The sequence below is a fragment of the Toxotes jaculatrix genome, chromosome 4 (genome assembly GCF_017976425.1).
Source record: "Toxotes jaculatrix isolate fToxJac2 chromosome 4, fToxJac2.pri, whole genome shotgun sequence".
Taxonomy (NCBI): domain Eukaryota; kingdom Metazoa; phylum Chordata; class Actinopteri; family Toxotidae; genus Toxotes; species Toxotes jaculatrix.
Genome location: NC_054397.1, coordinates 20012493 through 20156074, shown reverse-complemented (window position 1 = coordinate 20156074; position 143582 = coordinate 20012493). Strand labels below are relative to the sequence as shown.

At 41.2% G+C, this 143582-nt stretch overlaps 10 protein-coding genes across 11 annotated transcripts in view; 5 read left to right on the top strand and 5 right to left on the bottom strand.

Moving 5' to 3' along the window:
• The window catches only part of metrnlb (meteorin like, glial cell differentiation regulator b), a 4685-nt gene extending 1742 nt beyond the window's left edge, over positions 1-2943 (bottom strand). The window contains exons 1-3 of the mRNA XM_041037307.1: positions 2583-2943; positions 1292-1475; positions 902-1127 (exon numbers count right to left, since the gene is read on the bottom strand). Of these exons, the coding sequence (XP_040893241.1) occupies positions 902-1127; positions 1292-1475; positions 2583-2677 (505 nt within the window). The 5' untranslated portion in view covers positions 2678-2943. The remainder of the gene's footprint in view (positions 1-901; positions 1128-1291; positions 1476-2582) is intronic.
• Positions 2944-7461: 4518 nt separating this feature from the next.
• Positions 7462-21963, bottom strand: b3gntl1 (UDP-GlcNAc:betaGal beta-1,3-N-acetylglucosaminyltransferase-like 1). The gene is made up of 12 exons (XM_041035159.1): positions 21529-21963; positions 21153-21269; positions 20952-21051; positions 19738-19802; positions 18915-18980; positions 17829-17924; positions 13007-13102; positions 12024-12148; positions 9946-10081; positions 9768-9836; positions 9477-9551; positions 7462-7985 (listed from the first exon to the last, which is right to left on the bottom strand). Exons 1-12 carry the CDS (start codon positions 21667-21669, stop codon positions 7905-7907), a joined length of 1167 nt encoding a protein of 388 aa, XP_040891093.1. The 5' UTR covers positions 21670-21963; the 3' UTR covers positions 7462-7904.
• A 7704-nt stretch (positions 21964-29667) lies between these two features.
• Positions 29668-36563, bottom strand: epn3b (epsin 3b). The gene is made up of 11 exons (XM_041036571.1): positions 36495-36563; positions 36061-36219; positions 35673-35756; positions 34925-35234; positions 34467-34585; positions 33608-33694; positions 31313-31436; positions 31048-31218; positions 30860-30955; positions 30059-30352; positions 29668-29966 (listed from the first exon to the last, which is right to left on the bottom strand). Exons 1-11 carry the CDS (start codon positions 36561-36563, stop codon positions 29668-29670), a joined length of 1812 nt encoding a protein of 603 aa, XP_040892505.1.
• Positions 36564-41111: 4548 nt separating this feature from the next.
• Positions 41112-52368, bottom strand: LOC121180144 (mycbp associated protein). Its single transcript, XM_041035308.1, has 19 exons — positions 52362-52368; positions 51639-51712; positions 51393-51504; positions 51144-51250; positions 50851-51034; positions 50527-50642; positions 50228-50378; positions 49672-49790; positions 47319-47443; positions 46766-46874; positions 45667-45859; positions 45334-45521; positions 45061-45207; positions 44059-44157; positions 43779-43921; positions 43540-43667; positions 43312-43457; positions 41755-41928; positions 41112-41213 (listed from the first exon to the last, which is right to left on the bottom strand). The coding sequence occupies exons 1-19, from the start codon at positions 52366-52368 to the stop codon at positions 41112-41114; spliced, it is 2424 nt and encodes an 807-aa protein (XP_040891242.1).
• A 1335-nt stretch (positions 52369-53703) lies between these two features.
• Positions 53704-55078, top strand: si:dkey-27j5.5 (GTP-binding protein Rhes). Its single transcript, XM_041036456.1, has 2 exons — positions 53704-54310; positions 54492-55078. The coding sequence occupies exons 1-2, from the start codon at positions 53716-53718 to the stop codon at positions 55034-55036; spliced, it is 1140 nt and encodes a 379-aa protein (XP_040892390.1). The 5' UTR covers positions 53704-53715; the 3' UTR covers positions 55037-55078.
• A 4330-nt stretch (positions 55079-59408) lies between these two features.
• On the top strand, positions 59409-62010 carry LOC121180614 (GTPase IMAP family member 4-like). Its single transcript, XM_041036188.1, has 3 exons — positions 59409-59520; positions 59722-59793; positions 60634-62010. The coding sequence occupies exons 1-3, from the start codon at positions 59511-59513 to the stop codon at positions 61563-61565; spliced, it is 1014 nt and encodes a 337-aa protein (XP_040892122.1). The 5' UTR covers positions 59409-59510; the 3' UTR covers positions 61566-62010.
• A 1982-nt stretch (positions 62011-63992) lies between these two features.
• LOC121180742 (GTPase IMAP family member 7-like) lies at positions 63993-65417 on the bottom strand. The gene is made up of 3 exons (XM_041036368.1): positions 65275-65417; positions 64460-65151; positions 63993-64381 (listed from the first exon to the last, which is right to left on the bottom strand). Exons 1-3 carry the CDS (start codon positions 65294-65296, stop codon positions 64331-64333), a joined length of 765 nt encoding a protein of 254 aa, XP_040892302.1. The 5' UTR covers positions 65297-65417; the 3' UTR covers positions 63993-64330.
• Positions 65418-66142: 725 nt separating this feature from the next.
• Positions 66143-68465, top strand: LOC121181240 (claudin-9-like). The gene is made up of 2 exons (XM_041037100.1): positions 66143-66230; positions 66450-68465. The coding sequence occupies exon 2, from the start codon at positions 66693-66695 to the stop codon at positions 67359-67361; it is 669 nt and encodes a 222-aa protein (XP_040893034.1). The 5' UTR covers positions 66143-66230; positions 66450-66692; the 3' UTR covers positions 67362-68465.
• A 2710-nt stretch (positions 68466-71175) lies between these two features.
• Positions 71176-83349, top strand: slc25a10b (solute carrier family 25 member 10b). The gene is made up of 11 exons (XM_041036213.1): positions 71176-71778; positions 76850-76969; positions 78050-78164; positions 78308-78356; positions 78488-78529; positions 78616-78659; positions 78749-78819; positions 80108-80200; positions 80313-80390; positions 80518-80574; positions 81776-83349. Exons 1-11 carry the CDS (start codon positions 71689-71691, stop codon positions 81875-81877), a joined length of 861 nt encoding a protein of 286 aa, XP_040892147.1. The 5' UTR covers positions 71176-71688; the 3' UTR covers positions 81878-83349.
• An 11066-nt stretch (positions 83350-94415) lies between these two features.
• Positions 94416-139742, top strand: gcgrb (glucagon receptor b). Of its 2 annotated transcripts, none has more exons than XM_041036174.1 (14): positions 94416-94726; positions 125311-125456; positions 125621-125717; positions 125838-125945; positions 128172-128260; positions 128573-128679; positions 129279-129435; positions 130530-130689; positions 132231-132291; positions 132413-132482; positions 135382-135470; positions 135909-136053; positions 137042-137083; positions 137459-139742. In XM_041036174.1, exons 2-14 carry the CDS (start codon positions 125403-125405, stop codon positions 137879-137881), a joined length of 1602 nt encoding a protein of 533 aa, XP_040892108.1. In that variant the 5' UTR covers positions 94416-94726; positions 125311-125402; the 3' UTR covers positions 137882-139742. The 2 variants fall into 2 exon arrangements, with proteins under 2 accessions (XP_040892108.1, XP_040892107.1); XM_041036173.1 differs by having other exon boundaries at positions 128570-128679.
• Positions 139743-143582: the final 3840 nt, after the last annotated feature.

The window sequence follows — 143582 nt, the reverse complement described above, 5'->3', positions numbered from 1 at the left end:
GGAGAGAGTTGTCAGAGAGAGGCAGCATGTAGGTGAGATGAAGAAACAAGGGTGACACAATAATGAGACGTATTGCACACAAAGGCTTTTCTTTCTTAACTCTTGTCTGTCATGTTCACTTTATGCCAGTGAACTTTGTCAGGTACAAGGAGTTTAACACACAGTTTTAGCCAGTTATCTACAAATTGCATATAATTTACAAAACAACTGACAGCATGAAGGTCAACTACTGAAAAAAGACGCCCTGAAACTTAGGAGGCAGTTAAATGATCACAGTGAATATTCAATGTTATCATCTATCATCATCTGATGATAATGGGACAAGCAGGAAATGTATTTAAAACTCTTGCTTGCTGGTGCAGTCAAGTGCACAAACATTCTCCTTGGTAGCAACATTTATAATGTAATTTTGAATTTTGCTCTTCACAGAGCCTGTGTACTTAACAACAATAAAAAACAAACAAACAACAACCTTGTAAACAAGTCTTGTTTACAACTGCATTAGGATGAAAATATAATCAAAAATGTTGGGAAAACAGCCCCGAAATCTAGTGGTAGGGTTTGGAAAATGGCCAGCAGTATTCTAAGCAACACTCAAAGCCCCCTCTATGACCTTACACGTTATGGCTTGAGATTTTTGCCACTAGAGAAATAAAACATGAACCAGACATTCTCAAGTTGGAAGTGACCACTGAAACTAAGTACTTTAACCTTTAAAAATGAGCAAGAGACAAACAGAAACAACATTCAGTCTCACTGTTGACTCAGAAAATCACACGACAAAAAAAAAAAAAAAAAAAAAAAATCTATTTCTTTAGTGGTACAGGACTCATAACAGATTAATGCCAACTGGGTAACACAGGAGCCCAGGAAAAAAAAAAGTGCACATGCATTCATTTACCTTCACCAGGGTGCAGGAACGGGTACATGTGTGCCCCAGGCCCCTGACTGGGCACCAGTTCATACTGGAAAGCCGTGATTCTCCGGCTGATGTCTGTCTGTGGGATGGCTTCCACAAAGAGAGCCCCCTCTGCCAGGCTGAAACAATGCACTGTGCCCTGAGCCTGGTCTGTCTCTGCCAGCAGCAGCTTCAGATCCCCGGCACGCTCCAGATACACATGAGAACCCTAAACAAGGCAGGCCAGGAACACACATATTCAGAAAAGCTACATCCACTTGACAAATCATACTGCAAAGGTATTATTCTGACTATTAAGCCTTTAAGTCTATATAACTCTGACCTTTACTGTAACTCTAGATATCTTGAAGCAAAGGTGGTGTAACACTCTACCTGGGAGTAAGTATGGGGTTTGATGCACACATGGAGACCTGCCATGCGTCCTGATGAAGACACAGTGTTTGGTCGCAGGTTGACAATGATGGCCCCAGTGGGGTAGAGCCACTCCAGAAAGCCCTGAGAGCAGCGAAGGTAGACCTGCTCCACATCTCTGCGATGAGACTCATGGCTCAAACCACTGCAGATGAGAGGACATCAAATGTCTTTTTACATTTGCTGCATTAGGCATTGTCTAGGCGTTGTCTCTTATCCAGAATGCAGAACAATATCAAACATCCAAATCATCTAAATCAAAAGAAGAGAATTAAAATGATGGAAAATATACAGGAGGAACTTTATAGTACTGAAATATTCACTAAGAGAAACTCTGGTGCAGCTCTCAGCTCACAAATCTTTCAGTTAGGACTGATGTGGTCCCTGTCCCTGTCTTCCCCTGTCTCTGATGTGCGTAAGCTGCCTCAGCACCAGGAACCAAATGGGCTATTAAGTCATTAGAAGTTTGAGGCGGGTAAACTTTACAACACAGAGTGCTAAGTACAGGCTTTCATTTTTTATGACTTGGGGACTTGGAGGAGTGATGAAAGGCGCCATATGGCTGTATTTACTTAAGATAGGAACTGAAGCAGAGGCATTCCTTTGATCACAAGGACATATCTGAAATCTTAAAAGGATCATATTTTAGACCTTGTACTATGGGGAAAGCCTTGTCAAAATAGTCCCTCAAAGTCAAATGAAGGCACCTGTCCTGTCCACATATGACTTGTTTTAGTCGTTTTGTGAGTCACTATCTGAGAAGAGTGATTGTGTAAAAACTTTTTTAATAAAAAGATGTTTGTATGGATTACTGAGGTACACCCCAAAAACATCCTTAGCCTCCAGTGAACATCTGCAGCAGCAACAAGTAAGATAAAAAACACTGATTTTACTCTGACCTCCCAGTGCCCTCCCTGAGAATCACATTAAACCTTAATTAAACATCCATGCCTCTAATTACTCCTTTGAGCGTTCAAATCCCCTGTAATGGACAACAGAACCACCTCAAAGACACAACGTCCCTCTCACACACGCCCCAAGGTCCTCTCATGACTCTACTACATTTCCAGAATATTACAAAAAAAATATTGTATTTCCTTGTGGATTTCCTTAAGAAAATAATACATGCAACAAATCCTGAATGAACTTTGTTTTCTTTGTCACCCATGATAACAGTATCAGCCTGTAATTGATTGATATGATATCCTGAACTGAGACTGGTCAGAAGTCCTTTGTTCAGCTCCATCCTCACCTTCCTCGCCAGCTACACTGGTCGCTGGAGTACTGTGCCACCGCCCGACACAGGAGCACAGCTGTGATCCACAGCGCAGCCCACGGCCGGAGCATGGTGCGGCCAGTCCGCCCCGGCGCTCACCGGATCCCGCACACCAGACCAGACCAGCCAGCCGCGCGCTCTGCAGCTGCCGAACCTCAACGATCCAGTGAAAGTATCCCCGCAGAGCTCCGTCCAGCGCGCGCATGCTACATGGCGGGTCCAGCCGAGCCAGAGGCAGCGTCTGAGTCACGAAAACATTTTGACAAGGGGTTTTGTGTGTGCGCGCGCGCGCAGCAGGACGGACAACAGAGACTGTTTAAAGAAAACTTCTGCTGCTTGCGCTCCGCTTCACGTCACCGGGGGCGCGTGCCAGCAGCTGACTCCGCTTGAGTGACACGCGAGCGCTCGCTCCAAACCACTCCCACACTGCCCCCGCCCCACCCCACCCCACCCCACCACCCCCCAGAGACGTGTGTAGAGATCGAGCCCGCGTGCCCTTTCAGCGTTAAAAACACCATTAAACTTTAACACACATTAAAAAAAAAAAAAAAGGTTACTTATTGTTATTGCTTGAACACGTGATACTGGTAACAACTGAATATACTAGTTAAGTTTTGAACAGTAAACAATAAAACAAAAACAACAGAAAAAATAAATAAATAAGTGAAACTTGGCCTACAAATGATAAAATGCACAAAACTCATATGTTTGCCAAATAGGTTTCTTAGCTCTGTTCTACCCAGCCTGTCAGCTCTCCGTGTAGGATTAGTCAGTCCTGCAGGTTCCTCACAATGCCAGAGGCAAACAGTACAAGCCTGTGTGAGTGTTTGTGTGTGCTGCCTGCAGGCTTCATAAACAGATGGATCATATTATCGCAGTGAAAATTAGAGCAGCATGCAGGTCTGGAGCAGCAGCATCTTCTGACTTCGACAGCTCCCTCAAACATCTACCAGCACCTCCGAAACAGTCGGTGTCCTGCTGTTTAAGACTGTTAACATATGTGGGGTATAGGCTTATTCACTGTCACGTTAACTGACCGCAGGATAAATGGGATTTAAGTGTGACTTTTTCCTTTGAAGCCAGTTTTAATGGCATAACAAAAAATATTCCTGTACCCTTCCTGTTATGGCTCTGCCTTGTTATTTCACAACATATTCTCCCTTTGAAAAAAATAAAAGAAATCCTCTGACATAACACAAAGTCACACATGTGCTCTAAACGCCTGTTTGGTTCTCGGGCGGTTTTCCCGTGAGAAAACAGTCGGAACGGCAGGCATGTTACTGACTCGTCACATTCCCCCGCACAGCCAGAGCAATGTAACGCATTTCGAGAAATACCGAAACACAGACTCCATTACACCCCCCCGTTCTCACTCACTCACTCACTCACACACACACACACACACACACACACACACACACACACACACACACCCTCGCTTCCGTAACTAATTTTCAATACTACTGGTGCCGTTTTATGAAGCCTCTGTGTTGGCATGTTAAAGTATCGCAGTTAAATATTAGTTTTCATTCAGGAGCCACTCATCTTATTTTACAGACATTACATTTTATGACATAAAGTATATTTATTTGTAATTTCACTGATTATAATTGATGATCCTGTGAAATGAGGGAAATCAAAGCAACAACAGCCTAACTGAAAAAACAACTGGAATAAAGTTACACTTCATAATAAAGCACCCATAGCGTGTTTAAACGTTGTATAGCTTTATCAGCTATTTCTAAGTCATTTGCTAAGGCATCATAAATCAGTTATTAGACATTAAAGAAAAGACAACTTTTGGGTTGCCAGGTTATGAAAAATCTCTTTGACTAACTTGACTGTATGATCACTTACCTTCTAGAGAAAGATATACACCAAAATCCATTAATAGGCAATAACAAGCATACAAGCAAGCAACAAGCATAACTTGGCAACCCAGAATTTCTCTATAATGGCTTCTAATCGATCTACATATCATTTATTGACCATTAATAAAGTCATTAATTACAACTTTTAACCCCTTAATAAAAAGTGACCTATTAGAAAGTGGTGCCACTTTGGGGAAAGAAAAAAAGAACTGAACTTGCACAGGAGGCCGGCCTTATTAAGATCAGGTGTGCAGTCTGTCAGTCCCTCTACTGAATGACCAGAAAGGGTATTTTCAACACTCACCCTCTGTCTCTTGGCATAAAGCACAACATCTGTTCCACTGTAAAACACATTTCCCACAAGTCCCTAGATTCGAAACAGATTCAATTTCGCCATAAACACGATAGAAGCCCAGAGATCTGGAGGTTGCAGAGGAAGCCTGAGCTGCTGATGTACTGTTTGACCTCATGTGCTCCTTCACCATGTGAAGTATTTACAGAGCAGCAGAGCCTCTGACCTGCTCCCCTCATCCCCCCCTGCCATCACCTGGCTCTTCTCAAGCGGCCTGACAGGAGGAACAGTCCATCTGTCCACACACTACTTCCTCGCGAAACCACACACGCATTCCTCTATCTCTGATTTCAACCTTCATGACCTTTATTTCCTAGTTACTCGTGAGCAACACACTCTCTCTTTTTGAAAATCTTTATTTATTCACTGGGGCCAGCGGGGTGGCTGCTCTGAACCTGCTGGGAGTTTGAGTGCAACTACTGTCAAGGGCAGCTTGACAGTAGCTGCTGAAGAGGGAAGAATATAACTCATAGCTTCATACTGCCCCCCCAAAAAACAGAAGACAGAAGGAATTAAAAGACCAAAAAAACTAAGTCTGTTACCAGTGTCTCGTCTGTGACACACACACACACACGCACGCACGCACGCACGCACGCACGCACGCACGCACGCACGCACGCACACACACACACACACACACACACACACACACACACACACACACACACACACACACTCATCTTTCTTGGAGAAAGACAGAGATGTTGAAACAAAGGAATGTGGTCTAGTTGAATGAAAAAGCCTTCAGTGTCTGACCTCTGTGAGCTCTATACACCCAACTCTTATCTCTCTCTCTCTCTTATCAGCAGCACTGCCAGAGAACATGCAGCTGTGTGCGAGTGTGTACATTTTTTTCTACACACTTGCAGGTTTATTTGACCAAAGAGGGCAAGCAGGCTCCAGGGTCAGGGTCATTCACTGTGTGTGTGTTATCAGGTCTGATGTCTGATGTCTGAGAGACAGAGTGTAAACACAGAGTAAAACTCTGTTTACTCTCTTTCTGAGTCTCTTTCATAGATTCTCCATTAGAGCTCATTCTGATCACCTACCAAGTGCTTTATCATGAGGGCAGAGTGGGTAAAGGAGACAGGATGTATTAGACAGAGTATGGTCTTACTTAAACAACTCACTTTGGTTCTTTACATTCTTAAATATATGGAATCCATTTGTTGGACATTTATCCAAAGCACCTTACAGCTCCCTGACTGCGTGCACTGAATATGAGTGGTCACAAAGAGCAGTGACGCCTGCTCTTTCACTCAGACACAGTATTTAGCACAAGGTCCATCAACTTCAATACATTTGAGGCTGATGGGAATGGTATTAGATTAGCTGGTATTTGGTCATAAAGCATAAACTGAATAAAGTGAAATTCTGACCTGATGGTGGCACTAGATGAGAAGTCTGAGGACCATTAAAGTGACTGAGGTTCATCCTGTTGGGACCATGAACGTGGGTACCAAATTTCATGGCAATCCATTCAATCGCTGTCATGTTGTTTCACTCAAAACCTATTCATGGTGAACTATACAAAAAATAGATTTTTAGATATTTATGTTTGGACCAAAGTGGAACAAAAGCCACAAACACAGGAAAATATCACACTTACATTGCAGATGAATTCAGATGTGGTCCAAAAACTTACATCCTGCAAAGTACAGCTGAAATAACTGGTTGAATAATCAACTAGGTGACCAACAGAAAATTAATCTGCAGTTAATTTGATAATCATCTAAGTCAAGCAAGTCTTTGTCAAGCAAAAATGTCAACCATTGCCTACCTTGCTGCAAAGAGTCACATCTCTGAGGAAGAAGACACGTGTTTAGGTGTTTGTGTGTAGAAAAACAGACAGGGAAGAGGGGTCTAGGTGGAGACTAAGTGCTAAGTGGAAGTGATATTTTTCTCAGCCCTTATACAGCACAGTACTGTGGGGGCAGAGGTCTGGGTTTTTTTTTTCTTTTACCTCAAACCTTAATGTTTGGGCTGAATCAGGCCCAAACATTCCTGTGATTTATTAAACACAACCAATCCAAGTCTAACTGGATTCTGTACATTCACACCATTGTGTAACTCTATGTTCAGTCTATGATAACAAACAAAGGTAGTGAAAATAAAACTTTGGCAGAACTGAAGACCCCCTCCAGTTTTTTTTTTTTTTTTTTTACCGTCACTGCTGCTTCCATACAAACTGCTGTGGCCACACTTACAGTAAGGCAGACCGCCTCTCTGACCTAGGAAACACTGGGGGAGATTTTGTGGGGAAAGGTCTGTTTACCTTTGGGCAGAAAAACTCCACACACTGTGAGGTAAAATAAACTTTTTGTGTGTGTTTATGTATAAGAACTGTGGTCTCTTAAAGTGGTTATTGTTCTTTAGATTTCATAAGAGACCCAGAGAAAGGGAAAACAAATACGTGCAGAATCGATGCAGATGTGTGCGCGTATCTGATTTTCAATGGTTGCATCAGAGAAGGCTGTTAAGAAATCAGAAGAAGGATTCTGGTCATAAAACACCCCACCCTTCATGAGATGAATCTTTTCTGTGATGACACGCTGACTCAAATCGCTCCCTTTAACTTCAACACAGGTTCAAGTGCACACGCTGGCAATGACCATTCTCAGTCCACACAGGGTTAGAAAACACAGAGACATTTTATTCTTCCAGTGGTCAACACCGGTAATCTAGCATGATAAATAGCTGTCCTCCGATAAGTAAAATATAAGGTTCAGATTATGCTTTCTCCACTTCTCCATTTCAAGTTATGATTACTTCTATTAGCTTAAACATCCACGTTCAAGCATTTAAAAGGAACAGTTCAACATTTTGGGACTTATTTGTGTTCTTGCTGATAATTAGATGAGAAGACAGATACAGCTACACCAAATATAACAACTCCAGTGCTGTGGTTCAGGTGTGAGGAAGAGGAGAAATCATCTCTGTTCCAGTCTTCACTCTTTTCCTGTTATTACCAGCCTACCCCTCAGTTAGTGTGAACGTGGTAAGTCACCTTCTTCTCTGCTTTCCTCTGCCCGTTAAAGCAGCAGGGCTCCTCCTGTCCTCCATCTCTCCAAGCAGTCAGTTGAAATGGTAGTAATCTCTTCCTTCCTTCAGCTGCAAAGAGTTAAGGTTCTCCTCCAAAACACCTCCTGTCATGTCCTACAGAAGAAACAATATATAAGAAACGACAGGAACAGAAAACATGGTGGAAAACACAAATCTCCCCAAAACAACATTTGTCCTATTTGCTAAACTTGCTGACTCTTTAGGTGTGAATGGACCAAAATCACATAACCCGATAAAGATCATTTCATATCCCAATATCAATGCAAATCATGATATAAGACATTTTTTGTAAATTCAAAAAAATCTGTAAATTCAAAGCCTCTTGCAACATTGGAGTCTGGAGTTTGTTTTGAGCACTCGACTGTATTTTTGCTGCTCTCATCCGTAGACTCTCTCCGTACTGTTGACATGGCATGATTCTTGAGTAGGTGGTGAAAGAGGTTAGTGGTGTTTAAGTCTGTTGTGAGGACTGGTGCGTGGCATAATTTCCATAGTATGCTTTTCATTTCCTGTCATGGTTTTCGTATCCAAAGCCCCTTTTTCAAGTATGAGCCCCTGGTTTTGTCTTGGCTGGTCGGAGTCACCCCGTTCTGTGTCACATTCACGCTCCTCTGTGTTTATTTGTGTTACCTTCATGCAAAGTTCCTGCCTGGATCCATGCCGTGTGGGAGAATGCACAGCTTTGTCCAAACGACGAAAAACATTGGCGTAAAGAGTGGGATTTGTGACGAAATGAACGAAATGACGGATGTTTCTCTATCGCCCCATGGCATATATTGTCATATCACACAGTCCTAGTCCTTCTTATCTTCATTGTCCTCTGTGTGTTTTAACTGCACAGAACTAATGCCAAAGGTTATACACAGACTACAGAGATTCAGACTGACCTACAGTACATTAAGTTTAACCTTGGCCTATGAGAAAAATTCAAATGAATGTATTTGTTGATTATAGTTATTTGACATCTGGGTTTCAAACTTGCCTGATTGAGTCCAGGTGTTTGTGTGTGAGAGAGTGTTTCACAGGGAAATAGAGAGAGAGAAAGCATGATTCAGTCCAGGTCTCCTTGTCCTCTGACTCTGATTACTTCTCCCAGTTCCCATAATTGAGCAATTAGCAGCCCCCATAGGTGGGGTCACTCTAGATTTGATGTCTGAATCTGGCTGGGTGATAAATAGGCAATTAGTGATTTGGCTGCCTGAGCAGCTGTATTTGTGTGAGTGTGTGAGTTACTATATGTTCATAAAAAATGGGTAAAAAGAGAATATCTGTATCTTAGGAAAAGGCTCTGCAGAAGTTAGAAGTTAAACCAAGGATTTTGGAGTACAAAATACAACCCAAAACATGACACGTGTATACTCAACTGAGGCAAAAACATCAGATGTTTGCTCAAGCATCATGTGATCAAAGATCAGGCTGCTGTCTCTGCCCAACTCCTGACCGCCTCCTCTGTGTCTGTGTGTGTGTTATGTCCTGTGCGGGCACACACCCTTGATTATTATCTCATTAACTTAGATTACAGACCTGAGGGACAGATGGTCAAAAACAACAAACATACAACACACAAACACGCTTTCTACTCACCAGTTTAACACAAACGATGAAGGGGGCCGAGGCATCTTTGTAGTGCAGAACTGGGATTTTTGGCTTAGGTATTTCCTGGAAGGATATCAACAGAGGGAGAAACACACAAACCATTTATCACTGTTACAGCTTCAGAGAAATCCACTGGACTAAAGTGGCTGAGTGAACATTATTTTGAAAAAGTTGCTTTTAAGCTAATATCCTTGGCTTAATGACTTAACATTCATGCTTACTGTGACTTTTATTAACAATAAACATATTATACTTGGTATCCACAGTGGTTGACCTCACCTTGGACTCCTCATACGTGTAAAAGCCTTTCTGGATTTTGTTCACGTCCACATCACAGAAAGCTTTGACCTGATAAATGAACAGGAAATGCGATGAATGCTGGCACACACTCACATACCACAACTTCTTCCAGCAGCTCTGTCCACTGGTTGATGTCTCACATGTGGATGTAACGTACTTTCTTCTGATTGGTCGGGGTCAGACATCGGTACAGTTTCCGTCCCTGTTTGCCAGCGTTCCATATGGTGAAGCTGTGCCATTGGCTGAGTACTCTCTCCTGCAGGAAGTCCACTCGCAGCTTCCAAATGGTTTCCCTGGTAACAGATGAGGAGATGAGGACCAGAGGATGGAAGATGAATTCATACAATCAGATCTTATGTGGTGCATTTTGAAGCAACTCAAGAATACGCAAAGTCTTATACTACTTATAATCCAGCAGAACATCTTTAGGATGTGGTAAAAAGGAGATGAGCAGCTTGAATGTGCGGCTGACAAATCTGCAGAAATGACGTGATGCAGTCATGTCGACATGGACCAGAATCTCGAAGGAAACTTTCCAACATCTTATGGAATCCATGCCACGAAAAACCGAGGTGTGCTTTTGAGAACAAAGGGAGGAACTACCTAGTATTAGTATGGTTCTCCTAATAAAGTGCTTGGTGAGTGTATGTTTCCATGTTCTCCTCGTGCTCTTATCCCCTTCCTCCTCCCTCAGTCTCTCTCACATAGAGGCATGCAATGATACTGAGCAATTATACGCACACATTCACAGGAGGTACTCCACTCTCATCTCCTGATCTGAGCATCTGAGTGTTTCTTACCGTGGGCCTCATTTGACAAACAAACCCAATCCCACCACCACGGTGGAGCGCGGGTGGTCTCTGGATTGCTTTCTATACATTCTCCATACAGGCTTTGATTCTAAGATATGACGTAACATGGCAGAGATTTACTATAAACTGTATCTGCATGCACATGTTGAAGCCCTCAGCCCCTTAATACCCCGCAGATCAAAAGACAAACACACTTTCACACACTCTGGTACAGATTCACATACACAACGGGTGCACAAACATACACACTGAAACAGGCACACCCACAGCTATAAACACAGCCTTTCCGAGTTAAGGAGCCTCTCGTCCCAGTTATTCTATGACAACATCTTAACTTTTCAAAAAGACATTTCTCTCCTCACATACAGGGCATCCACACTTAGTTAGCAGTTTATTAGGAACACCTAGCTAAAACTGATGCTGTCTAATACTACAGTTTGTGGTGCTTTTGAACTGTACTGCGTCATCTTGACAGGTGTTCCTATTTTTTTGTCCACCCCATTCAAATTATGGTGAATAAGCTAAATAGCAAAAACACTGTTACAATTAAAACTGATGAACGTCCATGAAGGAGGAGTTATTGCAGGACTGTTTTATTAGACTGCACCAGTTTTAGCTAGGTGTTCCTAATAAACTGCCAAGTGAGCGCATAATTACATAGGTGCGTGTGTGTGCGTGCATGAAGATGATGGATTAATTTAACTAAAGAGAGGAAGTGGGTAGGCCGTGGATAGGAAGGGTCTGACAAGAAGTGGGGGAGAGTGGAAAGTAGGCAAGGCAGGCTCAAAATAGGCCTCCAAAAATAGACAGATGATAGATGAAGACAGAGAGGAAGATGATCGGTGAAGGATTGCGTCAACACGGGCAGATATACGAGCAGCGGACAGACGTACAGGGAGGAAGGAAGGAAGAAAGGAAGGAGGAAAGGAAGGAGGGATAACAGGAAAGAGGGAATGAAAGGGAGGGAGGTGTGAGGGGGAGGGAAGGCAGGAAAGACCTTCTCCTCTGCTATGTTTTACATTTTGAGGTAGAAACACACACACACCTGCAGACACTATGTGACCTTGTTGAAGCACAGGCAACAGCAGGAATGTCAGCTCTCTCTCTCTCTCTCTCTCACACACACACACACACACACACACACACACACACACACACACACACACACACACACACACACACACACACACACACAGGCTTGGAGAGTGACTGAAATTCCAAAAACATATCCTAAAAATTTCAAGATTCCGAAAACACACACTGTGTGTGCGTGTGTGCATGGATAATTGCGTGAGAGTAGCGAGCGCTGAGAAAGTGTGAGATGGCAGTGGGCAGCTGTGAGTGGGTGGATGTTCAACTCTGCGTCCAAATATGTGTGTGTGAGTGCAGCTGAGTGGGGATGGGGGTGTACGCTGAGACTGACTCTGTTACAGAGTGTGTGGTGGCCTTCTCGTGGTAACGGTAGACCAGCAGGCACTGGTTGACCCTGGACAGACCCCCTCCCTGACGGAGACTCTGGTAGAAGAAGAGCAGATCCTCTGGGACTCCCTGGAGAGGAGGAAGTAGAGTGTGAAATAATGGTTGGACAAATTCACTACTATTCAGTAATGCAGCCTGGGTCAGCTGAGGTAAAAGCATAGTATAAATGAAGTTTGAGAGAATCCAAATCTTTTTGTTTAATCCGACTGAATTAGAGCAGCAGCGATTAGTCAAGAAACTGATCAGCCGATCGAAAATTACAAAAATTAATTAATTAATCTATGTTAAGTTAATTTGTTAATTCTATTGTATGTTAATTTTAAGGTGAACTCCACTGATTTTACACAGCAAAGTCTGTTTAATGCTCTTGGGGAGAACTACCGAATATGTGAAGAGTTGTATAAAGCCTTTGGTGTCTCCAGAGGAAGTTGTGTAAAGTCTGATGAAGTGACGTCACGTGGGTCAGTGTCAGTCGGGGCTGAAGACCTGGAAGTTTGGATTTTAGAAACAGCTAAGCTAACTGGCCCCAGCTATAGGAATTGATCCTGATACTTAAACTGTTCATTGTAAGTCACACAATGTTATCGGAGTGCAAAGCTAAACTGGTGAAATATTCTTTTAAGAGTTTTTATTTGTGTAAGTTGACTTACAACACAGCTCATCTCATAAATCTCATCCATGTTTGTAGCCATTTTTCTGTTGCTGTTATTCATTCATGAACACAGCTATATAGCTAGAGAGGAGGAAGAAGGACACGCCAGTTCTCCAACACGCCTACCAAGCTCTGATGAATGTGGACAGATAATGGAGCCCAGCTGGGGATGGACTGATTATTAGACCCTGTGTCATCTGGAGTGAAATGTGGTACAAAAAAAAACTGACACAGTGAGAGAAAGCTTTGGGAATAGTTTTAGTGTGAACTCTCACCTTGCCTCCCTCATCAAATGGTCCAACTTTCAGGTACCAGTTCTTTGTGCAGAACCATGTCGGCATGACAACGGTGGGGCCATGAGATGTGTACACCTGAGACAAAAACAGGTCAGACTGTCACACAAAAGACTTGGATAAATGTAGGCCAGACACGTTACACGTTACCAGATATATTATACTGTGACTCGTGCACATCCAGTAAATGTCCACACTGGTCACTTTGTCAGATCTTAAAAGACCAGTGATTAATCTGTTGAGATGCTACATGTAGATGCTCACTCAAGGAACTGGGTTATATTTATGACTATTTTTGAGTCGGCAAATTTTATCAGCTGATATTGGCCAATCACAGATATATGGGTAGCGGGGTATATGTTGTCTGATATGCACAGATGTTTTTTTTTTTGTTTGTTTTGTTTTTTATTAACAGAACATAATGCAGGAAAAGCTGCTTGGAGTAATTCAGAAATGGTGTCATCACATACAGATGGATGACAAATTAAACCAGTCTTAGCAAATAGTAGAGACCAACACAAACTTCTGAATTAGCTTTAATGCCGTCTCTGTCCATCTTTCTTTAAAAAGATATTCCCTCGTTTGGTGTTTTGATCACGGTTTAGAGTGTTGTCCACAAATGAAAAATAAATGAGGCTATCAACTAATGACTGGACTGTGAGTTGACAGGCTTTAAATAAACAAAAGAAGGCAGGAGACGATGAGTAAAAGCATAGAAGTAAGCTTGATTTTGAAAAATGTGCAGTACTGTAACTGAGGCTTAAAAAAAGTCTGTTGGTTCTAAAGAGAATGAGGAGTGAACTGAGGAACGGAAAACCTGCAGCTCCGACCTAAAATAAGTTTGTAGAAGTGAGAAATCAAGGGAAATTACAGCACAACACAGCAAAAAAAAAAAAAAACAGCATCAGTTTCCACAGCTATAAGTATAGCTTTAATGTATTTACATAAATATATCATGTTTAGTGTACACATACAAACAAGTCAGTACTCGGGCTTCTACAATCAAATCCTGCAAGAGTTGGCAGGATATGTAATTACATTTATCCCCTGCAGTTTATCTCTCAACAAGGACCCCTCCACCACCACCACCACACATGCGGTTCAGGAAACAGCATTTAATTTCAGCTCGACTTTAAAAATAAAGGAACTTCATGTTGTGGTTACACAACATACTGTAACACAACATCCATGTCAGCCAAACTAGCAAACAGGATTTGGCTGATGGTTCGGGGAAATTTCCCATTTGGCTTCTAGGAACAAACAGTCGAATGAAGGGGGACTGTGCAAGAGTTAACTTCTACTCCTTCAAACAAAAACAGGTTAGAGTGCAGCCACATGTGCTGTCTCACAGAAGTGTGTACTTCCTGAAGTGTGCAGGGCAAGGATACACACTTCCATCCTCTCACACATGATCTCTGTCTAATGAGTTTGTTTTGGCCTCTCCTTCTCTCTGTGACTGCAAACTCTTTATTACACCAGGACCATTTTACGGCCTCTATATTTCTTTCTCTTTTTACAGATGCAGCCCCCAAAGTTGTTTGTTCCACTGCTGCCCACCTCCCTCTCCAGACCCCCGCCTCTTCTTGTTCCTCCTTTCCTCTGTGTGTTAGTGTGTTTTGCAACAGTAGTTTTTTTGCATTTTGGATCTGAGGGCCACTCCAGGTTGATTCGTTTCTTCCTGCAACTACGTCACTGTGTTGTGCTGTCAGATGCTGTGTGTACGTGTGTGTGTGTGTGTGGATGTGTACGTGAAACTGTTCTTGGCTGCAGCAGAATACTACTGGATAACTGAAATGCATCACAGATGAAGAAAACTGTGAAAAACATCTGGATTCAGCCAGTCAAACAGCTGCACAGAATCTAGTGAAAATGTGAGTGAGTGTGTGTGTGTGTGTCCACCTACGTACATCTCCTCTTCTCCCTTCTGTTGTAATATTGCAACATTTTGCAGATGTAATCTGTGGCCAAAAGCATGAATAAGAGGAATAAGAATGAGTTCTGGGAAAGCAGTGGACACAGAGAAAGAACGAGAAAGAGAGAGAGAGAGAGAGAGAGAGAGAGAGAGAGAGAGAGAGAGAGAGAGAGAGAGAGAGAGAGAGAGCTGATGTGGATGTGAGTAGTCAGTGGGGTAGGGAAGGTTTTGGATAACCATATCTAATGTCCTACAGATGAACCCTCAGGGCCCAGCTCTGGATCAAGTTAAACAAGCCACCCCCCTGAGTAAATCTCTGGTTTAACTCACTTAGATTCTGTTTCTTTGCCTAGAAACTGAAAGTAAAGAACGATAAAGTGAAGGAAGAGAAAGGGGGAAAGAAATGGAGCTGCTTTTAAGCCTGCAGAATCAATGTATGATCTCATTCTCATGCTCCATGAAACTTAATATCATATAAATATTCTGGAATGTCTGCTAAGGAGTTATGCAGACCGTGTGTGTGTGTGTGTGTTAGAGAGACCGTGTCCAGGTTGTCTTGTATCCTTGGTGACCATGTGTTTTGTTCAGACAGCAACAGTAGACTTCCATCTCTACATAAACAGAAATAGTGCCAGCGATTTCACTTTTATATCACTGGCTCTCTTATCATTTAATGATTAATGTGACCTTTTTTATGTGGTGGAAGAATAAGTATTATCCATAAAAATACTTCTCTAAAAATGATCTTGCACTTTAATCACTGGACTTAATGACTACTGACGTCTGTAGTCATGAAGTCATTTGAGCGACTGGTCCTGTCCCACCTCAAGACCATCACGGCCCCCCTCCAGGACCCCCTACAGTTTGCCTACAGACCCAACAGGTCTGTAGATGATGCAGTCAACCTGACCCAACCTGACCCTTCACTTCATCCTGCAGCATCTGGACTCCCCGGGAAACTACGTCAGGATCCTGTTTGTGGACTTCAGCTCTGCCTTCAATACAATCCTCCCAGCTCTCTTCCAGGACAAGCTGTCCCTGCTGAACATGCCTGACTCCATCTGCCGGTGGATCACTGACTTCCTGACAGACAGGAGGCAGCATGCGAGGCTGGGGAAGAATGTCTCAGACATCCGGACCCTCAGCGCCCTCAGCGCCCCCCCCCCCCCGCTACTTTCCCCTCTGCTCTTCTCCTTGTACACCAACTGCTGCACCTCTGGCCACCAGTCTGTCAAGCTGATTAAGTCTGCGGACAACACCAGCCTCATTGTTCTCATCTCGGATGAGGATGAGTCTGCCTAGAGGAGGGAGGTGAACGCCGACAACAACCTGGAGCTGAACGCCCACAAGACAGTGGAGATGACTATAGACTTTCGGAAACTTTCTGCCTCGCTGTCCCCCCTCATCCTGACAGACAACCCCATCACCACCGTTGAACTGTGAAACCCTTTCACTTACATGGCAATAAACCTGATTCTGATACTGATTAAAGTAACCACCACCCAGGTTTTAGCCTTCAAAATGATCAATTTCGATATGTAAAACAAGTAGTACTTGTTTTACAAGTACTACTTGTAAAACAAGTAGTACTTGTATTAGTACAAGTACTAATACAAGTTAGCAAGCCAACATTATTCCAACGTATAGACAACATCAACGTTTTTGTCATTTGGGATGGACACTGTGTCTGATTAGACAATCACACAATCATACATTCCTGTCGTTACTTGGTGGAGACATGGCAGGTGATATGCTAGATCCTGACCAATCATGGTTTGCCATCTTTCATAACTTGTACCTGGGTACAGGCACAAGCTGAGGCTGACTTCACTAACATTTCCAACAACATATGTTTACATAAGTAATCACGATTTTCATAAATGAATGTGAACCTAGGTGGTTGAAGTTGGGCTGTGTTTTCCATCCCAGTTGGTTGAAATAGGGTGAGTGTGTGAGTGCCCAGCATACGTACTGTGTGCATATGTGCAGAAAGTAATGTTGCACCAACAAGTGTGACTAATTTGGTATAATGCTCCTCTACGACAGGCCTTCTCCACAGAAAACATTTTGATATGTTACAGTAAGAAAAACAGGGTTAAACGTTAAAACGAATGATGGCTGCATTCCATTTAGCTGCTGTAGCAGTGTCCTGATATTGTGCATGCTGGCTGACTGTCACACTGCCATGTCTTACTGGGACACTTGAACAGAACTGAGCCATTGTTACTGTTATTAGTAACACGTCTGCATTTCCTACCACGACATGTCACAGTGTCGCTACAACATGTGGTCATGGTGACCCACACATTTCCTCCTGGCTTGACACTATTATTGAGCAATTGTACTCGTCTTGAAGTGAAAAGAGGAGGAAAGGTGGCCTCTAATATCTGCAAACAGGAATGCATTCATTTTATCATCTGCCAGAAACTCTAGCTTCGTCTGCTCTGGAGAAAAATCTTTCTGTTTTGGGTCATAAAATAATTTCTTATGAAATCCAGTCTGGTTGAGTGCAGAGTCAGATATTAGCCCACAACAATCTGGTTCAATAGTAGGAGCAGTGGGAAGAGAAACAGTCTGCACAGTGAGGCTGCAGTTTACTTTGTCTGAAAAATTAACTTTTCCACTGCCGACAGTTTCCACCATCGACTACCCTCAGCAGACAGCTGGCAGAATGACCTGCTTCCTGTGGGGCGGTGATGGACAGAGAGGTCAGGAGTGATGCTGCGTCCTACGTCCAGTCCACTGTCACATTTTCCATGGAAACTAAGGCTGGCAGGTATGTATCCTGTTTCTGTCTGACCCTGTTACTGCCTGGCACATGACCTCTCACATACATACAGACACACACTTTTCATACACACAGTCTGTGCCTAAGCTACAGCGAGTGTTTACCTGTGTAATGAGCTGATCCTGAGTGATTGTGTTAATCCAGCGAGTGTAACGCTCCGTCGATCCCTCTGGAAGCCTCCGAACTCTACAGCCGATCAGCTATCACACACACACACACACACACACACACACACACACACACACACACACACACACACACACACACACACACACACAGACACACACACACAACTTTCTGAGAATAGAAAAACATTTTTTTCTTTTGAGAAAACAAGCAGCTATTTAAGCAAAACACTGTGAAAGAAGTGGCTTGTAAATTTTGTGTTTGTTTATTGTCAAGTTGCCCAGAAAGAGCAAGGTCATCTCTGGTTTTGGTGGTAAACCTTAAGAATAAAGGCATATTTTGGACAGTTTGCTTAACATTTTGCAAACCTTTGGGCTCAAATAATATATGATGGCAATTTCTTAATCATTTCTCACATTTTGTTTGTCAAATAGAACAAGAAAAGAATGGGAAGAGTAACAGATGAAAATAAATGATAGTTGCAGTCCTAGTTATGTATGGAATTTTTAAATATTGATTCAGAGTACATCTAAATCAGTTATATGTCAAACCCTTTTTGACATGTAAAAGCAAAGCCCCTTAGGAAAGAGGTAAATGAGAAGTAAAGGTGGGCTTACATAAAGAAGAGAGAGGCTGCACACAACTGAAAACAAACCACATTTTTATCCACAACCAGAAAATATTCCAGCCATAACAGAAAGGGGCAGGTTATTTGTGCAGGGCAGCAAGCCTGCTGTCTCCACGCTGTCTCCCTCACTTCCCTCACACACATGACCTTTAACCTCTGACCTGGCAGGCCTCAGAAAACATCAACACCGGATACCCACACTGCTCTGTGTGCCAACTGCATGGAAGTGTGAACAACATGAATATTTTTCATTTGAAGGGAGGGACTGGTCAGATGGTCAAAGGGAGAGAGAGAGAGAGAGAGAGAGAGAGAGAGAGAGAGAGAGAGAGAAAGGGAAGGGTGAGGAGTGAGGAGAAAAGAAGGGAAGGAGGGGTGAAGGCAGAGCACAACAGAGAGGGAAGGAAGTGAGTAATCAAATGCTTGTGGGAGAACTTACAGAGTTTGGGTGGAGCAAAGAGGCCTCATACTGCAGACGAACTCTTTGAGGCAACATAACGTCATCCTGGAGTATAACAAATATCAATTAGCCCATACACCACACGTTAATTATGGTAAGTATTCAGCATCACGTAATAACAAACACACAGCAGGTTCCTTTAAGAGAAAAAAACTCAAACTGTAACTGTTGCACTTTAGGTTTTACTTTGCCTTCTTTCACTTCTTCTATGTGCCCTGTCTCACTGAATACCTGTTCTTGTACTTCACATCAACCACAAAAACAGATGAGGTCGGTGGAAAGAAAAGTACAATTACAAATTAATATCTTCCTGTACAGAAGAATGTTAACACAGACAAAAGGCAAAAAAAGAGCTTTAAATGGAAGACAGAAATTTTAATTTCAGGTTTTGGAGAGAAAGACACACAGAGAGCAAATAGAAGAAGTTGGCTGTTTTGAGAGAAGGCAGTTTTACTCAACACGGAAGTGAAGGGAAGTCAGATGTTCAGATGTTGTGACCTTTGATTTCTATTTTTTTAGCAACTACAAAGCACTGAGTCAAAGGCAAATGCTCATAGGGGGATAAACACATAAAACACATATGTTGTATATAAAATACTGCGCTCAGGTCATTAGTCATGTGTTCTGACAGCTCTGTCAAACAGTTACTGAGCCTCTGAGGTGTGAATGTGTGTATGTACGGCGTGTATATTTGAACAAACCAACATGATCTAATTATTTTTGACTCACTACTGTATGTGTTATGAAAGACATCTGGACAATGAAATAAAACACGCTCTGCTTGATGCACACACAGACTTACCGCATCCTGAAAGCACAAGTATTTTCCACAGCTCTGAGATACTGCCTTATTCTTTGCATATCCCACTGAAAGACAAAGGAACGGTCTGTTTATATGTGTGCGTGTGTACACTGATGCATTTGTATATGTCTCTGTATGTTAGCTTCTTCCATTTAGCCTCGTGCTAGCACATAACATATTAAACCACTAAACACACAACAACATATGAAATACCATCCTGTCAGACCAAAATCACACAGCAGTATGAGACATGCCAATCACATACACGATCCAACACGAGCTTATTTCAAATGTGGCTGATTTTAAAGTCAGTGTATTTTGATGCAAAATCCCATAGTTTTCATTCCTTTCCCTCACATATAATACACACAGAGCCACCACAGACTTAGAGGCAAAAAAAAACAACAAACACCAGGGCTCTTTAATGATAAGGCTGGTGTCAACAAATCACATGAAAAGACCAAGAACAACCATAAACTGGCTCCATAAACAAGTGTGTGATATATCTTGTTCCTCTGTGCCCCGTAGAGCTCCATTGTTCTCCAAAAACAATTAAAAACACACATCAGTGAGCCGCGCTGTTACACTGGGTGACATTTTGCTTCATTACCCTGAACACACACACTGTTGTTTATTAGACATATACTCACTACAGCACCAAAGGTGTATTTGTGCACAGCAGGAAACAGTCCCCAACATAAACACTATTCCTCCTGATTTCAGTATTGTTTGCTAAAAACTACGGTGCCCAACTGTTTTAGTACATTACTGAAAAAAGCAAACCATATTTATGAGATATTTTATGTCTTCAGTGGGACTCAATGGGTTTGGGGCTCAGTGACACAGATACAGGATAGAGGAGTCAGAAAGTTTTAAGAGACACACTAAGACATGACGGGTTTTGGTCAATCAAATGATGTTTCTGTAGAGACAATGTTTACCTCACAGATAACTGCCTGAACAAGAAAGTAAATATAGCATTCTGGGGTGACATGTACACCCTCTCTGTGTTGCATACACCTTAGGAAATTCAGTTGACTTCCTAAAAAATGCTACTAGAGAATGTTTTATATACTCTCAGGGACAAATTATGTTCAGATGCACCCAGAGTCCAACAGGTTCTTTGTTTCCCAAAGGAAAACTCTTTTCACTGTTGCACATTTCTGTCTATGCTTTCATTCGACCTAACTGGATTTATAGATAAGTCTCCTGACCTCCTCTTGGTTGGGCAGAGCTGTGGCCAGAGATCACCACTGAGATGCCCCTCGCTTCCAACCTCTCTCTCCAACCCTCCACCACTTTCCTGGAGTCATCCTGAGGGACAAACATGGAGAAATATACAAGCGTCAACTGAAGTCTGATATTCCAAGATACTTGGTATTTATACTCTCTAAACTACACACACACAAACGTACAGTGCTTGCATCGTCATAGACCGACAGCTCCATGGATCCAGTGAAGTCTTGCTGTAATATGGCCTGCAGACATTCATCCAGCCAACAGGAAGCATTGTACACCGGCACGATAATACTCTGAGAATAAAAACACACGTGGAGAGTCAGTGTACACACACAGTGCAGTCAGCTGATGCATGGTTAAAGTAAACAAATCACAGAGAGACTCAACAAATTGTTTATATTAACATTTACACAGTAAAATCATCAACATTCATTTCTGGCTGGAGTCAAGAACTTTATGCTAGTGGCTACATAAATCCAGACCCACTGAGGCCGTCCTAACACACTGGTCAGCCCTATGATCATCTTATGAGTCAGTCAGTCCATCACCCACCACATCCACGGCGCTCCTCTCCTCCTCTTGCTCTCCTCTGGGTGTCTCTGCTCCACTGTCCGCGGTGCGGAGCCTCTTCGCTGGGTTCATGTCGGTCTCCGACACCCCGTCCCGCCGCTGTTCAGAGAGCCCGTTGCTCATGTGGGCGACCACGGGGCCGAAAGTCGACGTCTGACTCCGGTTTAGCAGATTAAATATGGGATATGTAGAAATGGTAGTTTGGAGAAACAGTCCGGGACTGAAAAGTGTAAACCACGCCGACTACACATGAATCAAAATGTCAGTAAACACATGTCAGTGTTATGACTTTCCTCTTCGTGAAGGCGATATGCGGCACCAAAGGACATCACTTAAAATGTCTTCTGTACATTTCAGCGATGGTTAAAGTCACGGTTTTAGCTAAACGTGTGGTGCACACATGCAGGGCAAGTTTGCGGCTTCACGACTTCCGCATACAATGAGCTCTGCACGCTGATTGGCTGCTGCGAAAACATGGACAGACTCCGGATTCGCCAGCGCGAGACACAGTTTCTTCTTCTTTTTCCGTTTTATTACGATGGTGGCAACCAGCTATAAGGTGCATTACGCCACCCACTATGTTGGAGTGTGGACCAGAGGCCACACACACAATAGGGTTTCTTTTGATTATTTCTTTGGCTTCAGTTTTACTGCGAGAAATGTCCATGGCCTCTGCTTTTTGGTGACAGTTTTGTTAATTCAGACACAATTTTATTGCCTTCTGTCTTTCTGTGAGCTGCTTTCTACATAAATGTTATCAAAACATCATATCATATACCCCAGTAACTGCATCCTCCTCACTATTTCAGAGAACAGTTTTCATCAAATGATCCAAACGTGGTCAGCTGATAACAGATGGTAGAGCAACAGTGTGAAATATATTAATAGAAATATATAAATACACATGCAGCAATAACTTAACTTTGGCTTATTTATAAGGACAGGTACAGTCTGATGAGAGTCAGTTGCTCAGCTGCTGTCACTGGTGTAATGATTGTAGTATTTTTTTAATTTATTTTTTACGTAAATTTCAGATCATTTTGGCTTTTACAAGCAAATATTCACTGAAGTAAACTATTCTTTTTCTTTCTGTCCTTGTTTTGTTTGGTCAGACTCAGTCTGGCATGTAACCGTGCAGCCGTCTGTCTCTGTGGCTTTCCTGTAGCGTTAAATAGGAACCAGATCAGTGTGTTTTTTGGTGTTAACATTGGCAGCCGCAGCATGGGAGCTTTGTCTTTGTGAGGGGACAGAAAAACAGGATGGAATGAAATATTGTTTTTGACTCTTGTTTTCATTTTTCAAAGGTAATCGAATCACAAGAGAGAGAGAGAGAGAGAGAGAGAGAGAGAGAGAGTGTGTGTGTGTGTGTGTGTGTGTATGCGTGTGTGTGTGTGTGGTAGGTCTGTTTCCAACCAAGATAGCATGGTCAGTGCAGTCTTTTTAATGGTATGTTTTTGTTCTACTGTATCAGCTGCAGGTGTTGCATCAGTACATGTGCGTTATTCTCAGTGAGAAGATTTATTATGATGTATCTGACAAAATGAATAAACATGGTGGTGATCAGCTGAGACAGGGTTGATCCAACAGCTGAAACCATGATCTGAGTCAGGAATCAAACATCAGCCCTGGATTAGAAAATACTGAATACGCATTCAATACACTTTAAATCCATTTCCAGAGTATAGGTCTCTAACCCCCCCTCCACACACACACACACACACACACACACACACACACACACACACACACACACACACACACACACACACACACACACACACACACACACACACACACACACACACACACACGGAACGGCTCAGGCAGGATATAGTTTAGAAATTTTGTTGAATGAATAAACATTGTGTGCATGTGTACGTGGGAGTGTCTGAATTTGATTCTCCTGCAGACTAATTGTTCCCACATTGCAGAAGCATCTTGATCAGACAAAGCTTAATTTATCACCCTGAATGCTTCTTTAATCTGGACGACTGCCTCGCCGCTGCAGGCCAGGAACAACAGCTCCAAGGGGGGCAACAGACCCGGGCCAAGATTAGGAATTATTCTCTCATGCTTGAGTGCACGATAAGTGGAATCAGGAAAAACATCTGGCCAGATTGTACTGATCAGCACACACACCTGTTAAATGGGATAGGATAAAGACTGTTTGCTTTTGTGCGTGTTTGCAAGTGTGTGTGGTCAAACTTTTACTCTTGTGGAATTAGCTGCTAATAAAAGTATTATTAAATCTGTGTGTTGCTGTTTTTTGAAAACACTGCGAGAGGCCAGAGAAAGCGTACATTTCATTGTGCTGCACTGGGCCTGTGATACAAACCAGATATTAATTTTTGACTAACAGAGATTGAAAGTTGCAGACAGCTACGCACAATTAAGTAAAAGATAATAACATTATTCAGATGTTTCATTCTTAGAGGTTCAGGCAGAGGTTATGAGTTTCCCTGAGTCTGTTATGACTGTGTGTTTCCACCTCTCTGCACTGCACGCCCACATGGTCTCATATACTAATAGCAAGTATTTTCCACTCACTCTCACAACTGTTCTCACAATCATTCATTGCTGCCCGTTCACTTTCCTACCTCCATCAAATCAACACCTTTAGTTTCGCTTTGGCCTTGTGAGAGAATTCTGCTCGTTTTAATTCATCCTGTGCAACCAGACGTGAAGACACACAGATAGGAGACACATAGCAGTATGTTGGCAGTAACTATGATGAATGAAAAAAAAGGAATTGCATTTTTTTTTTTTTTTTTACACCCAGCAGCCGGGCCTAAGGATGGCAGTCTCTTTGTCATTTCAAATATTCTGTCCAGAACAAGAACTCTCCACAATAGCTGGCCATATTATCATGAACATATGGTGACCTCCATTAAATAAAAAAAAAAAAATCCTAAAACAGTAAATTATTTTACTATTATTTTGTCAAATCTTCCAAAAAGAGTTTTGTTTTTGTTTTGTCACAAAATGTGAATTTGGTAAAGATGAATATTAAAAAATCCCTGCAAGACACATTTAATATGATTATAAATTCTGTGCTTTGAATTATAATATTTGATTTGGTTTTTCCACAAAAATGGTTCAGTTACTTTGTATTCTTAAATTCTCACCCAAGTGAGGCAGTGGAAGCACCACAGATGACTCAGAATTGTGTCTAATAATAATGAATAATAATGAATAAAAGTGTACACATGTGGTACATACCAGGCCTCAGGTTTCCACAACACACCTGTGTAAGTTGTATATTGATCACAAAATCATGATTGTACAATTTCAAAAGTGATATTTTAAAGTGAGTACAAAGAAACTTTCCCTCTCCAGCCAATGAATGTGCAAACATCTGTATGTCAGGTCCACACTGCAGAGCCGTTCTCAGCAGGTTTGAAAGGAAGAGTTTTCAGCTGAAAAACATTCAGACATATTTTGGAGGGTGAGACAGCATTAAAGTATTAAATCTTTGAAACATCTAGATTTTTCTTGACTGTAATGTTTCAAGGTCACTGTGTGATTAGTGAACATCTGCACATGTATTTCATTGTATTATGTAAGATGAAAACAGTACAGAATATGATTTATTGTAAACTAATAGCAGAAATAATATACCATGACAATGATGGTCTTTCAGTTAGTATGAAGTATGGAACACGTGTCTCCCCCTGGAGGACGAAAAGTGATTCAGGTCAGATATCAAAGCCTTTTTATTTATTATGTAACCATTAGGATTTAGCCCTCTGACAAAGATTTAGAGTTTCTAAAGGGTATGTTTTGACAGTGGGGCCGAGATTTGAAGGGTTGAGGCAATAAATTAAAAAAAAAAAAAAAAAATCAAATCACTCCTAAGGTGGAAGTGCATCTTCCACCCTTCCTCAGTAGGACAAGATGGTATTACGTGATCTTAGTGTTTGAGTTGCTCAAGAAGGTGTCAGTTAAAACTAAACGCTTGCTGGCACTCACCTCTGCTAAAAAGGCTGCGGGTCTGTGTGGTCTGCTGGTGCATCCCTCCTGCATGTCTGTTAGCAAGGGCAGAAGCGAGGTGGAACTATGACCTAGCTCATTCTTTCAGCCTAAGGTCATCATTTCCTGCCTCAGGTTGGGAGTCACTCGGCTAAAGCCGTGTTTCCCTGTATCTCACAGCAGAGAGGAGGAGAGGCACCTTCATACTTTGTGTCCTGAGGGGACGCTCTGCTGCTACGTGGACCATACAGTAGGCCTCTGCTGTCTGCTCAGCCAATTGCTCATTGGATTTACGATGCAATCCTCAGAAGTAATGAGGCCATGGCTTGTGCCCCCCGACTGCAGCTCAGGGCGGGTTCCATTGGTGGGGTTGTGCCTTTGACTGCCCTGTTTAGGGGTGTGTTAACGTCATTCATGTGATGAATAAAGTGCACAGTGCATATTTCATATTCTACACTGAATTGCTCTGGCAGCTGTGTGGCAGTTTGTATTAATTTCAGACCACCAGGTGGAAGCAGAGTTACAGTAATATGACAGATTAATCGCTTCACATGTTTCCATGTTGCCTTTACTGTAGAAATTCACATAAACAAATTATTAGTGAGCTAGAACATCTTTATAAATTTGTGCCCTAACAGTGGTCACTAACACTTTTCAAATGAAGAACTGGTGAATTTCACAAAAACCTTATAAGTTGCAAGGGCTCTTCTTCTAACATGTAGTGAGTTGTACAAATACACTCTAAGTCATTTCCAGTGCTCACTTCTGTGTGATAATTTATCTATGCACTATACTGTACTGAATTAAAATACATGCTTGACTGAAGAAAATTGTATCCAGCCAAGCAGATAAAAATGAGGGTGAATAGAACTTTCTTTTATATTAGTGCTTATAGTGTTGAAAATTAATGTTTTGAACTTAGCAGCAACATTGATCTTCAGAAAGCAATTTCACAGCTCTGACAGAACACCTTCATCTCCACATGGCTGTGAGATTGTTGTGCCTTGCCTCAAATGTCTCACTGCAATTCTGCTCTGAAAACAAAACAGCAGCCTGCCCCCACTAGATTTTAAAAAGCCTGGTAGTCATCCCTCGCTGGAGGAAAGCTGGGTGAGCCTGCGGGGCACACAGCTGCAGCAAGGATTTTCATCACATAAAGTGACTTATTTAATTTTTCCATTTAGCTTTGTTGCATCACCAGCCACTTCATCAAAGCTCTCACACCCAGCCTCAAGTCTGGACACACGATTACATGACGCAATTGTGTGGGTGCCACTAGACATGGAGGACAATCTGGAGTCCTCTGCATATTAATATCTCCCAGAAGCTGTATTACACTGCTGACATGACATTTATGTCATAGCACAAGACATGAAAACCACTGGCGGCAAAATAATTTCTTGTTCAGGAACCAGACAAGCTGGTACCTGTCGGTTAGAACAGGTCACATGTCACCTTCCACCTTCCAACTGCAAGATGTCATGTCATGTCATCATCTGCTGCTTATCTGGGTCCAGGCCCAGGTCGAGGGAGCGACTGTCACCCAGTCCACAATGCTAGTGCACAGATGTATTTAAATGTATGCAGTCCACAGTCCAGTGGGAGGTAATATGTAATACTTATTTAAAAATGTAAGGGCTTTTACATGCATTGAAGAATTTAATCTGTGAGGTGAAACACTATTCCACACAAAAATTACTATGCTACATTTTACTAATGTAGTATAGCACTAAAAGACAATAACTGGCCTACACTGAGTGAATTCTTTATGTGTGTAAAACAAAATACACCAATGTACCTTCAACTCTGTCCCTAAAACCTAACATACTTTCTATTTAGTACATATCTTAGTTTTTATTCACATCGTTTTATTTCTTTATCATTATTATTAGGATTATGTGTTAGGTTAAGAGGACAGCAACAGCTGTATTTGACTCTCATTGGGTCCAGCAAACACTACACTTGCACTCACAGCTCCAACCACATAATGTAAGATTTAAAGTAGCTTCTGTTACACAGTGAAATTTGATGCAATTTGCTACAAGGTCAGAAAAAAAGCAATTAGCAGTTACTATCAAATGTCACCTTTGCTTTCTTGTGCTGTAAGCAATTTTCATTTTCATTTTCTACTTATAGTATAGGCTAAATAAGATATGAATGCAAGTGTTTTCTGACATCTTGTTTTAAACTGACTGAACTGTCCTGGCGTTTAAGGTTTGTAAAGCTTCTGAGGTGCTGTAGGAGAGAATGTGACGGGGCAGCAGGGAGGTGGATGATGTTGAGATACTGAATTTCAGTCATTGTTTAATTTGCAAGAAATGCTGTGACACTATTTCACTTCACATATTTGCAAGTACAGTTAGAGAAATTCTCCAAAGCACATTTAATCACTTTCTTAGTTAATATAGTTACTATTATATAAATTTGAATTGATTGTGGTGTGTGTGTGTAATTCCAGTTTAACCGACACGGCGTGAACATAATACTTTGAATTTAGTGTGTTAGCATGCTAACATTTGCTAATTAGCACTAAAGAAAGTTCAGCTGAGGTTGATGGCATCTGGTCATAAACCAGAGTCATCGTTTTTAAATTATATTCTATAGACTAAATAATCAATTAAATATTTGATATAATATCCCCCAGTTTGTTCGATGATAAACACAGTGACACTGCAACGAAGGAACAAATGAATGAATGACTCATAAATCAATTGCATGAAAATTATAATGCAAACACCATTCATTTATTGGTATAATATCTTCATAATACTGTATAGGTATCATTCTATTAAATACATATGTACTACGCCTGTGTGTATCTAGAGGCAGGCATTTCACATTCAAGTCCAGGTTCAGTGCAGTGAAGACCAAACATCTCGTCTCATCACAGATTCTCTTGTTCTGAACGAGGAGCAGAGGAGCTGCTGCTCAATACGTCAGTTCATAATCCGTAATCATTTCCCCTTAATCATATTAATCTTTCATTTACCCCTCCCTCCTCCTTAATATGTTCTCTTCATCCCTCGTTTTCATGCCTACATCTGAAACAGTCTTTGATCTCCCTGTCATTTCTACCTGTGGATAAACGTCCTTCTGTTTGCTGAGGTCGAATCTCTTTTGTAGGAGGGGCAGAGCGGTCTCCCTGAGGTCCTCCTCAACGGCGTCAATATGAACCAGCCGGGAATGCATTGTGGGTCAGCTGTAGAGACAGGCACGCGGGTCCGATAGGGTACAATCAGTGATCAGTTTAGGTCCAGATTGAGACAGTAAGGTCTAGCTTAGGCTGGTTTAGTCCAGTTTTGAATCCACCTGAATCCTGATGGAGCTACTTGCCTTTAAGGACAAATGACTTAGCTAACTTAGGACCAGATGCTATTGAGCTTGCAAGGTAACAAGGCAATGCAAAACAGATATCACCATGTAGGAAGGAATACCTGAGTCAATTAGCTCTTGAACAGTGCTGTATGTTTTCTTGAATCTTCCAGTAACACACCTCTGAGTCATCTCCAGTGATTTAATTGTGCCAAGAAAGCTCAAGATACTATTTGACTCATCAGAAAAAGAGGATGTATTTGACGAACTCATTTCAGGTGCTGAGCAGAATAGAATAGTGGGGGCGGGGGGTGCATTCATGCTTTCGTCGGTGAAGCAGCAGTGGTGAGGATCCTGGTGAATCTTGGTGGACAATCAAGGTGTGTGGCTTCATCCCAGTCTTCTGAAGGAACAGTTCCAACTCTATGGTCAAAGGGTGCTCGGAGTTGTCACGGTTGATGGGGGGAAAAAAAGGCATCGGAGGGACTGTTGAGAAACACCCTGTTACTCTGGAGGTGTGTGCATGTTTGTGTCTGTGCATAATGTCTGTGTCTGTGCACCCTGAAGTGCGCCTGAGTGCATGTTTGAGTGTGTGTCTGTGTGCGCGTGGGTCATCTTTTCTTCAAGAGTTCAGGTTATATAGCAGCTGATGTGTCTTTAGACAGACACAAATACATCCAGTCCAAGTTTTATCCACCTCAAGTGTGCACAATGACATCAAATCAGGATCCAGTCCAGGCTCATTCAAGCTAGTCTCATTGTAGTTAGCATAGTTTGATCCAAAAAGAGTCCGTTCTGTCGTCTCCCTCTGCGGACCAGAGTATGAAGGGCGCAGGAGTCTCAGAGGAAAGGGTTGTGGCTGTGTGTCTGTGTCTGTGACTGAGTGCGGGCTGCTGGTCGTGGAGAAAGAGGGAGCAGAGGTTGGGGGAGGTTGGAAGGAAGGTCCAGGAGTCCGGCAGGGGGTTGTGTGAGAGAGGAGGGGAGGATGGGCGGCTGGTGGGGAAGAGGGAGAGGCAGGGATGGGCTGTAGGAGAGCATGTGAGGGGGCAGCGGGGAGGTGGAGGATGGTCGCATTTGATTGAGGGTGAGGCGAGGCTGGTCGCAGTGGAAGGGGTTGGTGGGAGACGGAGCACTCAGACCTGAGAAAAAAAAAAAAACAGGATTTGTTAGTTGGAATTTTTTAATAATATCACAGCAAGTACAGTATGTGAGTTCTTGAATAATGTATTACCTGAGAGGAAGGGGTTATTGTGCATCTTGCTAGGCGGGTTGGAGGGTATCAGAGCGTCTAGATTGACGAGCGAGGCCCCGGTAGGTCCCAGGAAGGCCTCTGGGGTCCGACACACACGTGTAGGCGGGGCGCTGAGCGGAGGTGCTAGCCGTGACAGGTCAAACATCTCTGGGCTGGCAGACTCTCGTCCATTTACCTGGGGTTTCACAGGAGGGTCAGCCCCAAACAGATCTGGTTTAGAATCCGCTCCAGAAAATGGGTCTGAGTCTGACTTCACCCCAAAGAGCTCCGCATCTGCATCAGGAAGAGAGTAAGGAGTTTAAATAGAATGTTGAGCGACTAATTAAAGGAAAAACTGTTTTTTTTTTTTTTTTAAGTGTTTTAAGACGTTGGTCCAGCACAGGCCTCCAGAGCAGCTTCAAATCTCTTTGTCTCAGTTTGCTCAATTACATTAATGTAAAACCAGTCTTAAATAAAAGGTACTATTCTAAGTTTCACAAAGGTAGTGCTGACATTTGTCACAGTGCAGTTGTATTAGATTAGTTTACATTGTACTGATTTTTTTGCCACTGTGCCTATTCCTGGTATATCTCACATTATGATGCCTGCTAAACTTCAAATATGACACCAGGGTCGGCTACATTTACTGTACAGTGAATATAGTAAGTTATCTTGTATGACAGTGTGCCAGCTGTCCAGAGGCTCCAGCCACTGTCAATGCAGGACACTTGCTGCTTCTGTAAAGTCCAAATGTGCAGTAAAATCCACAGTAATTCTGTCTGCTGACTTATACTACATCACCTGTGGGACTGGCAGGTTGAGGAGAGGACACCTGAGGAACTTCCTGTGTGGGCTTCTCCTCTTCCTGTGCAGTAAACAGATCTGTCCCATCATCACCTGCGCAGGAAACAGAAAAACCGTTGATAATAGTGCGATCACAGGCAGAGTACAGTACTCAGGCTGCTCAGTATCTCTGACAAGTACCGTACCTCCGTCTGTTGGGCTGTCCCATGCATGATTGACAGGACTGGAGGAAGCAGGCACTGCTTCCCAGGGGTCTGTGCGTGAGTTGGCACATGGTGCCCAAGGATTGGATGTGTTGGAGGAAGAGGGCGGGGCTGTCCAAGGGCTTCCAATCACAGGAGTGCTGGAGTGAACTGCTGTAAAGAGAAGACACATAGACATAGGTAGGTCTAGCATCACATTGGCCTGAAGAAGGTATGGATGTGTTGTTGTTGTTGACGAGTCACCCACCTACAGAGTCCCAGGGGTCAGAGGTGACGTCACAGGTGGGCTGAGCTGAGTTCCAGGGGTCATTAGGAGGAGGCGGGGGCTCAGATGACGAGCCAAATATGTCCACCAGGTCCAACATGGCTGACTACAGAGGGAGCAAAGAGTCTTACAATCAAACATTGTCTCATAAGCTTCGAGGATTGTGAGACTGGATAATCTTAATAAGTGTGACTGTATTATAGATGTGAAAATTACTTTAAAACACTATTTAGATGTTCAGCTTGGTAGACAGTCACGTGAAATAGTTGGTTCAGAATAATTCAAAGAATCAGTTAGCTCACTGAAAAAAAAAAGTTTCCTTATAGCATGAATATTTTCAGTGCTTCTTTACTGAAAACAAACTTAGAACAGAAAGAGCATCTTTAAGTGTCCTTTTGAGTTTTATTAATTATTCACTGGTCTGTTGTAGAGCCTGATGAATATACTGTATCAGAAAGCCAAAGCTAAACATCACAGATGTTTTTGCTATTGTACATAATGTGTCTGTTGATTTGGTGTATATGTTGGCAGCGAGATTACATGATGCAGTGGAAATTGCAAGAGCTATTTCAGAAACAGTGTCATCATTTCATAAATTTGTCAGGCTGCATCTGGACTAAACACTGTTTAGATTACTCTGCAGAGCTGCACCTCGCAGCTGAGTAGTGCAGCTGTGAGGTGCAGTGCAGTCTGTTAAGAAAATTTTGTTTACTGTTCTGCACGTATTGTATCTTTGTTGTGTCAAATTTTAGGGATCGTTACTTTGCATGAATACAGCATATAAATCTAAATATAACTGAATCTGCATTATAATTGCATGTTAAGTGTTATTTAGAAATGTGACACCATAAAAAGTGCATATATAATAATTATTACATATCACACATATATATATAATATTATCACATGATTTCATATTAGAATGTGAAAAAAAACAAGCACCTAGGATGGTTCTATTCAAAGTATTCAAACATTTTAAATACACAAACATGTCACATGTCACAGTATCATCATCATCATCACACAAATCAAGATCTGAGCAATCCGTGCTGTAACATCAAAGGAAACAAAGATGCAAGATTGAACATTTTAACAGTGACATCCTGGGTTGGAAATTCAGTCTGCAACGATCCTTTATCACATGAATCATCTCTCCTCTGACCGTCCTACCTCTTACAGCCGCAATATCAAGCAGCAGTTTTAAGGATTAATCCAGATCTCTGTAGATGAAGGGAGCGCTGCATGTTTTCCACAGATGACACGTTCGATTTGTCTCTAATACTCACTCACTATCACATGAAGGTCCATTCATGGTCCAATTTGAAACTTACACGTGTGATGTGGAAACTTCAAACATCCAGTGCAGAAAAGACTGAGAAAGGACTTTTCAGTGAGGCAGAAAATATATCATGTCCAGTCGTTTAACTTTTGAAATGAGAAATATTTGCATTCATTTTCGATTTTTCAATTAGGGAGAGGGGGTAGATGTTATTTTAAGAATTTATTACTAGGTAATTGAGCTTTTTTTTTCATGGAAACCCATATCAGACACAAACTGTCATTCCACTTAGAGTATTTTTTATGACGTAAAACATGGGTGAAGTGCATCACTTAGAATTTAATCTTGCTGCACTTATTGTAAATTGCACTAAATGAAAGCATCAGATAAAATGTTCAATATAATTTCTGAATGTATGATGATACAAGACATGATGTCAGGTATGAAGTCTGCCAGTCAGACAACCATTTAGGAACTCGCTAATGTTTTTTTTTTTTTGGTCATGGAGAACCGGAAAGTACCAGATAATAATGATAAGAACATAATGTGACCAATTACAAGCCACGGTGATGTTTACATAAGACAGCCTGTGACTCTGATTGGCTTGTTGACAGGCCAATGAATAAGGGAGGTATGCTCCAAGATAAGGAGTATGCTTTCAGGGAAATGTCATGCTGAGCTCAAGGTTAGACGAGACAAAGTCATTATCATTCAGCAGGCACCTCTTTCTCCTCCCTCACTCTCACTGTTTCCCTCTAAAACCCTCCCTCATTCTGCTGATCTGTGTTTTTTTGTCTCGTTTCCCTCCCTATCCCACAGTCCACACCATAAACTCCACTTCATTCTCTAAATGCCTGCCAACAGCCACCTACAAATGCACCTGCCTGCCTCTCCATGCAAATACACACTCATGTACCAATGCACGCACCCACACACATAATGTACAGCGCACACACAAACACACACACACACAAATGTTCAAATGTTTTTAAACTCACCTCTCGTGTCCCTGACTGGCTCTCTCTCCGGCTCTCATCCAGGGCCTTCTGCAACAGAGACTCGTCTCCTTGGCGACAGCGCTGCTCCTGCAGGGGCGGCATCGTGACATCATCAGCATTATCGCCACGGCAATGAGCCTGGACACACACACACACACACACAGTGCCGTTAGTGAAACAGTCTTTGGCTTAGTCCAGCAAAGCGAAGGCAGCCCCAGCAGCTTTTTTGTGCTGTTGAAATATTTAGTTGGCAAAGAGCAGAGGCTGGTTTACAGCAAAGCAGAGAGGAAGAGATGTTTTCCAAAATCACAAAAGTCTAAAGTTAAAAACTGGAGCATTACTAAAGGTGGAAAGAGGAGGACAACAAAATCTATGCAGAGTACAGGTGTGAGATACAGCAGAGGTCCTGGAAAGGAGAGAAGTGGCCATCGAAAAGACGTAGGAAGGAAAAAGTTTGGAAGGAAGTGATTAGTTATTCACAGAGACATATTTTACTTAAGAGCCATGTCATCAAATACACAGAAAGACACACAACTAGGAGGTTAAAAAGAGGTTAACAAAGGGCTATGAAGACTGTGGTGTGTTTCTGTGTGTATACCTGCTCATGCTCCTTCTGGCTAAGGATTAAAGCAATCTGTAGTTGTGTGTCTTCATCCATCTCTATGGTAACAGGGGAAGGAAGGGCTAGCTAGATGAAGGTGGGCGAGTTTTCAGTGACAAAATTATTGGAATAATCAAGAAGCAATGAGACATGTGTGGCTCCAAACTAGAGGATGTGTGTGTGTGTTTGGAGTGGAAGGGAGATTATGCTGGAAGTTACACATTATCATAATATGTACACGCATGTGTGTAGTTTTACCTTCTGACTCTCCTCCCTGCTCATGGCTAAGGCCAATTGGAGCTGCAGCTCCTCCTCCCCACTGGTCTGAGGTCGAGCCTGCTCCAGGTCTGAGGCGGCGCGAGGAGACGAGGACGAGGCTGCAGATGGAACAAGTGAGGCAGTTTGAGGGAGGAAGGAGTAAGAGTGTGCGAGGAGAAGTGGTCAGATTGATGTGGAGCACAGGGGAGTGTGCGGCTGATTTGAATATTTTCAGGCCAACGCTGCAGTATTGATAATCTATCTGGTGGCTTGTCCAGAGTGCTGGGCTACAGCAGAAAAAACGCATTTCGTTAGGGATGGTGGTGATATACCTGTATACAAGTATGTACTTCATACTTCATTTACTCTTCATCCATTTATTCACAAATTGCCAAAACATAAAATAAACTGTTCAGAGCTCCAGATAAGTCTTGACTTTAAAAACTCACAATACTCACAGTTAAAGGAGGAGGGAGAGCCTCTGGAGCGGCTGAACTCCTCCCCGTACAGCACAGCCATGCTGGGCTGGCTCGTTCGTCTGCCCGGGTGATAAGACGGGGGTATGCCACCATAGACACCCCCACCCCCACCCCCGCCCCCTCCGCTGCCTCCCCCAGCCATTCGCTCCTTGGTCTTCAGGGCCTGACTCCTCTCCTGGCGGAGCCGTTCCTCGTCTCGGAGGAGACACACCAGCTGGCGAGCTTTTTCCCTCACATTGGCCCCCTGGTCTCTGCCATCGCGGTCCACGTACTGGAAGTCACGCAGCGTCTGAACCACACATCGGACAAAACTAATTTTCACAAATGTTTAAAGATCAACATGAACTTTTAAAATGATGTACAGCTCAAACTGTGGCTCAGATGCAGGAAAACCTCAATGATCTTCTCTCCAGGAACCTAATGATATTCCAGGCTATTCAAAAAAGATTTAATTAGGGAATTATAGTTTGTTCATATTTTGTTTTAACATTTTAATCCTTTTATTTTTATATTTTTCAGTCACTGTGTTGGGTTCATTGGTGATTTCTTTCTGTGTAGTGTAACATTTGCTGATTATACTGTATTTTGTTTAAATATAGACCAGAGGAAGAGTAGTGGTTGCCGAGGCAACAAGTAATGACGCTCCAAATGAACAGGAAACAATAAACCAGCTCTGTTCCTGAAGCCTTCAGATTACTGAGGTGCTCTTCTAGTTACAGTCCAGTACCTGAATAGTGAATGCGTTCTCACGGCACTGTTGGGCCACTCTCTCTGATCCTGTCTTCAGCAGGTAGTCCAGCAGAGTCAGGGCCTGGAGGCAAATGCTGATTACCACACTGATACTCCTAAATCAGTATTTTGCTACATCTCTATGCTGTGCGCTGTAAGTAGAAAGTAAAGCTTTTATAATAAGCAAAAAAGTTTGAAAAAAAAACACAAATGTGATCAAATAGAACCACTGAGGGAAGTGGTGGTAAGTGGTCAGCGGTCTGTGGGAATCTAAATTTAACACAATCCAAAGCAAGCAAGCAGAATTAAAGAGAAACACACAGGCAGAGAGGACTTAGGACAGAAATTCCAGCCAAATCTGACAGACACTGTTTTCCTGAGGTCACCTTGTAGACATGTCTCCAGTTCTTGCCGCTGTCGTTGAGGCGTTTCCAGACCATGCCCATGACCTCGGCAAACGCCACCACGTTGAAGGTTAAGTCTGCGATCTCTGACATGAGAGACGAGGACGGGCCCCATGGATCGTTCGAGGTGGCCTCGCGAACCTACACGTCACCAGCAGAGGAACCATGATGCCCATTTCTTCTCAGATTTACATTTCATGTGTATAATCGTCTTCTTTCTCATCCAGAGAAACAGTGTCATAAAAAAGTGAAAGATTACAAGTATCAAAGCATATTTATCTACAACAGATAGATATAATGTGACACGACTCAACATAAGTATTAATTTAAACAAGTTTACTCGTCCTCAAAGTCTAACACGTAAAAATGATTGCACATCAGTGGCACTTGAAGAAAGCACAGTTCATTTATAATACCTTGATCTCCGCTTCTGAATAGTTGTGCACAATATTCTTCACCTGCCGGCGCAGGGCTGAGGTTGTCATGGCGACAGGTGATGGAGGATGTGGAGGGATAAAAAGTGAAAAACAAAAGCTCAACAGGTGAAGAAAAGGGGGATGAAATGGGGAACGTGGATTGAAGGCGGGGAGGAGAGGAGAGGTAGCTATGGCAATAAAGGCTCCTCTTCTCTGTCAGGAGTTGTAGGACGCCTCTGTATGGAAGAAATGAAGGCAATATATGAGTATAAATGAAATCTACAAGGTACTGTACGTCTTTCTCTTTTCAGGTTGATTCAAAGTCTGACACTCTGGGCCAAAACAAAATCAGTGCAACTGAGTAATGCTGTGGGCTACAACTTGTGGTCAGTGGTTTTTTTTTCAGCTTTTATTTGTTCATGCTTTGGCAAACTGACCATTAAAAGTATGCTGAATTAGCTATTCACAGTTCCTGTTTGCACCGTACCCAAACGTCATGATTCTCTAGCAAGTTCTGGAGTGTCTTTTTACTATTACCTCTTTATTTATTTGCTATTTACATCAATATGAAAACACTGAGCAATATAAGCAGTAAGTGATGATAGCGACTGAAATGAATTGCTCACAACTGATGCCCCCTCAGAAGGAAGTAGGTCGTACGAAAGCTCTGGCACACAGGTGTCTGATGAAGCTTCTTCGTGGATTATTTTATTCAGGCCAACGCACACACACACACGCAGCCGTCTGTGCACGCACTCACACATGCTTGCGCAGACACATGCTCGCACAGACACAGACCCATTTTTCTATTCCAAATTCATTTTTCAGACAGGACACAGGGGAATTGATCATCAAGGGTCCCTGTGATACTTTTCCCTCTGCCTGCGACTATAAGCCTTCACAGACACAGAGCATAATTAACCCACTAAACCACAGCTGAACTAAAGTGACCTCACCAAACTAAACCCCTACTCCGTCAGTCATCAGCTCACTTAACTGTCACACTGTCAAAGTAAGAGACACTTTTCAAACCGGCAAAGCTCCTGAACATGAGCTTGATGATATTTGGTGGAAGGTGAATTTTGAATGACAAACTACAGCTCATCTATTTTTTAATATTTCTGAGAAACCTGAGGGGTTTATCTGCGAGCTTCACATACTTCAGTCACTTGTTTCCTAGCCAAAAAGAAAACCAGAAGAAAGAAAATCTAATTCAGTCTGCACCAATATGTTGAAATTCAATTATATTGAGTACAAATTAAAATGTATTTCTTTCAATTAAGATATAATTATGTGCTTACAAATACAAATGTTCACTAAATTAAGGTTTATGTTTCAGATTAAAACAACTACAAAGTCTCTAACAGTGAATAGTGTCATGTTTCCCAGAGACTCACTAATAAACAGTTCAAAACTATATATTGGTCAACATTAGATTATCACATATATATCAGAGTCAGTGTATATGTTGGCTGCCAGGTGCAAATCTTGCTCAGAATCAATTAAATGGAGGGATTCCTTATTACAATGTATGTTTAGATTTTATGTTTATGTAAAAAAAAAAAAAGAAAGAAAGAAAAAAAATGTTGGCAAACAAATCATTATCAGATTTTTAAAAATCCAGCATTGCTTCGGTTATAATGTCCAGACTAAGTATTAAAAAAAATCTCCTATATGGGTTGAACACTGTGAGGAAACTTGTTTGTATAACTGGCTGATTGTTATATCAATCAGTATTTCACATAGAGTGCAGTATATCTGTTAGATGATGCAATAATAATAGAGGTTAACCAGAATTTAAAAGAGCTGCTGCACCTAAAATTTATATGTTGTTCCTGTCAGAGATGAAGAGCAAATCCCCTCAAAAGCCACACAATTAAATCATTTAACTAATTTAATTACTGGCTTAATATAACCTATACATCCACACTGTGCAGCTGTATTATGAAGGAAGAAATAAATAGTCCACTCTGTTTGGGAAAGTACTCAACATTAAAGAACTGGGATCAGAAGGAAAACAATGTGATCAGAACACTCCTGTGTTTGACTGAGCTCTTTGATTTTCTAATGAGAAATGATAATAACAGCCACTCCATTCAAGGGCTCTGGCTTCTGGGCTCCCTGAGCTATTGGGTCCTTGAGCTTGTGCATGGTAGGCCTAATCACTAATCCATCCATGCATCGGCCATGAATATGAAAACATTATTAACAGGTTGCTACAAGCTGATCATGACTACAAACAACGATAACTATATTTGACAATTGCGGACATTTAAAGGCTCTTGTATTCTTCTTCTTTCTTTTTTTCTTTTTCTTCTTTTTTTTTTGTTGTTTTCATTTTAGTGTTACTGTTTACTGCTGCTCCACGACGGCTCACAGAGGATGCCACAGTGAAACAAGTCACAGGATGCCCCGTCCTGCTGAAAAGCAAACATCAGCAGTAGCACAGAGGACCTGAGATGCACACAGCAGGGACACAGACAGAAAACTCTGAGAGGAGGATGAGTCTCAGAGTGTTTGTGCAGATGCAAGAGAGACAGAGAGAGGGGGGAGAGAAAGAGAGAATGAAGGACATAAAGAAGAAAGTGAAGCTCAGCAACTTCAACCAGTATCACCTTTCTGCACAATCATCTCTGACGTGGACACACACACACACACACACACACACACACACACACACACACACACACACACACACACACACACACACACACACACACACAGGTTATGAAAGGCTGGCTGTGTCTACTACATGAGGTGTTTCTTGAAACTATTGCTCTTTGTATCCCTTCATCTGACCCTCACTCCACAACAGATAATGCACATTATGGGAGTAATACGAACTCTGTGTGTGTGATGACTGAGAAGTGTATGAGATGTATGACCTGAGAAGACAAGGGGGCACGACTCCTACGTAATGGCATCAGCTGAAAGAGTGTGTGTGTGACAAAGGAACTTATCCCATCGTATCCCACCCCCAACTAAAATTCATTTTAATCATTATTTCATGTGTCAACAGGCCACGAGGCCTGAGACAATAAAACAATTTTTATCTCTATATGAATCCAGAAACAGCTACACTTTAACCAGAGGTACAAGTGTAAAATCCATCCTGGTGCATAATTAACAACAGATTTCTGAAATATTGTGCTATAGCTCAGAGTGTGTCTTTGGTGAAGTCTTAGAGCAGCACGGAGACACAGCCTGTGATGATGGAGTTATCTGGGGACAGACTGTGGAGCTGCTCTGTGAATAATGCAACAACCCCTCAGACACAATGACAGCACCCATGGTGGTTTTACTGGGATATGATATGGGAACATTTTCTGATTCACAGCTACAAACTTAACATTCAAAATGACTCATATGGTTGTAATCCTTTAAACAAATTCACTCTGAGCCAACACAGTCACTCACTAAACCAAGGCGGACCAACTCCACGGAGAGTCATCCCCTGAAAACATCCAGCAAAGGGACAGATGTGTTGCAGATACTTATCTGAGCAACAGTGCAAATTCAACATACGCTCCATTTTAATTTAATATAATACACCTTCATGACACCGACTAATAAATTCAGGTTTCCTCACATGGCCAGGTCTGATGCGTCAAATCGCTCCTAACACTGAGAAGGGACGTCATCCCGTCGTCCACGTTTGTGGAGGATGCGCATGCGTGCTGGAGAAGCAGGTGTACTGTGTATTTTCAGGTGGCGATGGAGAGCAGAGAGGGCGCCCGTGGTGGGTCTGCATAATGCATAACCCAACCTCCCCACCGTCACCCCACACATTCACATACACACGCCATCTCCCTCACCCCCCTCCCCCTTGCAGTGGATTCCCTGTGCGGGTTGCCATGTGTAGCAGATTCCTGCGCAAGGCCAACTACAGCTGGAGTTGTCTGTTACATGTAGGGTATAAAGTATATCTCAATACACTGCAGTTTACATTAAAATGAGAGAGATATTGGCCTAAAATAATGCACAGGAGCTACATCCCATTTCAACAACATGCAGCTTACCTTGCCCATTGCTCATCTCTCGCCTTGCCAACTGAGCCTCTCTGCTTTCCTCCTCTCCCAAGTCCCCAGCGTCGATGATATCCCCTCCGCTGGGATCGGTTAAGCAGGACGACCACGATTACCCACCCCGCACCTATATCCGTGCAGTGAGTGTTACAGAAATCCTTGAATGGGGATGTCAGCGTCTAAATCCCGGCCTACCCTGGATGCTGCGAGCCGCTCGGGCAGGCAGTCAGTGATGAAATCCGCATAGGACAAGGATAAGCCACAGCACACGGCTCACTCTCTCCCTCTCTCACTCGGGCAGCCCCATCCACACAACGCATACAGCACCGGCAGGCCGGGAGCGCACAGCACACACACTGATCACAACGTAAAAGAGAGGCGGGGACGAGGGGGGGCGTCGTTTGCAGAGTCAGCGGTACTGTTAACCTACTATCATCTGCCGATGCGAATGTGAGAGAGTGAATGAGACAGAATTAATATTGCTCCACATCTCCACTGTGCCAGGGGAAGAAAAAGTTTATTTCACAGCAGAATACGGTATAAAAACAGAGATTCAGGAATCCCGTGTCACAAGTTTTATTACACTGTAGGGCTACTGTGTCTCTATTGTGTTTATAATGTGTGCGTTGTCCTCATCTCCCTCATCCATCAGCTCACACAGGGTTTCCACCAGGTCTTCCACCAGAGCGTAAACCTGCCAGATAAACAGATTTATACACAGGATGTACACAGGTCTGGACAAAAAGAAACCTTAAAAGAATACTCCAGTAATTTAGTTTAGTACTTTCATGAAGTTGAGGGACTCACTAGAAGCAGACTTTAAAAATAATGGTCAAAATGAATGCAGCAGGTGGCAAGACACCCTGACTTTAAATCATAGAATAGGTCAAGGTCTAAAAATGCAGAATCCTACATTACATTTCCCATAATGCACCTGAAGACTGAAGTCTTTAATTAGATAAATGAAGAAGAGAGGCTGAGGTATTCTGACTTCTAGTCCCTTGTACTAGTTGAGCTCTCACCCTGCCTCCTAATTAATCACTTCTGTTAAACCTTACACCTCCAGTTTGAAACACAGGTACTCTGTTGAAAATGCCACGATAACCCCAATGACATCATCAGGGTGACTTTCAGGTTCAGTCCCCATGGCGAGTAAACCATGCTCAGTGTGTAAAATTGTTAGAGTGCCCCTTCAAAATAAGAAACTGCATTGGAAAGATAATTGAAGGACTCACCTTTCTGTGCAGGAGCCTTGTGTAAATGTCTGTCACCTCTGCTTTTACATTTTGGTCATCAGGAGGTTCCTGACTGATGCTCTCAGGACGGGTATCAGACAGCGTGGCGGACTCTTTCCCTTGCTTGCTGCGCTTCCCCACTTCATCTCTTCTTTTCCCCTTCTTTTTGCTCTCCTTTGTACACAAGGTTGACAGATAGAAGGCATATAAAACTTAGTTTGTATTGAGCATGCAGGACGATCGAATGACCAAAATGAATTGGTTGGTAAGTGGTCGTGTGCATGTTATGTGATGAAAAACTACCTCCCTTATATTTGATGACATGTCATTTACTTCATGTTGTGTATTGTTTGAGTTAATGTATATCTATGGCTGTATGTGTGTGTGTCTCCGTGCACATGCTTGCACGTGTGTGTGTGTACCACAGATGGCTTGTACCAGTCCAGGTCCTATTAATTCACACCCTGGGCACACATTTGGAGAGCAGGTGCACATTTTCACACAGTGTTCTGTTACCATGGTACCCTGTGAGTAGTAGGCTGTACCTTACCTATGATTCAACCATCACATGGAGGAGAAAATCACTCAGCAAAACACACAGCCACACAGACAAGACGGTGCTGATAGTGTATTTCTAAATTTAATATTGTCATATGTCATTTCTTTTTTCTTTCAACAGCCCACAACAGAGACACGAACCATCATAAGAGAGATTTAATAGGTCTTGGGCCAGATTCACACCCACAACATTGTTTCTGTGGTGAACGAGTGAGCTACGGGAGACAATATGTCATCATCTATGTCTGAACAACACAGTCACCATCCTCATTAGAGTTTTCAGTCCCCGTGCTCACGAGGAAAAGTTGCTGAAATTTAGATTTGTGAACAGGATGATGCAGAGTAGCTGGGTATAATGAGGATGGAGGCATGGTGGATGGGAGCAGGAAAACAATCATCTACATTTAAAATGAATGGGTACCAAGTGTCATTTGTTTGCTCGTTATCTCACCCGACCAGTCACGCTGCAGAAACATGAATGGCCTCTACCATACTCTATTTCTAAGCTACTACAATGGTTTCTCTGGGGGAAAAACACTGGACGGAGAGCATTAGTTTCCTACATTTTTCTGGGAAGACCGAATACAGAATTGCTGGTTTTAACACCACAAATTAAATGGTTAATTTGAGGTGAAAACATTTTGGAGTGAGGCAGTAGGTGGCCGAGTTGTGTGGAGGCAGTCAGTAGTAACAAGACAACAGGATCCCAGTGAATGGCAGACAGATGAATGACGAACTAACAGCTTGTTTGAAGTGGTGGAGGTGACTCATATTGGATCAGGTCAAAGTCAGCTGAAGCAATGTGTCATGTCTTAAAAAAAAACAAGGTACTTCACTCCTGCTCATAATTGTGCTTGTGAGTCTGCTGCCACTCTGTGGCAAAAAAACTCATAATTCTCTGTCTCTGTGTTGATGAAGGTGAGTCAGTTACACACACACACACACACACACACACACACACACACACACACACACACACACACCGTTCCCGCCTCTCACCTCAGCTGGTTTCTCAGTTGTCGGTGACCTGGACTCTCCTTTGATGTCATCTTTAAATCTGGATCTTGCTCCACTCCTCTCCTCTTTAGCAGCGGTTCCTCCCTTTTTCTCACTCTTCTCATCTTTGTTTATATTATCAGCCAAATCTGTGATGTAATAACAGTAGTAAACAGCACATATTTACTGCCTTCATTGATCTATGTCTGAGTGAAAGTGTGTGAGTCTCACCAGCATCAGAGATTACGGATTCATCCTTTTTATCGATCCACGTTTCTCTCTCCGGGAGGCCCAGCAGGTTTCTGAGCCGCATGGCCTCACCAGCCATCGTGTCCAGAAGGTTTTTCCACAGCTGCTGTCTGCAGGGGGCACCACACACCACTGTAACATCCAGGCTTATTACACTGAGTGTGAGAGTGTGGGATGCAATGAAAGACGGGCTACATGACTCAAGTGTGTTTATGCCTCACCCTATAGCTGCTGCTGTTAGACGTCGGTGTTTCAGTTCAGAAGGTTCAGACAGCTGCAGAAGCAGAGAGTTGAGCTGGGCCAGGCTCTTTTCTCTGGTGGTGGTGTCCTGAGCTGACTCTCCATCAGGCAGAGACAGCACAACCTTGAATATGGGAACAAATTAATGGATAAAGAGAGAGACTATATCCTTGAATCAACCTGCTAGAGTTACTGCTACATGTACTTTGTTTGTACTGACCAAGTGTTATTGTTTACCAGATCTCTACTTTTTGTCTATACCTGTCGGAGAGTATCAACAGAGAAGTCCCAGGTGTGTCCTTGATTCATTTCTTGCCACAGTCTCTTTAGGTCCTCAACTGGCTGATTAAGGTACTGCAACTAAAACCACAGAAGAAATATGCCTGCGTTGCTTTGTGGTGAAAAAAAATTGTGATAATGTAAAAAGCCAAAAGAGTTATCATGATCTTAAAATTTGGTCAAGCTAGATGTGACTTTGTAAGGAAAAGACAATTCATCCCAGTCACAGGTTAGATGAGTTGATAATAATGAATAAATGATACTATTTCAGTCTTAATGTTTGGCTGCACTTTCCAATGATGTTTGCGATCATTCCCTCCCATGTCTACTGGAGATTAGCTCAGGACACTTTTAAGACAGACAGGCTCTATATTCACTAAATTCAAATTCATAGAGAAGAATCTAATCAGTCTTCCAATTAACCCAGTTAAAGCCAGGTTCCTATTACATTGCTATGGCAACATAACCCCTTTTGTACAGTGTTGAGGCAACGGTGACTGGTCTAAGGTATTAGCAGTTACATTCTACGATTAGTTAATGAGTTACCAAGAATTATGATGGCAAAAATATAATTGTGGAGTGCTAAATGAATGGGAAACTGCAATAAAATTCAGACTGGGGAGGGGCAGCTGCAGCAGGCTGATCATACTCTCGCCTACAGTCAGTAAAATTTCAAACAGAACAAAATGAAGAATGAGTTCATTAACGTGTCATCTCGCACTGAACCAGGCCATGTGACTGAGATTTAGATTGAACATGGACAAAAAGACTCCGTACAAAGACAAATGTTTGACACATCAGTGGTACATGAAATTAGGCCAACCTGATGTGTGATGAACAATGTGTTTCTGACTACATATGCATCAAAGGAAAGGAGACTGTTTTTCTGTGAGGGATTTGCAAAAAAAAAATAAAAAATAAAAATAAAAATAAAAAATAAACACAGCTTCACTGATCACAAAGATCCTGATCAGAAGGATTTACCTTGGGGTTTTTGTTTAGAAACCTTTGCTCTTCAGTGATGTAGAGCTCTGCAGGAGAGCTGGGTCTCTCTGGGCTGTGAACCCCACGCAGCACCTCATGCACAATCGAGCGACACATTTTTACCATCACTATCTTTTCCAGCTTTGTCTGCTCGTGAACACGCAACACAAACACAGACATAAAAAAAGAAAACATGTCTGTTAATGAACTCCTTAATGCCACTGCCCATGTGTTTTTCTCTCACTTTCTGACACAGTGTAATAGAAAAACTACCTCTATGAAAGACCTCTGGTCTGCCGTTTTGTCCTGGTACAGGGCTACTCCCCTCAACCTGACTTGAATGGAGGCTCCTTGCAGCAGCACAGGATGAGTGTTGAGCTGCCATAGTTCAGTTTGGACCCCAGGCTTCTCTGACTTAAATATAAACTCCACCCTCTGGGTGTCACCCGGGAGGATCACACCTGGACAGGAGGGGATGCAAAATGGAAAACAGAAAGGCAGGTTGAGCACTGGTTGAAAGATTTGACAGACTGATACATAGACAAACAGCGTATAACGTCAGAGTGGTGGCAGCAGGTGTCTGATTGTGTTTGTGTGTGTGTGTACCAGAGGAGGAATTGAAGTAGAAGTGTGGGCACTTTGTTTGTGATCGTAGGTTAGGAAAGCTGCGTGCCACGGGAAGCTGCTGCCAGCTGTAGAAGATGGCTGTGCTGCCCTCATTGTGCAGCTCCAGGTGTGACGAGGCTCTTTCACCAGTCAGGACCTCAAAGATTATTGTGGCACTTAATCCTACTTCATCCTGATCAATGAGTGTTGGAGAATACAAAGGTGACAAAAAAAGAAGAAAGAAGAAGACTGTACTCAAATAATGTCCTAGTTTCAAATCACCAGCACAAACAAATAAAGGCCAATCACTAATAAAGGCTGGGTAAAAAAACACTGGTAAACTTAATATAATATCCTATAGCATTAACTGTTATGAAGAGACTAGGAATCAGGCCAGGACCCAAAAGCAATAACCCCCAAGACAGGCTAGGAGCAACTCAAAGTCTTTTAATGAACCAAAAATCACTGGAAGTGTCCAGGGCCAGGGAACAAAACTCAAAAAAACAAAAATCATCCACGCAGGAGAAAAATACTCAGAAAACGAACCAAATGAAAACACAAAAGGTTCTTACGTGCAAACAGAGGAAACCAAAGTAAGTCCATGAGGTGGGGAAAAAAATGCAAGGCACAGGTACAGGAACAAACACAGGAAAGACACAGGCTTGGATACACACTCAGGCATGGAAACAGACTCAGGCATGAAAGCAGACGAACCGACCAGGACATAGGGAAATGACGAGACTTAAATACACAAGGCAATGGGAAACAGGTGAAACCAATTAGGGCAGGGCAGACAATCACAAATTGAGGGAAACAACACATGGAAAAAACATAAAACAAAACATAACAAAAGGGTTCCGAAAAGTCATGACATTAACTCCATCATTACAACAGCAGAGTCATGGCACTGATGCCAAACTACTGTCAACAAAACTCAACACTTCTGGATGCTTTTTTCACAGTAAAAGCCCGTCTCTAATGAAGGCCTGGTTCTCTCTGCTGCTGTGGTAAATAAAAGGCCCCAGCCATCATTTGAGAGTAGTCATGGTTTGAAATTTACACTCGCGCACCAACTCACTGTGTAAAGGCCAGCCTGTACCTGGTTAGTGGCAGAGTTTCCAGTCCAGCTAGCAAGCTGACCACAGAACCTCAAGGCAGGAATGAGCAGAACACCCGACCGAGCGCCATCATATTGTGCCACTGGATCACTGTGAAAGCGAGACAGCAACATTGCTCAGACTATGTCTTCACTAGGCTAATTTTACACTTTTCAAGTTACTTTTGTGTGAAAGTAACTTGAATCCACACAAGCGTTTCCAGGCTGTTTTAGGAGAAACCTCTTTTCAGCTGGGAAACAGCAAAACTGCATCACAGCCAACATCTGCTGGGAAAGTGGGAAAGACACAGCCCGCCTGACAAAATCATTATTTCATGGTTGTGATGTGGTCTGACAAACTCAACATGACTTCAGGTTAATGACAGCTGCTGTTTTGTGTGATCTGCTATGGTCACATTTAAAACAAGTGATCACAGAGAGGGTTAGTACTGTACTACCATACAGGCCTGACGCTCATGCAGCTTACATTTAACCTGTACACCCAAAAACACCATGCATATTCAGTCCAGAAAAAGAACAGACAGTTATTTCTTACAGGTCCTCCTTCTCCTCCTCCTTGTGCTCCTTCTCCTCTTCTTCCTTCTCCAGAAGGGGACTACGGCACACTGTGACAGAAGTGAATGGCTTGCCAGAGCCTATCACCTCCAGTCCATCGATGTCCTGAAATCAAAGTGACAAAGAGTCGTGGTTTTCAAGGACACGGTCAGCTGACCATTTAACATTCTGGTTCCTGTTGTGGAAAGGTAATACCCAACATCCTTTTCAGTCCAACACCCACAGACGCATATGTCCTGTCCACTCGCATCCAGAGAGAACAGACAGGGAGGACAAAATTAGGTGTCTAATGAAACCTTCAGCGTGACAGGACGAGGTGTTGTGGAACACACTGTCCAGTTATCAACGGCCAAATTAAAGCTTATCAAGGTGACAGTACACTGTCCTTCAGTGCGAGTACTGTTCTAACTCAACTGTTAGAATGAAACCGTCAAATTCATGCTTGATACTTGTGACTGCCTTATCAGCAGAGCTCTACCGCTATATTATGGCATAGGCAGTGTGAAACAAACAATTCAGTTTCCCTCTTCTCTACAGTTAAGTAACACTGAAAACTTGATTTTCTTTCACTGCTTTCTCTCTTCTCTCCCTTACTATTTACCTTCCTCTCTTTTTTCTCTCTTAACAACCCTTCCTTGTCCCCATCATCTTTGTCCCTCTTTGCACATATGTCACAAAGCCATGGGCGAGTCAGCTGCTGACAGGACAATCTGTCTCTGTCTGTGTGTTTGTCAGAAGGTACTTCAGACCCTAAATCGCCTCAGCATCACATTATCCACCAACACGACAGAACACACTGCAACAATTTTCTCTTATTTCACTGGCACAGACGTGTGTGTGTGTGTGTGTTTGAGACAGAGAGCGAAAGAGGGAGAGGAAGGCGGATACCAAGTGAGAAAAGAAAACATGAGAAAAGATGTGATTTCAAGAAACCCTCCCATAACCAACACCTGTTACTTTGGGTGTTAATAGGATTAAATGGGAACTGGCTGTGCAAAGAAGTGCACAGTTGAGTTTATTTGTGTTTATCCCAGAACCTCATGCCCCTGCTGATGGAGTCATTGTAATGCAGAGGCAGCAGTAAGGCAGGTTCTGTCCCTTTTCTTTGGCTCTGGTACCCCACAGAGTCTCAACAGTGCTACTCTATGACTGGACACGCTCCAGATTTCATAACTGTACCTTCTCCACCTTACCATGTGTGTGCACAGACACAGGAAGAGCTTCATTAATCTAATTATGCTTGTGTGTACTGAATGTACATTTTACAGGCAATAAAATATATCATAAGTGTATGTGAATAGTTTTTTGTGTGTTTGTGTATACACGTGTAAATTTATATATGTATGTGTGTGTGTTTATGCCCATGTTCATATGTGTATTTATATGGGGGTGTGAGTGCATGTGCTTGGCTGCCCTGTAGTTTGTTCCCTGCACAGAAAACCCAGAACAGTGTGCCCAAGACTGGATGGTCACAGGCTGTTTGTGATGAAGATACAGACTGATTACGAGCAGCCAGCAGCTCCAGCAGCAAGAGACACAGTGTCCTGAGGGTGTGAGCAGCTTCAGTGGGCTGTGTGGTTGGAGGAAGAGTGGTCCAGTAATGAAGCTGTTTGTGTAAAAAAAAATAAAAAAAAAAGATGCACAATGTAGGTATTGTTCACTGTTAGAAAGAACCTGCTTTAGTGAATAATACAGAATTTGGACTGTGGCATCACAACTTTGAGATTAGATCAGAGGGTTTCAAAGTGTGAGGGGTGTCTCCTCAGAAGGTGAGACGTGAGGCAAAGACACTGCATGAGGTGAAAAGGACAGGTGCATGCCACTGTTCTGAAAACAAAACAGGAAGTTAGTTACTGTAGTTGGGACCACTGATTTAGACTGATCACCTGCACAGTAAGCAGCTGGAGCAGCAGCAGTGGCTGTGACACACAGCTCATGGAGGCTGTTTTAAGTAAGCTACTTAAAAACTATAGCTCCAAAACATAAACAACTATGGGTTGAAAATCAGTGGGGCGCATGTTTATATGTTTACTTAGATTCTACAATGCTATTTGACTTCTTTAAAAAACCTATATGTGATCAAAAACATGCCTGCTAAAAGTAGATCAGTAGAATTTCTTGCATGATTAATCCTTTGCCAGGCTTTATTGGAAATGTCAACAGGTTGTAACTTCATATGAGAACAACTGATAGTAACAGCCTGTTTTGAATGGAAAATACATAATACATCCAAGGCTATACTCTAGAAAATGTAGTCCCACACCTACTGGACTGTCAATGCAAAACTAATATTGACATTTGAGAGATGAAAAATCTGATAAAACTTGTGTCACCGGCTTTTTGATGTCCATGTCCCGTAGAACCACCCCGAGCTCCTGGCACTGGTGCTGTAGGTAAGCACTCTGGTCCCGATTCCAAGAGGCTGGAGGTGGAGTCTCAGCACAAATTATTCCTACAGGGTGGTAATTTTCCCACAGAGAGAACACAGTCAGTCTTATGTACAGTATGTGAGTCTGTGTGTCTTTTTGGCTTTGTCTCATTTCTCCCATTTGAACCTTGTGTCAGAGTCAGTCTCTGTCTAAAGTAATCCCCCAAAAAGAGGGCCACTGTGTCCTCCTCTTCTTCTGCTGTTTGGATACAGTCAGTCACATCCAGTTTGTGTTGTCTGACCTACCATTACAATTCTTTCTTCTGCTTATTTCAAGATGTTTTGGGTTTTCTCTTGATCCCAACTGTGGTTGTTAGAAGTGGACAGCTAAACTGTCACAGAGCATTTTTTTTTTATCTGGGTCACCACTATGTTCCAGGTGAATGCACTAATAGGAGGAACCAGGCAGAGAGTGAGAGTGCATGGAAAAGCTGGAACACAGCGTAGGTGTCTGTGTGTACCTGATTCCTGGCGGATGCTGCTCGGTTGTCCTACGTGTGTGACAGGGTCCCGTCTGCCCTGCTCTGTCTGAGTCAGAGTGGCTGTGATGCCACTCATTTCATCTCCATAACGATGGGGGAGACTCCAAAACTCACTGCCCACATGATAACCCTAAGACATACAAGTAAAGACACGAGTGAAGAAGCTGCACAGAAATATATGATAACAGAGCGTTACAGATTTCAGGTATCAGAGAACTATGAGTTTGACAGATGGCTAAAGGCACAGTAGACAAGATTAGGCAAAATGTGTGTCATACATATCCAGAGTGGATGAGTGGCATGACTTGGTTTAGAAATTCCTTCCGCTCCTGAGTTTCTCTGAAGCGGTAAGATTGGTTCATCAGTAAAGTCTCGACTGGCCTGTGGAGCAAATCTTGACAGAGATGAAAAGAGCAGCAGATAAATACAGGGTTAGGGTGGACAAAGACAAGACACTTGTGTAGAAATAGAAATCAATCCAGTTATTTAATTTGCTTCAAACGAGAAACCTGCAGTTATACGCAGACTTTGAGCCGGCTTTAACAGCAATACAAATTTGATTTCTTCCTGTTGCAGGTTGCTGTACTCTCCGATCAGCTCACCAGATAAGAAGTCCTGCTGCCGTCTACGCTGCCTCATATGTGTATGCCAGTGCTGCAGGGCATTACTCTGGATGTCTCTGTGGCCTGAAGAGATCCCACACCCACTCTCCACAGCCTTAAAGTGAGGCCTTCCTGGGGTCTCAGGTGGAGGATCTCTCTGGGACGTCGGTATTCGCTTCACCAACTGGATGGTGGAGACAGGACACCAGAGGTGGCTCATGCAAACTCAAAGTATCTCTATTGCATTTGTTAGTTTACACAATGTGAGAAAATTAAATTTGTTCAGAATTTACCTCTGTCTCCCCCTCAGCCTCCAGATAACTTCTGAAATCCTCTAAACTACCCAGGATGCTGTGTGGAAGAACCATCCCTTGGTCATCAAAACGAAGCACTTCTGGTTCTTAAAAGAAAAGTGCCAGGATAGAAAAAAGTAATTTTAGTTTCAATGATGCATTTTATGATGCAGATATCATCTCTTTTTAGCTACAGTAAATTCTTCAGTTGGTTGCTGTTGTCCATGAGGGCAAAGGAATACAACTTACCTGTGTAGGCCAGAGGCTGGGAGTCAGGATCCAGACTCACTGGATGGGTTTTATCCACACATGCCATGAGACCTGGTTTCTGATGGCCCTTGGGTGGTTTTGGTACATGAAGCTGCAGGCATGATCACATACTCACTTACACATTCAACTGCTTTAAAATGAAAGTGCCACACACTGTATTCTGTTTGGGGGAACAAATGATAAATGACTATTGGTAAACACTGCACATGGATGAAGTGGGTTTACTTTATTGAGGTCCCGTGGATGAGGGTCGTCAGCCAAGATGGAAAACTGACCTGATGTTTTTAGCTTCTTTTTCTCTAGGGGAGAGGAGAGGAGACAAAATGACAACAGTATGGGAGTGTTTGAGTAATAATCTCAAACTGGGTGCTACAATACTTAGAATTGGAGCAATACTTAGAATACTAAGAATAATCTCTCTCCCTGTAATCTCTACACGCATTGTTTATAATGAATCACATTGCGTATTAGTGATTCCCTGATTTTAACATTTTAAAGAGGGAAAAAAGGTTCTGCTTCATTGTGCATAAGGTACATCAGTGCTCACACCCACATACACTCAGGCAGAGACAGAGAGATTACCCTGGAACACTTATGCAATATAGTTAATTTCTCTTTATCCAACAGTGCCTGATTATAGTTTCCATGACCACAACAACAATTATTAGTCCTTGGCTTTTGTGAGTGTTTTGCTTCCCTCCCTCCATTTTTTTTTCCTTCACAGAGTCAGCACAGTTTTTCAGATGAGTGCTTTGCTTTGCTGGATGCAAGAAATGTCGCTGGTCCTTGAGGGGAGAAACCAAAGCAGCGCTTTTATGTCTTTGTAAATTAATCTGTCAAAAGCAGATGACATTGACCAATTTTTTGCACACATCCGGACATACTCAAACACTGTGGAATGCAGCTAATTGCATTTATTCAAGCACAGTTGAGATGCTTGAACCTTACTTTCCATTTCATGCTTTTATTTGATAACTACAAACAGCGAGTTACTTTGCAGTTTCAGATACATCTGATAAAATACATATAGGTTAAGATCAGAAAAGACTTTACTGAGCCCTGGGAGGAAATACACCAGCTTCCCAAACACTACGAAGGAGTTAGTTATAATTAGCCCCACTTATCAGTTGAAATATTAGTGACAAACACATTAATGCATCTGTAATTTTAATGCAGTAAGATACTGCACATTATTGTGAATATGAGTAGGCTACTTTTACTTTTGCTGTTTTAAGTGTAGCTCGATGCTAATACTTGTATACTTAAAACACTTATGGCATGGTATTTTTACACTGTGGTACTGTGTTACTCTGAGAAGAGGTTTAGTTTCACAGTATACACACACAGGGGTAAAGCAGAGCGTCCACTGTGAAAACAGGCACAGGCTTCACTAAGAGAAGAGGGAAAGAGACAGACTGGAGTGAAACAGAGACACAGAAGGTTGTGGCTGACCTGAATGACTTAAAGGCCTTATCTCTTTCTTCTCCCCGCGGTTCATTTGGTCTAAACCGTAATGCAACGGTAACGGACAACTAATGAATCCCTAGCAATGCTAACCAAGCTAGCGACGGCTGCGCGTGAGCAGTATGTTTTCCTCAAATCGCAACCATGGCAACGGACGCCTCAGAACCATGGAGCATCGAAGGACCCTCTTGTCTTTTCTTTTTCTTTTCATATTAATCAATAAAAAAATACAGAAAAAAACAAAAAATTGAAAAAAGTGAATTGAATAATAATAAAAACAGGTCTGATGTGAGCATATAGGGTACTGTAGGTAATAAAAAGAAAAGGAACAAGTAAAAAGTATGAAGAATAAAATGAATATATTTAAAGAATATATAAATACCAAAACAAAAAATATATAATGAACAAAATAGAGCAGAAATAATCTTTCTTGTCTTTTAGTCCCTTCTTTCTTTTAAGGCTATGCAAATACCATGAGAAGAAGAAGAAGAAGAAGAAGAAGAAGATATAACCTATTGCAATCAGTGTGGACATTTCAGGTTATCAAGGGGCTTCAGAAACGTAACTAGGGCAACTCATGTAAGCAGAGCAAAACGTGTTCAGTTGTAAATCCTACGTTAAGTTTCCTCAAAACACCGTGTTCTCCTCTAGGACACAACAACCTCTTCTGTCAATCACAGTGACGCGGATGAACCACGCGGTTGTGGATAGCCTATATAAAGGCAACTGACATCAGCCTCCGCGCTAAAGACAAGCTTGAGCAGGGCTTTAAAACGCCAGATCATCGATTCTGCCCACTGTATTGCGCGCAACCACAGACCAAACCCATCTTAAAACGATGGAAATGGGCAGCCTCTCCGCCGGAGCACAGACCACGCAAATCCCTGTGCCGCACCAACTCAGCCACTCCACCATAGATGCGTCCCAGTTTCATGGTAATATGGACGGTCAGAGCGCCGGGTCCTCCAAAGTTCTGCAACACCTGAGTTCATCGGGGATTAAAGCGGGTTTGGGGATACTCAAAGTGGCCACGTCTCAGTGGAAACAGGAAAAGAAGACGCGCTCAGGGGCAGCCGTGAGGCAGCTGTCCACTACCAACATCAGCCATCCCTGCAAGAGATCCCCACTGGATCATCTGGCTGCGCTGGTTCTTCATGGTCAAAGCCGGCACCGTCAGATTGGCCAAGACACCCTTTGCTCCACCAAGCCGCAGAACCGTAAGCGCATCGTGGTTCTTGGTGCGCCACGGGTCGGCAAGACCTCCATCCTGAGAAGATACCTTCGGGACGGATTTGTGGAGGAGTACAACCCCACCTCCGAGGATTTCCTCAGGAAACTGTTTCGTATCCGGGGGGAGACCTACCAAATTGACATCCTGGACGCGTCCAGGGAAAGGGATTTCCCAGCCAAGCGGCGGCTGTCTATCCTCACTGGTAAGTATTGTCTCAGTCATAATCTCTGTCCTGCGAAACTTAAATTTGCTTGTCAGTGTTTAATTTGTTCAAGGAAGAATCACTGTAGGTGCATGCGTAAATGACGCACAATGCATAGACACAAATAAAAGGAAAATAGAGGAAACTAACTGTTTTTTTTTCCATTGTCATATTTTTGCAGGAGACATTTTTCTTCTAGTGTTCAGTCTTGATGACCGGAGCTCATTCGAAGAGGTGTGCGCCCTGCGAACGGAGATTCTGACTGCTAAATCCAAACTCACCAGATCCTCTGTGCCAGAGCAGTGCGCACAGCCGCAGGTTCCCTTGTTGGTCTGCGCCAACAAGGTGGATCTCCTGGAGTCCGAGAGAGAAATATCAAAGGCAGAGGTGCTCCAAGCCCTCGGTGATGGCTGTGCCTATTTTGAGACGTCTGCAAAGGACAGCACTAATCTAGAGAAACTCTTCGAGACTTTGGCAAAGCGAGGCGGACTTCCGACTGAGACTGGTCCGTCTCAGCACCGCAAAGTCTCCCTTCGTTCGTACCAGGCGACACGGACTGGCCGTGTGACGGGAAGGGGGAGCCAGGCGCCAGTGCGCGATGATCCCTGTGGCGCCCTGTACCCACTTGCTCGCCGACCGAGTTTTAGCACTGATCTCCGGCAAGTCATTGGGCCACGCCCGACAAGAAAGCCCTGTAAAGCTCTGGAGAAATGTCAGATTCAATGAGAAACAAAGAGACTATGAGACGAACGAATAAAGCACTGATATTCCCTGCGTTTTTGTTGTGTAATTACAGGCATTTGAGATGATGTTTTCGAAATAAAACATTTTAATAATACAGTGATTTGCTTATTAATACAGGCCCTATCTATCTATCTATCTATCTATCTATCTATCTATCTATCTATCTATCTATCTATCTATCTATCTATCTATCTATCCATCCATCCATCCATCCACCCACAGTGGGGTCCAAAAGTCTGAGACCACTTTTCCATTTAAGTGAGTAGGAAAGAGGTCTCAGTAACCCCACTTTATGTATTATGAGTGTGTGTGTTTTTGTGCTACCCATCCACACAAAGTGAAGGGCAGCGTGGGAGGGTGTTGAGTCAAGAATTTGATTATTAGATGATTGAATGACTATTGCATAACCTATATTCAGAAACTCTGTCTCTCGCCCACACTTTTTTTTCTCTTCCTGTTTCTGTGTGTGTGTGTGTGTGCTATGCTGGAGTCGTGATTGCCAGGAGTCCCACACATCCTAAACAACAAGATTAAAGCTGAGGTTTCCAGTTGGCATACACCTTCCCATCCTACACTCCTCTATAAATGACTTCTCAGATTGGCCTGTCACTCATCAACTACGATTTCACACCAGTTATTTAGCTTTCATGTCTATGATGAATGTCAGCTCATTCTTGATATTCTGAAGCTGACAAACTCTCTGTACATCTCAATTCCCAAGGTGAAGCAGGGTAACAGCAGAGACATAAACTCCCTTCACCAAACTGTGAATTATTGTGTAACAAATAAAAGTTACAAAGTTTTATTACATACTAATGTATGGTTTAATAGCGCGACGTGTTTACAACACTTCTGTTTTGCACTCATTATCTCTTTGTAGTTGTGAATAAATGTGTATTGCTCCTAATGCTGCTAATACTGTAGATGCCTTCCATGGGCTCTGCTTCTGAGTTTACAGTTGCACAGCTGATAACACACAACTCATGCATGACATTTCCAACAGACCTCACATGGTCCCTACTTGCAAGCAGTGTTTGTTTTTCCTGTATGCTTCTCATGTGCAATGATAAACGGATCAACAACCGCCCCCAGCCCCCTCCCAAACATTGTCAGCTAAAAATAATGATAACCTCTTATTTGTGTGTGAAAACTGATAATCACACCATGTCAGATCCCATGTGTAGTTTTCTCAAACAAAGCAAACATGTAAGTAGTTTCTTTACACACAGAGCTCTAATTGGGTACCATTATAAAGATGGGTGATTTGGACGTGTGAGTCATGATGCCTGAAAGCCTCAGAGCAATGTCTGTGTCAAGGTCAGACAGAGGTTCAGAGAGATTTGGGGACCACATACAAAATGTGTTTTTTGAGTAAAAAGTACTGCTAATAATACATTTGGGAACAGTCAGGCTGATGTCTGCTAAAACTGAATATTCAATGGACAGATAAAATGTATAATGACCTGAAGTCACATGATCTTTTCTTCTATTGTGTCACACTGGGGATGAGCAGTGAAAGGCGTTCTCCATAATGGCTGCTCCTGAATCTTCGAACATCCATTCATCTGGCTCAATCAAAACACAGCTTGTAAAGCTCACTCATCATATGTTCTAACAACAACATGTGTTTCCAGCTCTCGTTTCATCAATGTGTGTTACCCCTCTTTCTTATAACTCACAGAAAAGTTACTGTTTCTGTGCCTGTGAAGCTTTCTGCTCTCCTTCTACACACAGGCTGCAGTTCACCGTGATAGTGTGTGCAGGTTTACTGCTCTAAATTCTTTGTATTTTTTAAAACAATGGGTCTTTGATTTCAGACAGAGGTAGACAAATGCTTGCGTCTCCTAGCAGACGTAAATTTTTGTCAAGCTTGACAAAAACTAGCAGATTGTATCAGGTACAATCTAATTACGCTTATGTTAGCTCCATGACAGATTTCTGTCTGTGTGGTGAGGCAGTCCCAACGTCCCCTTTCTCTGTGATGTTGCGTGCTGGGAAGTTCACATTGCAGGAAACTGCTGCCATCTCCACCCCCGTGTGGCCCTGGGGACTATTTTACACGTGCAGTGGCACTTTTTCTTTGTTATAGCAATCACTGCACCTACAAAGATACACACACACATGTACAGCCAAACACTTGAGTGAAAAGATGCTCCAGCCTCTGTTTGCACGTGAGGAGGATTCACATATACTGCTATTGTTCTGTCTGTCTGTCTGTCTGTTTCTCTGACACACACATACAGATACATGCACACAAATAACAACAGGCTTGCTTCTTAGCATGGTCTACTAAAACGTGATGCTGTACTCCACTCAGCCTTTCCCTTCACTGGGTGAAGCGAAGTAGCACAACGTGAAGCAGGTTTTTTTTGTTTCTTTGCACCCCACCTATGGACCAAGCTTCCTGAACACCTTGAAGTCTGCTAATTTAAACCAGTAGTTTTTATTGTCTTTCAAATGCAATTTTAATGTCTTCTTAATGCCTTATTTTTGATATAATTCTATGCTGCTGTAATGGTGTTATGTAAATAAACTTGTCACTGAAAGCTATTCTGCTATCAGGTAGCACACAATTATAACCCCCCCAGTTCAACAAACTAGATGCATTGTTTTTGCATTTTGTTATTTTCATGTTTTCAACGCTTGGTGTTGCACACACAAAGCCATGCACAGAAATTTGTAGGATTCAACTCAACATAGAGGAGAAATTGTTTTATTGATTCATAGGCCATTTGAGTTGGTCTAAGACTGGAGTTTGGAGGGTCTGAGTTTGCAGGTCTGGATTCATATTTGATTTTTACCAACAGTTCTAACTTTCTGTTCAATTTTTATAAGAGTAAAACAATCAATACATCTTTGTTCTAATTGAATTTCTTCCCATTTCACTGATGTTTTAAGGTGTTTTTAGAAGCGTACATTGGTTTTTTGAGACCTTGGACCAGGTCTGGAGCTCATGTTGTTGAGATAAAATATGTATATGAACTTTTTGTCACCTGCTCTAATATGACTACTGATGTCCTGTAATCAAATAGGGTCAGAACATCCACTAATGTTGTCATCACATCATCTCATGACTGTCTGTGACTTCAGACTTGGGTTAGAAATATTAGTATGTCCACACCCAGTGTATGGAGAGCCATGCTTGTCAACAGTCCAATCAGCCACTATTTCACAGCGGCTGGGCTGAGATCATGTCATGGAGATAAGGATGTATGGAGGCTGGCGGCTTGTCACGCAATTAGATGACAGAGAGAGGAAATGATAACCATGGATAAGCACACATAACAAGCACAGACAGACACACACACACCTTACACACACTTAAGGTGCCACATCTGTATGACTTGTTTCTCATATTAATTGGTCTCTGTTTTTTGCCAAAATTCTTGTACAGTTTTGTTTTTTAAGGAAATTAAATTTAACTTAAAGATTAAGCTTACAGCATCTCTGTTATTAGACAGCTGGGACAGCTGGGTGTGTTCTCATTATTGGGCTGTCTTCACCTGCCTACATAGAGCTTTGATATGATACTTTGCTTTATCATTGGACCAAACAATTTCAATTTTTATTCATTATTTATTTTAATTGCAATGTTTTTAATTGAAATCTGATTTGATAACCTGACAATATTTGATTTGTTTTTAAAACTTGAATTTTTCATTTTAAAATCTTAATGTTTTTTTAACACACACACACACACACACACACACACACACACACGCACACACACACGCACGCACACACACACACACACACACAATCATCCACCAGAGGGTGCTGGTCATCTTATGCTCAACTGTAAAGTGTATCACACTGCGATGTTAATTTTTATACCTGTGTGGAGGTTGAATGTGGTCACTGAATGATTATTATTTACGCTTATTTACTGTGCGTTAGTCTGCTGAACAGTTTGACACCTCACACATTTATATGAAAGGACAACCAGCAGTGCGACACTTACTTCATTTAGTGAATGGAACTGAAATAGAGTGCTTTCAGTCCAGTGCAAATGGATGTCAGAATGCCTTGTTTTTAATGGGAGGAGACATCAACAATGGAAGGATGTGATGCACTCTAGAGATGTTCTTGTTTCCTCCCTTTTAAACAGCCAAGTGTGCATGGTTATAGTAAGATGACCTCATTTTTTTTTCACTCAAAAATCTTGAATTCTGTTCTTGTGTTTTGGTAACACTTTATAAGACATACCAGCCACACATACACAAATCTGTAAAGCATATTTACAGAGCTGTGGACAGTCCCTCTGGGGATGCACATTTCAGATGTAAGCTAAAGACAATACAAGGAAATAGGAAGCCCCCTGTGCACAAACCAGGTTCCAGAAGTTTCCCACCAAACTAACGTGAACGTTCAGCCACAGAGCTTGTCTAAGTTCACAACCACAGCCTGGAACAGCACATTTGGCCACCTGGGAGCTGGAAAGGATAGATTCAAAGTAATGGCTGAAGGTAAGACAATCGATCTGAGCTTACGTAGAAAAATAATGCCATTTATCCTTTTTATTGTTAAAATGTTACGTGTACTGTGATACTGTGACACTGGAAAGAGCACAAGAGGGAAACAGAAAAAAAATGTAGACCTTGAAAATAATGTCAGTAACTAATAATCTATTTTCTTTTGTGTCTCAATGGTATAATTTCATGTCATAGCAATACCACTGCGAGAAAAGAAGCAGAAAACTCTACCTCGGTCTGATGGGTGTGGTCTCAGTAACTTTGACGGTATGCTCATTCATTGTCTCTCATGAAATCTCATTAGTTAGACATACATATATCTGTGTGCCACTTTCTAGTTAGGAACACTTTATTAAGCCTTCATAGATAAAGCTAATGGGTTTAATAATGTAATGTAAATAAACGTTTTTACTGATATATCTTTTACAATGTTTTCTGGTGTGCAGGGGAGTTTTAAAGTTGCAGTACCGCAGTTAGCCACCTGGGGTGTATTGGCAGTAATCAGCTTCATTCACTCAGAGTTTGCAGAATGGGAAGAACAAGAAAAACACCCATTACTCTGACTGAGGAGTGTTCATGCAAAGTGGCTTATTTTTTTATTTTGCATACTTGTGGCTTTTTGTTGCAAAGTGAAACCAGATCAAAACAAACACTGTATAGCTTCTACAAAATGAGCTGAGTCAATTATACTAGTGTTAATACTGGACACTGTAATTGCTAACAGCAAATCAGATTTGCAGACATTTTGACAACAGTTTATTGAAATATCTGTTCTGTGGGTGTCAAAAATTCACAGTAGCTCAGACTACAAGTCAGTGGCTGATGTGAACGATGTTTCCTGCTTGACTGCCTACAGTTAAGTTTTGATATAATTATATAACCTTTGCTAGCTTGCAGTATTCTTTTTTCTGGTAACGCTGTACATTGCTGTATAGCATTACTAGTGGTCAAAAACTCCTTAGGGTACCTTTAAAGAGATAGTTAAAAAATAAATATTGTAGAGCTACACCAGCTAAAAGGGGTTTTCACAACCTACTGACCCAATTACCAAACATGACAAAAAAAATTTAATTTTGTATGACATTAATTTTGCTTCTGCTGTCACAGCTCTGGATTTGTCTGGAGGCCTAAGGATAGTCCTGGTGGGCAAGACTGGATCAGGGAAGAGTGCAACAGGAAACACCATCCTTGGGAGAGTTGCCTTCAAAGAGGACCCGAGCCCTGTGTCTGTGACCAAACACTGTGAGACACAAAGCGGGGAAGTGGATGGGACTATGGTCCAGGTGATTGACACTCCAGGTCTGTTTGATACAGGTATCACAGAGGAAGAATTAAAAACCAGAATAGAGGAATGCGTCAAGATGTCGGTGCCTGGGCCTCACGCCTTCCTACTGGTGATCAGGCTTGGGGTGAGGTTCACGGAGGAGGAAAGAAATGCTGTGAAGTGGATCCAGGATAACTTTGGAGATGATGCCTCCATGTACACTATAATGCTGTTTACGTGTAAAGATCAGGCTAAAGCTGACAATGCTCTGAAGGAGTGCAAGGAGCTACGGAGACTCTCGATTACATTTGGACGGAGATACCATGCTTTCAACAACAACGACGCAGACGACCGCGTACAGGTCACAGAGCTAATCACCATGATCAAGGACATGGTAGTGGATAATGGGGGGAAACACTACACCAATGAGATGTATGAAAAAGCCCAGAGGAAGCTGAGAGAGGAGGAGGAGCGGAAGAAACAAGAGGAGGAAGAGAAGAAAGAGCAGGAGAGGAAAATGTGGGATGCAGAGAGGGAGAAGCAAGAGAAAGAGAGAATAAAGGAGAAAAGAGTTAAAAGGAGGAATATACACGTGGCTTCGGCTGCTGCTGTTGTGTTGGTGCTGGCTGGGGTGATTATAGCAGTGGGAGCTAACACCACTGTGGCTCTGGCTCTAGGAGCTCCTGTGCTCATCCTGGGAATTTTGTGTGGTTTAGCTGCCATTTGCATATGGAAGGGCACAAGGTGCAAAGCTAAATCAACTATTCCAGTATAACTTTGTGGAAGCTCGTAACAAGGACGTGTTTATCCGGCTGCAGTATGTGATACGGAATATACAGTTGAAGTATTTAAAATACAGTTTTAGTATTACACACATTATGATTTACTGTTAATCAAGCTAATCGGTGAATAAAACTGTTTTGGTCTTTTCTGCATTCTGCTGCCAAAAAGTATTGATGCAACACTGCAGTAGCAGAACAATGTGAATTTAATGCTGACAGTAAACAAACGGTATGAAACGTAATACTTGTTTTCTTTTCACTTATTGATTATTTGAAGCTTATATATGAAACCCACATCTTGCGTTGACCAGATATTTTGTGGCTCATGATAAACAGTCCTAATAAATAATGTTAGAACATATTCACAAAACACAAAAAAAAAAACATTTTTGCACAGTTTATACTTTCAGAACGTTTGTGATTATTTCTAAAATAAAGTTTCCGTACAGAGCAATTACTGTTCATTATTTAAACTGCAATGTAATGTTTGCCTCTCTTTCTTATTAATAACATAATGAGTTCACTTCCCTACAGGAAATGAGAGACAATGGTAAACATCCGCTGACATTTCAGTGAGGAAACATTCTTAACAGAGGACCCCCTCACACCACGACCATTACATCACTGCCAGCACATACCAAGTACAACAAACCTGACCAGCTCAAGGCCTTAAAAAGGTAAACTACAGGGCAGTCTGTGTCAGCCTCATATTGGTTTAGCTTAACAAAACATCCTGAGGCCAAATCCTATTTCTTAGTTATTCTTAGTAGGTAACAGATTTTCAGTTTTCTCATGTTCATAAAAATAATCCAGATTTACATCCCTGAGGCTGCTGAATTTAACAGGCATTTACAGTAAATGCATGAGCCGCAGTGTAACTATCAAATACATCTCAGTGTTCAAGTGATGTGGATTTTCAGACAAGGCTGTAGACCCAGCTGAGGGCCAGTTGAAGCTGAGTCCGAGTCCGGCTGAGTCTCCACACATTACTCTTTTACTCTTCATTCTCTAAGTCTTTTTCTTCCCAAAAACTTCTGAGTGTTCAACTCTTCTTTTTAAAAGAAAACACAAAGAGGCACATCTTAATCACTGGAGCCCAGAGAAGTTGAATCCATAGAGCTTTATTCTTCAATACAGAAGTCAAAAACCCGAGCTGTTCTGCAGAAAACGACTGAAAACATATCATCTGTACATCATTTTATATTGTGAATTGTAGGTGTGTTACAGACCAAGGGTGAGAGGCTGACCATGCCCCTTTTTCCCATATTTGTTTTTGGGATGATCCTATTCGTGTCCAAAATGTGGTGGCAAATGGCCTTTTTTCCTCCCAAATGAACACAGGAGGAAGACACACACACATTGCACAAAATTTGACACCACACAAGGTTCAGCTTTAATCTCCTTGTAAAATACATGACTAAAATAAAACACACACATAAACTATATAAATGGGTAAGTTATTTTCAGTTAGAAAAAACAGGAAATAAAACTGAATAAATACGACATAAATGCATAGTACTTGTTAAAGTGCAATAAAGTATTTAATACAAGGCAAAGACTTGAGGAGTGCACTGAGTCAAAGCACAAGTCAAAGCTTTCCAAGAGTTACCTGAGAAGACAAATAAACAGTAAAGTACGTGTTATTTTTCTTAATATGATCTGGACCTTTCACTTTGTCAGGACTGAACAAGAACTGAACCCAAAAGCACAACTCCAACGTGTAAGATCAAAAAATAAAGTCTTTATTTAACGAAGTAGCAAATAATAATCACCCAATGGGGAAAAAACGCAAGGAAACAAAATATCAAGGAAGAACATAAAATCACTCTTACGAGGAAAAAACAACAAACTCAAACCAAAGGCAAGGCAACAAGGCAAAAATCAGAATGATCAAAGTACAAAAGAACACAAAAATCTGACATGAAGATAAATGACGAGAAATAGACTCTGGTTCACTTGACGAAAGACAAGATGAACTGGCACAGAACAAAGGGAGACACAGACAATACATAGACACAGGGTAATGGGAAACAGGTGGAAACAATCAGGGCGGGGAAAACAGACAGGCGGGAAACATGAAGGAAGGGCAAGAAACCTGAAACAAGAGAAGATTTGAAGAATATCAAAATAAAAGCGGAAGCCACAAGACAACACAGACACAAGACAAAAACAGAACTAAACATTATTTACGGACTCTGACACACTTGACACTGAGGGGCAATAACTGTGTTTTTCAGCTTACCCTGTACCATATACAGCACCACCTACAGTGGTTCTTTCAGTGCCAGCTAATGAATACACCCTGACTGGGTTTTTCTCAAACAAGCAACAGTGGCAGCTTTTGTTGTAATTCTTACTTTCATAAATAGGATTTTGGTATTAACATCAAACAACACGTTTTGAAGTTGTTGTCACATTGTTTTAATTCAGTCTTACAAAGCAAACAGAAATTTACAGAAATGTTCTCCATACAAATTGACATTCAGGATAAGTGTACAGCATCAATATTTATAAAGCTTTGTAATGTTCATTGTCATGTTTATTTATCATTCAAAGCCGACCTGCTGGGGCTAATATGTATTGAATGCAAATGCAAATGTGTTGAATGCAAATGCAATGAAACAATGCAACTAAATGTTGAATGCAGAAAATGCAGAAAGATGCAGAAAAATAAAAAAGGCAAATATGAATTTGCTCTCAGTGGCAATAAATGTAATGACTTCAGACATTTGCTGAAAGGGTCCTGGCTTGACATGACTTAGGTGTCTTTTATTTTAGGTTTGAGCCACCCTCCGATTACTTTAGCAGCCCCTGCACCTGCCAACATTAATAATGGCCGTACCTTAGCAGCACCAGCCGCAGGGACAGCTGTGCCCAGTGCTACCACAGCCAAAGAATTACTTATAGTGTTCACAGTGTCTCCACACTTCCTCCACCATTCCGCAGTTTCCCTCTTTTTTTGTACCTCTCCGTATATGCTGCTGGTGTAATGATTCCCATTCAACTGCACTATCCTGTCAATGTTTTCAAAGAGGTCAGCCACCTGTGAGCGATTGTCTTTGCATGTGTTGTCAAACACAATGTACCCAGCTCTACAATCCCTGATGATCTCCTTGAGTCCAGGACTTTGGGCTAAATAGTCCTCAACTGGCCTGTCCTTGAGCATGTCACCCCTAGTGAAAAGCACCATTATGTAATTGGAGGCTTCCTCACCAAAGATGTCCTTTATCCATTTTATGGCATTCTTCTCCTCGTCTGTGAACCGTGCATCCAGTCTTATCACTAACAGGAATATATGGGGTCCTGGGAGAGACAGAGCAATACAGTTCTCTATTTCACCTTTCAACTGGAGCTCTGTCATGGATGTGTCAAAGACCCCAGGGGTGTCGATGACACTCACAGTTCTTCGATCAAAGTGTCCTGTTGCTTTTTTGCTGTGAGTTGTCACGGATGTCAGAGAGATGTCCTTTGTCTCAAACTCTTTTCGTCCCAGGATGGTGTTCCCTGTTGCGCTCTTTCCTGATCCAGTCTTCCCCAGCAGGACAATCCTCAGGTTGCTGACAGCTGGATAGCTGGAGTCTGTGGACATTAAGACCATGAAGTTAGTGAAAGAGTTCATTTGAATTCTTGGTTTTTTGGTCAGCTCACAGAACGAGCATAAAAAGCCTGCATATAGACCTACACAAAAGTAAAGACACTCACCTTCAGTTGACGTTAAACCCATTTTGTTGTAGAGAAAAAATACCAGAACAAAACCTGTCTGAGTTTCTTTTAACCTTCAAGATCACAGTACATCCGTACTTAGTGCTAGTTATTGCTTCCCCTCTTTCTCTCTCACTTCACCACAGTGGTTTTCAGGAAAATGAAGGCTTGGGTGGAGACCTCTCACATGTTAAAGCAGGTGACACCCTAATCTGGGCTTTAGCACACACTCTCAGATTTGATTTGGCATCATAACTCATTTGCATCGATTTTCTGAAACCAGAGATCTAGTAAACAATGAGCTGAGCAAGCAGGGGACACAAGTCACATATTAGTACTGTGGTAACAAATGCTCGATAACAAAAACATGGGATAAGATGTCAAGCTTGAGCCAGAAAAGCTCTATTGTTTTGGTATGTTTCTAAAGGCAAAGGAGCAGGTTTGTTTAACTGTGCTTGAGGAGTTTGTGAGTAACTGAAGGAGAAGATGTGGTGGGAGAAGAAGGAGTAAGTCATAAACATGTGACCCAAATCATTAATAAATGATTAATTGCACAACATTGCTGACCACCTGAAGGGGAGACATGTCAGAGACTTGTCAACCTGCATGGCAGCAATCAAAGCCGAATACATTTTAGTTCCAAACTCTGCCAGTTTCAGAAATGTAAGCCATCAGTCTGGCTAATCCATCAACATGGTAGCAATCAACAATGTCTGAAACAAAGTGTCCTTGTGCTGTCATTTTTTGCATAACTAGCTGTGTGCGTGTGTGTGCATGTATTTAGTATGCAGTATTACACACTGTTGCCCTCCTACACCCCTGTGTATGAGATTCAGAGAGACAAGCTGGCCAGTCATAATAGAAGAAAGACACTGACAACTCACATCACACAGCCATACCACCAAGAAACACACAAAGGAACATTAACACGCTGCCTGTGGACATCTGATTGAAAAGTAAGTTTTTACAGAGTTTTGTAGGAACTGTGGAATGTAATGGTAAATTGGTCCAACTGGAGCAGGTTTAATGCTCATATTTTTACACTGCACAACAATGTTATCTTTAATAATTTGAACTGTTAGTTAAGATCTATTACTATTTTATATCTGGGTTCTTTTAAAATCTGCTACTATAAAGTAAACTGGATAAAAATGATCCCGTCTTTACATATCCAGGTGTTAAACAAGAAAGGATACTGAGGAGAAGAGTGGGGCGTAACTCACCAACTCACAACCCCTGGACACCTTGCTGAACGATTGAGAATTAACTGTGGGAAGACTGGACGTTCATTTACTGAGAACTCAACCCTCTTCAACCTCCTTCTGAGAAAGAAAAGGAAAAAAAATAATCTGGGCTCAGGATTCTCTAAGGAGCGATTTTGTTGATGTTTAAAGTGTTGTAAAGTTTCTGCAGTGATCATGGCATCAACAGGTCTCCAGCTGCTGGGCTTGATTTTAGGGGTGTTGGGTTGGGTGTTTGGGGCATTGGTGTGTGCAGCTCCTCTGTGGCGTGTGTCTGCTTTCGTAGGTGGAGAGCTAGTGATTGCCCAGGTGTTGTGGGAGGGACTGTGGATGAACTGCCTGTCTCAGACCACAGGTCAGATCCAGTGCAAGACCTATGACTCCACCCTGGCCCTGCCCAAGACTGCCCAAGCTGCTCGTGGCCTCACTGTCCTCTCCCTGCTCCTCTGCCTTCTGGCCCTCATACTCGGGGTGGCAGGGGCCAAGTGCACCCACTGCATGGGTGACGGTAACCAGGCGTCCAAGGCTCGGATGGCTAGGATAGCAGGGGTGCTCTTCCTCGTGGCTGGCCTTGCCTACTTGATACCCATCTGTTGGACGGCCTATGCAATCATCAAGGACTTCTATGATCCGAATGTTGCAGCGCCTCTAAAGAGAGAGCTGGGACCAGCGCTATACCTCGGCTGGGGGTCCAGTCTGCTGCTCCTAGTGGGGGGCTCTCTGCTGCATGTCGGCTCTTCTCCACCAGGAGGAAGAGTGCTGCCTGTTTTCGGAGGTGCAGCGAAGGACAATGCACTTACAGGGGCAACGGCAGAGGTGAAGCAGCAGGAAAAATCTTTTGTATGAGATCACTGGATTGGACATAAGATGTTTGAACAAGGTCAGAGGCGATGACCTCGTTAGACAAGCTTCTGGAAACTGCAAGATCACAGTCTAAAGAAGGATAATCACCCTATGTTGTGGTTTGCGTTAGTTATCTGGTAAAGCTGAGTTTGTTTCTTTAAGGTATAATGTGGGATTTCATTACACTTTTTTTATTAATTGCACAGAAACTGGGGTTCTAATAGAATTATACGCTTTCTGTCAAAGTGGGAGTTGCAGTGGATTGTGGGAGGATTTTAGATGTTTAGATGTTTACTAATGTGTGTGACTTAACATTTCTCAAATTCCACTCTGCCTCTGCTTGTGTTTGTGAGTGTGTGCGTGTGGGTGGTCTGTGTACAGAAGGCCAGTGTACATAGCACTTCTGTGTAAGCTGGTGTTTTCACTGAAAATGTGTGGGGACTCAGAGTGATGCTTGTTTTTCTTTTTATGCAACTTTTTTTTCTGTGTTTTTTTTTCCTGTGGTATTCACTTTTTCTGCACTCTTTTGTTGATATGAATTTGTACACCCCTACAGTCCAAGTTTTAGGCCTTTTTTGTTTTACTGCGACATGAGAAATGATTATTAATGTATTCATGCAATATTTATTCTTACATATTATAATTTCTAGTAGTAGAAATTTTGTTAATTTATCAAAGAAGAATTTGTTCCTCATCTGAACAAAACCGTTTTAATTTTTCACCTTGTGTTCTCTGACAGTATTACAATAGTTCGACACTCACCTTTCTATCAAGTGACTGTGATGTATCAGTGAATACAGAAGTTTTAATTTAATTTATTTTATTTTATGGGATTAGCTATGTTAGGATTAGCATTATAGGGTCTAGAGATGTAACAAGTCTAATGATAATATAATATTTAATCTCGATCAATCAAGAACTTTATTTGTCCCCTTGGGGGGAATTCAAGATCTCTGCTGCCTAACAACTGGCTTAATGACATTTTACAGTATGCATTACTCAGTACTTGTATCTCAGTGTTACATTGCATTTTCCACTTTCTCTTTTTTGTCACTGACAGCCTTCTGATGTCTAATTACTTATATACAATAAATATATGGATTTGCTTTCCCCTACATCTGATTGTCTTTTAAACATTAGATATGAGCTGCCTATGATAACATGGGTGCAGAGTATTCCCATCTTTCTGACTTATGTTGCCCAACTCAAGTCCCTCATGAGTTATTATGATGATAGTTACCTGCACTTATTCATCCCTCATGGTCCCATTGGCTCTTTCCCTCTCATTTCATCACACAGGTTCAACTGATCCTATGTTGGTCAGGGTCACCATAGATCTTCTAACCAATTTTACACTGTCAATCATAATATTTTGAATCAGGATCACAAATTTAAGATTGTAGGATGTAAAGATTTAGATTCATCCTTACATCTGGTTTACATTGTTCTTGTTCATTATTTTCTCTGCTTAGACACTGTGTGTAATATCTACCACAGATGTCTTTCACTTTGCTCCAATCTTTTTTCATGAGGTTACAAATGAGGTTGTAGAGACTCACAGTGATGTGCATAACCTCTGGAGGTGGAGGACTACAGGAAATTTATTTCAGCAAACAATACATTTCTACCAGTCGCATTCAAAAACCTCTGTGTGGTATGATGTGACAGCAGACGTTAAACACTTGGGGGCAGTCAACACTAAGCAACTAGTGTGCTCGCACTTACCAAATCATATCATGACACACTCTCTCTCTCTCTCTGTGTATATATATGTGTGTGTGTGTGTGTGTGTGAGTGTGTATAGACAGATAGATACACATCAAATGATGTAGCTTTTTTCATCTGCTCTTTGGGCATTGCTGATTTGGCCCTTTAGCCCTGTGAGACACCATGTTACTTCCCAAACACATCTCACATAATTGCTTACCAGACCTCTTCTATAGCTGTCCCACACATGCAGCATCTTAGCAGCTGTGATTAAGGCAAGGGTACAACTGCTTTTGGTTGCCATCTATCAGTTATGTTGTAAAATCTCTGTTTGTGTTTCAAACATGCCCATACATGTTCATGTTTCTTGTTGAACTGCTACAGTTCTGCTCAGTTTTATAGGTGTGAGTTGTGTGTGTATGTGTGGGAAATAAAAAGCTGCACATGATCTGAAAGACAACTTTCATTTAAGAAATGATTACAGAAACTGACGCAAGCAACAGCCCAGCCAAGAAAAGCAACAGACAGCGTCTCCATATGGTCCTACCTGCTAACTCTGCACAGTATAGAACAGACTGAGAGTTGTTTTTAAGGCCATAGGGCAAGAGGATGGTATGCAAAGACCTGCTGCTCTGCTGCTCTCTGGACTGTGCTTAAAGTTCCTCTTTGTTAGAAAGGAACAAACAAGTCTGTAACTTTCTGTAACAGCAAGTTTTTTTTTTTTTTTGCTGTTCAGAAAGAAGTTCAGAAGGTACAGAAATAATTTAGCTCTTTAAGACCACGTATTTATTTTAGCAATCAACCTCAACTGCAATTTAAACAATGAAATCTACATACGACTTAAATAACATCCCATTCCTCCCACATTAAATATTACTACATGCAAAGTATTAAAATATTAACACTAAATCAAAAGAATCAAGTGAGAATCAATGCTCTGCAGCCTTCAGTATATTGTTTGATTTACATAAAATTGAGTCCCTACCGTTTTAATACATCTCCTGTCAACAAACAACTCTAACAAACCAAATATCACATCCACTGCATACATGGGAGACATGGATGCTTTCTATTCTAAAGTTTAGGAATGTGTGGGGCACCTTGGTGGCCGAGGCGTTCAGGTGCCAGCATGCACTGGGTCAGCTATCATTCCCAATTTCTCTTTCACCTCAATTCTTATCATCTCTCCTCTAATAAACTTGATAATAAAAGCATATAAAAAAAAACCCTATCAAAAATCAACAGGAGTTAAAATAGTGGCTGATAAAGACCAAACTGATGGCTGAACTGTTGAACACATGGGGACAACAACAAGCCCATTAAGAGCTGACAAATTAGAATGTGGTGAAGAAGACGGCACACTTGAAAATGTACTAGACAATCAAACACAAATGTAAGTTTTATGCTTTATTAAGTGGTTTCAGACACCTTGTGTCATTTTTGAAGAGAAACAAACGAGTCATGTACTTTATGACAGCATTTGGCATGACAGTTATAAGTAAAAAATGGTAATGTTAGCCTGTTTTTGCAGATGTGCTTGAGTTTAAACTGGTTTATATTGTTCTTGTTCTTCCTTTTCTCTACTCACCAGTAGGGGTGAGGCCACACTAATGAGATTTTCTTCAAATGATTTGATTCCAGTGGTAGGCACATAGTGGCCGACGGGCCGAATCTGGCCCCCTAACAAACATTTTCAGTCCCATAACAAAAACTTAAAGTTTTCCCTTTAATATTTTGCAGCAATACTTTTGCATTATTCCGTAAAATACAACTAGTTTTATAACTTTGGTTTATTCTTAAAAGAAATAAATTACCTAAAAATAAAATACAATATGAAAAACATCCGAATATAAGTCTGTGTCTTCACCACACTTTTAAAACTTAGTTGGACTCCAAATAAACACTGTTGGAAAAAAAAAAGGCCCCTGGCAACTTGTTGCAGATAATTTTCCCAATGGGTTTTTTTTTTTTTTCGTTTTTTTTTTTGTTGCTAAGGTTTCTGCTCACTGGAGAATGTGGAGTCTTGTCTTCTTAAAGAGACAGGGGGACATTTTTGGCTTTGCTATAGCTGCAGAAAAGATGCCTATCACTTTAAAACCCGCATGACAGTTTTGTAGTAAGGAAAATGGAGTATGTAAGTTTGTGCGTTTCGGGGCTTCAGTATTCTCATACCCCGCCGTCGACCTTTGGATCTCGGGCCTCGGGGCGGGTAGGCAGCTCCGCCGTCCACGGTGGCAATTGGCTGCGAGCTTCTCCTCCGTCTACAGCCGCTTCCTATTGCCGCGCACACATCGTGGCCCAAACACAGGCGACAGTACACACACACACACACACACATTCACACACACACGCACACACGAGGTCTTTCACATCGCGCACATTCTGTGGAGTGAGTGCGCGCGATGCTGATGCAGCCCAAAGTCCTCCGGTCCTCGGTACATGTCTCTTATCGGAATGTTTGAAGATTAACGAAGTTATCCTTGTCCAGCAGACCACAAGCCACTGCCAGCTGTACCCCTGCAGGCCAGGAAGCCGACAGAGCAGGCGGACAGCGCGTAGAGGAGGCTCGGAAGGGAAATACACCGCTGTCTAGCTGCATCGGACGACGGCAGAGGACGGCACCATGGCCGAGAAACGGATGTCGCGGTGGTACTTCGGTGGGCTGGCGTCCTGCGGTGCCGCCTGCTGCACTCATCCTCTGGATCTCATTAAGGTGAGAGAGGGCTCCGAGTAGGAACAGTCAGCGTCCGCCGCTGTGTAGAGGAGTGCAGGCCTGAACACCGGGCTGCAGCTGTTCCAGCGGTGGCCACATAAGAAAATGGCCTGGTAGCGGTTATTTATCTCCCGGCGACTCATCATCTTAGGCCACTGAATGATTTTAAGACATGATTGTGTGTTTGCTGTAGCTGTAGTGAGGTTTTAGGGATCTCGCTGCACTGATGTATCACGTGTCTCATGTAGATCATTGCAACGTGTTTGAGGGTGTACGGATATAGAGCACAGGTTAAAATGAAGGGTGGTGAGTCCAGCTGACACATACTATTAATACTTATTAAAAAAAAAATAAGAAAACAATCGTTGAGTTTAATTTCAAACTGGTCACAATGTCTCAATGTAGCAGTAGTTTTACATTTTAATTGTTAAAGGTTTATAGGGATGAATATATTATGGTAAAATGGTACATTATTGTAATTGTAAAGGGGGTGGGGTGGTGGGGATCTTTTCCCCTCCATAAACAGCCTGTCATCGCCTGACAGCAGGTGTGTGTGTGTGTGTGTGTCAATGGGGTCATTCATGTTTATTCTTATTAATACAGAGGAGCAAACCGGTACATCTCTACCTAATGCCAAAATCCTTACTCGCTTTACTTGTAGCTCTCTTTAGCCTGCGCTGGAAGACAGCAGCACATGACCCTGATAAGGCTAACTGACCCTCAGGAAGTCATGTGCTGTGTAATTTTGCCCGTAATCACCACTTTGCTCTAAAAATGTCTTCTGGAGAGATTCATTTCTGCTCTAACTTGCTCGTCAGCTGGTGATGTCTTATAAGATTATAGTTCTTTAAGACTGAAGCATTACATTTTGAGTCTGGTGATTTGGTTGGATCAGCGTTCATATTGCCCTGAATTACTGCATTAGCAGTCGCTGTGCTGTGGCTGTGGCTGAGAAAAAACTTTTTAAACCTTTTAAAACTTTTTAGAACTGGTTTTTGCTTATGGTTTTCACTAGACAATATGTATTCATAACAAACATATGCAATTGAGTGAGTTTTTCTTTATAAGAAGAAGAGAGGTGAGCATTATTAAACAAGGTAATCAACCCCAACCTGTAGTTAAGTTTGATCCTCAAGTCTGCAAAGTTTTCATTTAAAGACAGTAAAAACAGCAGCTTAAATGACAGAGAATAAAGCCCTTTCTTTCACAGTCATTGGATCTTTCCATCTCTACCAGTCAGCAGTGTCCCTCTAGAGAATGGTGTCTGTTTTTTTTTTTGGAGGGTAAAAACTGCTTTTGATTTGAAAAGTACTTTTTGCAAAATAAGTACTTTTCAAAGTAAAAGGGGGATTTTTTTTTTAAATGAAAAATCGTTGAGGTCAGTTCCATGCTGGTCAGGGTGACAACAGACAGTTTCTTGCCTAGAACTGGGATTTGGTCCATGGGTGTTGAGTGGGTAAGATTCCTGTGTGTGTGTGTGTGTGTGTGTGTTTGGCTTTGGGATGGGATTGGTTGTGCATCTGCTCATCTAGAATTTCAGTGGAGATTTCTGGCTCCTGTATGAAACATAGAGGGATGGTTCAAATGGCCTTGAGAAGAATGTTGCATTATATTCCTCTGAGAGAATCAAGTTTAGTCTACTTCTAGTTTGATTGATTCCTTTTCTTTAATACAGGGCTTTCAGTGTTTGACAGAGTACCCTCTACCCCGCCCTCCAACCCTCAGACAAAGTCAAGACAACTGCAACTGTAAACAAAAAAATACATATACATATATACAGCTAACCTATATTAATCTATAATTGTTAACAAAAAATATATGGTGAGTTAGCTATTAGCAGCTTCTTTTTTAGTGTCCCCATGAATATACACACAAGAATTATTTTGATACTCAGTAAATAATTTTCAGGCAAGTTCTGGACTTGTGACTCCAAGAGGGAGTGTGGTTTCTGACACAGAGCAATAAGTGATGTAAAATACCTTAATTGCCTCCATGAGCTGGTTATGGTGCAGACAATAAATACCTGGCCTGTAACACGTTTTTACATTCTGTTGACTCTGTGCTCCAGTAGATTTAGTTTGAAATGAATTAATGGCTATGAAGATAAATGTTTACTTTCTGCTTTAGGAGTGTTTCAAGTCTGACTTGTTTCCTTTTTTACGCTTTGGTCCTGCACCGTGATGTTAGGATAACATAATGGGACAATGACAAGGCTACAAGTTACACCGTTCACCTAATAAGTATGTAAACAGCTTCAAATGAAAGCTGGGAGTCAGAACTTGAAAGTCAAAGTCACTGTTTCTTATTAGTTCCATTGTGCTGGAGATCAGAGCCAGCAGAACAGAAGAATGTGCCTCTGTCCAAATGCTCACCGACTGCTCTGCGTGTCCTTATGTAGTTTTACACCTGCTGAACTGGCAGTCAGGATGAGGAGTGTTAGTTGAGTTACCTCTGGCTGGTGAAAGGGAGGAATTTTTCTCAAGTGTTTTTGATTAGAAAAATACATAAAATGTTAAAAACAAGCTCTAAAACTCACTGTGATTTTGAGAATAATTGAAAGATACTCTAAAAACTCATTGAGAAATCCTCATTCATGCTTACTGGAATTGAAGTGTTAGTGTAGGAGTCTTGTATGAACTGTTGACGCCTAAGTGTTGTGATAACACTGTGTTGGTAAAGGATCCTTCCGAGAATTTCAAAGACAGCTAATGTCACCTCGTAGAAATGAGAACGTGCGTACTAGAAGCTGGAGGAAGCAATGTCTTAATCATTGTCATTTACTTGAGCAGAGTGGATTTGTTTTCACACACTGAACATTGTCCACATTTGCATTGTGTTAGGTGAATTTCAACTGCTGTAGCAAAGACAGCTTGAATGAACAGGTTCAATCTCAGCATAAAATATTGTGTTGTTAGCTTCCTGAATGAACCAGTTTTTTTTTTTTTTATCATGATAATAACCACGGCAGATTTCATCATCACAAGTTTATTGTTCTGATAAATAGTAATATAAAATTCCTATTGCAATGCCCCAAAACTACTTTACAGTGACTTTCTAGAAAGCTGCTTTAATGGAATGAAAGCACACACCTCCAAGCTGAGCTGCTCCTAATAGCGATCAAATTACAGATAGGTCCCCATTCATGATGTGTTGTTATAACATTTTATTCACACGGTGGAAACAAGAACTCCTAGTTTGTCTCTGTTGCTGGACAGTGAGACACATGGTGCCTTTGTCTCAACAGCTTACAGAGCCTAAAACATTAATGGTCTCATAATGCTGTACACTTACCACATTCCTGTAAAAGCTAACAACTAAATTTAGAAGGACTGAGGTGTAATTTAGGGCAGAGAACATTGGGCTGGACTAAACACACATATCACATAGTAAAGACTGCCTAGTCATGTTTTATTGAGTTCCTCCTTTGTGTCAGCCCAGACATCCATTACACCCCCTCATAGGCTAATCTATTGTTGTCAAAACTAATACAACAGAATTGCTAAACAAGATTTGCCAGACCTAACCTGAAAAGGTAATCTTTGTAGCCGGACACTTATCAACTCGTGTGGGTGTAATATTTCACTACTGCGTGGTATGAGTGTGCGTGCCAGTGTTCCTGTACATGTACACGTTAGCTTGTTGATGGCTCAATAGGATATTGTCCTAACACGTTTTTTACATGTTTTTTTTTCCTTGAACCTCTTCACCAGAGCTATAAGGAAAATACCAGCAGAGTTGTTGTCAGTTCTGCCTACGTCCTGTTTACATTCCTGGAAGTAACTGGCTGGCAAACTTGTCTCATAAATAGTGTCCAGTTATCATATCTGTAAGAATTTTTTTTTTCGTGGCTTTTTAGCCATGACAGTGTTCTTTTTAGATATGAATGGCAGTGTCTGGTTTTTCCGCTTTGGTCCAGACTGAAATATTTCAATAACTGTTGGTTTGATTGCTGTGACAAGTTGAACAGAAATTCTTAGTTCCCCGAGAACGGTTCCCGAATTACTTGGGTGATCCCAAGTTTACCTGTTGCTCCACCAGGAGGTCGAAGATTTTAGTACACTTAGTTAAATATTTCAGCATCAAAACTTGAATTTGTCTAGAATTTTGGCTTCTAAAAAAACACCTGCAGATATAATAATTTTCCTGTAGTTAATATTTTGTGGTAATTACCACTTGCATGGTGAATGTGATAAACATACCTGCCAAAAAAAATCGGCTTGTTAGCATTATCACTGTGAGAATGTTAGCAAGGTGATATTAGCATTTAGCTCATAACCTCACAGAGCCACGAGCAAGGCTTTAGATCATGTTTTCATTTCTTTTTTTTGAGGTCATGTTGACGGCACAGTGTGCTCTACAGAGATGTTGAAAGAAAATCTGTCAGAAAAATTTGAATTTTAGGACTTTTTCTAGTCCATGGAGGCATCAGTTTTTAGCTAGGTGTGACACCTGCTAATTGTATGTTCAAAATGATGAACAGGTAACTGTTCTAAATATCTAATCAACTATGATTTGCAGGACAAAATCACTAAAGGTTCTTCATCAAGACACAATGAACAGTACTGCATTGAAAGATTTTGTTTGTGCAAAGAGTAGTTCTCCCAAATGTCAAACCCTAAAGGGTGATCTTTGAAACTTTAAAACTCAGTGAGTTGATAAGAAATTTTGAAGTTTGGGGGTTACTGCTTTAACAGTATTAGTACTAAATTTTTATGACTGATAGAATGATTAATTTAATCAAGCAGCCAACGATAAAGACTAGTGATAAGACAGGAGAAACACTGTGTTTTAAAGCTCTTGGTGGCCTTCAGGCTCAGACACTGATTAGCAAAGAGAGGACAAAGGCCAGATTGTAGAGCTGCTGACCTCCTTTGACAAGGACAGCTAACCGCACATACACACACATTGGTCTTTCTATAGTAGTGACCTAACCCACTCAGTGACATAATGCATTCCCTAACCCCTATACCCCAACCCTAATAATCACAAATAAATTCCTAACCCTAACTTAAAACAGTGCCTCTCCTGAATTGAAAATGATATCAATCCTAGTACATTGCTGTCTTTCCAGGTACACCTACAGACACAGCAGGAGGTGAAGAAGAGGATGATGGGGATGGCTGTCCATGTGGTGAAGAATGACGGGGTGCTGGCTCTTTACAATGGCCTCTCTGCTTCGCTTTGTAGACAGGTGTGTATGTTGGCAGCTTATTGCTGTTTTCTGTATATCTGGGATTACCTGGATTGATGTTTGCTTTGGAGGCGGGGGGGGGCGCGGTTGATCTGTCAGCAGTTTGTGCCTAGATCCTTAAATAGGATCAGGGTATGTTTTTTTGTTTTGTAGTCAAACATACTGAATAAAAATATCAGTGTTAGTATAGTTAAAAACATGACTCTAGTGTCATTTTTATTACAAACAGAGGGATTTTACTGATTATATTGAGGCAGAGGCTGATATGGACATGATAATGATAACTGTGCACAGCACCTTTCAAAACAACGTTTTAAGTGCTTTACATGGTTGAATAAGTTTTAAACATTTCAAGCAATTAGGCAAAAAACTCCAATTAAAATGGTATAATATAAACTGGTATAAAATAGCATTAATAAGAGTCTTTATGTATGTTTTGCAAAGGGATTTAAAAGATGTCCCCCTTTGCTTCCCTGAATGTTCAGATGACTTCATAATAAAGGAGTGCCTTTGTCTCAGTTCTTTCCCTAACTGAAACGCAGTGTGAGTAAAACATAACGTGTCAGTGATCATCATGCTTTGCATTTTTCTGGTTAAAGGAAGAGAGGTCATGACAGACCACATCAGAACAGGTTTTTGAGTAAATATCCTCTAACGGGACTGGAAGAGATTCATATGCTCTTGCATTTGTTGGATTGCTGTTAAAACATTTAATGTGGTCATACTGACTTCATTTGAAGTTACACAAAATAGCTGGTTTGTGGCAGCAGGATACCTTAAATGGATCAGTAGAAAAGGATTGCAGCTGATCCAATATGACTGTGGGGAGAAAGAGATCACAGCCACTGGATGGTGAGGAATAGGAGAAGGTTTGTCATGTAAATGCTGAATCCTGTTTATGGGACACTTTAAATGATCAAAATTCTCCTTTAAAACCATTTTTGGATTGGTTATGTTGCCAGAGGCTCCTCCTGGTGGCTGAAAAAAGAAAATGTTAAATAATGAGCAGAATACTGGATGAGACTCATTCTTTTTTCCTCCTCTCCTCTCCTTGCCTCTCCTCTCCACTCCTCTCCTTAGATGTCCTATTCCCTCACCAGATTTGCCATCTATGAGACAGTGAGGGACATGATGGGCAACACAAGCCAGGGCCCCATGCCCTTTTACCAGAAGGTCCTGCTGGGAGCATTCGGAGGTGGGAGAGCACACACACACACACGTTCTGCCTTTCTCTCTCTCCCTCTCTCTCTTTCTCTCTCTCTCTCTCTCCCTCACAAATGTACACATGAGGTATCAAGCATGCAGGTTTGTGTGCCAACAGGATTTCTCTGCCAACAGGTTTCACTGGTGGGTTTGTTGGTACACCGGCAGACATGGTGAACGTCAGGTAAAGATGCCATGGTAGTTATTAATATATTTGCACAGTTCCTGCAGAAAAATGGTTTATGGATATTTTTGATCAATGGTCAAAAACAGCAAATAGTGTAATCAAAAGATCTGAACTGTTTTTGCTTCTAGGATGCAGAATGACATGAAACTACCACCAGAACTGAGAAGAAAGTGAGTGTTGTAAACCTCTTTTGTCAGCTTAGATGTTTTTAATCTTTTACCGTAATCTAACCCTGAATGTTTTTTTTTTCTTGCAGCTACAAACATGCCCTCGATGGCCTATTCAGAGTTTTTAGAGAAGGTAAATCCCAAGAAACATACTGTGTTTAACTTCATATATAGCACACAGTGACATCATGTCTGACCTCTGACCTGTGTCCTGTCCAACAGAGGGTGTGAGAAAACTGTTTTCAGGAGCCACCATGGCCTCCAGCAGAGGAGCGATGGTCACTGTTGGACAGGTAAATCACGTTACTCACAGTCTGGTGATGGGCTGAAATTCATCCTCACAACTCTCCTCTTTTAATCCACAGCCACCTAGTGGCTTTTTCGGTGGCCTCTGTGGTTCCCCTTATGGCAGAGGGACTGGCCAGTGAACCCTCTACAGCCTACTTCAGTAGGCCCACACCTTGCCTGCCCCCTTTTCTCTCTGCACTGCCTCTCCAGCTCTGCATATCTTGCTCTCTTTCTTTAGCTGGCTTCTTGGATCTGATCCTCCCAAGCTCCATTAGTATGACCTACTTGGAGGATCGGGAGAGCATGGGGTTCTGGCCTCAGTGATGTTACTGCAGTCTCCTCCACTTGAGCTGTCAAATTTCAGCTCCCAGTCAAGCGCTGTGGCCAGTAGCCCAGCATGGGGGAGAGCTGAGGGTCTGCCGTTGGTAGCTTATGCCCTGATCTGACGAAGGTGGGAGCCTTTGCAGTTGTTGGCTGCAGGTGTTTATTCTGAGTGAGGGCAGTGCAGACTGGGTTTGTTGTCTTGGCCATCAGAGCATCAGTGTGACACCACCGGTATCTCCCTTCGCTCAGACCCACTTCAAGGATACTTTCACTGAAGTGTAACGGAGCCTGTAGTCTCATCTGCGTCATCAGATTCATCACTAGATCAGTGACTAGATCATATCGAGACTAGATCTGGAGAATGACAATGCCAAAATACAGATAAGTTACCCTTTAACACAATGTGAATAAGGTGTTTGGTTTTTTTTTTTAAAGTAAAACAGAGTATTCCCATTCAAATGTTACCTGACTGATCCATATGTCACATGTCTGTTTACTTCAAATGTCAGCACATCAAATCAACATGCAGCTTTGTAGAGCGGACGTCTTCAGGTGTTGTTATGATCATTTTGTTATTGGTAATGTCATTTTTTCTTTACTGCTTGTAAAGATCAGAAAATTTGACAGCGTCACTTCAGTGCACTTCTGTCTGCCACAGTGTCTTTTTTGTATTACCACTGGGGGGAGCCAAATACCCAAATTTTAAAATTTGCTATTTTGACCTGTTGATATTTGTGCTGCAGAAAAACATAAAGGCCAACCCAGTTAATGTACTTGACAAATGACATTCCATCATGTGACCGCCATGTGCACAGAAACAAAAACAGAACGCACACAGACATCTGAGCCACATTTCACATCTGGACAATTCTGATCTGAAAGCAGTGAGGGATTGTGGGACACTTGTAGGTTTTTTTTTCCTGTTAAAATGACATATTTTCTCTATCTCCTTTTTTTTTTCACCTTTAGTTGGCATGCTATGACCAGGCGAAGCAGCTCGTGTTGGGAACAGGGATGATGGGTGATAACATATTCACACACTTTCTTTCCAGCTTCATTGCTGTAAGTATCAGGTTTTATTTGTGTGCAGTGGAAACCTGACTCAGACAGTGTGTAAAGTTTACAAGGCTCTTTTGTTAACTGATCACAGCTTGTGTGAACCGTTCCTCTGCAGGGAGGCTGTGCCACATTCTTGTGTCAGCCTCTGGATGTATTAAAGACGAGACTGATGAATTCAAAGGGAGAGTACACAGTGAGTAGATCCCTCCTCATCCCTCTTCGTTGTCGCCTCTGATCCTTTCATTCTGTTCTGTTTCTGCTTGTCCATCTTCTTCATTTCTCAATGCTCACTCTTACCCAGTGTCTCTCTCTCTCTACAGGGAGTGACACATTGCTTACGAGAAACTGCCAAGCTGGGTCCAATGGCATTTTACAAGGTAAAAACAACAACAACAAAAAAACAGTCCTATAAGCCATTTAACACCATGATAGTTTTTTAGTGCTGCTGTTAGTCAGAACATCTACACAGGTTCTTAAATGTATTATTTCAGCTATTTGGCTGAGTGTCTGTCAGGATCACCCCTGGATGCTTTGATTAACACCATCCAGTTAGAGCTGTTCTCTGTAATGTAATTAATTTAGTGATGCATCCTGGGTTCATCTTAACTATAGTCCAATAAACTAAAGCGGGAGCACTCTGCCTTCTAATTGACAATGTATGTGTTTTACTATGCAAATAAACCTGCAAGAGATGAAACATGAAGCTATAGTACAATGTCGACAATGAGCAACAATGATACAAAAAAAAACCCCCAAAACAAAATGGTGATACAACTCGAATACTTGAACTCAATCCTGCAGATTCATGTTAATGACCTTATTGTGGTTGCTACTGTGAGCTATAGTCAATACAGTAAATACAGTAAATGTGCCAAAGACTGGGACACTGTTTTTGGCACACAGTTATATACAACATCAGTAGCTAACAGCTAGCTCAATTAGCTAATTGTGTCTCACTGCAGAAGTTTCATGTTTCTATGGTTAAAATTTTCAATATTATTAAGTTATTAACATTATTTATCCTCCACAATAAACCATTTCTTTTTTGCTTTGTGGGTCTGGAAGCACATTTATTGCCATTAATTAATAACTTGAACTTTCACTCAGCTATATAATATGTAATAAATATTTTAGTATCAATTTAGTATCAAGGAATGATCCACTTGCTGCTCAACAATAAGCCTCTGTCTTGGAAAACTGGACTGCGTATAATAATAAAACTAATCTAACAAGTTCGCTTGGATGACCAAATATTGTATTAATATACAACAGCTTCTGTTATATTTTTACATATAAATGCATAATAAAAAATATAGAAACATTCAGACCAGTCAGCATGACTTTTATATCAGTAATGTGCCCAGCTGACCCCAGTGCTGTGTGGGAAAACAGATTTTAAATTGCGGCGCTATGTAAATGGCCTGTGTTTGAAAGGAAGATGCTCGTTTACAGTATGATAATAAATAAGTACTTTTCAGAAGTAAAGTATTGTTTAGTTGATTGCTGCAGTGGTAATATCTTTAAATTGACAGCTGCGATGGGAGAGAACTACAAATAACAATCTACGTTTTGTTGCAGGGTCTCGTCCCAGCAGGGATCCGCCTGATTCCCCACACAGTGCTCACCTTCATCTTCCTCGAGCAGCTCAAGAAATACTTTGGCATTCGTATCATCTCCTAAGCACACTCTGCGATGGGCTGCTCTTCATCTCAGAACTCTACTTACTTTAAGCCCAATCCACCAGGAGTGTACATAACCTTCAGAGCCTACACCAGTGTAATTACAGACTGTGGCTTGAAAGGTTTGTGCCAGGAATATGTATCCTATGGTTCTGTACAACACGTGATCATTTCCATATTAGGCCAAGACGTTTGTGATTTAGCAGAAGTCCAAGATGTACTTCAGAAGTTGAAAACAAACACAGTGTAGCCTTATCATCATCAGTGCTGTTCTTACTAATCTATAACATTTCCCAAAAGCCATTACTGAAACATGACTGAACAAGCTCTTATGTAATTACATAGTAATCATTCCCAATAGTGGTGACCAAATGTGATGCACCATGATTTTTATAGTTTTACTGAATCATTTGTTTGCCTTCTTATGACCTAATTATTTGTATTATGTTTTTGAACAGGAAATCAGCCACTGATATGTGAAAATGTCATTAACTTCTTCCTGGTTCTCCTTTACTTCATTCCGCACATAGTCATAGTTTCATTCTAAAATCTCTCTTAGAAGAGGACCAAGTTGTCTTGTGTTTTTTAGTAAAGAGGGAATTAGTGGGTAAACTGTGAGGCAGAGAGAGCAGGCGGTTGGAGGTACATTTGGCCGTGGCTCTTTTAATTTTCCAAACCCAGTGAAATTGCAAATGACCACTTGATCTATGTAAGTTCTTACTGTTTGAATATCGATGCCTGTTGAGATGCCTGTAGGGAACTGCTGCACAGTACAAGTGTACATGTATATGCAGCATTTTCATCTGTGATGTCAATGTGTCATCCAGCTGAATGCATGTCAGACTTTATGACTCAGGATGCTGCTCTGTTTTATAAGGCACTTTACTGAAAATCCATGGACTCCTGCTGACTAACTTGCTGCTTAGAAACATATAATGTACACTAAACTACATACTCTAAAAGTAAAAATGGAAATATTTAAATTTCAGATGTTAATGGTTCCAACTGAGGATGTTTTGTTGCTGTTGCCAGTTGTCCGATGAAAAGTTTGACTTTGGCCCTGTTTCATTAAGCAATCTCTCTGCTGTGCCTGGTCTGTTGACAAAGACCATGTTGAGAAATGTTGCCTTACAGTATCTGCCCTGCAGGGGGCAGTATAGTAATGTGTGAAGTATCTTCTGTTATGCACCCTAATGAGTCCTGCACCTTCATCCTAGGATACATTAAAAAAAAAAAAAAAAAAACAGAGAGACAGTGCCATTAAATGACTCTCTTTGCCTGCATGTTCTTATGTTCTAGAGTTCCTTGACAATGTGAGGTACTGTACTGTAGAACAGCCATAATATTGGTAGCGTTAATCCAAACTTTATTCAGACGCACAGAAATGAAACTGGAGGGATCCATACTTCTGGGTGTTGTGAATTTGTATTTTGTAGATCCTTAACTAAGGATTCTTGAATTAAAATACTAATGGAAAATATGTCTGGTTTGTGTGTGTGTGTGTGTGTGTGTTATGTGCCTGTTTTTAAGACAGTATGTCAGACTTTAAAGTTTTATTTTGGCAGTGAGTGTAAACTGCTGTAAATCACACCATATTTTTCTAATCCTTATTATTTTTGTCATCTCATAAATCAGCTGCAGCCCCCCTGGGTTGTGTTAAACTCACATCATGAGACAAACAGAGTGATCTTTGTGTTTCTGTTTTCTGCTGTCGCAGGGTCATAGTACAGTGATGCTGGCTGTGACTGGATTTGCCCGCATCACAACAAGAACATAGTTTAATGTTTGCTCTGCCAGTCCTTCTCACCAACCTGCAGACTTGGGATCAGTACTTATTTTGCAGAATTACAGCCTCCCAGCATGCACCATGTGGCAGGACAGTCCTCAGTTAAGTGTGGATATTCAGCTGTAATGATAAATGGTGGCAGTGTGACTCTCTTCCTCTGCCTAGATGAAGATGGTTGCCCATTCCTTTATTAATACCATCCATCACATGCAAAGCGTTCATGACTCTGACCATTCACCTCTACCATCACATGTATGTGTGGGAATTCATGAGCCTTATTCCTCTGCAAGCATCTGCTCATTTTCTTGTGCTATTTTTGCACAACCTTGGAATGCTGCCTTTATGTACAGTGATGGGGACAATCAGACCGTAGGCCTCCATATTGCAATGATCTTACTTCAGATGTATGCTTGGATTTTAGGAGGAGCCATCACCCTGTCAGCCACACTCACTGAACAACTCAGGTTTGGGGTCAATAAATATCTGATGTTTTCACAGATAATAATATGAAATTGCAGTTACTGCAAACACATGGGTGCAAGAGGAATTAAAAAAGAAATCCATTATTTTACCAAATTTTTGGAAGTAGTCTGGATCACTTTATTTTGTCCAAAAACACAAACAAGAAAAACGTGTTGTGCAGGGCAATCAATACAGTCTGCAACACATCAGAGATTCAGGGTGTAAAACTGTCGAGGTTCTGTGATGCATTAATTGTTGAAAAAAAAAAAGTCATACTTAAGCTGAGAAAAGCAGTTTTTTTCCTTTAAATGCACATCAACATGTTTCATTAACATCCTGAATAATTCTGTATATTGAAAGTACCAACGCTGATTTATATTCTGCATTTTCTGACTTGATTTTTATGTACAATTTGTAATACTGCTGACTTATTATGCATGCTGGTGCCTATAGGAATCATTCCCCTATGGGAAAACAAGACACCAAATCAAATCATAAAACAACAAGGAAAATGGTGCAGGAGCAATAATTTTAATATATGAGAGGCAATTTTTTTTTCTTAAATGAAAAACAAGCATACTGTAAGTCCTAGAAAAATCATTTACTTTCTCCATTTCTATTCTCTGTTGCACGTTGTGCCTAAAGGGACTTTATATCTCCAAATGTTTTAATTAACGTTCTTTAACATCACTCTTCACCCTTTTCAAAAACAAACACAAAAACACTGAGAAAGAGGAGTAGAAAAAAAGTGGGAGAAAACAGTGGCTTTCCCATTTTTAACAGGTGTTTGGGCCCCAGTTCCTCACCACTGCTACAAACATTTGTTCCATTCATGCCATTAAAAGACAAAGGTAAGAAACAGCACTGACTAATGCAGTTCAAAGTTTCTTTCAACCTTTATTTATATCTTGAGGAATTATTAAGGCCAAAACCCTCATTTCAAAGATGTCGAGAGCACAAAAACAGAAAGAAAGAACAAACAACTAAAAACAGTTTCATTCAAATGTAGAGTAATTGGTGGTCATAGTGTTAAACTGGCCCATAGTGACTATTGTGTTGAGTTTAAATGCACATTGTAAAATGTTCCAGGTAGATGCAGCTGAAAAACTAAAAGCAGTTTTAACAAATTCAGTGTTGGAAGCATTAAGAAAAGGTTTTGACTTTTGCATGTTTGTGTGAGTGAGTGTAAAAATAGAGAATTAGTGACTAAAGTTGTGAGGGTGTTAGAAAGGTAACTACTCCATTTTTTTTTTTTTTGATGAAAACAAGAGTGAATATTGGCCTGGCATGAAACACAACTCCAAATGACTGCTAATGTTCCTCCATGCCTGCTGAATGTGTAAATATGCAATTGTAAGCTAACAACAACAAAAGAAGAAAAAAAAATGCATCTTTAAACTTCACTGTTTAAGAAATAAATAAGAGAGCGATAACCTCCATTCACTCAGCTTTGTCAATTTTGTGGTTGATTTGTTTTCACCCAATGCTGCATCTACTTATAGAGAGCATTGATAGTACAGGGAAGAATGTGAGTAGGAATAATGGAGTAATTCTCAACTTCAGTGGCCAGCGTGTGACTCCAAAGGCCAGCTGCAGTTCACTTTAATCTGGCCATGGTTGAAGACTAGAAAAGTGATTGTGGGCTTTGAGCTAAGGCTGATGGAGACACAGCAGGAAGTCATTTTAACTCAAAGGTCATAGTGAAACCCTGGTAACGGTGTGAAGGTGGGCTGAGAATAAAGGTTTCTTCCTAATGCTCAACTCATGGTAACTGGTCTGGTAACATTCATGTAATATGATTTTGAATTATCACTTAAACATAAGGTTAAATCATTCTCTTTGTCAGTATTTGGTCATATTAGCACAGAAGCTCATGGCTACATATGATGTGATTCCCCTCAGCTCGACGATTCTTTATAGCAAATGTCAACTCATTGTTTTGTTTTCAATTTTTAACTTTAGAGAGCCAAATATTTCCCCTCGGGAGTTGGTGGAGACTGAAACAGAGCTAAAAGAGCCATGAATGTTAGACTTACAGAAACACGACTCCAAATAAATGCTAACATTGCTCTATCTGTTGGTCACCTCAGCATTAGTTCTCATCTGGTCCTGTTTGTTCAGCAGTGGAATTATGGAAATAAAAAAAAAGAAACTTTAAAGATTCAGTTGTTCTTAATTGTGTGCATACAACATGCACAAACACACACCTTTTTGAATTTTGTCACACCAGAGTAAGGCGTCCCTCTAAACAACTGCTGCTGCTGTATAGCATTATTTTTGTTGTTTGTTGTTTTTTTTTTGATGAATTTCTAATTTACATCGGCAGGAGGGTCCCCCATATGAGCCAGGTTCTGCTCAAGGTTTCTTCCTGTTAAAAGGGAGTTTTAACAGGAACACTGTCATCTTACATGCTTGCTCTGGGGTCAGGTTCTGGGTCTCTGTAAAGCGCTTTGAGACAATTTTGATTATTGAAGGCGCTATATAAATAAAATGTTATTTAATTTAATTGAATGTTCATAATGAGAAGCACTTTTAATCATGTTTTTCTCACTTTCTCTTTCACTTATTTAGCCACATACCTTCCATCCACCCACACATTCATGCATCTCAGATACACTTGTGAAGATGGACAGAGTTCAGTGACTACTGTCAGTTTATGTTCTGCTCTCATTATTTTGTTTACTAGGTCTTGATAGTCAGTGTTTCTAATAGTGGCTAAAAAGAATTGTTACTGCAAGTTCAAGGTCTTTATGTCCTTGTCTGACAGAAAAAAAATGTAAATTATTTCCTATCGAGTGATCAAAAGCTCCAGAACAGTCACTGATGTGAATCCTAAGGTGATATTGTTGTGTAAGAATTTATTTGCTTGCCTCTTTAAAATTTCATCAGCTGAATTTCCTTGTTCATCCACCCGCATGCATTTGCTGAAAAGGATCTTCAGAGAGTTAGAACTGCAAAAACATGATCTTGCAGGGCAAGTATGTCCTGTACACATGGGATTAGTGAAGGTGCATGCTATGAAAACTTATACTGAATGTAAAGAAAGCTAATCTTAATCGTAAACATTTTGTTTTTCTTGAAAATCTCTGCCAAGGGACCCACAGGTGCACCAAAAAGGCATTATGAGCAGCCTTTTTGGTGGCAAATTTAAATATCAAAGAACAAGAACAACAAAAAACGAAGAAAATGCATATATGTAGAGGAAGAGAACTAAATAACATATACAGACACGACTGGATTTGGGAGGGGGGTGTATCACAGGTATTTATTGTTAGAAAAGAGTTGTCACAGAGTTGTTTCTCTCTTTCTCTCTCTCACAAACCAGAGTACATATTTCACCTCCCACTTCATGACTTCATTTCAGCCAGTAAGACTGATGCCTCTGCCAACAGCCATATAATAAATTTGGTATACAACAGGGAGAAAACTCTCTGTCTGACACATACATTACTTTTCTGGTCACAGGAAAATGTGGACAATCATAACTCATGCTCTGACCGACTGTGTGACAAACAGAGGGGGGAAGCCGTAGAATGCAGGTACTTGTCAGAGTTGAGCATGTGTTGCATATGCATGGAGGCAGGGTGTGTGGTCGTTAGTGCGGATCAGAACGAGTTCTCCTCTGGTCGGCGGTGTTAGATAAATATCAGGCTTTGTGTTTTATGACCCCAGAGGTAATCCCTCTTGACCCAGCCTCACACACTGATTGCTCTCCTGTCACCAAATCAAAAACAACTGTCAAGGGCTCAGAGACAAATTGTCACGGTGTGCCGTGATTACCTGCCTTTTTGTGTGTGACACTGTTAAGTCAGTATATGTATGTGTGTGAGTGTATGTTGGGGTTGGTGGTGAATTAGTGCAATGCAGTGTAGGTGTGGGTGAGTGAAAGCATCAGGAAGGATTAGAGGGATTGGGAGAAAAGAAGGGAAAGGGGAATTTATCTCTTTGTGGGTGTGTTATTTGTGTATGCACACATGCCTGTAGTTGTGTGGAAGGATATTGACGCCTGATCTATGGATGCAATCTGACTTCAATTAGGTTTACGTCTTAAGAGTAACTGAAGTGATGTGTGTCTGTGAAACTACCATCATTAACTTCATGACATTTGTCTACTCTGTTTTCCATTCCTCTGGTAATGCGTATGAGGTGTTTAAAGGGAAATGGGGACTCACATATTGTTGCATCTTCTCGCAGCGCATCAAAGCAATACTGGAAAGAGCTATTAAATAATTTTTCTTGGAACTTGGGATATGCGCCAGCTGGAAAAGAGAAGCACAGATCATTTGCATATATGCATATGATAGATCTCATTCATGTCTGTTTTGTCTCATATTCAGTTGGTTTACATTTATCTGTATTAGACTCCATGGCAACAGAAACAACGGTTTTAAAAACAACATTTGATTTCCCTCGAGGAGGCCTCATTTGTATCAGGCACAATTTTTTGTTTTTTAAGCTTTATCCAGAAACATTTATTCACGTAACCAGGAAAGGGTTTCACAGAATGCAGCTACTTTGGAATAACTGCTTTGAATCACATTTTTCTGCTGCTCATCTGCTCACTCCGCTCCACTCCTGTGATCTTAACCATTGGTGTAGCACACAAAATGTGGCCTCCATACATATGTAGCCTCAGAGGCTACTTGTGTACAATATAATAGTGTAGTGATAATACTAATAATGTAAAATTTCAAAATTAAGAATAAAATCAAATTTCCAGGCCTTTTGAAGGCTCCATGTTGGGGCCCTGAGTACTTGGTTCCACTATCCCCCCTACTTCTACACCCCTGACCACATCACTTATGTCCTAAAGCACCCCCCTGTCCTGGCTCCTTGTCTCACATTAGATTCAATTCAGAGTCCTTTTCTTCACTCACAAAGCCCTCTATATAACCAGGCCTCCTTCACCTCACCTATCCTCTCCAACTGTAGCCCTGTTCATCTGACTCTGTTCAACCTGCTGTCCCCACTGTCCAGGATCCAGCACCAGGTCCCAGGTGACAAAGCGTTCTCCATAGCCGTTTCCATAGAAACATTAATGGAGAACAAACAAAGACATCATGATAATTATCAGTTATCTGAGTGTCTCATGTTTTATGTTTTTCTGGTGTAATGGGCCAGAAATTCTTTACAATGTGAATCCTAATACTGCCGTAAGTTGGGGGATTTATTTCAGTTTTGAGGGATTTGGGTAACAGTGTCAAAGATGTAACTTGCTTTGTCTTGTTTTTGTGCTCTTTCATGCCACACTTTGATAAATTGAAACAGATACATAATTACCTGTTATCACTTGGTCATACTAGTGCACATGCTTAAGATTCAATAATGACAATGTATAATGTGAATGGTGTAGTAACAAACCCACATTTTATCATCAGTTTTGTAATTAGAATTATTGGAATTATTTGTATCTCATAAGTAGAACTGGTTCAAACATAAAGATCTTCCTAAAAGACATTTTATGGTTTCCCTAAAACACCTTACAAAACCACACAAAATGATGACCATGACCATGTAAACGACAATTGCAAAGGCAGTTACACACCAGAATGATATTGAGTAGTTTAGTTGAATCCTAATTAGCAGGATATTTTAGTTTTAATGGAAGTCCGACAATCACCATTTCCATTCCCACAACTTCAGGACATTACAAAGAAACTTAGATACACAGAAGCCAGACCAGTTGAATGACTGGTATATCCGTTGCAAACACTGCAAAAATTATGTAACGTGTTTATGGGCAAACAAAAAGTCAAATGCCAAACACAGGAAAAACTGTGCCAGTCACAAGACCCTCACCAACCCTGACTGCAAGACACTGAACAGGACATTTTCTTAACAACACCACAAAATACAGCCTTAAACATTACCACAAAATTGAACCTGCACCGCAGGCAGTCATTGTGCTGTGTTAGAAGTGTTTCAGCTATTTTGTCCGCTGTTTGATACTAGCTTGTCAGAAGATGCAACCAATACTGAGTCAAAGATTCAAAAGACAATATAATTTGAATTGACAGGTTTTTGTTCATTATAGAACATCATATTTACTGTATATCATATGGTCCATATCCTGAGTATCAGGACACTCGTTCCTATACTGTTAATTGGATTACAACTCTTTCCTCTTTGTATTTGTCCTGTGTTTGGTTTTGCATGAGTTTTACAGCTTTGAAACTATTTTCTGAGAGAAAACTGAAACTGATGACTAGCTGATTTTGAAGTTTTAATTTCAGAGGGAATGTGAATTTGGAAATAAGATACTAATACAAATACTGTATGTGTGCATTACTGCAGAGAGAGAGACAAAAAATGAATAGAGCCCTGATCACTATTGGTCTGTGAGATTAAAAGGAAATGAACTGAATGCAGCAGATAGTACCAAAGAGTCTGTTGCAGACATTATGAAAATCTGCAGTTTCCATCAGCACAAAATTGATAAACTCAAAACATTGCTAGGTACTAATATGTGATCACAGCTGTCAATCTATTCACAGCAGAGCTTTTAATGAATTACTGTGGGATTATTTTTACTGTCTCTTCTACTTGTTCTACTAAGATGGCAGCTGTGATGTCTGTAGGCCTTTAATTTTTCTCCTCAATAATGCTCATACATTCACATTTTCATATGTTATTCGTCTAAATTTTGACTTTTTGAACTTCAAAATTCAATCAGATTTCACTGCTTAAACTGCCGTGTATCAATCACAGCTTGTAGAGTTATTGCAGAGAACTGAATGTAACGCCTCCACAAATGTGTCTCCACGTTCATGTTTGTTTATACATCTGTGCACATTTAAATGACAGTGTACGTCAAATGTTGGCATGTTTCCATGCAATAATCTATGTGCTTGACGATCATCCTATACTGAGGATCGTCCAATAAAGAATTTGGTCTTTGTTGAGCACAGATGAGGCTGCAACAGCTCAAGGTCAGAGGCCACTTGGATATTGAATTGCATTTTTCACAACAACCACCTGCAATATGACAGAGAGGAGGAAAACTGAGAGAGAAGCAGGGCAGAAAGACAATAGTGCCTAACACTGAGGCCATTCAGCGTCTAACCTGAGCTCAGATTTCATCTCAGAATACCGAGCCGGACCTCAGATTAATGGATTCTCATGTACATCTCCAGGCCCGGGAAAAACTAAGATGCAGAGGTATATTTGTAACCGTCATTCAAAGGCTGTGGCAGTCATGATGGCCTCCATCAGTACAAGGTCCTGCTACATGCACAAAAGCCTCACGAGTCACACCCTTTTCAGAGTGATGATTATGGTGCTATGTAAAACATTTATTTAGATATTTGACCAAGGACCGAGTCCTTGGTCCCTCTTCAGCTCCTATCAGGGTTGATTAGTTATTGTCATGAATTAAAGTATCTGCCCATCATCTAAAAACACTTTTACAAACACTTTGATTCCAATTACACTGTGAACAAATACTGCTAGAGACGTGTTTACAACCAGAGTCCAAACAAGCAATTTCAGACAGATTTCAATTGAAATCCTTTTTTTAAATCCAGTATCTGAACCACTTATTTGGAAGTGAAGATGTTAGTGAACACAACAAAAATATGCATTATCATTTTTTAAAATTAATTATATCACTGAGCATTATGTACTGTAAAAATGTTTATGTGCACATTCACAATAGAAAGCTGAACCAAAGTTTCATCAGGGCAGTTGCTTCATTAACTGTCCGCTTGTGCTTCTTACATCCCTCCAGTGTTGCCATGTCTCATGTATCCATTCATAGTTTTCTGCATCCTTCAGCTGAACATCCACGGGGCAGCCTCCTCCTGGTCAACATCCCTGATGCAAACATCCAGCCACCACTTTCCCCTCCACCGCCATCAGGACTCCAACTAGAGTCATATTACTGTCTTATCAGTGGAGTTATGCTCCTAATTATGGGGCATTGACCCTGAAGTAAATCTGTCTGGGCAATGATGCGGTGTTAATGCAGAGTAGTTGTATAAAAATTTGAATTCACAAGGAACAGGGATGCTTGTTAATATTAAAAGAACATTCCGAAAACAAATAAAACTGTACAGGTGGTACAAAGTTACATAACATGAATATGCTCATTTTCAAGATAAAGACAAAGTATGTAGCATACAGATGAATGCAAGGTTAGCACTGATGCCATCTATAAGAAGTGAGCAGGTCTAATATTAGGAGACTGTCATCTGTAATCTTGCAGTTAGTTTTTAGTTTTTCTTGTTTAAAAACAATACAGTGAAAAGTAATTGTCAGTTGAGATTTAATATTACTAATTGTTTTAATTTGCCTGTGACATTTTCAAATGTGAAAATAAAAGAGAAAATTGATTTCAATTGTTTTTATTTTCTTGCACAAAAATGTGAGCTCATAGACACTCATATTCCTGAACATCCGTATTTCTGATATTATTTTCCTTTTTCTGTTGGCTGAGCATCCTGCCATGCAGACACTTTACAGAGCTGAAAGTCATGGGATTGTCAGACAATAGATGAGAAACTCGTTCTCCAGCATCATTTCCCTCATGAGGCTCTTTGCTTTATCAGCATGTGGGCCTTCTGGCACAGCCCTCACTTCGCCTGCATGCTTCAGCCGTCTCTTAAGCTACACAAGGTGGAATTGTTTTGATAATGAAACTAAAAACACGATTCTCACTTTTACAATCATTAAGGTTTTTGGAAGATAAAATGCAAATTATCAGGCAAATGTATTTGAATGTGTCCTGAATGTGCAGAGGAGAGTCAACACACAAATATGCATTAGCAGGGTCGTGGCACTAGAATACCTAAATGCAGCCATGTTATTAATTACATGTTATTAATTACACCTGGAGGTTCATGGCAATCTTTTTTGACCGATAACATAAATAAAAGTGTTCTCTGAATGGTGTGGTGCCCTTATGAAAAAGCACACTGCCATTTTATTTATATTAGATTTAAAGTTAGAACAAAACCCAAATGCAAATGCCCAGTTTTGTTTTTATGCTAAGGTAGTACACTAAATACAAAGTCAGTCTCACAATTTCGTTAATGTTAACGACATTTAGGAATCGTCTAACCGGATATTGAGAGAAGAACATTTCAAAATAAAGATATGAACTGACACAAGGGTAGAAAAGATAAGAGACTATTCCAAGTTTGATTTCTCCAGAATGATGCTACAACTAATGAAAGTTTCACCAAATAGCAGCAGTGTTTTTCCCTCTGAGGCTCTGACTTTTGATTTGACAAGCATATCCTGCTGTGACATTTGCAGAAAACGGCGAAAACCTTTAACCTCACCTTTAGAGAGAGTATGCAAGGCCGCTTGTTCAGACAACTTTGGGGCTGTGTTTCAGGGTTTTTACATTGCTGTGCAATGGACTAAACTGTTCAGCATCTGTTCGATCCGGATTTTGCTCATTGGACTGCCATATCTGTTTATGCATGTGCTCCAACAATGATGAAAATTATGAAAACAGCATTCTGTAAAATGCATGTGCGTGTGGTGTCTCTAATTTCGCGTTAAAGTTCAAATCCACACAGTTCATACATGTCATTTAGACTGCAGCTGTAACTAAACACGCCGTGATGTTGCTTCCCAGTGTGGGTGGACTGGAAAAGAAATTCAGCCCTGGATTTATCGGCTGGGACTAGCCCAGGGTAAGGAGTTGGTGGGTGCTCGGGTCGGGTCGATGAAAGTTTTGATAACTTGGTTGTGATTGGTTAGTGAGCCCCAGACCCGGAAGACGCACGCAGCACACTCTCACGTGCACCCCGAATGTACAGGTACACAAAGAAGGCAGCCACCCGGTTAGCTCAGTTGGTAGAGCATGAGACACAATTTATCAGGGTCGTGGGTTTGAGTCCCACTCCAGACGGCACCACCTTCTATGGGCTCACCACCTATGGGAGGGTACCGTAGGACTTTGGTGCATTGTGGACTGGGTGGCAGTTGGCCCCCGCCACCTGGGCCTGGACCCAAATAAGCGGCAGGTGATGACATGACAAAGAGGGCAGGTAATAACGCCATGGATATTATGACGGTCCCCAGACTCCATCGTTGCTGCGGCCGAGCGGGAATGGTCACGATGTGCCAAGTGATCAGTCCGACTCTGCTTCATTCTACCACCGGACTTTGCAACACGTTGTACCGTTTTGAGCTTTATTTTGAAACTTCGCACCGGAAGCCATCCTCTATGTTCTGCCTGTATTGACAGGAATGGGAAGCGCAGAGCATCAACAGCGGAGCGTTCAGCCTCTGTCAGTCCGGCACACTTCAGTCCACTCTGCAGCGGGAGAGAGATTTAATTTAGAAAAGTGATTTATAGACAGCAGCAGAGAAAGAAAAGTGAGTCTGGACTGCGGCTTAAGTGGACAAGGGTCAATTTAAGAAGCCACAAGTCCAGTCTTTCTTTTTCTTTCTTTTTTCTTTCTATCTTTTTCTTTCTTTCTTTCTTTCTGTTCATCCTCGTTTTGTTTCGTTTTATCCCCTGTCTCTGGACACGGTTATGCCTTTAGCCTGTGCTCTCTGGACGGTACCTGCGGTGATGGGCCAGGCCGGGAGATGAGCAGCGGGCGGTGTGGGGGTGCCAGGGGCGCAAGAGGAGGTCTGGACGCTGAGGTAAGAACTCGTTTCTTTTAATGTTTGCTCTGTTGGTGCGTCCTCTCTAATCCTCTCTGCAGCCCAGTGGTGCGAGGAGCTGGTTGTCTTTCCTCTCGTCCTTGTACTGAACACTGTTTTATTCTGGAGGAGAGAGCAGTGTCAACTTTTTGGGGGGGGTGGGGGGGTGTTTCAGGTGCTTTGGTTGTTGTTTCCAACAAAAGTGTGATATATCACATTAATCATCCAGAATCTTGACCGTGTCCTGAACAGAGCGCTGTCATTTTGCACGCTCCTGTGTTTCAGGACATTTCTGTTCTGTTCTGTGTGTGTGTCCACGCTAAAAACTGGATGTTCTGTGTTATGGGCCATGAAGGACCTGGAGGACTTAGATTGTTTCCTGTCTCTTCCTGCCTCATCAGTGATTATGTGTCATATCCTTATCTACAACTACTCAAGTTAACAGGTTGCTTTTATTAATTATCTGTATACTTTCCTCCTATTAGGATAATTCTGCGTGTCCATGTCCGAGACAGATAAATAGTTGTGGTTGCGCTGGTTGAAGATGATGAGACACTGGATGAGATGATAAGACAGACAAAGTGCAGACATCAGAATAACCATGAATCCCAGCTATTGTATTGTCTGTTACATTTATGGTGAATTAGAGGCATATAATCACTTGAATTTGCTAGTGAAAAGTTTGTAGTCTGATACATATCTATGGCTTTTTTGTCCCTTCAGTCCATCACTGGCTCTCTTTTGCTTTAGTTTTTGTTTTTCTTCAAAGCCGTGAAAGAACAAATGCAGGCACGTATTGCACCCGTTTGGTGTTTGATGTGGGTGGAGTGATGTGAAGTGCTGCAGAAGGCTGGATATTATATTGTAATGTGACTGCTGAATGATGATCGAATGATTATTTCCTGATCGTGACATGTGATGCAATGTTTTCATCGGCAACTGGAACAAATATTTAGTAATCTCAACAAACGAGGAAGTTTCTGCTGCTTATTTTGCAGAGTACATCTGCAGAGAAGAGTTATTATAGTCTAAAGCAGCTGCAGACAGAGTGCTTTCAGGACCTGAGAGTGCTGCTGCTTTCATCAACAGTTAGTTTTACAGCAGCTTGTAGTGGCCACATCAGACATACATCACTGTTACATCCCTATAAGGGACTAATAGTGTAGTGTAATGTGCTGGTCACCTCTCTAAGACTAACTCATACACATTTGAAAAACACAAGGTGGCAGTTTTGTGGATAAAATAATCATCTTTGTGATGAGTTCACGAAATGAACAAACCTGATTGTTTCTGGATATGTCATCTTTGGCTGTGGGAAACTCTATTTTCTCACAGTTTTCTGACATTTACAGATAAATTGATAATGAAAACAAGTGTCAGCTGCAGCTGTGTGATCTCAAGAAACAAGGCAAACGTATGCCCTGTATGGCTTTCTGCAATTTGTATTCAGTCTGTTTATAGTTTTATATATGTATTTTCACCTCACTGGCCTGTTGGGAAATTGTCTTCTGCTTTAAACGTGATGTGATTGACCATCACTGGAACCTGTCACAAGGAAAATGTGCCCGCTCCATCCATCCATCCTGATTTCCAGATTGTGCTCCATTACACCTGGTCTGCACCTGTGCCTCGGGGTCACAAAAATTTCCCCAAGTTTGCGCTTGTGTTTGCACTCAGTTTCTTGAAAATGGAGCCGTTTCTCTCCTCTGTGTCCTTTTGCCCCTTCTGTATTTTCTTTCACTCTCCAAGAAGTAATTTCCTAAGTTGCTTTGCCTGAGGGCTCAGTGGTTCCCCCAGACATCAGACCGCTCTTTTGTAATGGTATGATGGCCAGAGATCTGATTTGCCTGGTCAGGATGGTCCAGCGCACATATAGGGAACATTTACAAAGGACAGATATTGATTCACAGACGTCGGCCTTCAAACATGAAAGCAGACAAAGTAAGCTAATGTTTTTTTTCCATTAACTTCTTCCTCCTGACACGATCGCTGTTGTCAAAAGCTAAAGGTTTCACTGGCTAAACTTTTTTCCAATCAATAAACAGACAAAGACAGAGGGCTGTTGTGAAACAAGACTGGGCAAGTCCCATTCAGCAAGACTGTGGATGGAGCCTGTGGGGGCCATTGTTGGAAGAAAGCGATAGCTTTCTTCTCTATAAGGATTTGATCCATGGCTTTGTGTCCATTAATATATTGGACACTCTTTCACTCCTAGAAGATACTTCCTGCTCAATGAAAGTCAGGGAGATGCTCTGAGGGATAAAGTGAGGCTTGAATCTGAACATCAAATGTTACATTACATCAGATTTACATTCCTCTTCATAATGTTTGCAGTTACATCTACTTATATGTTCTTGTGAATGCTGGTGTGTCAGATCCTGCTCTTTCATTTCCCTTCTTATATTGTCACAGGTTCAAACCAAAAAGATTTTGAAGGCAGCATATGCTAACTTGTTGGAATATGCCACTGTCTTATTAACCAGTGTCAATCGCTGCCAACTTTCCAGAGAAGCAGCTGTTTTTTTCACACTCGCTCTCTGGAACGGCACATCCCAGTCACTGTGTCATTGGTTTTTAAGACCACGTATTTGGCTGTACAATAAGGCAATGCATACATTTACATTTTGGTCTGATGATGGTGCAAGTGGAGAAGTCAGTGGATCACCCAAGTTATTAAAATCCATCCTGAGGGTGACATGAGCGCTCCGACAATGATGATAATGACTGATGTTGTTATTCCAGGTAAATTTGTTAAGTAACAATAAGCAGTGGGTATCAAATTCCTTAAAATGCTACTGTACAAAACGAGAAGTGCAGTTAGTGAAGGGAATATTTTGGAGCTACTCAATCTGTAAATCGAAATTAAATGTGAAATCAGGGCTTGTACGAGGAAGTATAAGGATAAAATAGTGACACAGCTCAGGATGAATAATCTGGGCACCTTGGACAACATGAAAACAATTGTAGGGCTCAAAAGGAAGGAAGCAGGAGTAATGTAGTGCTTAGTAGCTACAAATAAGACCAACAGTTGGCACAGGATTTAATTAGTTTTATGCAAGATTTGGTACATGATTGTAGGGACAAACACTCACAAATAGTGTCTTGTGGTATGTGTCTGTGGCAGACTGCATATGTTCACATTTTGCCATATGTTCTTGTCGTATATACTTTTTTTCCTATGGGATTTTATGCTTGCTGCAGCACAAATTCCCCACTTGGGACAGATAAAACTTGAACTTGACCTTGCATATGTTTATAGTAAATGGATTGATATGAATTTGTATTTAATATCCAGTTAAAGGGATCCTGTGGAGGCTTTGGTCACCAGTAGAACGTACTGAACTATATAGTAAACAGGGAGTGATTATATAGTAAATAGGGAGTGATTTTTGACACAGCTGATGTGTTTTGGTGAGAAATGTAAACATACACAAAGACAGCACTGGGTACAAATTAGGAGAAAAAGTAGAATTTGCCGACATCAGCAGATGACAGGAAGCAAACCTGCAGCCAAGCTCTTTCCTAGCAACACAATTCTGATAAAACTGTCTGTTTTAGAACGTGTTTATGGTTGGACCACAAACAGCCAAGTTTATTACAAGCGTAGAACGTCATTTTGTCCCATGGACAAGGAGAGAACATTTTAATAAATGTATTAACTCAAATGTCAGCCAGAAAATAGCTTAAAACAAAGCTGTTGTTGTTGAACTGGAAAGTTTAATTAAAACTTAAATTGCTTCACCTCTAGACAAAACTTTTTGTTTGTGTAAATCAATAAACAAATGAGAAGTAACACTATCAGAGGCCGGAAGGTGCTTTCCGCTCTCTGTTTCAGCTCCTCTGCGCCTGGATGAGCTCCAGTCTCTCAGCTGTAAATTCTAAGAGATGATCCACAGGAGCTGTGTTTGGCTGCTGATCTTCATTCATGCTTTACATCATGAGCTACACAGGAAGGACGGTGTCAACGCACATACCAGCACTCAGAGCTCAGAAGCTAGTTGTCACTCTCACTGTCTTTTTATCTACAGCATCACATAACACAAATAAAGGCGTGGTATGCGATAGGACTGTAAAGCCCGGGACAACAGCAGCTATCTCTGATGATGTACTCATGCATACAAATCAACCAGGACGAGCTGTCACACTTTTCGGCCAAATCTACTACGCAACACATATTTTCTGTGTGGAATCACTCAGGTTCATTCATGCCAGAGAGGACTACATTACATGGACTAAACAGAGGTCACACATAATGCCGATAGGATGGTTTGTGTCTCTTGCGGCAACTTCAAAGTCTTGGACCTTTGTTCATGCGTCCATGCGCTTATGTAAACGCTAGTCTTACATATTTCATGTATATTTTCTTTTGTAGACTCCTCTATTTGATCTCTCTGTTATTTATTCATTAGGCTGAGTTGAGGTGCAGGCTGAGTGAAGTCACATGTATACAGTAACTGTGCACACATATGTTCAGTGGTAGCTGAAAACATTATCTAGAGTTACCCTCCCTGATTTTGTTATGACATCAAAAGTGCTGGGTCAGGTCCCCAAATCTTTAAATTTCCTCCCAGTTCTCTGTAGGAGGCTGTAAAAGTCAACATGGACTATGAGGAGTTTCAAAACGTCGACAATGAGCTGGGAGGAAATTTGGAGATTTCGGGTGCTGGAGTGAAATTGCCATTGTTTTACACTATTGCTGTCCTTTCTTAAAACAGATAGTTTTGTTTGCTTGTGTGGGGTTGTTGTCTGAAATTTCCTTGTTTCTTTAAAGTGAAAAAAAGTGAAACTCATGTTGATGTCCATTACCTGCTTCATTAACATTCATTGCATCTTAACAAGCCACATGGTTCAGCTCTTTGTCATGAGTGACAAAAGCAAAATGGTGTGTCAGTGCATGTCGAAGGGTGTACACGTGTGTGTGTGTGTGTGTGTCTGTGTATGTTTTTATGCATGCGTGTTGAGAGAAGGCCTGCTCTATAAACACAATTGTTTATTTAATCAACATTGACCCAGACTGGTTTGTGATGCATGCTGTGCACACACACACGAACACGCACACACACACACGAACACGCACACACACACGAACACACACACACATGCTCGGAGCACATTAGGAGCAGATTGCCCCTGCCTGGTTAAACAGAGACATTTTATCTGTCAGCGATAAATCACATTAATTAATCTCCCCAGTCTGACGCTGATGTCATCAATGTAAGACACCCCCTGTCTAATTAATCCAGGAAATGGCCGCAGGGCAGGAGGACATGAGGCTGGTGTTTTAAATTGCTGAACTTTCTCTACGAGCGCAGTATGGTTAAAGGTTATAAGCAAGCTCTGTCCTTATACCGTCATGTGAGTAAAATAGGAAGTCTGATAAAAGGATTATGACCATGTTTGCATACTAATGTAAGTTCGTAAATCTATTCAAAGAGAAAGAAATATGTCTAGAGGGAAAAAGACTGTGTCTCAATGCCATAGTTTGTACTAACATTAAGCTGGATGCAACACAAAAAAAACCCCTGCGGCAACAGTATACTATGAGCATTAATATCTTGTACATAATGTACACAATTAGTAAATGGGACAAAGCAAAAACATGTATTTGTTGTTTTGTGAAATCTTGCTGAACCTGCTGTTAGGTTTTCCAGCAGATCATCCTTTTCCTCTGCACTGCATTATGAGAAAACAGCATCCATCAACACCACATTCACAAATCAAGGGAATTTACTAAAGTATGCTCAGCAACATCTTTGAGTTTGCTTAATTTGGTAACTTTCGTGGTGTAAAAGTACTAAACGCTCGTGAGCTACACAGGAAGGATGATGTCAACGCACAAACTGTTAAAAGTGAGTTAAAATTCAACCCCAGAACTTGGACGATTCTGCTTAACCCCACATTAACCTCAGTGCCAGTTCTCATTTTTAACAATATCTACAGTTGGCAGCTATAGTATGTTAAAGTGTGTGTGGTCATGGCAGATTAACTATGGTTAGGGTTAAGTGTTGTACCACAGGTGGTACCAGCTGCTAATGGGCCACAACTTCTACTGAGTGACTTCGGGTGCGAATGAACAAGAAAGGATATGGGCTTTACCTGAGCCCCAGTGAGCTTTACTCACCTTTAGTGGTCATTTCACCCGTCAGTCAGCCCACTCCAGGCCTTTAAGCGTATTAATGCATTGATCTCATCACTGCTCTGTCCTATGACTCGCTCATATTAGATAAGATGAATCAAAAAAGAAATGACAACCTGTGACCTTGGTGGGACGAGAACTCCAGTCTCCAGCATAAAAGTCGAATGTGCCCCATACCTCTCTACCACCTCCACCGCCACTTTCTGTTTCACTACATAAAGAGAGCAGAACTTTCTACATTGGCATTGAAAGCTGGCATTGGAAATGTACTGTGAAATGTGGAATTGTCCAATATGGACATTTATATGCAGTATGAAATTAAGATGCAGCGGAGTGAAGCGAGCAGTGTCATTATTTCCTGCCTGTTATCTGAACTCTGTGGAGTAGATGCTCTCATTAGACATATAGCAAACATCTAGCTAACGTGCAGCCAATAATAGCACTAAGTCATTTGAAATTTGATCTCAGCTATCAGCTTCTATGCATCCATACTGTGCTGTTTATGTATGTGCCTGCTGTGCCAGTGGGTCTGTGTTCAGCGATGACTATCTGGCTGAATCTAATCTTGCCGCTCTGTGAGTTTCTCTGACTGACGGTGAAATTGAAAACCATGAATCAGTCCATCACATTCATTACGTACCTGCGTCATCCCTCACTCCACCACTGCCTCTTTCTCTCGCTGACTTTCAGTGGTCCTGGCCTGCATTTAAATCTCTAATCTCACCCTGTTCACTCATCAGTGCTGATGATATAATCCAGGGGTCGGCAACCTTTTTTATCAAAAGAGCCACTTTGTGCACCCCCCCCCCCCCCCCCCCCCCGGAGCCGCAAGAAATTACAGTATAGTTAGTAGTATAGTTTATCGCTACATATCAAGCACACTGGTAAGCCAGCGTCATTGGCGGTGAATGCAAAAGCAGATGTCCACACTGCATTAAACTCTCTATTTTCTTCCGACACTTTTCTTTTTTGGGCTCTTTTCATGCTTACAGTGGTAGGGGTTCCCGCCGTGGTCCCGCCAGCAACTAAAGGCGACGGCTGCTGACGTTGATCTGACATATATTTTAAGTGACAAATTATAAAAAATAAATAAATAAATAAACTTTATTTAGATGGTATCAACTAAAACCCCAGGGGAATTGTGCAACAAAATGAACACATAATGACGATAATAAAAGAAAAAAAGAAAAAAAAGAAAAAAAAACATTCCATGTTTTTTTGTCACGGCCATCGGGAGCCACTACAAGGAGGCTGAAGAGCCGCATGCGGCGGTTGCCGACCCCTGATATAATCCTTTCTTTTTACACCTTGTCTGATAAGAGAGTCAGTCAAACACACTCCCTTTGTTGTTCTGCTGTTTGTCTTTCTTCCTCCCCTTCCCTTTATTTCAGTATCTCTTTATACTCAACATTAACCATCTCTGTATCCTCCCTACACCTCTTTCCCCCCACACTCCCCCACTCCTTCTGCAATGCTCTCTCTCAAATTACCTTGGTCCTAATCTCCCTATATTTTCTCACTCTCTTTCTTGGAGCGTAAAATTGAACCCTCCCGCCTCGGCCCATCCCACTCAATGCTCTGTGTGTGTGTGTATGTGTGTGTGTGCGTGCGTGCGTGTGTGTGTGTGTGCGTGTGTGTGTGTGTGTGCGTGTGTGTGGATAAGCGTGGGTGCGATCTGATCATCCTTTTACCACAAAGTCTGCTCCCTCACCCCTCACTTTTATTTCACTTGGACGTTTCACGGTGGCAGAATGCACCGTTTATGAATGTTCGGACAAATTAGTATTCTCTCTACACTTTAAGACAAATGATGTCTGATGAGCCTCATTAAGAATAACAAAATGTGTGAAGAGAGAGAAGAATGCTCAAACATAGGAGGGAAGGAGAGGAAGAATAGATAGACAAGAGACAGGGAATGTAGCCTTCAGAAAGAAAGTTGATCTAATTTCACACTGGCAATGAAGTTTGGCAGGTAACCAGATCTCTTAAGGTATGTAAGCTAATGATCTTTTAAAGGTTCTTTTAAAATACTTTTATTGATTCAGCTTATCATGTAGTAGAAGAAGCTTAGTTGATATTTAAAAACAGCTATCTTATGTTTTAGAGTCACCCTGCTAGAAGATCCCTTTTGACAGAAATGTACGCTTAAACTCTGAAAGACAAAATGGAGAAAACTTCCTGACAGGTCAGCTAATCAACTGATCAACTAATCAGTTCGCACTACCTGATATTTGAGAGGTTTGCACATTGGCTCCTCTGTGTGAGCCTATGTGACCTATGGTTGCCCATAACACTCCTCAATGCGTAGCTTCACGAAGATGTTTAAATGTATCTCTGCAGATTCATGATTCTCAAGATACTTGTTTAATATTAGTACCTTGAACTGCATAATTTTCAGAGACAACAAAACTGAGAACATGGTTTCCTTCCCTGAATATGAAAGCTAGAGTACAGACCGCTTTCCCCTCAGCCCTGGATATCACCGAGTGGATTTTTACTAAGTGCTTCAAATGGACCAATGATTTCCTAGGAGCAAAGCTAGACTGATCCATTATACATGAAGGGCTAATATATGATGTGATCTACTGTACACAGCCAGAAGGAAAGACAGACAAAGAGGAGGGAGAGAGAGAGAGAGAGAGAGAGAGGAAAAAAGAGGGTCAAAAGACAGGGGGATTTGTCTGTGCTGTCTGTCTGATACTTGGATGAGTCAAATGAGACATTTTGACACCACCGACACAGATCTGCTGTCGCCGCTTTTTCCAGACACAGATGAATCCCAGCTGACAAACTTCACTACTGACTCATAAATTACTGTACATAAATGGACAGTAAGGACTGTATGATGAATAAACTCACTGCCCGGATGCTTTTTCAAACTCATGCAGATAGATATATGTGTTTTTGTTTGTTTGTTTTAACTAACTCTATCTCTGAAATACAATACACATGCCCAAAATTTAAGGAATGAACAAGATTACTGAGGATATGTCCAGGCTTGACAGCACTGAGATCACAAGAGCAGACTGGTGATGTCCTTCTGAGCTTCACTGACTGAGGTTTTGTCTGGTTACATACACCCATGCATTCTTGGTTGTGCGCATGTGTGTGTGTGTGTTGTTATGTAAAAGACAGTAGTGCTTGTGGAGACAGTATTTATGATTAGACAGGTGAAGATTTACCCTCTGGTGTATCACTTACCCCTCCGTGTCTTTCACCAACTTCCAACTAATGTTTTAGTCATGCCGGTCGTCTGTCGTCATGACTCCTGTTGTTGGGACAACCATAATCCCAGCTCTCCACGGGACAGCTGAAGTCTCTCCTCTGCCACAAACTTCCCATCCATCTTGTCAAGATATAAATGAACAGCAACAGTGACAAATGAGTAGTGAAGTAACAACAAATTAAAAAATTTAAAGTTTAAAATCAACGACAACTTTCAGCACACTCAGGTTTTTTTTAAGTACAGTAACAAGGAACTCAGAAAAACAACTGGGAACTTTGAGGCAAAATTATTTAACCCTTTTATTAAGTTTTAATTGGATGCATGTGCAGCAGTTGATTACTTTTGCATTTTGGCCATGGTAGCTGCATATCAGTCTTGTGTTTCACCACTGTAGCTGAGGCTGAAATATCTCCACAGTTATCGGATGGAATGCATTTGTGGTCCCCAGAGGATGAAACCTCATGACTTTGGTGAACCCCCCCCTCCAAACTCCAATACCTCCAATACCACAAGGTTCATATCTTTGGTTTCTAGGGAAACATTTTATCAAATATTGGAAGGAATGCCATTACATTTGGTCTAGATATTCTAGATAAATTCAATATCATTAAATCAGTATTTCACTTTGTTTATGACCAAATACCTGAAAAACTAATGATGTTCTTTTTGTTTAGTCATAATTAGCAAACATTAGCATGCTAACATGCTACACAAAGATGGCATCAACACAAACATCAGCATGTTGTGCTGGGTTGTATTTTGGGTGAATTTTTTTTATTCGGAATCACTAAATCTTGATTTTTTTAACATAAACCTTATGCAGTTTTCTCATATGAACTCAGGACAATATCCAGACCTGTTTCTCCAGATATTTTCTGGAGTTGCCCTTTCACAGGTGTAGCACATAACAGGAGATTGACCATGTCAGACACATTCTCATCTATTGAAAATACTCCTGGCTCCTGGTAAAGCGTGCAGGAGGTAGGACATGATGCAAAAAGTGCGCTGTGGAAATCACAGTGTTTAGTTGCCCTTACCTGCAGAAGTTCACGAATCTGGTTGTTCCTCCTGTTAGACTCCAGTTGGCGTCTTGTTGGCGTGTAAATGAACTTTCTTCTTCACCCTCAGATGTTTGGATTCTTCTGGTTTCATGCCAGCCGCATGATAGAAATGTCAACAACATGCCCACTTTCGCTTGCTGTGAAATCTCCGGATAGTGACTTGCTCTATTCACACATCGACTCAGCTGGACATTGCACTAACTTTGTACTAGGGAGTTGACAGGATAAAGTCTGTTTAATTTCTGGTTCAACTGATTCAGGACATTTGCGTTCACACATACAGCTCCCCTGGGTGATGTCTAAATAAGTTCAGGGTTGCACTGTACGCGTGAAAGTATTTTATATGGCACAGAGCTAACATTAAGTGTTTTGAAATGAAATTGTGGGTGGTGGATTTAGCATTTAGGAAACATATTACTTGCACAGCATACAAGATGATGTTTAAAGATATATCAGATAAATAAGAGACATGTTCTGTGTGTTTGTGTGTGTGTGTGTGGTAGACAGGAATCATAAGTCACTTTTTCCCCAAGCTAAAAGAGGAAAGTCCCAGTATTAAAAACCTTTTTTTAAATCCTTCCTCTGGTTTTACATCTGAAAAAAGAAAATTTACCATTATTTGTCATCTGGAATGTTTTTGCCAAGGCCCAAGGCTTTTGCTGAAATCATTTTCGGTTCCTGCTGCAGTCTGCAGTCTCTGTGAGTGAGACTGGCAGGATGTGAGCGTCACATGCACCTGATCATCACCCTGTCACATAGGCCAAATAATTTCTACAAATTTACATGATGATTTTGCGACTGGAACACACAGCCTGTCGTCAGAGCAGCGACATTGTGCAGCAGAATGTGACAGTGAGAGAAGACAGTGGGTGAGCACAGTCAGGTCTGTGACACTACAGGGAAATTTATGAATGATAAAGTAATCGACTGGCTTATTATTATTACAATGATTTCTCATCCACTTTCATTTCAGATTGAACTTCAGCTGTATTAACACTTTTATCACCATTTTTCAAACTGAAGTGTAAACAAAGGCTTACATCAATATCATGATATATTAATATAGATGATATTCTGTTACTACGATTGTGACAATTAAAAAAAAAGATACTCTTTACTGTAACAAAGCAATTGTTTGTGTACTTGTACTTTTTAGTATTTAAAAAAATATTTATTTAAGAATTATTTCAAGCAATTAACTTTTCTACATTGAAAGTCATGATCGTTGAAGAATATTAGCAAAAGTCACTTGCTAAAAGTGACTAAAATGCTCATAGCTGACTCTTTGGATGTCAATTTTATGTTCATTCAGAAAGTTCTACCTCCAGTGAGGTGTGCGCCACCCCACTGCTGTTTTTGAGAATCCCTGTTGAGACTGCAGAGCGCTCACTCAGCTCAGTGTTTGAAAACTTTGAGGAGCTCAGTGAGACAGAGAGGCTGAACGGACTGGTTAAATTTTAAACTGAGAATGAATGAGCAGCGGCAAGTAGTGAGTAGAAGTGAGTAGAAATACAGAGCACTGACTGTTGTAACTCTGTTTAGAAAAGAATGTGTAGAATAAAAGAAACTCTGGTTCTGCAGAATGAGTTTTTCAGTCTGGCAATATTTTAGGCATTTTGGTCTGCAATCTTATAGAAGATTGCAGACCAAAAACATATATCACTTTTGTCAGTTTTCTCAATGGGTATTTGTACAATAAATAAGTCCAACACCTTTATTAGTTATAACCAATTGACAGTTGTTAAAGTTATGCAAACAGGATCTGGGCTTGTGTATGACTCTTGATTGTTTCCAGGATTAGAAAACTGCAGCCAAACAAGAACAGGGAATTGGAAAAAGGAAGAGACAATATCAGCTAGAGGAAGTGGATTATTTGAAGATCAAGTGTACAGAAGTATAGGGCATGGCTGGCAGAGTGGACTACACTGTGATATTAGTTGAAAACATTTATCTAAATCTTTCAGTATGAAGAGCCCGAGAGGCTCTTATATATTTAATACCTCTCTGCAAGTGTCTGATGAATACATAAACAGCAATTTTAATGCCCTTTATACTCTGATCAAATATCCTCGTCCATAATAAACACTCAAGGACAGCAACACACAGAGCAGCAAGGGTGTTGTGATTGTTGAATAGCAACGAGGAATATAATTACAAACCTAAATCACACTTGAAGTCAGCACTGAAAAGCTCATGTTGGTTTACTACTACTTGATCACGTCCTAAAAAACAATGTCACTCAGATCAACTGAATAATCGATCTCTGCAGAGAAACAGACCATCGTCATGATCATCAGCATGTAGAGCGCCTGTCCAGACCAGATCAATATGCTGTGGAACCTTAAGCATGGCAGATTAAGAGGCTGATAAAGATCTCCCTGCTCCCCCTGCTCGTTTACTCTCACAGGACGCCACCGACGCCACCTTGTATCCACCTCTACTGTCGCTACAACCGCCATAACACCAACATGCAGACACACTGTGACATGAGGATCTCGTTAAGAAAAATATCAGTGGACAACATAAGACCGACTTATGGCTTCACGGTGATTAAGCAACTCATTCAACCCCTCCTTCCCAAGATAACAAAAAAAGGGACCTTGAGGATTAACGGATGTAAAAGATAACACAACAGATCAAACCCAAAGTAGATTCATTTATCTCAGTCCAATCAAGGGTTCACACAAGAGAAGTTAGTTGGCATGAAATTATGCTGAAACATGCAATTTTTTTTGTTGTATTTTGTAATGACACCTCTTTACCCATCTGACAGCATTAGGGTATTTATTATCACACCAATCCAATTAATAGCAGCAATGCGCAGTGTTCATGATTAATAGGTTTCAAGTCTTGAAAATCTAGTTCATTTACCAGCTCAGACTATTATAACCAAATGCCTGTGGTGCTCTCACTAAACAAAATCAGTGAAACAGGCAGAAATAGTGAAGCGGGGGCGAGCCACACCATAGACCACATGGTCAGCATCAAGCTGTGTGAATAAACAATCGTCCAATTCCAAAATAAGTCTGAAAACTTATCATGTAGACACAGCAAGCTGTGTGAAAAGTAAAAGTGCTCTTTGGTGTCGTTAGAGTTAGAGAAATGGCCGGTTCCATGTGTGAAATAGGTTTAAAAGGTTCCTGAGGTGAAGTTTGTTGTCAGATACTGTGTGTTCAGATAGGTGGGGGAGTTTATTGCTTAAGGCAAGACCAGTTTGACTACATACATGAGCAGGTTTATCAATAATATAATTAGAATAATAATTATATCATAATTGGATATTTATGATGTTGTAATGAGGGTCAAACACTGTAACCTTCTCGTAATTTAGAAAGTGATTTAGGACAGTAGTTAAACTGTTGACTGGAACTATATTTCAGATGTTCTGATGTACGAACACTGGCCAGTCAATCCAGAAATGACTGCCTGCTGTGAACCATGGTTTACTGTTTAAATGCACCAACACATACACATGCAGCTCCTCACAGTATAGTGTGTTCACACCATAAAAATGCCTCTGATTTACTTTGTTTTACTTTGGAATGTAAGACAAGGAAAAAGGTGATGGGGTTGTGACAGTGATCTTTCAGTGAGCCCATAATTCCTTTTTACTTAAATGAAAACGATCCTGATGATCCAATTGCAGAACAACAGGAATGATCTATAATGTGCTTCTTATAAGCAACATGAGACAGTTTGGAAGATCGCTGTGTATAAAAAGTGCTTCATTAGGACAGTAAACTCTGTGACTGTGGATCATGTTTCATTTCATTTTATTTGTGTGTGTCCATGCATGCTTGTAAGCGTGTGTTAGTGTGCGTATGACCACGCTCAGTGCTCAGCGTCAACCTGTGTGATGTGAGTATCCACTCTCTCATCCTCGCTATAATTGATTTCCCTTCATATTATTCTTGATGCTTCTTGTGACAGAATGAGCCAGAGGCTGTTTGGATAGATGGCTGAGGCGTCATGTTGATATCTTAATGAAGCCGCTCATCTCGGCTCCTCTCTCAGACTGACGCTGCAATGCCACTACTGACATCTATTCCAGTGTGCCAACAGTTTGCTGCTGGAGCGCTCAGTCTAGTCTTTTTTTTTTCTGTTAAGTGTTATTCTCTTTTTTCATCCATTGTGTCAGTTTTCCTTTGAAGCTGAAAGATGGCAAAGGAGAGTGCTGTCATTCACACCTGCCAGATCTGATTCACATCTGATTGTCTCTCTCTCTCTCTTCCATCTCCTTTATTTCATTAACACACACACACACATACCAGTAAACTTTGGTAACCGTTAAATGTCAGGGCTGTTTTTGATCTTCCCTGATTGGTGTTGTTGACAAGGCGATACACACACACACGTCTGTACGTCCACGCACGCAAACACATACACACACACGCACACACTCACAGTGTCCTGCTGTTTTCGCCTCAGGTGTTGAAGATGTTCTGTATTGGCAATTTACACAACTTTTACTCTGATCCGCAGCACTCGCACTCATACAGACACGCATCCTAAGCCTGCTGAGTGTAAATATTTGTGTGTAGCAGCAGGTTTGTCATAGCTGTGGACTCTCTGCAGGGCAGGCTTGCCTCCATTAATAATGGCCAGTGGGACGAAGCTTTGACGGGACAGAGCGAGCGGTGGAGGGGGATTATAGAGGGAGCGGGAGAACATACCAGCTCTGGCACTCAGGTTACATGGACTGTGACTCTATAGGGACGGGGATTGGTGATCACATGGGTGCACACAGAGACAGTTGAGTTGAATGGGTGAACCCATAAGCGGAACACAGACTTAAGGTAAAGATGGTTAGATAAAGATTTTATTCCATAAGGTTTGGACGATGGACGGAGAATGAGGGAGTGAGGGCTCTGGCAGGCGGAGGGCTGGAGTGAAATGAGAGATGGCAGAGCTGAGCAGAGAATAAAATGGAAGTACTGGCACATGAGGCAGGGGCTTGAGGGGAGCTGGAGGCTCCTGGTGATGAGCAGGTTTTGCGGTATGGATCAGAATGGTGAGCGTGGCGGGGGGGTGGGGGGGTAGTCGGGATGACAGGCATGCACGAGATGATCCTGAGGCACATGAAGATTTGGTGAACAGTGAATTATTTTTCTGTTCGTTTACATGAGCTTGCAGCTTAAATTTGAACCACACCACATAACTGGCATCATGATCACTTTGCCTGGTTGTCCCTTTGAGTTCACATTTAATGGAGAGCTGTGCAGCAATACTCTCAATACTACATACATAATAAGTGAGGTTTCGTATTTGTGTGTGTGCAGGGTTGTTAATTTATGCGTTGGATGGATGGTTACATGTCCCTCTACAGAACATGTCTAAAGGGTCTTGCAGGAAATTATGTCACTGCACAGTCGAGTGTGTGTGTTACATGCGTGTTTGTGAGTGGCCTCGGTCTGTAGGCTTATGCATTATTTATGCTGATTTGGAAGAAAATTAAACACACATGAGCAAATGTGAACAGTTGGCTCCAGCAGATGAACCCTCTGACGCTCTGTGGTGACATCACATCATCAAACACCTCATGTTAGGAGCTCAGAGAGCCTCCTGATCTGCCCACTGGGTGGAAAGACGTTGGTTTCAATTTCTAATTTTACTCTTTAATTTCCACTTTTACAGTGAAGGCCGCTCAGGACACAGCCAGCAGCATGTGATAAAAAAAATATATAACAGTTGGTAATTTAGTGCGGGAGTCACATGTGTTAGTGTCACATGAACATTAACGTCTAAAATGGAAATGAGATCAGTTATGGTAGAGCCTAGATCACATATGTACTAAAAGTATGCGCTCACTGCTTCCAACCATGGGCACATTTTCTTTTTTTCATCACAAGGTTTTGCTTAGTTTTGTTTAGTAAATGCAACAACTCTATTAGAACCAAAACCAAACCAGATCTCTTTAAATCTACACTCCCTTATGTGGATGGCTGGAATCTGTCAGTGCTCTGAAACTGTTGGACATGGTGGGACAAAGTTGGCAGCATGTACAGGATAATTTTTCCCTTCGGGGATCGTCTTTCAGAGTTTCTCTGATTTTGATTCTGATTTTTGCCTGTTGCGTGCTGTGTGTGTAATCCTACAGCAGTGCTGTGTGGCATGCATCCTGTGGCATCTGGGTCACAGGTACAGCTTAACTGTGAGCTACGTGATGAACGGCTGAATGAACTGCAGAGCTGCTCTCCAAGCTCACTGTCAGTTAATTCAGCCTCTTGAATGGACTAATTTACAGCAACAATTAACATGTCTGTGCCCACAGTCTGTTTCTCTACAGCAGAACTGTTACTAACCTTTAACCAGCTGCCAGTTCTTCACACTTAATACGAAAACAGTGATTGAACGTAGCACCAAAATGTGGTTTGTCATGTAAAGAATTTTAATTTAAGGTGGCATCTCACAGGTTTTCATTTAAATATATGTCCCTTAAATCACCATCTGTCACTGAATGAGATAACAGTGGTTGTTGAGCCTATGGCCCACTGATGTTTTGCAGATTTATGTATTTGAAATATCACAAACTGTTTGTGGCAACTTTCCCAAAGAAAATGCTGTATTAAGCTAATGCAAACCGAACCTCACCTACTTTTGCAGCTTCGCATTAAAAAGCATTTAATTGGCGAAACACGAGTTGACTTTAATTATGAAGTAGTTACAGGAAATGCACTTGCCGCAATCTTTTCTTCAAAAATGCATCTACAAAACAAAACAACAGCCATCTTGGGCATTTCTGGACGCCGGATCAGTTTGAAATATGGCAGGGATTAATGGAAGAAGAAGGAGCAGCCACGGTGAGCTGTTAGATGAAGAGCTGCAGGCGACACCTCCAACTTCACAGCGACGTAACCAACTCGTTTCACTGTGCCCTGCTGTTCGCAGACTCAGGCCATGTGCAGCTTGACAGCTAATGCCTGACATCTATATTAAAACATAGGAGCTATGTGCTCTCAGGTTTGTGTGGAGGTGGTTGTCTGGTATTGTGAATAGGTACAAGAAAAACGACTTCCTCATCTCCAGACACAGTGCATCACTATTTTTTTTGCAAATTCACAGGGCGCAGTTGTAACAAAAGTGAACTCTGACCATATCTGCAAGCCTGGTGGAAAATACTGCACTAAAACAGGAACTGAATATTTGAATTTATTAGCTGGACAAGCTTCAATTGATGTGCAAAGGAGATGATACAAGCAGTCACAGGATGGAGGTGTAATGTGACTTTACCTTTGCACCTTACAAACCTTTTTTCACAGCAGATATTTTTACATGTCGTTGCAGGAAAAGTGCAGGTGTAACTGATTACATTAAAAATGACTGCATTACATTTGGTTGCGCCAGTTCCAGATTCCTGGTATTGTTCATGCTGACTCACAGGCATAGCTTACTGGGGCACCCAAATGAAAAGAGCAATCAATGATGTTATTAGTTCCACCTGTGCTTTTCTTGCTATGACAAGTCAAAATGTCTTCTGTGGGAAAAAAAAGGGGGGTGATTCCTTCATGACCTCAGCAAGCTCCCAGCACGGATCAGCTCACATTCAACATGAGCAGAGCTTTAATCACCCAGAAGAACTGAAAACACCTGTGTGCGTGAGTTCGTAATTGTTTTAAGATTTGATTCCTTTCTACCCTGGGAAGAAGACCTGTTTCTACACCGTCACCACACTGAGCAGAGCCACCTGGACATTGTAAACACTGCTTAGGACTCCTGCAGCTTCCCTGCAGGATTCTACGAGCCTGCAACTCTGTGAAGACGGGTTATTTGTCTGAGAGGTTGATGGTGTAGTGTCCTCGCTGGCGGTATCTTCTTCTGCATTTTAAATAAAGCCATTTCTTTTCCACTATGTTTTATTTTCATTAAAACATCTAACTAAAAAAAAAGCCAGTTCATGCTCATTAAAATTCTCTTAAGCCCGTGTTGGTGCGAAAAACCACTCACACAAAGTCTTTGCTTAAATGATTAAATCACATTACTCTCACAGATTCCACCTAATCTTACACTAACATCCTCAATCCTCCCACCCAGTTTCCAAGACTATTACTTACATTACAGTATTGGAAAAGTTTGGGGTATTTTTCTTGTTTTTCTCTGTATTCTCGTCTCCATAAAAAGAGCTTTCATTTTGCTTGCTCACTCACTGATGTGCAGCAACTCCTCCAACCCAAACACCAATTTTGGCCATTTATCACTACCCTCTGATACGACCCATAGGAGCATGCTGGCAGCAGGCACAGCAGGCCTTCATCATGGTAAAAATAATCAACACGCGGTTAAGGTTAGGGAATGGCCATAGTTTGGTTAGGTTTTGGTACAACTACTTGGTTATGTTTAGGGAAATATCATGGCTTGGGTTAAAATAAGTACTTTGTCAAGGTTAAAGGACTTCCACCCTCATGGTTATTAAAATAAACACACATGAAAGGTTGTGCAATGACCATGGGTAAAAGAAAGAACTATCAGTTTGAAAAGGGAAATGAAGAGAAGTCTCCCATGTCAAAGGCCAGCATTTTGTTGACTCATTCATCCACCCCACCCCAACCTCCACTCTACACTGGCTTTTTCGCTCTATAACAACATCACCTTTGCTCCTATGATCATTCTTACGGCCACCAGGGATCGCATAGCAATAAAACGTAACTATGGGTTGTAATAAGCTGCTTGCACAGGCGACCTATGGGGTTGTTTTTTAATGGGAGGACAGTCTCCTGCCATGGCTTCATGGGACACTTAATGGAAATGAGCCATCTTTAATGTTATTAGTTACACCTGTGCTTTTCCTGCTTTGACAAGTCCAAGTGTCTGCTGTGAAAAAGGGGTACGCTGGAGACGTGTTTGGACCATTTGGAAAACATTTTGAAAAGTGTAACAACAAAACTGGGCCACACATGTTTTGAGTCACACACTAATTTAGCTTTATATCATTTTTGAACACAGAGAACATTTCTTTGCAAGAGAGTCATTTAGTCTAAATAAGTGGCTTGAATTTAACAGGAGATGCAGCTGAAGTTTTGATGTAGTTTTACCTCTTTGAGCTTCTCTGAGGACAACATAATAAATCTGATTATCTGTAACATGATTTAAAGGGGGTAAGACTGCAACCAAACAAACTCAGCTGAGTTATGAGCCTGGCTGTTCAGGATGCAAATGCATGCACACAAACGCTCTCTTTGTATCTCTCTCTCACACACTCACAAACACACACTCACAGAGAAAGATTGAGCTTTGTGTCTCTAGATGCCACGGGCACATATGGGTCTATTTAGCTTTAAAAGAATTATCTAATTATGTTCCCTCACTCAATATGAAATGTATCTCATCTGACAGAGAAAAATGGACCCAAATTTGCTCTTCTTTGTTTACTTGGTTCACTTTTCATTTTAGAGAGATTCCCTGTTACACATTGAGCCCCTCACAGAGAATCTGTTGTGAATGGAAATCAACAACCCTGCTGAAGGAGTCCTTTTAAAAGTGCAACATTAGTAAACAGCAAGTAAATTGGTTATTTCTGCCCACAAGAGGTGATGAAAACATTGTACACCTTCACTACCTTGTAGTTTAGATCTCAACTGTCTGTAAACCACTGATGCAGCTATTCAACAGTAGGCTTATACGATACTATGAAAATCAGAATCCTCTCACACAAGTGAAAACTCAGACGTTGTGTTAGAAATCATTAGATTCATGTTTTCTTGGCCAAGGTACAGTTTTTACTGATGTTTTTACTGTGACAGGCAAGAAATATATTTGAACATCCTGACTGTTGTGAGTCCAGTGTCCCTGTCAGAGAATAGAATATACTTTATTGATCCCTTTGGGAGGTCCCTTGGGGAAATTTGGGAACTTCTGTCAGCACCAAAGGCCAGCATAGATTTCTTTCCGTTTCAATGATTTAAATATAAATAAATATACTGAGAAGTTTTCTGGGTTTACAGATAAAATCTGAAAGTGAAGACCATGAGCTTCCGGCAGAGTAAAGTTATAATAGTTCTGTCACGATCAGCCCCCAAGGGGGCTGTTTTCGGAAATCTTTTGTTTTGTTTTGAAGTCTTTGGACTTTTGTTGAACCCTTTACAACCTCTTTTTGGACTCTAGTTTAAGTCCTAGTTAGTAGTTCCTGTTTTTTTTTTTTAAATCAGGTTACTCTTTTTTTTGTCTCTTCAGTTTTGGTTGTGTATTTCCTGTTTTATTTTGAAGTCTTGTCCCTAGTATATCTGGTCTTCTTCTGCTTCCTGTCTTTGTCTGGGTTCCCTCCTCCCTCCACCCTAATTGGTTTCACCTGTTGCCCATTAGCCTCTGTGTATAAGTCTTGTTGCTTCCTCTGTTCCTTTGTTTGTTTGTCTGTGTCTGTACCTGTGTTTGCACCAGCTGTTCATGTCATGGAGTCTCTGTTTTCTCTGTTTCCCTGCCTTTGTTACCTCCTGGATTTGTCTCCTGTTTCCTTGTGAATATCCCTGGTACTTTGTGTCACCCAGCAATAGGTCTTTGAGTTTTGGACTGAGTTTCTGTTTCTGAAGTTTTCTCTGTTTTGGATGTTTTTTTTTGTTTCTTGTGTTGCTTTAGTTTCTGGGCCAAGGACTCTGCCAGTGATTTTGTGTTTAATAAAGAGTATTATTAGTCTTCCAGGTTTTCAGGTTTAGATGCGGCTGCATATTGTGGAAAACGATTGGAATCTGCTTCAATAGTTGCTTAAGTTTTCCCATCTGTCGTATTCATTGCCAAAAGAGTACAACTTTCTTTTCCATTTCAGTAAAATCCACAGTGAATGAAGCTGCACAGAATGTTTCTAGATACAATCTCTTATCTCCAAATATAAGCTGTTCACCTTCGTAATTTCGATCAGTCCTGAACTTTACATGTAAAAAAATCAAATCAAAGTAATTGAGATGCAATGATTAGCAGCCTTGGCTTATAATAATAATGATGAAAAGAAAAGCAAATGCAAATAAAACGAAAAATTGTGAGAGTGAATGTAAGGTTTCGAAATATTAATTTGCTCACAGAATCATCCATTGAAGGTTTTTAATCCCATAAAGAGATGCCCGGTTATATGAGGGGATCTGATTCTCTGCTGTCATGGTAACTATGGTGAAGGTCCTCATATCAACCTCAGTCAATACAATTATATTTCAAGGCTAAGTTTGTGTTCAGTGTTATTTCCTAGGGGATATGTTTTTTTTTTCTTTCCTCTTTTAAGTCATTTCTGTCCGAGTTTTTATCCAGTTTGCCAAAATCTGCCCACAGCCATGGTTACTGAGGCAGAGAGGGATGTGGAGCTTTGACTTTGTCCAACTGTTTTTCCCTTTCAAGCCATCTCAGTGTTTTCTATTGTACAAAATTTTGCTTATTTTACCAACCTCAGAGTTTTATAAATATCTTTCGGTTTTCAATCAGTGTAGATAATGACCTTATTTTATCAAAATTATATCCTTATAAACCCTCAGTTATTTCAGGCTGTTCACTGTGAGTCATGTGCCAGTTTATTTTGAGGGGGTTGATTGGAAGTTGCTGGTTGCATTTTGTTTATAATAGATTTGTGCTGATTTTCAACCAGTTTTCCAACTTGTTAATTTTCAGATCTCATTTTTTCCAATTCAAAGAATTTGCACAGAACTGAGAAGTCAGTGTCAATCACAGTAAACTTCCAGCGAATGTCAGGCATGAAGTAGAATGAAGGAAAACACGTGGTATGGAGTTTTTCTTTGCAGTTCTTTTTTTTTTTTTTTTGCTATAATTATGTAATTGCACTTTTCCAAATGTTTAGTCAGCATACCTTTGTCTCTATCTGATGGTCTGAAAAACAGGCAGTTGTGTGTGTTTGCCCACCTCACCCAGCCATCATCTTCTTCATGTGGGTACAAGGATTATCTTTATCCATCCCTTTAAACAGCACACACGCATGAATGTGTGTATATATTGTTTCATACCTTCTTCCTTAAATGCAACAGCTGGTTCTTATTATATTGCCCTTTCTACATTATCAAGATCTCAAAAAGAGCAGTAGCTTTGTGCTTTGTTCACATGTGTTTTTGTCACAGCTGGTCACCCTGATGTATCAGGCTGCTTAGACCCGTCTGTGTCCCTCATGTTTGCGGCTGTCACAGGTGTGACAGTGTGTGTCGGGGAAGTGTTTAGCAGATGCACCTCCAGCACATGCATAACAGGCTGGTTGGGGGGTTAGTTTGGATATGATACACACTCACCTGTGACATTTCTCCCCTCAGGGATAGAGTTGTGGGAGACACTATGGATCAGCTCTGGTTCATCTGTCCTTTTGTCCTTTTGTGCACCAGTCTCCTGGTTGTATGTCTGCATATCAACTAGCAGTGTCGAGTAGTAATACATTACTTAGTAAAACATCACAGTAATGTGTTTTTTTGATTAAAGAAACAAGCATTGTAAGGGATTACAATGTCAGATTCAGTAACTACATTACTGCTACTGATCCTTGCATCTTGTAAGCTTTGAATAAGAAGTCACTTTGATCAAAGGCTGCATCCGAAAGTGACAAAATCTGCCTTCTAGCACCTCTAAAGTGCACTAATTTACGGGATTTTTATGTGTTTAACATCCTTAAAAAATATTCTGAAAGTTACAGCACCCAGACAAAAAACCGTCTGGCACATAACCAACAAGAAAACCAAAAACTGTCATTTTCACACCTCGGTTTTTGTGAGCTGTACATTTTGGTGAGTTTAGATGCCTTTGGATACAGAGCCAGAGCAGTCATTTCCCTCTGCTTCCAATATTTATGCTAAGCTAAACTAATCGACAGCTGGCTGCAGCTGCATATTTCCCGTGCAGACATGAGAGTGGTATTGATTTTCTTATTTTCTTAACTCTCCGACAAGTCAATAATTTTTTCCAACATGGCAAAATATTGCACCATGTCTGTTTGCCATAATTTTTTCACCTCATCCATATGTATAAAACGACAGTAAAGTACATGAGGTAATAGATTTTCTACTTACTAATTAATTTGGCTGCATCAGTAGTGTTTGTGTGCATGTGCAAGTGTGTGTGTGTTGGGGGGGGGTATTATCTGTTTCCATAGGAGAGAGAGAGAGAGACTGACGGAGAATATATAGCAAGCAACATATCTGTGGTATAAGTAAAGCTTTTTTTATGGAGGAGTCCAAGGAGCACATGGCTGAGGATTTAGGGTCTGGCTCTTGGCATTCTCCACGGGACACTGAGAATGGTATGTACTGGCCAAGCCGTCTTCCCATGTGCTCCCCCTCTCTATCTGTCCCCCTCTCTCCTCTCTCCTCTCTCTCTCTCTCTCTCTCTCTCTCTCCTTTGTTCACACACAATTTTTACGACGCTCATCTGGACACCGCGGAGTCCATCCACACCACCTCTGGATACTTGCCCTCATGCAGGGTTGCCACGACTTCTTCCTATTAGACAGAAATGCTGCTGTATTCTGAATGTAGCCATTAGCTCAAAGCTGCTTGGACCATCTGCCAGAGGCTCAGCGGTACCCAAACGTCTTTCCAACCCAGATGTCTTCTAAGTGGAAGTGGCGATGATTTGAGCATGATATTTTCATCAGTGTTGGAAACCAAACTATCTCCACTATTTGAGCTTTAAGAGCCATGAAGAAAAGCAAAAAAAAAAAAACACTTCTGCATTTTTTCATGCGGTTTTGACTCTTTGCCTTAATAGAAAGATACCATGAGACTTTATAGGTGGACAAAAACATCACTGAGTTCTGAATTTTTACAATAACACTATCTAAAGTGTTTGCTTAGCAACTCATTTATAGATCAGGAGAGCAGCATGTGTAAGCTATTAGGAAGTGTTTTGATCAGCTGCTATCTAAGGTGCCGGCATAAGACAAAATACTTAAGCTCCCTCTCTGTCAGATTCTCATCTGCTACCTCTGTATGTTTCCCGCTGCACTGACCTCCCACATGAGCCAAATCAGACAGGAAACAAGATTACAATTCTCCCTCGAGAAGGCAAAAGGAGTAATAAGGAAGGGAATAGGGCAGGATTGTCTGATTCGCTGATGGCTTTTTTTACCCCCCACTTCTGACAACCAGTTTGATTCTGAGTGGTTGAAATGTTGTAAAGTTATAAAGAGTAAGGGAAGGACAAGGAGAACCTCTCAGCAGAGGACGAGAGACAGAGAGAGGGATGAAAAGGGGGAAAAAAAAAGATGGCTCCTGCTCTGCTCGTGAAGCGTATCATCTGCTGAAGGTGCAGATTCTGGGTCACCTCCATCACCCACCTCATAACACACCGCCTCGCACGCTTGCATGCACGCACACACAAACAAACACACCCGCACGCACACACCCTTGTGATTGTCATCGGCCAAGTGCACCTAAATTGCCTGAACCACTGTTACTGAGGCAACCTGAAAAGAAAGCTATGTGATTGGAGTTCAAGGACGTAACTCAGATTTGTGTCCATGGCTTCGCTGACATGCATGAGCGTTAAACAAACAACAACAACAAAAATGACCAAAACAACAAAGAACTTCCTTCTAGTGGGATCTACGCTGATGGTTTAATTTTATTTCCTCACAGTGGAGATAAATGGAACTTCCAGAAACAGTGTTCTTATTAATCAGATAGTCCGTCTGGTCAACAGTTTTCATTGAGAGTATGATCTTTGGTAAAATATACATCTAATGAAAACTGGTTTATGGATTATAACCTATTATAACCTGGAAAAGATTTGGTGGAAGACACACTGCAATATAAAGTTTCAGTGCTTTCAGTGGCTCATACTAAATTTCAAAACTAGGCATGTTAGATTTAAAATGGTCAGTGATGGTTTAACTCTTTAACCAAGGGTTCACAAATCTGTAATGAACTCAGTGTAGGAGCTTGAGAAGAATAACACAAGACTAAAAACATCCTTAATCCTCTGTTAGTATCCTAACAGAGAGCAGCGCTGTAGACTGATAATCCTCCAATAATATTTGATCACAGTCTCTAAAATCAAATAGGAAAATACTGCTTTTAAACTTAATTAACAGACAATGATGATGTCTGACAGAGTGCTACAGATAAACACATTCAAGGTAAAATAAACACTCGGTAACTGCAGTCCACATAAAACATGAACATACAGGGAATGTAGTTTTGACCTATTGAATAAAAGCAAGCTTAGCCATATATACTGCCAACTATCAATATTTGATCTGCCAATTATTTTCAACAGTAACAAATTCATTGGTTTGTCAATAAAATGTCAGAAAACTGTGAAACATGCTAATTGGATTTTCCCAGAGGTGACATCTTCAGATGTTATGTTTTGTCTGACCAGCAGTCAGAAAATTTTTTTAATCATCAAAGTAGCTGCCAATTAATTGTCTGTCGATCAGCTAATTGATTAATCAGCTAATCACTTCAGCTCTAAGATTCACACTGTACAGCATTTCTTCTGACTAGCAAAGATAAGTTAACCAAGAAATGTTAACGGCTCATAAAAGCTGAGCGAAACCACAGTACAATGAGCTAATACAGCCTTTATAATTGCCTTATAATATGACCAGAGAAGCATATAATGGCATCATTGCTCAAGGCAAAGTTTGTGTTCAGAGTGTTATTTCACACTCTGAACACAAATGTTCATTTTTGTCACATTACCTGGAGTTTGAATGCAGTTAGCCAAATTCTTCATTTTTGTCATGTTTTAAGTAAATAATGGCAAAATCTTAAGGGAACATCTGCTAAAAATAACAATTTTAGGACAGTACCACAAGAGGTAAGTAAAAAGAATTTTTTTGCTGGTCCTTTGGCTGAAGTGACCCTTTAAAACGTGAACCATGCCCTAATAACGTGGTTTAAATGGACAGAAAGAAACAGAACAAGAAATAAGAAAGAGGGGGATGATATTGGAGCTTCAGAGCAGTTGGCGCAGTCAGTCTCCATGTGGGGCAGGGCAGCTCACCGAGGCAGAAACAACATAATTACGGTTCTGTTTAGCTCCATTACAGCCACTGCACTCCTCCTGTCTCTGTTACCACCTACATACTCTCCATACTCTGCCTAATTGCCCGCTCCTCATCACATAGAGAAGGCTTATTGATTTAAACAACATAACTGGGAGGTGCTCGTGGTGGGTAATGCAATTATTCAATAACACTATGCCACAAACACAAACGTGCAGCAGTGCACACAGTGTGACTTTAATGATAATGGGGATCGGGCTGGTTTCTTGATAGACTTCATTATTGGTCATTTGGTCGTTGAGGATCAATGTCTTTGATGTGTGATAAGTAGTTTTTCCTTAGATTTTCAAATGATTTGCTGTTACACATTCCCACTCCACTTCCTTCGCCTCTCTTCATCTGTCTCCGTGTTCCCCCCCAGGACACGCATACATATTGTACACTTCAATGGAAATGTGTGGGCGTAGAGGAGAAGAGGCATGGCCCTACCTCTGACACAGGATAAAGACTGAGAATGAAAATGAGAAAAGAGCGAGCTACACTGTGCGCGTGCTGGGAGGATGAAAAATGTGAATGAAAGACAGACTGACATTTTTCATGCATTTTACAGTTAATGATTCAAACAAAATGATAAAAAGCGGGGTTGTTGTCAGGAATGTTTTTTTTAATTCATCCACAGATGGAGGAGAGCAGGAGGCTGCTGTGGCCTCATCTGGTGATGATTTGTGTTATGAGCTAAAAGTGCAAATTTCAGTCAGTGATTATCTTTTTCACTACCACCTCTTTTTTTCCCAGAGAGAGAGAAGAGAAACGAGAGAGTGCGTGTGTTTATATGTGACAGAGAGACAAATGAACAATGCAAATGATGGCTTAAACCTTGGCTTAAACTCAGTCTGCAGTTGCTCAGTAAAGCAAATATCCTTTGGGAGATGTAGCTGTAACACTGACCACTCACACACACACACACACACTCACAGAAGTGTGTGAGATGGCCGGTCATGTGTTTTGATTTACATGCAGCTTCATACAAACAGCACATTATTCAGGAATATTCCAAAGGAAAAGCTGTGACTCACACAGGCTTATTGTGCCCATACAAATCAGTGAGCATGGCTGTGCAGATATTTTCTCGCTTTCCATCTCTCGCTTTGTCTCACTCCTTAATAACATACACACACACAAACACATCATATGATTATTGGACAGCGACACTGAGCTTTTTCCACTGAATTGTCATGTAAAATAGGTCCAACTCGGTTATTTAGAAGAAGGATGAGAGCATTGGCTCAGCAACAGCAGCAGCAGGTTACGGAAGGTTTCTCTCAATGTATGTACATAAAGTAAAACTAAAAAAAATAAATAAAATAACTGCCTTACTGGTAAAAATTAGGGGTGTCATAAGATTGTATGAGTCTTACAATTTTACTAAGGTGTTTGAAAGTAACTCAAACCAGAGCCCAGGAGAAGCTTTAGGACTGTAGATGCATATTGCATTTACCTTTTTTCTTTTTTTTTTCTTTTTTTTAAAGAAATTGCTTCAAACCCCTCAGGAAAAACTAAAAAATGCAGCAGCATCAAGCAAGGCTGCTTTTTCCCCCCCCTCTCAGACAAGATGACATTTTGTAGATGCAGAGATTACATCCTACCGTGGTGATAAATTTCACCCACAAACAGCAAAAAGCAGCTTCTGCAAAATGTCTGGAGGATTTAATTACTGGCCTTAAACCTGAAGTGCGACTACCACTGGAAGAGATTTCCACAGACTGGAAAACGCATTTGGATATCCTCATTCCGCAGCATCCTGTGGTGTGTGTGTGTGTGTGTGTGTGTGTATGTGTGTGAGTACGGGTTTGTGTTACCTCTTTGGGACATTTTGCAATGTGAACTCTGACTTTGATGGGACCAGTAGTCCTCATGGGGATTAAAGCCCAGTCCTGATGATGTAAAACATCATTTCTGAGGGCTCTGCTAAGGTTAGGGTTAGGCTGTGCACAATGAATAGAAGCCAATGCAATGTGTCCTAACAAGGACAGCTGCGCAAACTCCTGTGTGTGTGTGTGCGTGTGTGTGTGTTTGCATGCATGTGTGTCACTGGGCTGCTAGCACCTGTGTGTCTGTTTTTATTTAACCACAATACTGCGCGGAGGACAGCGCATAATCACAGGATTGTCTCTAACTGATAGCCTTATCGACCTCATGGGCAGACACACACACACTCTCACAGAAATGCTCTGTAGCACACATGCTCTCATGTACCCAGCTACCCATGAAAATCAAGTACCTCTCAATATGTGACTGTGCATACGAAAGGAAATCAAATAACTTAAAGTGCCAATTACAAAGATCCTCTATAGCCCTAAAATACATGTTGGGTCAGAACTGAAGTGATCTTAAAACTGGTTATTCATAACGCTGCATATTTTACATATTTTCCATATTGTGACAGAAGAATGTTTTAGACCTTTTAGTGATTCTTTAAGTGGTTGAAATACATTTTATTCCCTTACCAGCAGTTTAATACATACTCTTTATATATGTTACTCTTGAGGACATATATTAGACTGTTATGAGAACCCATGAAACGTCCAAAGCCAACAATGTGTTAGCCCATCTCCTAATACTTTCTGGCATCTCCTGCCTGTGCGTGGCACTTCTCCCAAGCCAATGAGTTCCTACTGAAGAGGTGATAATTTATTTATTTTTAAGGGGTAAACAATAGGAGCAAAATTGTTGTTTTATTGGGAACTATTTTCAGTTCCCATGTGTCCCCTGTGGCTCACTGAAGTGTTTTTAATAGTTTTTGTACAACAGTGGAGCCCTATGGCACAGAGGAACAAGATATATCAGGATATGGATATACAGACGATACTTGTTGTTTGTTGTTGTTTTCTGTCTTTTCTTGGGATTTGCTGACAGTGGGAAAAATATAGAATATCACCCGGCATGCCTTAAAGTGTGATCCAACAGAATGAAAAAAGCAAAAACCTTCAGGGGACAGGGAATCGAGATTGAAATGACTTGTTGTTTGAACCATCGTATGTGCTCCAGGGTTACTGAACTCCATTTCTGCTTTGATAAGGATCCATCCTCGACTTTTTTTATTCACGTTTTATTAACATTTTTTTTATTTTAATAACAAAAGAAAAATAATCGATGTATTTCATCATAAACAGCGGTAGAATAATGTCTCCGATTGAAAATTGTCTTTCCTCCTTCTGCTCTCTGTCTGTTTGGCCTTGTTGCTCAGTCGATAAGAGCTGCATGTGGTCGTAAAGAGGAAAGTTATTATTGTAACATCAGAAGATAAAAGGCTTGTTACAGGAGGAAAACACCGCAGCATTACGTTGTATTTTTGTTTGCTCTGTTGTCCTTTTAAAATGAAGGTGTGTTCAGTGTGTCAGGGTCTCAGCCTTCAGCTTAGGTCCTTGTCGGGGACAGCAGATTCACAGTAAGTGGACACAAACACACACAGAAACTGACACATGCACACGGCTGGGGACGCAGAAGCACAGAGACTGGAACAGAATGGAATTTGAAACGTTTTAGCCAAAAATGTTTCCATGGTCAAGGTGTTTTTTGCAGAAACGTTTCAGATTTCGTTTTGTTCTCCAACTGCGTGGGTGAAGACGACGTCACGGGAAAAGCTCCCACCACAAAAATCACACACTCGTACAAACAGCGGTCTCTAAAACAGGTACTCTAGACATGAGGCTAAGCACAGACGAGCACACACACATCCTTGAAGGCACCACGCCACTCTCTGACCAGCTTCCCCCTTCTGTCCAATATCATCGTTTCCATATCACCTGTTGAGCTCTTTTGATTGATGGTCTTTTGTGGCAATCGTGCAATAAATGTGCAGTGAAAGGAAAACGCCTTGGGTTTTTTTTCTGTGCTTTTTGGTTTTTTGGGTTTATGAAACCAATTAGATCATCTTACAAATGACAGGGGTCAAGCTCACGGATGTTAGTTCCTGGTCATTACTGCATAGTTGACAGTGTGGTGGAGGTACCTGGTTTTCATCTGACACCTATGTGTGATATGTGATGTGTGATGTGCTTGAGAAAGAGAAGTAGTCTCCTCCTGTTTTTATTCCTGCTCATTGATTCTAAACGTCTTCATTATTTCACACCATCTCTCTTTCAACTGCAGTTCAAACAACCCCCAACAGACATACACACAGAAACATTCTGTCTTCTGTTAACAAGCGTCTCCATATTGTGTGTGTGTGTGTGTGTGTATGTGTAGGCCACACAGTGATAGGGCCGAGACCGCCTCATGTGTTGGGCCTCCTCTGAGTTCCCGTCCCCACCAACCCCCATCCTCCCAGCATCAGTGGGATGTCCCAGGTGTGTCTCCTTTTGGCCTTGCTCATGCTCTGCAGCTGCACAAAGGTACGACTCCCAGCTTGTCTCTGTTTCATACACCGACACACACAGCCTGAGATGTGCCTTTGATTCTTTATGCGCTCTCTTGAGTGCCGCTTACTGTTGCTGACAGTCTGCAAATCCAAAGCAAGAGCTGGATGATGAGGAAGGGCCATTTCATCTTCCTGCAGGTCTCCTCTGCTAACTCCTTAGAGCTTGTGAAGGAGCAGTGGAGCAGCTACAAGAGCCAGTGCCAGGACAACCTCAACTCCACGCCCCCCGCCACAGGTGAGCCACTCTCACCCCAGCATGAGCTCCCGCCTGTGTGAGATGCATGCAGGAGAATGAAGTAAGCCTGACCTACAGTGAACCCTCAGCACCGTTTCACAGATCTGCTCTCCACTGCAGGGCTGGTGTGTAACAGGACCTTTGATCTGTACGCCTGCTGGCCTGATGGACTCCCAGGAACCACCGTCAATGTCTCCTGCCCATGGTTTCTGCCATGGTACCACAAAGGTCTGCATCTGAGAGTATGCGTTCAGTAAGGGTGGGGAGTTTGTGTATCGATCTGCTTAAAGATGAAAACTGTGGGAATTAGATTATACAATTATACAACATGCAACAACTTACAAGCTGCACTAATCTGTATGTTGCAAATTTCAGCAAAAAAATATAAGATAAAAGTTACATCCTGCAGCTTTAAATATATTTTCACAGTGAGGTAACAGCCAAGTAAGTAGTTAACCACCAATTCAAATAACCACCAGCACTTAAAAAAAAAATAAAATAAAATTGAATTAATTAGAAGAAATAAATAAACAGCAAATATAACACACTTACAGCCAACATGTCTCTTCAATATGGTCTGCGAGAGAATCAGCATTTATCATAAAATTCAGCTATCTGGTGATTCCCAAAGCTTTCATCTGAGTAACTGCTCTGATTAAAGGCAGTACCTCATTCTGTTTTTCAGTTATGTTCTCACATTTTCCTATTATGCTCTTTTAAGCAGCCAGTTTTGTAACCATAGAACATTTTCTGTGATGTCTTGACTGCATTCTGTTTTTGGTCTTGTCAGTTTTGCATTTAAAGTCTGTGTTTCCTGACAGTTTTTCAGGTTATGATATTGGGTGATTCTTTCACTCGTTCAGAGTTATTGGCTTTAGGACCAAAACATGTAACATTTAGTCTTGTGTCAGGAGAACAAGTCTTCAGGGTGAATGAACTAAACTGAATCACTTCCTGAAATGATCTGTTCATTTCTCAGTTCAGTTGAGCTCTCAGTCAGTTGGAAACGAATGTGCAGGGATAGACTCACTCACTGAGTGAGTGATTCAAGTCATGTGTTCGCAGGGATTCACTCACATGGAGGCCATTCCTTTAGTACAAGATAATCTAGTTAGTACAAGATAATCAATGACCTAATCAATAGCCTAGTTCCTCATATGGCTGCACTTACAAAGCTGTTTTAACAGACCTCCCCAATACACACACAAACTTAAAATTTATGGTGCACTGATGAACAAATCTTTTGAACAAATCGTTTTAATGAATTGATTCTAATGATTCAGTACACTGAATACAACAAGCATTCAACATATTCAAGCATTTGAATATTTTCAGAACTATTAAAATGATATTTTGAATTTAAAAAAGAATTAGTTACAAAAGATGTGCGCAGAAAATGTCCCTTTTCAGGCCTGAGCTCCACCACACCTGCAGGAAGTAATGGATTTCAGAGCTTTTCTAACCTGTCAGGTAGGCCTTGTCCCATTTGTTGAATTGAAGGACTGACGTCAGTTCATTTGAAAATTGCAAGGATTCAGTGTTCATCCAGTGACAAGATGTTAGAGTACACCTTCAGAGAAAGAGCTCTGAAAGAAAGAATTCTTCTTTAAAGTCATCCTGTGGAGTGAATGGAAAATGCTTTGCAATGGTAACAAAGCTCAAAATGTCCTTGTCAGTCACAATGAAAAAAAGCTATCTGTTTGATGAATGTTGTATTTAATGGAGAGCATTGTGGTTTCAAAGAGCGGACGAGGCATTGATAGTGTATGAAGGCCAAATACTAGTCTGCTATCACTCTACTATCAACGTGAGACCGGTGTGAAGACTTCACACTGTGTCTTAGGGAGCATCACGCCTGTCCTGTGGAGCTGAGTCATTTGGCCTTGGTGTGCAGGCCTGTTTCTCAGACTGTTAACAGTGTTAGTTCATAGCGTGAAGGGTCCCGATTTGATCTGCTGCTCTTTCTGTGTAGAATGTTTATTTTCACGTTCGGGTTTGCCCCAGGTGGTTTGGAGGCTCTCATTAAGTGTGAAGGGGAGATTGTCTCTGTTATTTCCTGTGGACTGGCAGCCTGGCTCCGGTCTCCTCCTCCTGATGTCTTCCTGGGTAGAGGGTGTTTCATCTGTCTGTGTGAAAATGTGGATGTTGTAAATTTGGGGCGAGACTTCAGCATTACAATTTCACCTTTGTTGTCATCTTTGTACCTTGGACAGTTTGGGCTGTATTTTTTTTTTTTTTTTTTTTTTTTTTTTACAGTTTTTATGTGAAATTTTTGAGATTTATTAAGTTTTTTCTGTATTTTTTTTAGAAGCAGCACAAACCATTTTTTTGTTTCAAATGTAGTAAGGCCAGTAAGTTATTTGTTTATTATAAAGCAAAGTTACTGGGGTAGGAAAGGGTACAAACGCCACCAAAATACGAAATCTCATCACATGTGTATCTCTGTGTGAACAGTTCAGCAGGGTTTGGTCTACAGAGTCTGCAAAGAAGATGGTCAGTGGGCTAAAAAGAATACCAGCGAATGTGAGGACGACCCTGATGAGGTGTGTGTATACAGTACAGCGTGTTAGTGTGTGCATGCCTGTGTATGAAACTGAAAGTAACTGTAGCAATGTCTGAAGCTGCACGCAGTGGCAGATGGTTCAACAATATTGTGACTATGACTGACTTGATACTTGATACACAATTTGAAATGACTCAAATTGTGTTTGTAAGTCCTCCCATCTGTTCAAATACTCTTTAGGCCATTTTTAACATCTTTTGTGCTAAATTTAATCTACTGCGTGCGTGCATGCGTGCGTGTGTGACGGCAACACATGGATGTAACTGACTCAGTCTCTCTGTTGGTTCAGCAGCAGCAGTATGGACGCATCCTCAGTCAGTTACGGATCATGTACACAGTGGGCTACTCGCTCTCCCTGGGAGCTCTGCTACTGGCTCTGGGAATCCTCATCACCTTCAGGTAAAGCATGTAGGAAGAGTAAAGAAATGAAAGGAAGGGGAGGAGGAAGAAACAGGTAGAAGGATGAAAAGAAAAACAAAATAAAGAAGGAAAGGAATTTATCAATAAAGGATGCAAAGAACAATGAGAAAAAGGAAAGTAGGAACCAAGGAAATAAGAGAGGAAGCAAGGAACGAAGAAAGGGAACAAAGGAGATGACGGAAAGAATAACAGAATAATATATAATAATATATAATAAATAAGGGAAAATTAAAGCAATGAATGAAAGGAGGAAAAGATAATACAAGTAAAGAAGGATGGAAGGAAGAGGGAAAGTAAAGTGAGAATAAATGAAAGAGGGAGAAAGGAAGGGAGTGTTTGAGAGAGAGAAATAAGAACTACCAGAACAAAAGAAGGGCAAAAGGAAACAGTGAATGAAAGGTGCAAAAGGAACGAGGGAAGGAAACAAAGTCAGGAAAAAAAAGGGAGAGAGAAAGGAAGGAAGGGCAAAAAGGAACGCAAGGAAGGATTGGGTAAAATAATTTTGGTCATGTTGCTGCACTTAGAGTAGTGAGTACAACAAATAAAAGTCATCACGCACTGTGAAACCTCTGCATCAGGAAGCTCCACTGTATGAGGAACAACATCCACATGAACCTGTTTGCTTCATTCATCCTGAGAGCTGTGTCCATCCTGGTAAAAGACGCCCTGCTGACCCTCACACTGGACCCCAGGAGCAGCAGCAACACGCAGGCACAGGCCTGGGCCAACGCACCGGTCAGAGCAAACACACCACACAATCCACATCTGCTATGAGTTGTGTTCAGATGGAGGCTTTTCACATCACTGTAATACATTTTATGGGACTCGTAATAAAAATGTCAAAGTGACTACTGACGAGACGACATGCAAACTTATACAGCCCATCCATTACCCTGAATTTCACTCCCTTGTTCCAGCCTACACTGAATGTTGCTGTTGAGGACTGCACCACATGTGCAAATGGAAACTGCCTCACATGTTTTGATGAATACATTTATCCAATAACATAACACTGCTACTACATCTCCATTTTGGACAATGCATCAATTCAGTGTAGGTTTTAAAATTCTACAACCGTCACACAGGATTTATGACCTAATAAGCTACTGATTAGGTATTGATTGGGCGTGTCTAGACACATCAAATCTTTGATAATGAGAAGGAGCTATTCTGCCAAATAGTATTTATTGATCAAGTAAGTGAAAGTGTTGTTCTGGCTGTTCTAACCAAGTGTAATTTTCTGCAAATAAATGTTATGAATGACTTGAAATGACAGTCACATACTGTGTCATCAACAGTTTAAACAGACAAGATCTAAAAGTTACTGAAAACACTTGAACCTGAAACTTTTGATGTCAGGGATGAAAAGAGAATCAAACTTCTCAAACATACAGATTTCTTGCTCTGCATTTGCATTGAATTAACATATTTCTCGTATAAAATGGAACAAAACGACATTGTGTCGGCATCAATCCACATTAAGTCTATGCAATAAGCAATTAGCAGTGTACTGTAAATGTGACTGGTAGTTTTTGTGCCAAGGTGCAAGAGACATTGGAAATGCATTATTTACAGTTATGACGCCAGAGCAATAGTTCATGTGGAGGAACAGCAACCACTGTGCACTAAACTGCTGTCGTAAGCCAAGATTTGAGCATCGCATTGTGCTTCACCGTGACTCCGAATTAATTCAACTGAGCTGAAGAATATCTGTCAGCCCTGACCTCTGTGGATCTCTGTTTGAAACTTACTTTGGTACTAACAGAGAAGATGTCACCTTGTCTTAATGTTTGTGTCCTCACCATCTCTGTGATATGTGTGTGTGCCAGGCTGTGACGTGGTGCCGTGGTGCCATGGTGATGATGCAGTATAGCGTGATGGCCAACAATTATTGGCTGCTGGTGGAAGGCATCTACCTACACAGCCTGCTAGTCATCACAGTGTTCAGCGAGAGGAAGTACTTCTACATTTACCTGGCCATCGGCTGGGGTAAGAACCAGCAGCCTTAACATGGTGACTGACAATCGCAAGGCGACTGCCATGTGGTTGTTGTGGTTACTGGGATACACAAGACTGATTAGTGTGTTGGTATCAGTAAACAGTACTCTGACCCTTAGGTAGTCTTTATGTAGATCAGGTGGAGTGAACAGCTTTGTCATAAGCAGGAACATAGTCGCTAGCAACAGGAAGTGAGTCAGCTATAGGAATGGTTAACAGGTATGTAAACAGACTAATGAGAAAATACAGGGCAGCTGTGCAGACAGGTGAATGTTCTCAAGATGAGTCGGGTAGTTCACAGATTTACAATATCTGAGGACATCTAGTGGGCAGGTGTGGCATGACAGGCTCTGAAATGACAACACAAGGTGAAGGAGACGGACGAGGACAAAGATGCATCACATGCATCGCTGTTTAGCACTAATACGTGTGTAACAGAGTTACACTGAGTTTTCAATTGTATCTCTCAGTAACTGTTCGCCTGAAGAAATCCAAAAATGAATCTGGCTCCGCCAATTTTATGTTGATGATATTTTATTTAACAACATTCAAAATATGTTAGTCAGTAGACAGACTAACTTCTGTAACACTGTCAGACTCATGATGGACAGTTTAAAGAAAAAACAAATCAAAATCAATGCCGCAGAGCTTGAGATAATGTCTTTTTTTATTCCACCAGCTCTTCTTCTCTGTCAAAGCCTGGTGCCTACATTATTATGTTATCACATTACCCACAATGTAACTCAGCTGACAATAATTCGGTCATAGATTTGGGTGCATTATGCCAGTACTGGCTAATGTCGCGTTAGCCTTAAGCGGAGATGTGGAGCAGGCTGGTAGTCTTCAGACCCAACTGAGGCTGACTTGGGTGACATCACATGAGGCAATTAACCTAAATAATGACGTTATGATGTGCATGTTCTGCTTTCAGTCTGCTATTCTGAGATAATAACTTAATTGTATAATTATCTTGAGATTTCAAACATTGGTTTTTCCATAATTATGAAAATCCTCACTGAGCAGAGATAACAAATCACAGCCTTGCCACAGTATTAAGTAGATTGTTTGACTGATGTTCGTGAGTCTGCGGTCTGCCTGACAGGACAGACGCTCTCAAAAAGAGAGACTGGGTTAATGAACAGATGAGATGTTACTTTAATCAAGCTGAGATAGAGAAAGAAACGGCCTTACAACAGGTTTTCAGACTTTTCAAGTCGTTACTGGACAAGATGAGAATTGAAATGTTTTCTTTGAGAGAATGAGATTTTAAACTCATGATCATAAGTGAACAATGCTTGTGCTGTATCATGGGTAATAATAAAATTATTTCATCACAAGTGGGTTAAAGAACAAATGTAACACAAGCTGTAGTTTGTTATACACATTAATTGTGTATACTAAATGTGAAGTTTTGGAGTGAATGATCTATTAGGAGCACGCAGCGACGGTCTCAACGACTGTATGTGTTACACATTCTGCTCTGTTTGTTAACTGCTCTGTTCACTTATTCATTTCACCTCTGCCATTCTCAGGTGCACCACTCATATTCGTGTTGCCGTGGATCACAGTGAAATACCTGTATGAGAACGAGGAGTAAGTTTAATCGATTTCATAATATCATCACATCAAATGAAAGGCAGTTTAGATGTAGCACCTTAATGGCCTTTCCTTTTGATGTGTGTGTGTGTGTGTGTGCGTGCGTGTGCATGTGTAGGTGCTGGGAGAGGAATATTAACATGGGATATTGGTGGATCATCCGTTCTCCTATACTGTTTGCTTATCTGGTAAGACTGTCTGTCTGTCTGTCTGTCTCTTGTCCTTATATTGTCTGTCAGGCATTTTACAATTGAACAATGTTCATTAAATTCAAGTCCATAGTTTGCTGAGCTACACACAAATATACACACATACACACACTGTGGCAGCTGTGAATAGAGACACCTTGACATAAATGCATGTGTTCGAGAGTATGTAGATCAGGCAGTTGCTGGAAGCACTTTTGGAGGGAAAAAAAAGCATTCACCGAAGAACATTGCTCATCTTTAGCTATTATGAATAATTTCACAAATTGCTGACATTCATTCTTGTACATTAGTAACTTTATGATCTCTCCTCTGTAAAATGTTTGACAGAATGCCACTCTTTATTATGTGGTATAAAATGAATTCCTTGTTCAGCAAAGACCCTCATATAATTTTAAGTACTCATAATTTTATTCTGCCACAGTATTTCATCATAGTGTAACTGGCACTCAACCAAACTCGTATTAACTGGCATAAAAGTCACAGTTTTATTTTGATTAACACGGGAAAAAGTGGTTGGGTGTGGGCACTATGGCAATCTAAAGTAGTTGCTCCCAACCTTTTTGGCTTGTGGCCCCTTAAAAGAAGCTGTGAACTTGTGAACCCTTCTCACCAGTTGCATATGTTGACTGGTTGTGAACCAGTATAACATTTCCTTGTCCACAATGATAGTGGTATGCTCAGTGAGTAAATCAGTGAGTTGCTCAACAATCAAACACTGGTGCTCTTAAAAAAAGATTGAAATTGTCAAACATGTTGCAAATGAACAAACGTCTGGCACACTCACACAGAGATGAGAAGGAGTATGTGGATGTTTGATAATAAGCCTTTACAAGCTACACAAAATCTGGTCAAGATGATTGAACCAAGGTAGAGCTAATTTGCGCCATAGAGCAATAGTAAGTAGTCTTGACAGTGCTGACGTTCGAGGCAATGGAGAGCTGGAGAGTCCCAAACATATTAGTGGCCTATCCCTCAATCTTGAGGAAGGTGATAAAAACTATTCCTGCATCATGTGACCAGATCCACACCAAAGTTTAGTGGGTTTTTCCCTGGCTCATGCTCCGTCCCTCCACCAAGTGCTTATGGTTGCTAATCAGTTCAGGACTTTTTGCATAATCCTGCTGACAAATGAACAAACCTCTCTGGTTCTGAGCCAAGACTCAACAAACACAAATACAGAGAAATCTAAATGCTTCAGTTTTGAATAATCTGTGTGAACAGTTTGTCAGCGACAGAACTAAGAGAGCTTTATTTCCCCTGTTCAGTACCTTTCTGTTAAACAAAACGGTGTGTACTGGTGAACAAAATGTTGAGGGGAAGTAAACAGAGGAGTACAGAGAAAGTACAGAGAGAAGCTCTGAGAGCTGTAATTGTTTTTAGATAGGACGCACACAAAGACTCAAAGGATAGACTCAGAGACAGAACGCAAATATGTAATAAAAAGCAAAATGTGGACAATCCAGTGGCAAAACATTTAAAAGAGGCACGTAGCAGCTGTGAGTGTTTGTTAAGAGGTGAGAGTTTGGAATGGATCAAACCATCAGGGACATTTTGCACAGACCAGACTTTTTGAATTCTCAGTAGGTCTAAATGAAGGAATTTATTTCAGATATTTACAGTATGGTTTTCATACCTGAAATTTTATTTTTTGCACCTCTGAAGTAAATTTCCCCTTTTTTAATTTCAACAACCTTTGAAGATAAAACTATCCTTTAATCCACAGGAAAAAGAAATGAACAGTCTCTCTTGGCAGAAATATGTTTTTTTTTTGTTGTTGTCATTTTGTGTTGACCTTCTCACAACCCCTCAGATTTATTCTTTTTATCAAAAAAAAGATAAAAGTTGAAACTGCATTATCACCGTGAGGATCTAATTGTGACCTCAAGGAATCAAATTCAGATTATTTCATAATATTCTCAAGACTCACACCCTACACTGGAAGACATAAGTGGCTAGACTACTCTTTATATATTGCACATAGATATAAACCCACACCACCACACACACAACCAGACACACACACATACACACTCACACAAAAATAAGTTGTGGAATTCCTCTTGTGTGTTTCCTGCCTCTTGTTCCCATAGAGACAAACAACATTATGGATGGACACACTTACGAGCACAAGTGCACATTAACAGTCGCAACCTTTGTGACCTCAAGCAAAAACATACGTGTGCACACACACATTCAAAAATGTATGAACGAACCTGTGGCATTTCCTGGCCATCGCAGAGAGCCGCATTCGCTCTGTGGAAAAAATCTTTTTATTGTAATAGTCGAAACAGTTGCCGTACGGTTGTGTAACAGGCATAACGTCACATGTCATCCTACAACAATCCCAAACAGCCCTGCAGTTCAACTATTGTTCACACACACACATTCATGCCTAAATAAACTGTGTTTGTGTGCAGTCAAACACACACACACACACAGTCACACAAACACATCTGTCAAGACAACATACACATGTTACCAAACTTGGAGTGCTAATAACTTGAGTGCTGTAATAATTAATGTTCTCTGTCATCGGAGAGGGTTCTGCACTAGATCACAGTGTGTGTGTGTGTGTGTGTGTGTGTGTGTGTGTGTGTGTGTGTGTGTGTGTGTGTGTGTGTGTGTGTGTGTGTGTGTGTGTGTGTGTCTGTGTCTGTGTGTGTGTGTGTGTCTGTGTCTGTGTCTGTGTCTGTGTGTGAGTGGCCAGGTCACAGACCACAGAAAGACTCAGGAGCTACAAAATGACAGTCTAGTTATGGGCATTTTAGGCAGTCTCTGTCTCTCTCTTTCTCACACATTATATTATCAAAAAAATCTACACAACATACTTTATGCATTTGTTTTTCTCCATTTAACTCTGCTTCTCTTCTTGTTTTAGATTAACTTCTTCATATTCATCCGAATTATCAAAATCCTGATGTCTAAACTCAGAGCTCATCAGATGAGATACACCGACTACAAGTTCAGGTGAGGGAACTGTTTCCTGTTTCGTAAAGAAAAGAAAAAATTAAAGTGGCGCACGGTGTGTTCTTAGAGACTCTCGATGAAAGTGAACCAAAGATCAGTTCCAGGCCAGAAAATCTAAACAGTGACCAGAAAGATGCTAAAATGTTCTGTGTATAGCTGCTTTAAAACCTTAGAAATGAACATTTTACCACCTTGCATTTCATTCCAGAAATACTGAAGCCCATAATATGTTTTTTTTTCTCTTACTATGTTTGTACAGCTTAATATTTTGTAATTGTAACATACTGTAAAACCTCCAAACATTTTAATGACTGTCAGTCTCACCTGAGCTGCTACTCATTTCACCTACCTGATGAAGGTCATACCTAAGTGAAATGAGTAGCAGCTGACCTTTCTAGTTTCTTGTGATACAACTCTTTCTTTCCTTTCCTGGTCCAGACTGGCAAAGTCCACTCTGACCCTCATCCCTCTGCTGGGGATTCACGCCATCCTCTTCACCTTCGTCATCGACGAGTCGGTCCCCAAAGGTTCCATGCTGCGCCTCATTCGCCTGTTCTGTGACCTCCTGTTTAACTCCTTCCAGGTTAGAGCTCAACTTTACAGGAAACTTATCTCTCTCTTATTGACATTTCCAATCTGAAATATTTAACATTAGTGTGTTTCAGTGTGTTTCTTTTCCTTCTTTCTCCTCAGACAAGATCATTTCTAAGCGGGTTGTTTTTTCAAAAGCATTTCTGCTTTCATAAACCTGTGATTGTAGTAAAACTGAATGTTCCTCTATTTGCTTTCATATGTTCAATCACGGAGCATTTTTTCTATAATTGATATTCTAATAACATGGACCTTGACTGAACTACAGTATGAATGGATGAAAAATGTATAAGCAGTATTTGTATTTAAAGGTGCTCTGGGGTATGTGTGGCATTTTCTTGTAAACAAAGTTTCTGTTTACATGCAAAACACACTGTGTGCATCTTTGAGGCCCAGCAATCGCTTAGAATTCACTTCCGTCCTCTTTAAACATCTACCAAGCTGATTTTGTGAAAAGTCTGAAACCTGTATTTTTTGCCTCTGTGTTTACTTGCTCCTCTTCTCCCCTGGCTTTGTTCACACATTGCTGCTTTCCCTGGGGCATTACAGCCACCTGTAGATCGGTGCAATAGCATGAAACCACTGGCAGTAATGTGTAATGTTTCACCCGTGTCGTTTTGCATGTTAATGATAACATACAAAACAGGCTCACTCATAAAAACATTGCTCAGTTGTGCTACTACTGTTCACCAACTCCACAGTGTGCCTATAAACTGGCCTTGAAAAGATCTGAACTAGCAATAAATTCATGTGCAGTTTTGTACATTGCATTGATGCAATGTGGTTCTTTCATATATTTTTAATTTTTAGTTTTTATGGATGCAACGGGCACAACAGCAGAAGAGATATCTGGGTATTTGTTGACAATAATAAGAAGATAAAATGTTCAGAGCCTTATCCTTTAAAACTATGGAGTAACTTTGGTTTGTTTTTTAGTATCAGACATGACTGAAATTTTAAAACTCCACCTTTCATTTCAGGGCCTGCTGGTTGCCATCCTGTACTGCTTTGTCAACAAAGAGGTGAGACAAATGTACTTTCATGTCGAGCGCCACCTTAATTTAATCTCTGCCGTAGCTGCAGTTCCTTCCTTTCCCTTTTTAGAAAAGATGAATTAGGCATTTTTCATCATCAGTGTTCCCGTTGCCAGCCTTTATCGCTCTTTTTATATCTCTAAAAGCTCCATCTTTGTTCAAGTCTCACTATAATCTTTTGTCTACAAAGTGGCATGGACACAACATTGTCCATCTGCTAATCGCTAAGCTTTTAAATGTAGTCTTTGGCAGGAGACATCCATCTAATGAAGTGCTCAGTGTCTTATTTAATCTACATCACAAATCTTCATGCGTATCTCCTCTATCTGCTCTCTCTCCCTCTGCTATCCCATCATCCCTCAGGTGCAGTCAGAGATGCTGAAAAAGTGGAAGAGGTGGAAGCTGGGGAAGGACATTGACGAGGAGTATCGCCACACCCACAGCCACACGCCGCACATCAAGAGTGGCAGCATCGCCACCGGCAATCTGCCCGACCTCCACGACAACAACGGCAGCGACCCCAGCTGTGACTCACCTCGCCTCAGCAAAACTAACAGAGGCCCGTCCTGCTCCGCCGCACCGGAGGAGAACCGCCGACTGGTCGTGTCCTACAGCAACGGGACGGGGAAGGGCAGGCAAGGCAAGGGCAGACACAACCTGCAGTTCTCTTTCCTGCCGCACCGTGGCCCCACCAGCCATGCCAGCACCGCCACAGAGGAAGTGTGTCTGGAAGAGAGGGCACAGTGCCGCATATACCCTCTGAAAGGAGAGGAGACTAATGTCTGAGGACAAACCTGCTCCGAGCTCTCGTCATGGAAACACTCACTGAGTGTGCTTATCGTTGTTTCGGATCAGTGTTTATCATGCACCAACAAGACACCCTGAGTGGGAATGAGGAGAATGAGGAAGTGACCTACGCAGATCAGGATGCTCACCGCTGCATAACGCTGCAGGAAATGTTTCAACCTGCCCAGCTGCAAATTAATATTTATTGGTTTTGGGACCTTGAGCAAAAAAAAAGAAAAAGCACTTATTGACTTCAGACATCAGGAATGATTAAACTCTAGTGGTGGTTTCAGCGTGAGTGTGTGTATGATCTCATTTCAACCCTTTGCTACTAACCCTGCCCACATCTGTGCTGCTGTTGCCATTGTGAGTCGTGCTTGTGTTGTGGTACTCTCCTCCAAAAACTTATCAGTGTCAGTTTTTTGTTATCTTATCTTCTTGTTGTCTTGTTTCTCTTCTTTTGTGAGCATGGATGTGGACAACGGCGTGCACGGCTCCTGATGTCTTGGTCATGGACATCGTAAGAAAGACAGGGGAGAGAGATTCACTGGAGAACACTGACTCCTATCACACAGTGTCATGCCATGACACTGTGTGATAGTAGTGCCACATGCCAGTGTCTTACCATGCTGAGGCAGAGGACGCATGCTTTCATCTAAGACTGTGCAATGATGTTTTAAGTTATTCTGGCCAAAGCCAAACAAGAAAATAATAATGTCCTATTGTGGGTTTTATATCAGTTGGGCAAAGCATTTAATGCATAAATTGATGCACATTCCTTTCCTCTTTTTTTGTTTTGTGTACCAACTTTATCCTTCTCCTTTTTTAAACAGGTTTTCCTGACTGAATGTATATGAAGGAGAAATATGGATGAAACAATGTGTAAGTGTATATAGGTGATTAGAAACACACACAGTGTCCATAGCGCCTGCATTTGTCCAGTGATGAGACTTGATTTGCCTTCACAGACTCGTAAAGAGTGAAAATTCATCCACAACACACAATTGCAGTTAAATTGATGAAACTGGGTTTGACATATGTGGCATCTGGTGAAACAGAGAGTTGTTGCTGATCACCATCATCATCCTGCTCCAGTCAGTGTCCATACAGCTGCACATTTATCCAGTTATACAGTATTGTTTAGAAAGAAAATTAAACGTTTTTTTGTACACAAAATATACGATGTACAGATCAGAGAAGTCCTTTTATACGCCTTTTTAAAGCGAAGGTGTTGCATTTCATGACATAATGTGTGAATAAGTTTTGTTGAAAAGAACACCACATTACCAATGGAGGAACAGATTTTATATTTATTTTTTCCCCCCTCTGCAGATTGGATCAGGGCTCGTATTTCATGACACAGAAAGCAAAATGTGCTTCACATAACCACTTTTATTGCTTTGACTTGAGGAAATGAGAAAAATTAAGCAAAGATTTAGCATGTTTAAAAATTCAGGTTCAGTTATGAAACGGCCCTGGATTTAATCATCAATAGATTTCCATCACAATGGAGCCAACGAGGATTTTGACAAAGAGATTTCTGATTAAGTTCTTGATCAAGGATGGAAAACAAATATTCTGTTTGATGTGTTGGAGCGCACACTGTACAATGTAAATATTGGTGAAAGTGAACATTATAAAGACAAAGAGTTGGTGGGTGGAGGGGTGTGTTGTTTTTCTCTGCTTTTGCTTGGAGGTGAGTGAAAAATGAAAATCAACATGACTAATTACCTTGAGAACAGACTCTGTTTTGCAGAACATGATTGTACCTGTCCTTTTATTTAAAATGTTGCAGATGTCAGGAGGGGCCCAAAGCAAACAATGCCATGAGTGAGAGCGAGAAATTTTATATAAAAGCCAAATTGTTGTGTCTCATATGTTTCCATGGATCCAATTAAAGTGAATTCTGTCAGCAAATAAAGTGTCAGTGTGCACTGTGTCAATATGAGAGCGAGGCAGTCATGTCAGGCGTAGTTTCATTCTTCTGCAGCGATGCACTGAGTCTGACATGCATCTGTAAATATGTGATAGAAAAGTAGTTTTTTTTTTTACTGTACTTTAATGATCTTACTTTCACTGCAGAAATGTTCCCCTGGTGGACTCATAAAGTGTGTTTCAACATCCGCTGAATAATTTGAGATAAATCAAATAAATTCCTCTGTGTGTGCTCACGTGCATGCATATCATTGTGCAGTTATTCCACACCATGTTCGGCCGCAAAGCCAATCAGTGGACTTATTATCAGTCGGCATGCATGTTTTCATTGGAGAGTACAGCAACATGAAATTAAAGACTCATCTGAGTCTTGTTGTGCAGAAGATAATAAGCTGTCAGCGCATGAATTATGTATTGGACACACGCACACATCCAATAATGTGTGTGTATGTGTGTTCTTGTGTGTGATTGGTCTAGAAAGCTCTCTGAAAACACCCCCATCACCATGCCCGTACAATATAAACCACTGAAGGTGGCTCTCTGAATGGCAGGATAAAAGCAGCACAGAATATTAGTTAAGGAACAATGTCTCACAGGGGAATCGCCTGACTTTCACTACAGGCGAGGACGGTTATGACTACAGAATAAGACAATGGTACATGGGAGAATTTTTAGATGGTGACAAGTTGTTTTGTCTTATAGATGCTTTTTATAGACAAACAGTTTCATTACCATTAATCACTTTAGCCACAAACTTCACCCTTTCAGGTATATCCATTTATCTGCTTCTGAGGGTCTCTTTATTAGTGTCAAATGTGGCCATATTTCACATTTTCAGGATAACCAGGGTTATTTGAAATATTTGTAATATATCACTCCTAAAATATGAATAGATATGATAAAATAAGCCTTTATTCTCCCCCCAGTGGGGAAATTCAGGTGTTATATCAGCACAAATTTCAGAAAAATGGACAACAAGTAAGAAATAAATACATAAGAAGCAAAGTAAAAATGACAAAAAAATAAACTAGAAAAAAATTATCTACACAATAGCAATTGAAGTCAAAATTACAAAGCGAGAAAAACTGGCATCGTTGGTCTTTTGTTGTATATTTTGATGGCAGTGGGCACAGATGAACACAGATAACTACTCACCACACTCTTTACAGCCTCTTCTCCACTTAAAGAGAACAGGGCACACAAAACTCAGGCATGCACATGTTGCTTGGATCGCCATAACATCAACACGCCAGACGTACCCACTGATCCACATGCAAACATCACTTAAATATTGACGTCTCCACTGAAACAACGGACTAATAGACACAGGGCTTACACTATGATCAGTCTGAACGGCACTGATATGATTTAATTTTCACTTCATCTGTAATTTTATATGTAGGTTATGTTCCCTCTCTTTGGCAGCACACATCAGACAGATCACTGAAGGTTTACGTAACTGTATTGATCACATTCATAAAAATACAAGACTTTTACCTTTGTTGTACATAGAAAACGTATTAAACTCTTCTGACGTCAATATTGTGAGAGACACTGGGCTGCATTGAGAGGCCACTATTAGAGCTGGTACGTAAATCCAATTTTAAAACCTTGGCTTGCATCTAGTTCATTTGTTTTCTTGCTAAATTTCACAAAACTGTTCAGCAAATGCAGCTAAAAGTTTCTCTTCACTTGCAGCAGCCTGACGCCTAATACCTGATAGCCCCATAAATTTTTAAGGGCAGATGGGATGTGCAATGATTCTCACAGAAGCAATTGCGGGAAAAAAAACTTTTAATTTCTGAGCACTGGCACAAAATGTTTTGTGTAAACTGATTAACATAATCTGGATGTGCACTACACACTCTTTCTCACTCTTTTTATCAGAATGTCGATCCTGGTGTGAACTGTTGGTGGTGACGTGTGTGGTATGAACATTTGGATGAAGGGGTGAAGAAGAGAAGTGATTGTGTATTTGATTTATTGAATTTAAATTGTGTTCACCTGTCTCTTTTGTTGCACTTCTTCCTCCTTGTTCCTGTCAGATCAGGAACAGCCAAACCTGAGCTGGAGCGGTCCATTTGGTTAAATAGGGGGTTCACAGGGGAAGGAACCAAGTGTGGTAGAGTGGGAGGGGTGTTTTGTCTTTTGTGGTGGAATGACCAGTATCAGTATCTTGTTTAAAAAGAAATATGTGTTTTTAAAGTACGTTTAAGTAAACTTCTGTTTGATAACATGATATTTGATATTGTTATTATCGTAAGTGTGCTGGAAGAGATAATTGATTTTGATCTCTTGAGAAGGTGCAGTCTACCAGTATAAAAGCGAGGAGGCTGTGGTGGCCAGGGGCCAGAGAAGAGAAGCACAGCTCCAGAACGTAGCTCCAGAACGTAGCTCCAGAACGTAGCTCCAGAACGTAGCTCCAGAACGTAGCTCCAGAACGTAGCTCCAGAACGTAGCTCCAGAACGTAGCTCCAGAACGTAGCTCCAGAACGTTAAGAGTATAGCCAGGAAGACAGTTTAGAGTGAGTTCTTTTGTTGTGTATTATTTTGATTCTTGAGAAGTGAGGGTGTTTTTTTTTTGTTATTTTTCTTTTCTTTTCTTTTCTTTTCTTTTCTTTTCTTTTCTTTTCTTTTCTTTTCTTTTCTTTTTTGCTTGCTTTTCTGGTTGGCCCAATGTGAATTTTTACAGTGGAGTTTCTGAACAAGACTCTCATTTTGACAAATAAAATGGAATTGGGAATTGCTCCAGACGGCCGCAACTCATTGTTTTATACTGGGTTTCTCAGCCACCCTCACAGTATTTCATAATCATATTTCATTACCTAACTCTGAGAGCACAGAATGATAAAAATGTTCTTTTGTGTGCAGCTGAAGGTTCATCAGCACAAGCAGTGAATGCACATTTCTTTTGTGATATCACTGCATCACTACATCAACTAAATCTGTTTTTAAGCAGCAAAACAGTGATCACCTTTCCCAATAATAATAGCAAACAAGTTTGCTTTTGCAAAAACTTTGCTTTCAGGATTTCATTAAGAAGCTTTTGTCACAAAAAGAGCAAAAAGCTTTGATTTACTAATTGTTTAACGAGCTAACAAAAGCTAATTTTCTCAGGCTCAGGCACAAAAAAGACTTAAAATTACAAAACCGAAGCCAATATATTACAAAGAAACAAAAAAAAAAAAAACAAACAAAAAAAAAAAAAAACAGATCAAATGGTGGATTCTGCACTGACTCTAATCATACAGGAAACATCTATTCTAAGGACTGACATATTATTCTAACTACTGGCCCAGTAGTTAGAATAATATGTCAGCATTAGTTGGTCCCAGTAGTACTGGGACCAACTAATGCTCCAGATGGGCATTCGTGTTTTTGCAGGTCTGCAGGGAGGATTATGGAAAATACATTATGGATACGAGGGGTCACTGAAAACATGCTGCAGTGGTTAGAAATCTTCCATACATCCTCCCCAAAACTCCCCCTCAGGATCACTCTGCTAAAACTATCTGTCTGTAGGATATTCAGTTAACTGAGGAAACATTTTACAACAACAAACCTGAATTTCAGCCCCTGACTTAAAGTCGAATCGATCGTAGATGCGCAAAAAAAAAAAAAAAAGAAGTTAATGAATTCTCTACCACATATTTTATGAATTCTGGTCTATTTGAGTTTGAGTTCCCTACCAGAGGGTGAGACTGTGATTGAAAGGAGATGGAGAAGATCATCATTACTGAGTGCCATCTCCACAGCAAAGGCCAGC

Coding starts and splice junctions, on each gene's coding strand:
- b3gntl1 (XM_041035159.1), bottom strand. CDS start 21,669: ATGAGCAACGGGCTCTCTGAACAGCGGCGGGACGGGGTGTCGGAGACC. Junction 21,270..21,528: donor AGAGGAGCGCCGTGGATGTG/GTGGGTGATGGA, acceptor TTTTATTCTCAG/AGTATTATCGTGCCGGTGTA. Junction 21,052..21,152: donor TCTATGACGATGCAAGCACT/GTACGTTTGTGT, acceptor TTTGTCCCTCAG/GATGACTCCAGGAAAGTGGT.
- epn3b (XM_041036571.1), bottom strand. CDS start 36,563: ATGACAACCTCAGCCCTGCGCCGGCAGGTGAAGAATATTGTGCACAAC. Junction 35,235..35,672: donor AGAACGCATTCACTATTCAG/GTACTGGACTGT, acceptor TGTGTGGTTCAG/ACGCTGCGTGACTTCCAGTA. Junction 31,219..31,312: donor TGACCCCTGGGACTCTGTAG/GTGGGTGACTCG, acceptor TTCTCTTTACAG/CAGTTCACTCCAGCACTCCT.
- LOC121180144 (XM_041035308.1), bottom strand. Junction 43,458..43,539: donor ATCCGTAATCTCTGATGCTG/GTGAGACTCACA, acceptor ATTACATCACAG/ATTTGGCTGATAATATAAAC. Junction 41,214..41,754: donor CAAGGCTCCTGCACAGAAAG/GTGAGTCCTTCA, acceptor TTTATCTGGCAG/GTTTACGCTCTGGTGGAAGA.
- si:dkey-27j5.5 (XM_041036456.1), top strand. CDS start 53,716: ATGGAAATGGGCAGCCTCTCCGCCGGAGCACAGACCACGCAAATCCCT. Junction 54,311..54,491: donor GCGGCTGTCTATCCTCACTG/GTAAGTATTGTC, acceptor ATATTTTTGCAG/GAGACATTTTTCTTCTAGTG.
- LOC121180614 (XM_041036188.1), top strand. Junction 59,794..60,633: donor TGGTCTCAGTAACTTTGACG/GTATGCTCATTC, acceptor CTGCTGTCACAG/CTCTGGATTTGTCTGGAGGC.
- LOC121180742 (XM_041036368.1), bottom strand. CDS start 65,296: ATGGGTTTAACGTCAACTGAAG. Junction 65,152..65,274: donor GGGTTTAACGTCAACTGAAG/GTGAGTGTCTTT, acceptor TAATGTCCACAG/ACTCCAGCTATCCAGCTGTC. Junction 64,382..64,459: donor CTATAAGTAATTCTTTGGCT/GTGGTAGCACTG, acceptor GCAGGTGCAGGG/GCTGCTAAAGTAATCGGAGG.
- LOC121181240 (XM_041037100.1), top strand. CDS start 66,693: ATGGCATCAACAGGTCTCCAGCTGCTGGGCTTGATTTTAGGGGTGTTG.
- slc25a10b (XM_041036213.1), top strand. CDS start 71,689: ATGGCCGAGAAACGGATGTCGCGGTGGTACTTCGGTGGGCTGGCGTCC. Junction 78,357..78,487: donor GCAGACATGGTGAACGTCAG/GTAAAGATGCCA, acceptor TTTTGCTTCTAG/GATGCAGAATGACATGAAAC. Junction 78,820..80,107: donor CGATGGTCACTGTTGGACAG/GTAAATCACGTT, acceptor TTTCACCTTTAG/TTGGCATGCTATGACCAGGC.
- gcgrb (XM_041036173.1), top strand. CDS start 125,403: ATGTCCCAGGTGTGTCTCCTTTTGGCCTTGCTCATGCTCTGCAGCTGC. Junction 125,946..128,171: donor TCTGCCATGGTACCACAAAG/GTCTGCATCTGA, acceptor CTGTGTGAACAG/TTCAGCAGGGTTTGGTCTAC. Junction 136,054..137,041: donor TCCTGTTTAACTCCTTCCAG/GTTAGAGCTCAA, acceptor CTTTCATTTCAG/GGCCTGCTGGTTGCCATCCT.